The sequence below is a fragment of the Chionomys nivalis genome, chromosome 20 (assembly GCF_950005125.1).
Source record: "Chionomys nivalis chromosome 20, mChiNiv1.1, whole genome shotgun sequence".
Classification (NCBI taxonomy): Eukaryota; Metazoa; Chordata; class Mammalia; order Rodentia; family Cricetidae; genus Chionomys; species Chionomys nivalis.
The window spans coordinates 49,069,615-49,191,510 of record NC_080105.1 but is presented as its reverse complement, the minus strand read 5'-3'; the positions used below and the strand labels follow the sequence as shown (position 1 = coordinate 49,191,510).

The window sequence follows — 121,896 nt, the reverse complement described above, 5'->3', positions numbered from 1 at the left end:
GAGGTCAAGTATTTAAAAAAAAAAAAAGGCCCTTCTGGGTCACTGCCCACTCCCCTCACACCCCAGGAATGCCTGGAGGTGGGAAGGTCAGGGAGAGGCCGAGAGAGGGTGGGTGCTGGGCTGTGTGCATGCCAGTGTGCCCAGGGAAAACCCAACAGGCTGATAGGATCTCTTGTTTCCAGAGCAAAGCACCAATTAAACACAAGGCAGGTGTGAGCAAATAAAGCCGTGGCATCCAGAGAAAAATCAATACTAGATTATACATGCTAACCCAATCATATAACAATTAATACAGAGCAGGTGGGGCTGAGGGCAGCCACCAGGATGCAGAGAACACTGGGCCTGGCCCTCGGGAGCCTCACATCTCCTAAGCACCCTCATGGGCAGGGCTCGTGTATTGGTCCTTCCAGAAACGATCTGCAAAGGCTGCCTGAAGTTTGGTGGAGTCTCCTGTGGCAACGGCAAGGTGTGGGGTGGGGTGAGGGTGGCTCCTGCCCACGTTGGGAATAAGCTGGATGGACCTAGAGGGAGCAAGTGAGCGAAAAGACATTTTGGGGTGAGGGCACCCACCGGAAAGCAACCACAACCCAGGTTATGCAGGCAGGCCTTGCCGTAACAAAGCAATAGGTGATCTGAGCCAAAGGGAGAAATGGGAAGGCAAGTGTGTCTGCTCTCTATGAGCGATGCTGGCTCCTGGAGAGCAGCTGTGGTTTATGTAACTCTGGAAGTACAATGAGGCAATGGCTGCATCGTTTTCTAGTGGGGTGATTACAGGTGAGTCAAGGGTTTGTAGGGCGTGGGGCAGTAGTGAGGGCAGTGTGGCTACCCAGGACACCCCAAAGGTGAAAAGTGCTGGCGTTCCAGGGAAGGAAAACCTGGTTAGAGCTGAGCTAGGGCTGCTCCACAGGCTGAAGTGGAGAGGAGGTGCAAAGAGGCAAGCGAAGGTTACTGCTTCCACTTATCTCTATCGAGAGCCTAGGCCTGGGTTCCTCCTGTACCCCCAATATTCCAACATGAAAATCCTAGAGGAAAGGGTCCTTTCTGAGTGGGAGGTAGGTCCATGGGCCAAGTACTGTTGCATGCCAAGGAAAAACAAAATTTGTTAGCCGAATATTTTTTAGACATTTTGCAAGATGCACGGCCTCCCTGACAATTTTTAATGTACTAACTGCCTGGTCCAGTGAGCTGATTAATTGGTGCTGGAGCGATCAATAAAAAACAGAAAATTAAAACAATTTTAAAGTGATTAAGTAGTTTAACACCTGTCTCCCGTCACGTCAGCGCAGGAAGAAAAATAAAGCAGGTGTCGAAGGGGCCTCCTGAAGCAAGAGAAAACAGCTCCTGTCTCAGAAATGACAAATCACAGCTGGCTGATCAATCTGCTGCAGCAAGGCCTTCTCAGGGCCTGGTACAGAGCATCATGCACAAGGAAAAGGCCAAGCAGGAGGACCCATGCATCCAGAGGCCTCCAGTCGCCACCTGCTGCTTGTCTAGGTCATGGGATGGGATGCAGATCTTGGGCAGTCTGAGGACATCTTCCACCGAAACTCATGGGATCCAGAAACTCAAGGGATCCAGAAGGAACGCCCTAGCTACAGTTCTCTCAGTACTGTGTTGGTGATCCGAGATATGGCTCAAGTGTCTTTCAAATGTGGTTGCAGGCCCACGGAGTCAAGAGAAAGAAAAAAAAAACACATGGTCACAGTTATCCCTAGGATAACCACATCCTTTTTTTCTGGAGATCCCCAATCTCTGCTGTTCCCTTAATCTTACGTTGTCTCCTGGTTTCAACAGGTGGTGAGGTTGCTGGTGGGTGATACCCAAATGTCCTTTGTGATGCCGTCTTTGTCCCAGCTTCACTTCCCTCGCCTCCATTTCAGCTACAACAGGAGCTTCCGAGCAAGACGCTCCTCTCCCAGCGCTTTTGACCTCAGGAAATCATCTTTGAGCAGAGGAAACAGATGATTCTTCACCCCTGTCTCCACCAAAGTCCTCCTAGAATGGAATGAACCTGGGCAGAAGTGAGGTGAAGTGGCAAAGGTTAGGAAGTTGTCTATTCCATCTTGAGAGTGGTCTTGAGCTGGATGTGGTGGCACACATCGGTGATCTACACTCAGGAGGCCTATGGGAGTATAACAGATTCAAGATCAACTTAGGCTACAAAGCAAAAAATGGGCTTAAATTTTGCACATGAAACTCAAGTCACCCATGTTCTAGAAAGCTCTATTCATGCTTCCTTTGACTTCCTGGGTGTGGCACACCACCCAATAACATTGGGATTAGGGCTCAGGCACAGCCCTGAAGTCCTTAGAAGAGGAGCCAGGCTCCCTAACCAACCTCCTGCATCTGGGGACACAAGCCATTGCGTTCAAACAGTAGTGTGCCAATCCTTGCAGTTCACCCTTCAAAGTCCAATGACTCCCTGCCACCTTAGATGGGGACAGAAGAGGAAACTCCAACAGTTAGTTCCCGAGAAAGCCGGAAGCAGGTAGTTGTCAAGAGAGCACCAGTCCATTTTATTTTTCCCTGATACAGGTTCTCACTGTATATTCCGTGCAGGTCTAGAACTCACTATGTAGATCAAGCTAGCCTTGAATTCAGAGATCCACCTCTCCCTTTCTCCAGGGTGCTGGATTAAAGGTGTGCGGACCTGGCTTGTGGACTTCTTCCCACCTCTCGTCATGTCTCTGCCCACCACGCTAGGTACTGACAGATGACCAAGAGTAGGGCCAAGGGCCTCCAGAGTTTTTAAAAATTATTTGTGTGTGCACATTTGTTTGTGTCTTTGGAGGCCAGAAAGACACCAGGTCCCCTAGAAATGGAGTCACAGGCAGCTGTAAGATGTTTTGAGTGCTGGGAACATAAGTGAGACCCTTGAATAGCAGTGCTCTTAACCACTGAGCCACCTCTCCAGGCCCCAGCTGTTCTGACAGTGACCATCCAGCCTGATTGCCCTTTCCCCAATATCCCTCTGGGTAAGGACTCCGGCTGAGCAGCTTCCATAGAGCAACTGATGTACAGCCAGGCTTCAGGTGTCAAACACTTCACACTCTACAGAACAAAAGACAGACTTCCAATCTGTAGCTGTTGGCTCACTTTTATGATCAACATCCATCATCTCTAGGCATTCCCTGACCTGGGTGTGGCTTTGGAAAGATGGCCAGTTAGTTAAAAGGTCCTTTGTCTCCAATAGTATCTGCTCCTACAGGTGTTTGATCCAGGGTCCACTTGACCCTGGAAAAGGTTGCTTAGTATGTGCCCAGGCCCCTCAGTGCCACCCAGAGGCAGTCAAGCAGGGGATGGCACTGCTCGCTCAGAAGCCAACACAAGTTCTTCTTCTGCTGGCCTGCCATTGCTCCCGGCAGAGTAAAGCGCGACACTGACTGAGATAAAGTTTCCCTGGGCCCAAGTTCCAAACTCGGCTGTTTTGTTTCTGTTAAAATGCAATTGTTTTTCTCTGGAGTGTGCAGTGACTGCTCCGCGTCAGGAAGATGTATGAAGATATCCACTTCAATTCAGCATCCCTTTTCTCCCAGACAAACATGGTCGGATTTTAATAAATCAAAGAGCTACAGTGTTTAATAAAAATTTATTGACTTACAAGTGATTATTTATCAAAAGACCATTAATAGCAGGTACTGAAATGATGTGTTACTGGGTGGTGCTGGGAGACTAATAGGAAATCAATGCTGCTGGCCGGTCGGAATGCATATGAGAAGCCCACCCCCCCAAACAGCAAGCAAAATTTCACCAGCAAAATACACCAGACGCTAGCCCTGGTGCAGTGAAAAGTTCCTCCTTTTTATTTATTGTTTACAAATGAAATAATCAATACTTTTAATCTAGAGCAAAATTTATTAACTTTCCCATCGGAGAGAGACATATTGACTGGGGGAGAGGGGAGTGAGTGCGGTGAAAGATGGATGGCCAGATGGTCATCTCTTAGCCTGTCCAAGGGTCTGTGCGCATGAGTTGGGATATTCCGGGCCACCCAGGAGGGTGCACCTGGAGAAACTGAGTCTGGCAGCTAAGATGTACAGCAGGTGGATGGCACCTGCAGTGACATGGTAGTATCTTTCAGACACCAGTGGCCAACAGTAAACACCAACCCAGACAGTGGGCATTTGGTAAATTGTAGAAGGAAGCCACAGGGTTTATAGGCCCAGATTGCCACAAGGCAACTGGTTAGTGTCCACTAGCCAGCCTTTCAATATCTGGAAGCCCCTTGCTACTGCCCTGGCCCACCGTCTCTCACACGCAAAGGTTTCTTTCTTCTCTGAAGGACACCAACAGGGAGTGGTGCTGATGTAAACTGGCTCCCAAGCTTTATTTATAGGGCCTGGCCAGGCTGACGCCCTTCTACTGAGCTTCCGTCCTGTTATCAGAGGATTTTACTGGCCTGATTAGAAAGCTCTTTAACTAGTTGGTAACAAAGTCCTGTTTGAGTGAAAACTGTCTGTGATCCACAACCCCAACTATCCAGCAGGTCTGGGCCCCGAGGTGGTTAGCTTCCAAGCTGGGTTTGCAGGGGGACTCAACAGCTCAAAATGGACCCACACAATTTTAGGGCTCAAAGCTCACGTGTGAGCAATGGGCTTTTAATGGAGCTGGAGCTGGAATAAGAGCTCAGTCAATAAAGCACTTGCATTGCAAGCATGAAGTCCTGAGTGTGAGTTCCTAGAACCAATGTTTAAAAAAAAAAAAAAAGCTAGGAAGGTAGCTTCTACTTTTAATTGCTGTGCTGGAAAAGCAGAGACGACAGACTCACTGGCCAATCATCCTAGGCCAAAGAGACCCCGTCTCAAAAAACAACGTGAGGCCCGACTGGAGAACGAACAGCTGAGGCTGTTCTCCGGCCTCCACACACACTGCTACCCACACATCTGTATGCACATAGGTGCACACGCATACACCTACTGAAACTTCAGAGGTATGTAAGGCCTCAGATTCACCCGGTTTAAGTCAGAAAATAGAGAAATAAAGACAACACAGCAAGGGAGCAGCAGGCTGGCCAGTGGGATCGAGCTCTCATGTATTCAGGCCATCCATGCGGCTTGCAGTGACTGAGAACCTGCAGGACCCAGTTACACACGGCAGACTAGCCTGAGTTCCTGGATCAGTGCCGAGGAAAGATGCAGACTTCTCACTGTTCCCCGCTGTGCCACGGGAGAGCAGGATGTGATACGAGTAAAAACAAGATTAAAAACTCTCTACAGATTGTGAATCAAACCACCCGCGGAAGTTTCAAAGGATGCCTGACCCTAGACGTTTTCAGAGGACAGCACTGAAACACTACATTCTACATAAGCTGAGACCCACTTTTTATTTTTGAACATTTGTAAAACAGTCCCCACGAGGCTGTTCTTATAGTCATTGGTGTTTTTATTTGAAAAGTGTTTTCCACTGGGAATGGAGCAGGCAGGAGGTAATGGGAGGCTATGAGGTGACAGGAAGGTGGGGTGACACCACAGGGTCCTCAAGTGTCAGAGTGGCATCAGTTCATAGCCTTGAGAGCCAGGCTGCACTCCTAGACTTGGAGATCATGTGGGTAGCAGGGAACTCTTCCTCTGGAGGAATTCAAAGTTGGTAGACCTCAGAAGAAACAGAGGCTGACTTTGGTGTTGCTGGGTGGCTTGCAGGCCTGCCATTTCTCCCATGGGTGCATGCAATGTACCCATCCCTCCTGCCTAACTCATCAGTCCTCCCCAGCACTTCTGCTCCCTCCTCATGCCTTAATATCTGCCGTGTCCCACAGTTCTCAAATCCAGAATGCCACCGACAGGGCCTCTCTCCAAACTCATCAACAGTTTGTTTCCATGGCTCTCATCTTGGGAGAAAGCTAGAAACAGAGACATGAAAACATCTAATCTGAAAGGTTACCCTCTCCTGAGCAATACTATCCTCATTCCAGACCCTGCAGGCCAGGGTCATTTTCAAGTACTACCACTGTTAACTGGCAAGAAATACATTTCTCGGGGAGTGAAGGCAAAGTTCCTAAGTTCATTTACCATACAGTTTTATTTACTCACAAAACAAGTTTAAAATCCTGGGCAGCAGCTCTGAGTGCTCACCTTGTCCTGCCACATTCTATGAAGCCGTCCCTGTGAGACCAACATCCATTTCCTTCACATATACTAGCACTAGAATCCCCACAACAACCCTGTGAGGTAGGTTATCACCACCCTTGGCAATTCCATGTAACAGACAGGGAAACTGAGACACAGTAAAAGACAAGTCATGTGGGGGACTCAGGCTCAGCCTGGAGTCTGAATCAAATCTTCCTGGGGCTAGCTAGCTGGCCAGCGGCCCACTGGCTTCTTCCTATCTCCTCTGCTGATCTTCGTAAGCAAGACACAAGAACTTATAACTCCATCTGCTGAGTGGAACTAACACTCCTATAGATAGCTTTCTTCTTGTCCCATCTAAAAGCTTCCAGGCTGGAGGTTGTTTGGGCACCTGCCTCAGCAGTGTCTCTTCTGACTTTCCCCAGCATGTGTATGTCCTTACACAGTAACACCCAACATTCTCTCAGGGCAAGAACAGGGCCTGCCTTCCCACCAGCTAGCATACCACAGAGCTGCTTTAATGGTCTTCCTCTTACAGGCTTATTATAAAGGAACAAGAGGCATTTTGTCCTGGGGAGCCCCGGCTAGCAGCTTTCTGGTTAGAGGACAGCAGGCAGTGCATGGGGCTCTGATGAAGCTCAGGAGTCCTGGAGCCCAGAACAGCCTGAGGGCCAGAGTCTGGAAGATGCAGCAGTGGGTGGCAGGGATGGTGGCAGAGGTTGTGGCAGCAACAACTCCAGCTGGCTCACTTGTCAGAATTTAGAGATGGCAGCTCCAGCCAGGGCCAGGCAAGAGGTTCAGGACCGGCTCCGGTCCTCATGGTTACCAACAATCATCTTGCTATACAGTTTCTGCTGCTCCTCTTTGAATGTGTCCTTCACTTTTTCTCTCTTCAATCCACCATCCCTGGAAAGACAAAGGCTAATATAGCAACAGAGAAGGCCACTGGTCAGCTCTGCAGTATGACAGATGCATTATATGGCCAAAATCTGGCAGGAAATCATGAATCAAGCTCCTCTTTAACTTGAGTTTAACTCCTGCAGACACTAGGTGTTAATTCAGACCCACGGAACAAAGGCTCAGACCCTGTCTTACATCTGTTCCTGTAAGGAAGTTTCAGTGAGACAGTCATGACTACTTGTTCATGTATTCTCTTTGGTTGCTTTCATACTACAAATGGCACAAATAAGTAGTTGCAAGAGACCTATAAACTGTACAGAAAAAGATAGGCAAGAAAATGTAGAAAAGGAAATGCGGACTTTTCAAATACAGTACACAGACAACAGAGGAAATTCTACATTCTTCCCTCTGAAGTTTCCAAACAGAATAGGGTCATCTCTACCTAGAGGCACAAACTGTCTGGAAGTCCCAACAGACCGGGCAAAAGCCCACAACTCTACATTCCCGAGGACAACACAGCACTGGCATTATTGGCTGGAACTAAGGAAAGGAACCTGGAGAGTTCTTCTCTATGGCCAGCAGGTTTCATGCTGTGCCAGGGAGGAGCCCTTTGCCACAGAGGTGCATATTCTCTGGAGTCAGCTCTACTCACCATAGAAGGTCTACCAATCCTCCCTGCCGGGCAATGGCAGACTTCACCCTGTTAGCAAACTGAACAGCATCTTCATCTTTCTGTAACAGAGAATGAATGAAAATACTCTGCCAGACTCTTGAACACACACGAAGACTTGCGCTGGAGGACTGGAGACACCTACCTCTCTGGTCATAGGAGGCAGGTACCAAACGCTGCAGACAATGGCCCAGCTGGTCATCATTCTCAGCAAGTATGTCACCATCCCATACTTGCTGCTGTTCCAGAAGGCGTCACCAAACTGAGGGTCATACTGCAAAAGGAGAGGAGACTGGATGTAAGGACTATACCAGTGCTTGGGGAGGGTCCACAGGGGCAGGGATCCATGGCTCTAAGGTCATGGCCTCCAGGTTCACTCAGGCCATCAGGGAGGTCTTTCCTGACCACCACACCCAAACAGTTCTTGCCTCAGAGAGCCTTCTCCTGCACTCACAAGCAAATATTTCCAGACAATCCAAAAACAGAATGCAGGATAACAAAATACCGGCCACTCATTTCCTAGGTTCAATCATTAGAAATAGTCCACTGTGCTTGTTTCATGCATCCTTTCCTCTCTTATGAGGCCTATCTTACATCAAGGCATCTCCTAATGTACATAAACTATACACAAAGACACCTTCACACATAATCAACTTTTTCACGGGACATTCAAAGGAAAATTTCTGATGCTGCAGACTAAGAAAGAAACACAGCGCACGCCTTTAATCCCAGCACTTGGGAGGCAGAGGCAGGTGGATCTCTGTGAGTTCGAGACCAGCCTGGTCTACAAGAGCTAGTTCCAGGACAGGCTCCAAAACCACAGAGAAACCCTGTCTCGAAAAACTTAAAAAAAAAAAAAGAAACACAAAGCTTGCAATATACTATATTAAAACTTAAGTATTGCAAAAAAACCCTTAAGTATTGCAAATATAATTTACATATTTATAATTCTAACAAAGTGAATTCCTATATGGCCAAAAAACTCTGCTAATTAAATCACCAGTATTCATTAGCAAATGGGTCCACACCCATTAGTCTCATGAGGTCTCAACAAACAGGTGTATTAGGTACTTGCGTTTGTCAATGATTTTAATGGAGAGAAAAGGCTTGTTTCCAAGGGTTTTGTGAGAAATGATTGCAGCTCCTCAACCATTAGCCCACAGTAACCTCAGCAGTAGGAAGTCTGGTGAGGAAGGTACATGAGAAGTAACAGGACAGGAAGAGCTGAGTCCTTGAGAAGGCCGCCTGAGCAGAGCATGGGCGGTTGCTACCAAATGTTAGAGGAAATAGATAAGGCAATGCATTGACCGCAAAAGCACAACCAAGGGTCAGCACGGAGAATGAACAAATGAAAGCATTTCAAGAGGTATGAGGTGCCACCACTGTTGCCTTCCTGAGAGAAGGATGCCTGTAGAGTACTGTCATGCGATTCATGGAGATGACGGTGGATGGAGTTTCAACTGTCTAATTCAGAATACTGAACTACTCTGCTGAGATTAAGTCTTAATTATAAAAATACATATTTAACAACAGAAACTAAGAAACCTAACACATTAATGAATGCACCTTAAATACCACTAAGAGGAACTGGAGAGACGGCTCAGCAGTTAAGAGCACTGGCTGCTCCTCCAGAGGACGTGGCTTCAATTCCCAGCACCTACATGTCAACTTAAAAGTCATCTGTAACTCTGGTTCCAAGGGTTCTAATATTCTTTTGTGGCTTCCTCAGGCACCAGGTACATAAGCTGTGCACAGATGCATGCAGACAAAAATAATCATATACATAAAATTTAAAAAGAGCAACAGTAGGGGCTGGAGAGATGGCTCTCAGTAGTTAAGAGCACTGGCTACTCTTCCAGAGGATCCTGGTTTAATTCCCAGCACCAACATGGCAGCTCACAACTATCTGCAATTTCAATTCCAGGAGAACCTACCCCCTCACACAGACATACTTGCAAGCAAAACACCAATGCACATAAAGTAAAAAAATATTTTTTTTTTAAAAAAAAGCAATAGTGAATTTTTTAATACCAAAGCAAGGGAGAATAAAAATTTAAAACTAATTTACGGTATATGATTACAAAGATAGGGCAGCTAGCCAGTCATACTGGAGTACACCTGCCATCCCAGCTGCCTGGAAAACGTAACAGGGATGGTTGAGCCTGGGAGCTTGAGACCAGGCTGAGTAACACAGGGAGACCTGTTTCAAACATAAAACTGACTCTTGTTACAAGCACATGAGCAGAAGTTGTGTTAGAAGAGACCAAGACCTCTGTTTAGCACTGATTCTCTTCCCATCCAGGCAGACACCACGGCAAAACAAAAGTTCAAAACAACGGTCAACACTCTTCAAACCAGACTGTGACTTGTGACTGCAGAAATGTGACAGAAGCACTGTCACTGCTGAAGCTGCTCAAGTTCAGACACCAACAGAACTTCAAAACAAAACAAAACTAGAAATACCTGTGGAGCGCAAGTCTGCTATATAAACAGGATGGAAATTTACATGTCTTATTCTGCGGAGAGCAGAGAAGTCCTAACTCTTCTCAAGATTTCATGTCTCACAATGGGTGAGAGTCAGGTCATTTCATGTCTCACAATGGGTGAGAGTCAGGTCGCATAGCAGAGGCTCTACCAATGTAATCCCCTGACCAACCCTAAGTATGACCCAGGGCCTAGATAAAATGACATTTAGAATTTGGCATGAGGTCTAAATCTTTTTACTGCTAACCCCCGCCTCCCCCCAAAACCCCGTGATGCTATAGAAGCTAACACAGTGAGGAAAAAAAGGGCAGGTAGCTCACTAAGCAGAGTTGATAGAGTACCTCCCATACAGCATTATGCCAGACTGCAGACTGGTGGTGCGATGGCTATTCTTGGTTGTCAACTTGACTACACCTGAAATGAACTAGGGGCTACATCTGTGAGAGATTTTTTTTTTTTTCCTTAACTGAATCTTTTGAGGTGGGAAGATTTAACCTTTAATCTGGGTCACACTTTCTTCTGGTGTTAGCCAATATAAGGACCTGGAAGAATGAAGCTTGCTCTTTGTCTGCTTGTTATCAATTTCACTGGCAAGTCCATTCCTTCACTCACATTGGAGCCTACAAGATTCTGGCATATACTGAAGACCAACTAAGAAATCAGCCTTGTAGACTGAACAACTACTGCATTTTTGGACTTTTTGTTGGGAAACTGGCATTATTGGATTAGCTGGACCACAGTGTGTAAGCTACTCACACACACACACACACATCCATTTGTTCATTCCTGTTCTGTTCCTCTAGAAAACCCTAATACATGTGGGATATAGACTCCACTCTCTACTTTCACACACAGCAGACTCTGATAAAGACTATTCCTTGGCATGCCATCCCTACTTATGGCTGCCCATCAGTGAGCCTGCAGCCAATATTCAGGTATTAGTGGGCTCGGTGTTCTGCTTAGCTAGTAGAAGGTGTTGTCTACCTACCCAGGAGTTGTGCAGAAAAGCTGAAAACCAAGTGGACATGTTTCTACAACACTGCAAACAGACACCCGAAAGACAGGGGCTAAACAGAGCTGTTCACAACTTCGGATCCTGCTCTAAAATCTCAGCCTAGGTATGTTGACATTACTGAAAACAAACTTTGGGGGGGGTAATACTCTGAGAACTAGACTCTTTTAGAAGGAATACAGATCTGCACTAGGCTAAAGGGGGATAAGGAAACTGAAAACATAGGGAGGCTGACTGGTTGAACCATTCCATGTTTCCAGGGTGTCTAAGGGATTGGTTAGGACAAGTTACTTCCTGAAGGATGGAAACAGGAGTGGAGAAGCTCCAGGATCCAGTCTATCGTTGCTCGAATGAGGACATTGAAACCCACTGCGCCGGAGTGCTTACTGCACACAGTAGAGCAAAGAGCCATCCATTCTCTCCTCTCTACCACTGTACAAGTTCAGCCTACAAGCCCTCCTCTGCTACTGGCACAAGTCACCTGCGCAATCGAGTGTGCTATGCTTCAACAAAGTCTCTAAAGAACAAAGTAATGAGGACACAATTACAGAGCTTAGGAAGTTTCTGTTTGCAGAACCTGGAAGCCCTTTTTCTCCTATATCCCATATCCCTATGAATCCCACCACCAGCACCCTCTTCTTCCACTGCTCTGCCCACAGTCTGGCAGTGCTGGTGAGAGGGGAGCAGCCCCGACTAGTTCACCAATTCCCACTTCCCACTTGTGCATACAAGCTGGCCTCAGAGGTCTTATACCTTGATAGCAACAGGGTAAACAGTGGCTCCAATTTCAAAGCTTCCCTTTTTGAACATCATCACTGATGTGTTATTGATGCAGGTTCCTGAAAAACACAGGCCAGAGAAAACCGTTTCTTTCTGGACTTCCACCCAGTTTCTCTTTTTCCCCTTTCCTCTTTCTTTCCTTCTTTTATTACTTTGTTTTGTTTTTTTCGAGACAGTGTTTCTCTATGCAACTGTCCTGGCTGTGTACACCAGGCTGGCCTCGAACTCAGAGATCCACCTGTCTCTGCCTCCCAAGTGTTGGGATTAAAGGTGTGTACTACCATCGCCCAGCTACCCAGTGTTTCTTCAGCACTAAAAATTATGCTCAAAGAGTGTGAGTCAATCGCCACCCAAATCAAGAATGAACAGTTAGGGAGCTGGACAAATGCAGTCCTTATTCCTTTTCTCCTGTCAGACCACTGTCCCAGCCTTAGGTTTGAGCAGGGATGCCAAGGAGACTGAGGAGTATTCTACAGGAGATTAGAGAGCTACCTGTCAGTAGAGCCACAGAAAGGATCCTGCACTGGCGAGGTAGACACTATGAAACGTAACCAAACTTCTCAACTGACCCAAATTGTTAAGTCTCCCATGCTAAAAGGCCCCAGTGTTACCCAGGACACAGGAACTCATCTCTCTCCCCAGAGTTACCCAGGGCTCAGGGCCTGGTCCCCCTCCCCAGAGTTACCCAGGGCTCAGGGCCTGGTCCCCCTCCCCAGGGTTACTCAGGGCTCAGATTCTGGTCCCCCTCCCCAGCGTTACCCAAGGCTCAGGGCCCGGTCTCCCACTCCTGTCACTTTGTACCTTCTGGGAAGATGAGGATGGGCAGCTTACTTTTATCTTGTACGTGCTCAGTCAGTCTTTAGGAAACAGAAATAAAAAGGAAGAGTCAATAACTTTATAGGCTGCACATAGCAATCAAAGATTTTTGGCTTGCAATATGTAAATCTCAGTAATAAACCACTTGCCCAGCATATACAATACCCTACCAAGCACCACCCAAAACAAACAAGAATCACACTTCTTAACTTGTTTATTGGGAAGGATATAATGAAAACATAAATAACTTAAATAAATAATACTGTGTTTACTTACATCCTTTTTAGATGTCCTAAAACTTTACTACAACAATGGTATAACCTCAGTATAAAGGTTATACCTATATAAAGAAAATGTTTTCTGTTTACGCCCTTGCTAGATCAACTGAATAGCATTTGCCACTTACCTCTTAGCCACCAGGTGGCGATCTTTCACTTCAGAACGCTCAAACCAGATGTGTGGGCAGGCTTTGACCATGGCTCTTTGAATCACACCCATAAGGCCCCCGTGCACTTGCCCCACCTAATCTCAGACAGAGGAATTATTAGTAGTGAAGTCATCCTTACACAGATCTTCCCACTCTGGGGAGGACCACAATCCCACAAAATATACACACCAACCTCTCCCTGTTAATATTTCATAATTTTAAGTTTCTCACTATCAAGAAACCACTACTTGAACTCCTCTGATTTGAATTCCCCTTTAGCCATCAGTGCCAGAGGCTACTCCAGGTAAACACATAAAGCTGAGTAACTTATAAAATGGCTCTCTCAGGTAATCTCAATGCCTCTCACCTGGCTTTCTCAAGACTCCCTTTTCTTGCAACCTCCTCAGTCTAAGACACAAGACACAATCTCCAGCCATACTCTCAATCATTCAACTCAGAACAGCTTCTATCCAGCCCTAGGGTGACCCTCATAAGTTGGGACCTGCACATAAAAATATGTTTACATGTCTGAATCCTTAATCAAGGAAGTTTTCTGTGGAGGGCCTAGAGATCTGATCCTAGAACTGAAAAACCTAGAAAAACCACAAAAAGAGGCTGCATACCATGGCATAGTAGCCATCGCTGGCCAAGATGATCACATCAATGGGAGATGTATGATTAGCCACACAGATGCCACCATTTCTTGGTCTGTTTTTCCTGGGTATAAAATATATACAAGCAATAAAAATGGCAAGAATTGATTCGTTTGGAATGCTCCTCTCACCTCTCAAGCATCACTAGCTGTAGACAATGTTAATGAGCCTCCCTCACCTGTTGTGGTAGGTAATGATGGCTGTCAGGGCTCGCACACAGATCCGGTAGCACATTAAGTGAACATGTTTACTCAAAAACTCCTTAAACCTGCAACAACAGGACAGCTGAGGTGTTTGTGTACTTATAGAAATATTAGCACACATAGTAAAACCCACAAATGTATTATTTAACATCTTTATATCCACATGCAATCAGAGAAAAGCAATCTGACTTGATGACATTCACCTGTTAGTAGTAGAAAATATTTCTAGGCCTAGAATTTCCAGGATAGGCAAGCCAAGGTTTCTTAGATTTCTATTCCCCAACTCACCAACCCATAGTAGGTGTAAGCTCTTTATCAGCCCCAGCAAAACAGATGTCTACGGGGCCTCAGAGCTTCCCTAGGTGAGTAAAGTTTCCTTGAGAAAGAAGAGTAGTGGGGAGAAAGAAAATTACTTCTCAACTTATGGAGCTAGCAGAACCAAGCAATTAAACATCTTAAAAATTGAGGGCACAACAGCAACAGAGAACTCATCCTGCATACAGGGTCCTGGTTTTGATTCCCAGCATAAACAAACATGCTATAAAAATCCGTTAATACCTGAGCCAAGACTCCTTTGTGGTATCTGCCTTTCTGAATCTAAAATGCGAAGATGGTGAAGGCTAGAATGCAAGAAGTGAGCACACACAGCTACTATCTCCGATCAATTACAAAACAAACGCATTCACTACAGACACCACTGCCAGTGCGAGTATCTGAACCACCTAGGACTCAAGGACTGTGTTGCAGCGTGCTCCCAGCCAGTCCTCACGCTCTGAGGCTGTGACGTCAACTCACTCTACTCACCTCCCATTGGGCAGGTATCCAACCATGGTAGTGCCCACCACCAAGAGGCTGATCCCTGTGAATGCCAGTGCAATCCTGTAAGAAGACAAATAGAGTAAACCAGTTATTCAGTGAACGTGTGAAGACAATGGCAGGAGCCATAAAAACCACACGTAAGACCTGACAATAGCTTCCCCTGGAAATGTGGGAAACCATTTGTGTGGAGAGATGACTGCAATTCCAAACAGAGAACTATCTCTTCAGCAGCTGCTATGCCCGACACCTGTCTGATCTTGCTTAGTTTCAACACCCTGGCAGAAGTAAAACCTCTGTCAAAAAGGAGGCAGAGTTGGAAGGTGCCAGTCAAACTGAGAAGAGCACAGAGAAGAGATCAATATAGCTTCTGTACCAGAAAGGCAAGATTCAGGAAAGGCTATGCTTAGGAAAGAGGGGTCAGGAAGTATGTGATGTTCTCTGCCCTTTGTTCAGTCCCCACAAGCAAACGGTCTTTAAGAAATCCAACTAGCCAGGTATGGTGTTTGGAGCACACCTTTAATCCCAGTACTCAAGAAGGAGAGACAGATAAATATCTGTGAGTTCCAGGCCAGCCAGAGCTACCCAGTGAGGCTTTCAAAAAAACAAAAACATTACACACACATATACACAAAAAACAAAGAAATCCAACTCTTTCTGTATGATATGTAAAGAATATAAAGGCTTGAAGGGAGAGCCCCCAGTATGCCCTTCCAAGAGTAAAATGGACTAGCCCTGGGGGAAAAAAACCAAACACACTATCCCCTTTATAAATGGAAAACAAGGCCAAGTGAGATGGGTGAGCCATGCACACAGGCAGAGCAGCTCACACTGGCCTTCAAGGCCCAGCCTCACCTGAGTGGCAGAAGGAAGCAATACCGAATCAGCACTCCTAAACCCCAGAGGATGGTAAGCCGGAGACTTATGTATTGGAAATTGTAATTGGTTCTGCTCAACAAGTTCCAAGACTCCAACTCCTCTGCAGAGAATCTCTTTGTCACTTCGTCATCCATAATAGTTTCCATTCCTTTCCGGCAAAAGTAGAAAATGTCAGAGAGCTCAAACTCCGGTGTCTTATCCAGAGCCTTGCTACTACCACTTCGGCGAATTTCTTTGATTTCTTCTTCCAGAGAAGTGGGATCTTTTGCAATGATTCCTGCAAAAAATAAGTATCCCTAGTCAAGCAGCATGCTTCAAGGATCATGTGTATGAAGACTGAGTTTTAAAGCACAAAGGGTACATGTGCCATGGTCGGATGTGAATATGCTCTCCAGAGTTTCATGAGCAGAAAGAGGGAGCCCTCAATGCTGCAGCTCTGAGAAGGGCTGGGGTTGTTAGTGGTGGGGGTCTACCGTGCTCCAATATATATAGTTTTCCATCTAGGCTCATGCCTACAACACTGTTTAAACTAAGTGAGTCACTTACACAAAAAAGGGATGAAAGTAGGCAGGAAAAAAAAAGGTTTCTGTAGAAGAAAGGAAGATGAGACAGAACTAGGGGGTGGAAAGGACTAAAGTTCATTATATACTTGTATAAAACTATCAAAGAATAAAAATCAACAGATGTGGTAGCAAATGCCTTTAATCCCAACATTCAGGAGGCATAGGCAATGAAATCTCTGTGAGTCTGAGGCCAGCCAGAGCTACACAGATAGACCTTGCTTTAAACAGACAAACCAGGAATGTAGGCGATTAGTTTGTGTGATTAGGTCATGGAACTGCTGTCCCTGAACAGAGCAGCACTGTTCTTCTCTGGGTGGGTGGTTCTGCAGGGGTACATTCACTCCCACAACATCAGGTTGGGGTTTTGGTGGATTTTTGGTTGCTTGTTTGCTTGGTTTTGAGACAAGGTCTTAGGACCAATGGCTGGCTTAGAGCTTAGAGCTCACTACACAGCTAAGGATGCCTTTGAATTCCTGATTCTCCTACTTCCATCTCCTAACTGCTGGGATCACAGGCATGTGCCACTATGCCTAGCTCTTTAGATCAGTTTGTTTTTAAAAAGCTAGACACCAACCTACTCTCTCGGCCCATTCCTTGCAACTGAAACCAACTCTTCCTCCCTTCCTGCCCTCTCACACTCCTGTCATGTGGTACCATCTGCCATACTGCAATGTGGTCAAGGGGCCCTTGACCAGTGGCATTCTACTTCTACCCAGGTTTGCTCTTCTGTCTGAGTGAGAGAGAGAGGGAGGAATTGGGAGATCAACTGTATGAGTGTGTGTGTGCTGCATGAGCACACAGGCCAGAGGTCAATGGGAGCTATCTTTCCCTATCACTCTCTACCACACTTTTACTAGGCTCACACTGAACTTGAAGTTGACTGCTAGACTAGCTTGCCACTGAGCTGCAGAAATCTGCCTGTCTCTAGCCCCAGCACTGGAACTTTACAGGGGTACTGTCATTGAACCTAGGTTTTACACGGTTCTAGAGATCCAACCTGTGTAAATGCACACCAAGCATTCTATTCCCTAAGCCATCTGCCCAGCCCCTGCCTGAGTTTTCTACTAACCAGAAAGTCAACCGTTTTCTTCTACAAAGGACCCTCAGGTATTTTGTTATAGGCAAGAGCAAGTGGACTGAACCTCTACAAGGACTCTGGGTATTATTTCAGAGGCTCTTTTAGACTAAGGTACCCAATCCTACCGTTGGTGTAGGGCTTGTAAAGCTGGTGGTTCTTCTCCTTGGCTCCTCTCTCCATTCTCAAGGTAGCCCACTGAGGAGGAAAATGGCAAAATGACAGCAATGAGTCTTTTCATCAGTAATCACCCTACTTTGTTAGAATGCGAAAGGTTCGACTCTAGGTGTCTGACACGAGGTAGCAGTCAAGCAGCACACCTTCCAGAGAGGACTCACCCTGTCCACAGGGCACACACGCGCGCGCGCGCGCACACACACACACACACACACTAAGTTCCCAGCAGTAAAGCGCTAAAATGTCAAGAATCTATGACAAGATGGTCAGGGTGCTTTCTTCACTGCCTGGATCTGCCTCCAAGCACTTAGGAACTGACTAGTAAACATCTCCTTTAACTACTACCTACCCCTGCAAGGACACTAATCACCACAACATTATCTATTTGTGGGGGTGAGGGGGTGGGAGAATATGTGTAAGTCAAGAGGACAACTTGTGGGGAAATGGTTGGTTCTCTCTTCCACCGTGTGGATTCTGGGGATCAAATGCACAAAAGTATCTCTGCATGCCCTGATGAAACCAGTAAACTCCGAGAACACAGAAACAGATGCGACTGGTGATACGCCAAAGGAACAAAGAGTCTTAGAGATGAAATCTAAAAGGCCCTGACCAGGCTGTTCTTTTACTTCAGCGTTCTTCCTGCTCCTTGGTGACTTTGGTAAACTTCCTCTGAGTCTGCAATCTTTTCCCTGATCCCTTGACCAACCAGAATCCCCCAAATACACCCAAGATAGTCAACCAGGTACATTCCAATTTGATGCTTAATTTATGTGCTGATGGGGCAAACTGACTCCTTCCCATTATATAAAAGAACATCTGACCAAGAGTGCTCCTTGTTAAACTATTTTTGGGACCTTTTCCAGTGGCAGAGACCTGTGACTCTACTTTTCAATAAAAGTCCTACTTGCTTGCTCTCAATTCTGTTGTTCTCACTGACCTTCTTTTCAATAGTGAGACAACAAAACCAACAACTCCACCCCAGGAAACCAGTGACAATGGCTGTAGGTTGCTGCTCTCACTGAAGAGTAACTCTTCACGGAGCTTCTTTTAGCTCTAGAACAGCTCAGTATTTGTTGCCTTTATAGTTATATTTCTTCCTCTTTGGTTTTAATGAAGAGATTCAGGGCTGGCCAATGTGCTCAGAATAAATGTCTGGTGATCAGCCCTAAATGGGACATCTAACCATATCACAAACACACCCCCACAGTCCCAGGGAGCACTGCAGCAGAAGGGACAGAATGCTGTGAACTGCTGTCTTCTGGATGTGGCACTGCTGCTGGTCCTGCACTCACAAACTAACTGCAGCTACAGTCACCTGAACAAACCTGCAGAGGATCAAGCATGGGTAAGGAAAAGGCTCACATGACCCCACTTGTAGCTGAGGAGCTACTAGTAACTGATGTCTTCTGGGACAAAGTAAGCTATTTTTCTTTGGAGGTAGGACTGCTGGTAGGCAGGCCTTGCTCAAAAGGAGGCCCCATATCCATGTGCATCAGACAAAACTAATTAGATTCAGTAGGTTATAAAAAAAAAAAGAAAAAGAAGGTAAGAAGATAGGAGTGCATGTTCTGGGGGACCCGTGGGAATGGGGAATTTGGGGTGGATCAATCAAATCATCAAAGAAGAAACAAAACCTTTTTTAAACAAACCTAAATGTTCTTCCTATCGCCTTCCCTGCCAGAAATCATCCCCATCTTCAAAACACGGCCTTTTCATTACTTTCATGCCTCTCCATAGACAGCAAACAACACTAGAAAGTTTATTGAAAAAAACTCCAAGTGTTCAAAAATGTTGCCCACTCTGTCTCAATCCCACAACTGTTACAACTGCATCTTCAGCTCTGTACCACACCATAGTTTTCTGAAAGTTTCCAACAAATTCGACTGTGCAGCTGGGCACTGACCAGACTGCAAGACCTCATCTTCTCTAACCTGACCTAACTGACTCCTTTTATATGGGTAACAAAATTCAGCTTATTTTCATCTTTTTGCTTATATCCAGGCCTTTTTTCCCCTTTCTCCAAATTGCCTTCAATTCAATTGAAAATTAGTTCCTAGAAATTCCACTCCAAATGCCATCGAACTGTGTTTAGAATGGTTTGGATTTACTTTTTGCTTATTTCACCTTGATTTCAAATTTTTCAAAATCATTTTTAATTATGTGGGTATGTGTGCACAACTGTGTGTGCCTGTACAGTGAATGCAGGTCCCACAGAAGCCAGAGGGATTGGATTGCCCTGGAGCTGGTTCCAGGTGCTTATGAGTCACCGGATGTGGGTGCTGGGACTCACAATTGGGTCCTCTAGAAGAAGCAGAACAAGCTCTTAACCCCCTGCATCATCTCTCCAGTCCCACCTTGTTCTTGTGAGAGCTGCGAATACTACAGAATTGGAAGGGACTAAGAGAAAGTGGGGAAAACATTTTAAAGACTGCAGAGTGCTTGCAAAGCATGTCAAAGACCTTGGTTTGATCCCCAGAACCACCAGACCAAACCAAATAAACCTCTAAAATATTACATGAACAAGTGTATTATAGTACCATGGTACATTACTCAAATTATGCAGCTTCAGCTGTGGAAAAGAATTCCTGAGGATTTGGTGACTACTGAAAACATTCTACAACTAAAGTAGCAAATCTCTGTCTAAATATTAAAGTCCTGTGGCACAGGTCAACTTTTTGGAGCTACTACTTCTCATCTGCTTCCACTTAAAACAATCAGTTGGGCTCAACGGTACATTAACGAAGTTCTGATGTATTCTCGATCTTTCTGAAAAGTTCAAATCCTCTTTTCTGAGCATTCTTTCTGCATGAATGCAAGGACTGACCCGGACTGCTGTGAGAGAGGAAAAAGGAGTCCACTGGCATAAGCCTTATTATGCCCTTCCACCTGTGCTGCACGAGGCAGGTTCTGATGTCTAGGCCCCAAAGTGATGTAGAAGGTAAAAGGACTCCTGATAGGAACCATTCTTTCTGCTAATGCCCTTCTCTCCCCTGGGAGGAAACCTATCACAATAGGACAACTTACCGCAAAGATCTTTAACAATGTTTTCATGTAGAGCTTTCGGATACCAAAGGAGACTCCAAAAATGGCAGGGACTATGATGAACACAAGTAGCAGGGTGAAGAGGACAGTCAGGGAGATGCCCAGAAGGTTGACAATCAAGCTATCAAAAGGCAGCAACAGGAACATGGTGGAGGATGCAGGTTAGGCTGGTGCCCTCCTTTCTACACACAAACGCGTCTTCAGACGGTCCCTTCCAACAGCACAAGCCTTGGAAAGGAAGTCAGTTCCCCATGGGTGACAAACTCCATCTCAAAGTTCATGGCATCCAACTGTCTGAATACAGAGTAGTAGAAAAGAGCCACAGGAGAACCCCAGAATTCCAGGTCTCCCTGGCACAGATAGAGCTGTGGTGAACAAGGCAGGACAAGGCTTCAGGAACGGCATCCGAGTCCTAAGTTTCCGGGCAAGTGAGTGGCAAGGGAGAGCTTTCTGTTCAGCTATGTGGGCTGCTTCCAAGGTTTTACTTTTTTCCTGCCCCAAAGCATTCAGCAGATGAATTTGTCCTAAAGGTCTGTATTGCCAGAAGTACCAAGAAGAGTTCACCTTGATGCCAGAAGAATCCTGATAATTCCAGCAGACAAAAGTAATTGCTGGCACGTCACACCAAAGGCTTCTGAATGTCAGTATGCAGAAAGTAAGTAATTTTTACTTAGAATTCCTTCATAAGCTAAAGCTGAGTTCACTGTAAAGAGTTCATAGCTAGTCCCATGCTCCCTTGTGGGGGGCTCCCAGTGCTGGCTGCTCCAGGACCCTCCTATCTGGAGAGCCCCAGCTTTTGCCAGTAACAAACAGAGGCTGGCACAGAACGTCTCATGCTGCCTGTACCGAGCACTATTCCAGACACGCCTGGCATTGGTGTCCTCTGATATTCTTCTCCCTTAAGGCATCCTTCTCAGCGGTGACCTGGGTTCTTGGCAAAAGGTTGTTTACATGCTGCCAGGGCTGGGGGTGGAAACAGAAACACCAGTCACACAAAGCAAGACGAGAAATGTCAGTAAGTCTACATGTGTGGCAAGGGAGAGCTGTTTTAGGGTGAACCCACAGCCAGCTTCCCTTTCAAAGGGAGCAGGCAAATAAATATACAGGTTTCCATGGTGAGAGGAGCTGTGGCCACACCAACTTTCTGATAGCACGCATTCTGAAAGGTAAGGGTATAGTATGGAATGTAAATCCCATTCTGACTTGTCCTATACTTACCTTAGAGTTCTTCATAACAGATGGGACTAGCTTTGTATTCTTCCCAATATAATTTCTACTTACAAGGGAAAATCATTTGTTCCTGTCTGTCTCAGCACCAAGCAACAAAAATGAGGGCATTACTAACAAGGCAAGCTGTTCTTCACCTTGCTTTTTACTTTGTCTTAATTAACTTGGAAGAGAGTTCTATAAGTAAAAACAGAGCTCTCCCACTCTTTGCAGGTGCACAGTTTGTAACTAAAACAACACAACAGGATTATCCCCAAACTAAACACTACTAATTCCACCCTTTTGTTAAGTATTGCTGTACTAAATAATCCTAGCATACATGATTTAGTACCAGCAAAATTCCTAGAATAATAGAACTGTAGAGGAAAAGGAAATACACATTTAAATTTTTGTAAGATATTTATCACATTTCTTCCATAGAAATTAAGCCCTTCCAGTCCACTTCACTACACTGGCTGCTCATTTTAAAATTCTCCTATTAGCCGGGCGATGGTGGCATACGCCTTTAATCCCAGCACTTGGGAGGCAGAGGCAGGCCGATCTATGTGAGTTCGAGACCAGCCTGGTCTACAGAGCTAGTTCCAGGACAGGCTCCAAAGCCACAGAGAAACCCTGTCTCGAAAAAACCAAAAAAATAAAAAAAATAAAATTCTCCTATTAAAGTATTTCATACAAGTAGTCCAATATACAGCACTCATTCCAAATTACAAGTTACCAATCAGTGCAAGTCCTGAACTCAAGTGCACCCTATCAAATCTTTGTAGCAAAATGTTTACCATGTGGTGTTAGGATAGAACCCAGGACCTTCCCTGACTATGCTGGGCAAATACTCTGTAACAGAGCTACCCCCCAGGAATGACCTATCAGTTTTGTTCAAGAAACTGGACAAATAGGCAATGACTCACCACCAATTTTGACCAACATTTTATGAACTAATATGTGTTATCTCAGGGCTGGCAAAGTAGCTTAGTAGGTTAAGGCCCTTGCCACCAAGCTTAAGGCCCCGAGTCTGGTCCCCAGGAACCATATGTTACGAGGTATAATTAATTTTCACAAGTTGCCCTCTGACTTCCATATATATGTACCACAGAACATGCATAGGTACACATACACACACAAAATAAACAAATGAAATAAAAAATGGTATTCCATCTGGCATTGAGCTAAAAGCATTACCCATACATTGTCCTCATTTATTCTCCCAACAATTCTATGGAGAGTCACCACCACTACCATTTACAAATGAGGATGGTAAAATTAAGGAGATAACTAAACTTCCTAGGGTCATACAATCTGTTAGTACAGCAGATTGTCTTTTATCCCATGTTCTTTAACAACATTTATGGCTTCCTGCATCCCAAACTACTCTGAAATAATCAGTACCTTACTTATGCAAGGTGCTATTGGATTTCCTAGAGAGAAAAACCACAGGATAGATCTGGAATCACATATCAGAATTAGCTGTTCTCAGAACCCAAGTACATGGGTTTTTTTTTTTTTAATCTTATAAACTGGCTAAACTTATTATACATGCCAGATTTCTAACCACATCCCCAAAGTGAATGGGGAATTTGCGTCACTGTGTTCCTTACACCTGTCAGGGCCTAGCCCAAATCAAGAGCCACCCCTCCACTCTCCCCTCTATCCTAGCCCCTGTTCCCCTTGGCCAGCATTCCCATGAGAAGATACAGCAAGAGCCCTCTGTCCCATTGCCCAAGGTTACCTTGTGTTCCACAGGCCAGCATGACTGTCACATACCAAATCTGACCCCACATGCCAAAGTTTTGAACATTCTTCTTTGTATCACAAATCAGTTCAGAATTCCCAAGGTTATTCTGGGTTCATGTCCCCAAAACACTAAAATAAACACATGTAGCAACACACTCATTTCTTCAGTTAGTTCATGAGTTGGCCAAGTACACATATCTGGCTTGTTTTATAAGGCTCTGGAGCTTGGTATGGCTTTTACAGTTTTAAAAAGATATGGAAATAAGGGTGTGCGCCAGAAACCAGGGACTGCAAAAGCCTAAAATACTGATCACAGAAATTGCTTGTACCTATCCTTTTTTCCATGAGAGGTGATGGCCTCTCCCCTCCCCTCAACCCCTCCTAGAGTACTTGCTCAAGAAAGCTGGACTCTAAAGCAGAGAACACTGAACTAGTCTGACAAGTTCTCTGGCCAACACCAGTACTCGCATAAATTCTTAGAAACCAAGGAAACAATAAACAAACTGCAATTATAAAATAATGTCCTTCACACCTTGGAGGTTAGTAGAAATATTAAAGTCAGAAGTAACTGAAAATTCAGAACACTGCTTATTTAGGAGACAATATTACTTTGTTTCAAGTAACACACAGCACTACCTCTTAGGAATGCATGGTAGGGAAGCCACTAATTAGTATTTGCTTATTCTCTTAGCTTCCACAGCCAGGTTCCTGCCAAACACTGAAAATCACATCTACCAGAAGCCCCCTGACTACCAAAAAACCCAAAACTACTCAACTGTTTCAGAGAAAAACACAAAACCCAACTAGTTCTGAGTGTCAGAAAGGAAGATCATTTCACTGTAGTCAGAGACAGCCAATCCTGAGTAGTCTCCAATGTCCTCAATCCTCGGAGTGGCGGATTCAACATACACTCACTGGGCACAGCATGTGCTTGGTACTGTGCTAACAGTCAACAAATAACCTGCAGACAAGAGTCAAAGGAAAAAGCAAACACAAAGTCACTATTTCAGACGTTCATGAAGGCTAAGGAGGAAAAGACAGGACCCCCAGAAAAGGTTAGGAAGTAAATTCATGTAAACCTCTAAGCCAGTTCAAATCTAGTCACAGGCATGTGGCAGGGGCTATCATCATTCCTAAATACAGAAATATTTCAGAAAGTATCCCAAGAAATAACTCACATCTTCATCAGGTGACCCCGACTGTCAGAATATGTAAAGAGAGATGTCATATGATAACTCTAAAGGCATAATAAAAGCATCCTTTTATTAAAAATCAATGGTTAGGGCTGGAGAGATGGCTCAGAGGTTAAGAGCATTGCCTGCTCTTCCAAAGGTCCTGAGTTCAATTCCCAGCAACCACATGGTGGCTCACAACCATCTGTAATGGGGTCTGGTGCCCGCTTCTGACATGTAGGCAGAACACTGCATAAATAATAAAAAAAAACTATTTAAATTAAAAAAAATTAAAAGAGACGGGCTGCAAAGATGGCTCTGTGGTCAAAAGAACTTGCTATAGAAGCATGAGGACCAGAGTTCACATTGTAGCACACACACAGTAAGCCTGGTGTCCAGAACACAACTGTAACCCTAGCTCTGAGGCTGGTGAAAACAGGAGGAGCACTAAGGATTGCTGGCTTCTAGCCAAGCTCAATAAAGAAAAAGAAAAAGAAACATTAAGTCCCAGGTTTAGGAAGAGACTCTACCTTAAAAAGAATAGGAAGACTTCAACCAAAGAATGGATAAGGAAAATGTGGTACATTTACACAATGGAAATTTACACAAAGAAAAAAATAACATCTTAAATTTTGCAGGCAAATGGATGGAGCTAGAAAACATCATTTTGAGTGAGGTAACCCAGACCTAGAAAGACAATTATCACATGTACTCACTCATAAGTGGCTTTTAAACATAAAGCAAAGAAAACCAACCTACAAATCACAATCCCAGAGAAGCTAGACAACAATGAGGACCCTAAGAAAGACGTACATAGATCTAATCTACATGGGAAGTAGAAAAAGACAAGATCTCCTGAGTAAATTGGGAACATGGGGATCTTGAGAGAGGGTTGAAGGGGAGGGGAAAGGCAAGGAGGGGAGCAGAGAAAAATATAGAGCTCAATAAAAATCAATACAATTAAAAATAAAAATAAAAAGAACAGACAGAGAAGGAGGGTGAGAGGACACCTGGGCACCCTTTTCTCTATGGGCCTGCATACACTCAGACAGACACATATGCAGATAAATAAATCTTTGAGAGTGTGGGGGGGGACAGAGGAAGGAGAGGGAGGGAGGCAGGATGGATCACGACAGAACACCTGCTTATTCCCCAACACACATAGAAGGAAGGTGGGGGGGCACATCTACATTTACAATGATTAAAAAAACAATGTTTTAGCAGGATATGACAGTTCATGTTTGTAAACTTAAAAGGAGGATTGCAATTTTGAGGTCAGTGTGAGCTACGTACATAGCCCAACTCTATAACAAATATACAGCCTCCCAGTTAGAAGCAAAATAATATCCACAATACCAATTGTGAAGAAGGCAATGATTAAAAAAAAACAAAAACAAGTTTACAGCTATCTGCATATAGTATCTCTAGGGAAATAATACACAGGCTAGGTTGTAGGTGCCTCTCAGAGTTAATGCCACTGTTCTCCTTTCGGCATCTTTAGAATGTCAGTCAGCATTTTCAATAGATAATAGTTTCAGTTCTCTCACAAGAGACACCCTGTAGTCTAAACCCTGGCTTACTCCCTAATTACTCAATCTCTTTCAGCTCCTGTTCAGCAATACCTACTGACCAAAAGGGCCGCTCAAAGACTGTAAAACCTGGCCATCATTAAAGACTAAAATGCAGGTCAAGGTGAGAAAAGGGGGACATGAACGCACTATTGGTAGGAAGTGTATTAGCTAGCCACTGCGGAAAAACAGCAGAGTCCTGAAAACACTCAAAAAAGAACTTCCAATATGACCCAGCAACTCCACTCCTTATCCAAGAAAGGAAATCATTTACACCCAAAAGATACACATTTTTCACAATAGCTAAAATATGTTCTAGTATGTACCCAAATAATAATCAACTCCGCCCCCTTCAGTAGATAGGCAAACAAAATATCTGTTGTACACACACACAATGGAATTTTATTTAGCAATAAATAAGCATAATTCTCTTTTATAGCAACATGGATAGAACTGGAGGTCAACATATTAAGTGAAATAAGTAAGACACAGAAAGACAAGTATCACATATTCCTTACCTGTGGAAACAGGTTGGTCAACTCTGGAGAAGAATGAACTGGAATAGTGATCACTAGATAGAAGAGTAGGGTGGACTGAGGTGTGAGGGGCACCGGGGCCACGAGATGGCTCAGAAGTAAAGGCACTTGATGCCAAGACTGATAATGTGAGTTTAGTTTCTGAAAGGAGAGAACTGATTCCCACAAAGCTGTTCTGGCCTTCACCCATGTGCTCTGGCACACATGTTCCCACACACATATCCACGAATAAATAAATCTAACTAGAAATCTATAAACAAGGAGCACCAGAGTTCAACTGGAGGTAAGTACTGAGTTTTTAAGCACAATAGGTTAAAATAACCTATAATAGATTCCAAAATAGCTGGAAAAGTAATTTCCAGTATATAAAATGATTGTTTAGAGAAATGTTTATTTACCCTGATGTGATTAAACTGCACACATGTATTGGATCGTGATAATGATATATAAATGCTTTTTTAGTAAAAGAATCCAAAATATGGGCTGGAGAGCTGGCTCAGTGGTTAACAGCACTGGGTGTTTTCCAGAAATCCTGAGTTCAATTCCCAGCAACCATATGGTGGCTCACAACCATCCATAATGAGATCTGATGCCCTATTCTGGCCTGCAGGCAGACATACAGGCAGAACACTATATACATAAAATAAATCTTAAAAAAACAAAACCGAAATAGGAGATTATGAATATATATGCAAGACATATGCCATGGCCTGCACAGCGTACCTGCGTGAAATGCCCTCCACTGAAATGAGAATGAAGAAAATGTTTGGTTCTTAAAAACAGGACCTTGTGTGAATGTCTAAGTTAACAAAGGACCACCACAGTAATTCTGAAGAGGAAAGAAACCAGTGGCATTGATGGTGGGGCTGGAGACACTGCGGGCTAGATGCAGACCCACCACTAGGTCCACTACCGGCTCTATCAGGATGCACATGTGAGTCAGCCAGGCTTCAGCCCAGACAAAATCCAACAGAATCTACGTAGAGGGAGACTACTAATAGTAAATGCACTAGGCTGAGGAGATAAAACTTCCCAGGATCGCAGGGAAGTGGTGGGAGGCAGAGGCAGGCAGATCTCTGAGTTCGAGGCCAGCCTTGCTACAAAGCTAGTTCCAGGACAGGCTCCAAAACTACACAGAGAAACCCTGTCTCAAAAAACCAAAACAAAAACAAAAATAAACTTCCGTTCTTTTCCAGCTCCCTCTCGGAGGAGAGGCAGCTTCGGTCTCTCCTCCCTCCTTTCCTTCCTCCCTCTCTCCTGCCCTCCCCCCCACCTCTCTGTTCTTCTCCCCTTCTCCCTTCCCTTCCATAACCACTAAATAAATATCCAACCTCACTTTGAAAAAAAACCCTAAACTTCCTAGGGTTACACAACCAGTGAGTGATAGGATAAGGATTAGAACAAGCGTCTCTGTCTTCTAGCCCATACTGTTTAAGAATACCACCTTTTAATTTCTCAAACAACCATGAAATAAATTAACACTAGCCTCATGGCAGACCTGTTTACTAGAACTTCTTGGTAATTATAGAAAGAAACAAATTCGTAAGTATTTCTAGGAAACACGAATGACTCTAATGTGGAGCTGGATTTAGGTTCAGGATTATTAACAATGAACTCAGCAAAGAATAAATATAATTTGAGAAAACCATTAACCATCTTTGATGATGTAAAAGGCATCTTATTCTCTGGGTAGAAAAGAGGGAAGGGAATATACACAAAGTTAGGTACACTGATAAGAAGGTTCATGAAAGTATATAAAGTATATAAAGCTGTATCTTAGGCTACAAACTCTGGTAGCAAAAAAAAAATTCTGTTAGAGATTATGCAGATGAGATTAAGGTAGTTGTCAACTAGAAAAAGGAGACTTACTCTGGTCATCCTTAAGGTAGAGAACAGGAATTATTAGCAGTTGTGGGGGTATAAACTTTAGCACAATATTAAAAATCCAACCCAAGTGCTAGTTAGATGGCTCGGTGGTTAAGAGCACTGACTGTTCTGCCTGAGCACCTGGATTCTAAGAACCTGGGTTCCCGGCACCCATATGGAGTCTGGGATCATTTGTAACTTCAGTTCTGGGGATTCAACACCCTCTTTTGTGCATCAGTACAAACTGCATGGTTTCATTAAAATGAAATCAACCAATCTATAAACAAACAGATTGGTGGCTAGGACTGCAGAAAAATATAAAGATTGGGATTAACAGTTAAAAGGTGTGGGCTCTTCCTAAACGGATGAGAACAGCCTCACCTGACTGGAGATTCTTATATCTATCCATATAGTAATTACTGACTAGATGCTTTACGTGTGTAAGTGGTTACTTTGGCTCAGTTTCAAGTTTTACTTTATCATGGAGAGAAGGCACAGTGTAGTTCAGAGACAGGAACATGCAAGAGGGGCTCTATATCTCAGCAGCAGACAGAAGGCAGAGAGACCGGGTGTGCATGTTAAGTGGGTGAACTGTAAAGCTGTATAGTGTGTGAATTTTAAATGACCTTTAAAAGATCAGTTATTGAAAACTGTTAAGTGGGACTATGGAGATTTTTGTCTACTGGTCTCTAAAACTGAGGAACCTAAGCACTTAAAATCCCTCCCAGAGTACCAATCAACCAGATCAAGCTATCAGTTCACTGTTTGAAACAAGAGCTTGATAAATTGAAAGTATAAACATTAATTATCATTTCAAAGCTGGAGGCAACAAGCTGATGACAAACCACAAAGTTAAGACTTCACCACTGAGAATCCAGTCCAACCTCTGCATTTTATATGCTCTAGGGTTAAATATTAACTAAGACAAACCACAGAACAGAAGCAGGACTATACCTTACTTTTGGGTGAGTTAACTTCAGACCTATCAAATGCTCATTTAAATCTGATGTGATGGCAAACATGACTCCCAAACACAGCTGGGCTGATTTCAACTGTTTTTAGTAGTGAAACAGAAGAATGGCCTGCATGGGATGCTACAGCTCAGTAGAAAGTATTTCTCCAGATACGGAGAAGCATTGTGGCTAAGGTCGAGTGAACCTAAAGAATCACCAATATACATACATTTGAAATGTGCTCTGGGTAAAATAATTTAAGGTAGAGTCAGATTACAATAGGCAAAAGTTGACTCAGTTCACTAGGAAGAGTGGGGCTGAGTTTTAAGGTCTTGTTCTTCCCCCAAGTCCCAAAGTCATTCTCAATTCACCAGAGTTAGCACTGGATAAAAAGTAACATGGTACATCAAGTTCAGGGAAAACCAAGTATCTTGATATACAGTACCACCCACTTAAGAAAGGACAGCATGTAGGCTGGAGAGATGGCTCAGCAGTAAAGAGCACTTGTCCTTGCAAGGACCCAGGATTGCTTTTAGGAGTTCAATGTTCACAAACATCTGTTAACCCCCAGTTGCAGGGGATCAGATGCCCTCTTCTAGCCACTGCAGGCACTGCATGCACATGGTGCTCACAATACTGAAGGTAACACACTTACGTTTTTAAAACCAGAAAGAAAAGAAGGGAAGGAGGAAGTGGCTGGAAAGATGGCTCAGTGGTTCAGAGCACCAACGACTCCTGCAGATGACAGATTTGGTTCTCAGCACCCACCTGGTCTATACATGTATACATATGGTTATAACTCTAGTTCTGGGGTGTGTGGAGGTGGGGGGGGGGGATTCCAACACTGTCTTTAGGCTTCAAATGGCATACTCATACACATAAAAATAAGTCTTAAAATTATAAAAAAAAAAGGCAATGTGGGGCTGAGTAAGATAGCTTGGTAAGAGCACCTGCTGTGAAAGCCAAAAGGGCCTAAATTGAAATCAACAACACATGTAAAGAAAAAAAAAGTTCAGTAGTAGTCCTTCCATGTTTCAAGTAAGCGCTGGTGGCTCACACCTTTAATCCCAGCACTCGGGAGGCAGAGACAGGTGAATCTCTGAGTTTGAGGCCAGCCTGGTCTAAAAAGAGTGAGTTCCAGGACAGGCTCCATAGCTACTGAGAAACCCTGTCTCGAAAACCCAAAAAGCAGAACAAAACAATACTAAAAACAAAATCAAGGGCTGGAGAGATGGTTCAGCGGTTAAGAGCATTGCCTGCTCTTCCAAAGGTCCTGAGTTCAATTCCCGGCAACCACATGGTGGCTCACAACCATCTGTAATAAGGTGTGGTGTCCTCTTCTGGCCTGCAGACATACACACAGACAGAATATTGTATACATAATAAATAAATTAAAAAAAATCAAATAAGACTGTTGAATTATTATGCAAAAAGTTTTTTTAAATGCCAATAAGGGCAAGTGAGATAGCTCAGGGTATAAAGGTGCTTGTCACTAAGCCTAATGACCTGAGTTCAATTCCTGGGAAACATATGATGGAAAGAGAATCAGCCGGGAATATTGACGGACACCTTTAATCCCAAACTGGAGGTAGAAGACAGCATTTCTCTTTGACTTTGAGGTCAGTGTTTCAGGCCACAGAGCTACACACAGAAACCCTGTATAAAGAGACTGAACTGACAAGTTGTTCCTCTGACTTCTACCCTCACACCATAGAACACACAGAAGTTCCTATGTACGCACGTACACACACACACACACACACAATAATAAGCATTTTAAGTGTCAGTAAGTTAGTGGTGATATAATTAGTGGTGATACCATTTGGATACTTAGAGAGGACATATATATGAATGGCAATCATGAAAAGGTTCTCCATTTTATGTTAAAGAAATACAAATTAGTAATTATTAGATCCATTTTACATTCATGAGTATGTGTCAAACTAAAAAGCCAGCTTTATCAAGTAGTATGGGATGTACAATTACTGCATCTTCTTGTACTCCTAGTGCAAATATAAAATGAATAGCTAATTTAGAAAAGGGTTTGGTTAAACATGAAAGGATCTTTAAGTCAGCACAAGATACCTCAAGACCAAGTTCAAGCACAAAGGAGATTTATTTGCCCCAGAGGGACAAAGGATTGTCTCTGGATGTAGAAGAGACAGATGTGGACCATAGGCAAATGACAGTTTATAAAGGGAAAGGGGAAACCCAATGTTAGGATCCTTGGTTAATTTTGATTGGGCATGTTAATTAGGGCCTCAAAAAAAAAGGGGCTTTTTGATTGTTGGATTTCAACACTTTCAATAGCTTGGGCCTTGGTAGTCAGCCTCATGAGGAGGAAGTGGCCAAATAAGGGAATAAACCCTGGTGACTAGCTTTAGGAATGTTATCTGTAATCTAACGGTTTAGCAGGTAGAGGGAATGAGGAGAAGGGCAAAGCAAACACTGTTGGCACCATGTTTGGCATTCCTGGGCCTACTAAAGCCCTTCAAAACATTCTGTAATGGTTTATGCTTTGTTCAAGGCCAATTCAAAAAAGAAAAAAGCTGGAAGTGGTGGCTCAGAGCTGAATTCTTAACACTTGAGAGGCTGAGCCAGGAAGGTCATGGGTTTGAAGCCAGCCTGGGCTATAATAGTGAGTTTCAGAACAGCCTGAACTAGAGAAACTTTGTTTCAAAGATTAACACAGCAGTTGGGTCTGGTAGTTTATCTTTAATACCAGAATTCAGAAGGCAGAAGCACATAGATTTCTGAGTTTGAGACTAGCCTGGTCTACAGTGAGGTTCAGGCCAGCCAGAACTACATAGCTAAACTCTGTCTCAATAAATACATAAAGTTAAAGGGTGAGGGACAGAGCTCAGTAATAGAGAGCCTTCCAGAACACACAAGGACTGAGGTTCTACTTCGGCACTCACACACAAACACACATATACTGAGGACAGGTATATGAATCACTGTCCTCTTAGGGGAGACACCACAAGTATTGCAATCCCAGAACTTAGGAGGTAGAAGCAAGACTGAAAGGCCAGCCACAGTTATATGGAGACTTTGAACCAAGCCTGCATTAAACTATCTCAAAGACTCAAGAGGTGGGGAATGTGGTTCAGTGGTGGAGCAGGTATCTAGCAATGTGCAAGGCCCTAGGCGCAATCTCCAACACTGTAAGTAAACAAACATACAAAGTCAATGTTTAAAAACGGTTTTAAAAAATTTAATGCATTTTGCGTTTGCCTACGTGGGGGTCAAAGCATAACTTGCAGGAGTCAGCTCTCTTCCTTCACCATGTGTGTCTAGGGATCAAACTTGGGCTGCCAATCTTAGCTGCAAACACCTTTACCCACTGAGCAATATCACCAGCCCAAGTTTTTAAAAAATTTTTAGTTGGCAACTGTATATAAAGGGCTCAACAGGATCTTTCCTTCCTTCCTTCTTGCTTTGGCTTTTCAAGACAGAGTTTCTCTGTGTAGTTTTGGAGCCTGTCCTGGAACTCACACTGCAGACCAGGCTGACCTTGAATTCATAGAAATCCACCTGCCTCTGCCTCCCAAAGGCTGGGATTAAAGGTGTGCACCACCACTGCCCAGACTCAATAGGATTGTTTAATAGGCTCTGTGTAATCACTAAAGCAAACTAACTAGCATATCACTTTTACATTCTTATAAAAGCAACTACCATAAAAATGAAATTTGTACATATCTTTATATTTTAATAAATAGTTCTGATTTAAAACTTTTAAAGGTAAACTCTGAAAATAATATATTTCCAACTGATAAAAGATAAAAAGATAAAAGTATTTTTCTCTATCATCAGAGATGGAAAAGTGGCACAAGCCCATATGATCAGGAGTGAGTTCCCACTTATGAAACGCCAAGCTATTTACACAGCTGGAAGATGTGCTTTGCTTTGATCTGATTTTAACTGTGCCCTGGATCTTTCCTTTGAAATGAGAACGTACATACGTTTTTCATTCTACAGGACAGTTTAAGAGAGTATGGATTTTTAAAAAACCTTGGACTTTTAAAGTGTTGAAAATTTTTGCCAAGCAAATTTCAGTCAGGAGGCAGAGACAGGTGGATCTCTGAGTTTACGGGCAGCCTGGTCTATATAGCAAGTTTCAGGACAACATGATGATGTTCTCAAGCTGTAGGTTTTGACCCTTTGGAGGAGCTGAAAAACCCTTTCATAGGGGTCGCTTAAGATATTTCACATTACAATTCATAATTAGCAAAATTATAGTTATAAAGTAGCAACAAAAATAATTTTGTTTGGGGGTCACCACAACATGAGGAACTATATTAAAGGGTTGCAGCATTACGAAGGCTGAGAACCACTTCAGACCCTATCTTAAAGTTTTAAAGACTACGGCATGTCTAAAGTTATGCCATTTTATACTGTTACAGTAACATGAGGTCTTGAGGATAAACAAGAAAGGAAAAATTATGGTTTAACAGTGTCAAATTGACAAGGGGTCAATTGTGCTGGTTAGTTTTTGTAGCCTGACACAAATTAAGTTACCTGGAAAGCGGGGAGTGGTGGCACACACACACACACACCTTTAATCCCAGCACTCTAGAGGCAGAGACAGTCAGATCTCCGACTGTGAAGCTAGTCTATAGAGTGAGTTCAAAGACAGTCAGGGCTACACAGAGAAACCCTATTTCAACAACGAATTTACTTTGGGATAACGAACCTCTACAGAGGCGTTTTCTCCATCAGACTGCCCTGTGGGCATGTATGTGGGGCACTTTACTAATGATTGATGTGGCAGAGTCCACTTCACTGAGCAAGCCAATAAGCAGATTTCCTCCACGGTTCCTGTCCTGACCTCCCTCAAGGATCAACAATGATTGGGCTGTGCAGGTCATATAGAACCTTTCCTCTCAGAGTTGCTTTTGGTTACCCTGTCTATTAGTTACTTTTCTATTGCTGTAATAAAACACTATGACCCAGGAACTTATAGAAGGATGTGTTTATTTGGGGCTATGGTTATAGAGGAGCAAAAACTCATGAAGGCAGAGTAGAGAACAGGTATGACAGCTGCTACAGGATACTGAAGGGTCACATCTTAAATCACAAGTGAGCAGCAGGGTAGGAATTTAAGTGGAAATAGTATTTGACTTCTGAAACTTCAAAGCCACACCTTCTAAGCATCCCCACACAATGTCACCAACTGGGGACCAAGCACTCAAATGCTGCTGGATGGATGGCTCATTTAAAGCACATGCTGGAATAGAAAGTAAATCTGGACACCTTGTCAACTAGATGTAGCTGTTTCCCATTAAACTCCGTCTGTACAACAATTACTGTATTGGTTATAATTCACAACTGGCTATCCTGAAAGCAAATTTACAACCATGCACAAAATACACACAGACTACACTCACGTCTAAATCTAAAGTATTCTACAGTCTAGGGTTTGCTTGTTCACAACACTCCTCAGAGAACACCCCCACAGTAAATGTGAAAACTGATACACAAGTAAAATTATAGCCATGCACGTGTGCTACTTTTTGTGACAGAGACCAAAATGATTGAGTAACTCAAGGGGAAATTTTTAAGATTGCTTAGCTCCACAGGCTTGGGCAAAACATGGCAGCAAGATGTGTGATGGACTCAGAGGTTCACTTCATGGCAGACAGGAAGAAGACAAGCTCTGAAGGGCACACATAGTTCCTGTGATTTACTTCCGACAGCCAGACATTCCTCACCTTTCACCACTGTTTAGTAATGCCATCGTAAGAATCTACAAAAGGACTAAAAGATTCACTAACCAGAGTCTTTATAATCTGGAAAGAGGATTACATATCCTATGGTGTGCTTTGCTAATCACCTAAACATTTCTGCATCCAGTGATGAGAACAATTAAGACTAGCCATCACACAAGATGGAAGGGAGGGAAGAGGAGCTATCTAATTTAGTAGAAAGATGGACTATAATCAATACTCAGTTTTGCCATATGCTGTCAGTGGATGGAATGGGATTCAAGTACTTCTCATTTGACTTACCAGTTTAACTTGCATAGGCAATCTCATTAATCAATCCTTAGTCCTCTTGTAAAAAATACGAGCCCTGAACCAACCAACATACAGATTCACTTAATGAGTAGTCCCATTAACAACATCATGTTTAAAGACAGGTATCTTATTCAAGAAGTCATGGTAATGGTTCTTCTGCTTGTATGTGCCTCACCTCCTTTATGAAAAACAAGCAAACCACAACCAAACTAAAAACCCTCAACACATTTGAAGAAAGTCCTTTAACTGAGCCTTGGAACTATGCAGGCTGCCTTGTAACATTCATGTGTTCCCAACTGCAATAATGTTTCGGGGGAAAATTAACTGTTACAGCACTTCATAAGGGCATTTTGGTCAATAACAAACTGTCTAAAAGACAATGGTCGACTAAGATTTCACTACTAATAGATACTTTAGCCATTTTATTTCGTGTAAATGTCCTCTATGTCCTAGTAACAAACTTCCTAGCAATGTACATTTCAGAACAGTATCTCTGTGTATGACTGTATTGAAAATTTACTGATCTTTCTTATAAGGAATTTAATAGTATAAAGTTTGCTAGGAAATGCATACTGTTTTATCAAAACAAAACCTAATCCAACCAGATTTTTGTGTTAATGGCATGAAAGGACTTATGGGAAGATACTATTGTCCTCTCAGCCATCAAGAGTAAAGGAACCCAACACTGGGAGGGAGGGTTAAGGCAAGAGGGTCAGCCAGATCTACAAAGGAAGACCTTCCCATCACATCCACCCCCTCCCAAGAGAAAAAGGAAAACACCAAGAGTGTACCTCCTAACAGTCTAATTTCCATTAATAAGCTTCCCAGCTGCGCTGGGGATCAAACCCAGGGACTCAAGCATACTGAGTGCTCTTCCACTTGAGCTGCATCCCTAAGTGGATTCCCCTTTGTGAATTTATTAAATAGCAATGAATATTATTTAAATTCTTATATCTTATTCTTATTACCAACATTTTAAGTCAGTATTTTCTGAAGTCTTCTAAACTCTATAATCTGAACTTTTGTTTCCCATTTGTTTTTAAAATAATTTAAAGCATATGGTCATTGCATTACTCTGACTTCACTGGGAAAGCTCATGCTAACCCATCTAAACCTTTCAGAATTATGAGTTTTCAAGGCAACCTGAAAGAGGCACCTCGCTGTGGCAAAGAGAGACCTAATGCAGAGTTGGGAAAATGGGATGTTCTTCCTAGCCATAACATGGCCTCTTAGAACTACTGCTCTGGACAAGGCTGCCAACCCCTCTAAACCTGAAGGCTTGCTAAAGAAAAAAGAAAAATGAAGACACTGAACAAGATGATCTACAAGTTCTCATTCATGTATATGCATACTGAAACAGAAATCAGGTCTTTTCTTTAGTCATTCTTCATTTTAAAACTATTTTAAAAATTGCTTCATTATGTTATGTGTATGAGTGTTTTGCCTTCATGTAGGCCTGCACATACCTGGTGCCTGAGGCCAAAGAGGGTGCTAGATTTCCCACAACTGGCATTATGGACAGTTGTGAGCCATCACCTGGATGCTGGGAATCAAATCTAGGTCCTCTGTAAGAGCAGCCTGGGCTCTAGAGCGTTAAGCTATCTTCTCCAGCTGTTTATTTTTAATTGTATAATTTTATGTGTCTGTGTGTGGATCCCCTGGAGTGGGAGCTACAGATAACTGGAAACCACCACACAGTACAGGGAACCAAACCCAGGTCCTCTGCGAGAGTAGCCATCTCTCAAGCCCTTCCACGTTACTGAGTCAGGGTCTATCACTGAACCTGGATCTTACCAAATGGTCTGCAGGGTCTTCTTGTCTCTGCCTCTCAGCAGTGAGATTACAGATGAGCACCACATCTGGCTTTTACATGGATGCTGGGTATCTGAACTCAGATCCTCTTTGTTCGCGTAGCACTTTACCCACTGAGCTATCTCCTCCGCTCAAGGAAGAACTTTTAATAGGTTATCTTCCAATGAAAATATATTATGATTTCATGCAATGCTACACTATTGATTTTGAAACCTACTTTTGCCATGTACGGCTCACCGTCTATCAAAAACTTCTCTGGGACTAGAGATATATAGTTCACTGGTGAGAAAACAAAACAAAACAAAAAAATCCAACCAGCCGGCGGTGGTAGCTCACACCTTTAATCCCAGCACTCGGGAGGCAGAGGCAGGAGGATCTTTGTGAGTTTGAGGCCAGCCTGGTCTACAAGAGCTAGTTCCAGGACAGGCTACAAAGCTACAAAGAAAACCTGTCTCAAAACCAAAAAAAAAAAAAAAAAACCAACCCTACCCTACCCATCCATACACAAGAGCTAAAATTTTTTTTCTGAGACATAGCAGAAGAAAGAAATGGGCCTATGTTAGCTAGAAATACTATTTTTGTACATCTGAAATTCTCCAAAATATAGAACTAAAAAGAAAAGTTACTCTCAGAAAGAGAAAAGAACATTCAGCGGGCAAGAGTACAGGAGTTTTGTTCAGTCTTGGACTTCAGTTTAAGTGATTTCAATGCTCATTCTTACGGGGTTGGAATACAATCTCCCAGAGGTTCCTAAAGTTCTGCTAAAATTAAGGAAAACGAACTCCAACCCAAAGTTCTTCGAATGCTCTCGTGGCTGTCTACTGATAATAAGCACGAAGAGTTGAGTACGGGACGGAACCATTTCACATAGATTTCCTATAACTTCTGGGCCACCATCCAAATGACAAGTGACATCCAAATGAGATGGGAAATGTAAACAGATAAATGTTTCAGGCAGGAGGATGCTGCCACCGGGGGAAGGGAAAGGAAGCAAGGGGGAGGTAGTGGAGTCTGGGGTATGAACGGGGCTGGGAAAGAGGCGGACGCGGAGGCTCAGCAAAGCGAACAGACCAGCGGAGGGCTGCCCCTCGGATGGAGGGAGAGACAGACCTGAAGAAGAAAAATGTGAGCCCAGCGGGGGGAAAGGGTGCATTCCAGGGGGAACCACCGGTGGAGGCGTCTCCACGTGATCTAACCCCCGGTTCTCAGTCACGCTCCTCAGCTGAGGGCCTGGCAAGGCCGAGGCGGCCGGCGGCCTGCGGGAGAAGCGTGGTCAGTGGGAAGAGAAGCCGACTGAGGGGAGGAGAGAGAAGGGCCGGCTGAGGAGGACAGAGGAGCGGGAAGGAGCTCGCACCGCACGGCAGCAGCCGTCCCACCGGCCGGACCCTCAGCGGCCCCCGACCCCGCGTCCCACGCCCGGCCGGGGCCAGGGCCGTCCGTCAGGAACGGGTCCCTCCAACTCACCGGCCGTGAGGCTCGGCTGCAGTCCTCGCCGCCTGCCGCTCCCGCCCTGCCCTGCCCGCCGCCGGCCCAGGCCTACGTAAGAGCGTGCGCACGCCCGCCTTTGTCTACGCCGCTGGACGTGGCCCCCCAGCGCCCCGCCCACTCCGGCGTTAACCTCACTCGCGCTTGCGCCCTTCTCGGGAGGGGCGGGGGCGGGGCGCAGGCTATGCCCGCCTCCCAGGGCTGCCTATTGGCCGGCGAGGAGGCCGTGCCCCGTCCCGCCCCTGGCACGGACCCGCGCTGGGCATCCGAGGTGTGAGCAAAGGTCGCCCTCTGGCCCGCCAGGTTTCCAGTTCGGGCATCGTCCCAGGGGAGAAGGAATGAGACCGGAAGAGCAAGGTTTGTTTACTGAACCGTTGTGGGACTTCATGTCCACTGAGATTCAGATCTGGCTGGTCACGTAAATGTTAACTGCCATCCCAGCGCCGCCTGACCTGCCTGTGCTGCTCTTGAAACACTGAGAAAGAAAGGCCAGGGGTTGGCTGGTTGGCCAGCTGCAGTTTTCCAACTCAGCCACAGTTCTAGCTAATCCCTCGTCAGACTTGAAACTTCCAATTCAGACTTGTTTCCCCGACGTGGGTCTTAGAAGAGGAAGAGAAGAAAGGAGGGCGGAGGTGGAGTTTTTTTCTTTGTTTGGAGACATCGTCCTGTCCTGTAGTACAAGCTTGCCTCAAACGCTGAGGTGGCACATGACGTTGAACTTCTGGACCTGCTGATTTCACCTCCCAAGTGCTGGGAATAAACCATATCCCAAGTTTTATAAGGTGTTGGGAACAGAACTCGGGGCCTCAAGCATGCTAAAACAAGTTCTCGACCAAGTGAGCTACATCCCCAGCCTCCGAGTTTCTTGCTTTTATTTAATTCCTACAGTACAGTCCCTAATTCAAATCTTAAACTTTTCCACTTTTCAGTTTCTTCTTGTCAAAAACATTCTTACACAGCTCCAGGTATGTAAGTATATAACATAGGTATACAAGACATATTTACTGATAATTATAAATTTACTTAAAAATATTTTGCTATGTATGTAGCAAATAATAGTTTTACTATTATTTATGAAAACAAATTTATATATTACAGAGATGGATGTGCTTGCCATTTTTTTATATAAAGAAATCGGCTAAATATTTGATACCAGAGTTTCCGTTTTCGAGACAGGGTTTCTCAGTGTAGATTTTGCAGCCTGTACTAAAAAGCATTTTGAATGTACTCTGGGTAGTGTGACCTAGCAGTAAGATGCAAATGTGAGATTTAAAGTTTAATAGTGAGCAACATCTTTTTAAAAATCCTTTTCAGGGCTGGGAAGGCGGCTAAGTAAAAGAGGCTAAGCACTGGTAAAGTGCTTGCTAAGCGTGAGACCTGAGTTCGGATCCCCAGCATCCGCGGAAAAGCGAGGGTGGACCTGGTGCGCTGAAGGAGCCAAGATAGGCAGATCCTGGGGTGAGGCCCGCTGACTGGCCAGCCTAGCGAAACACTGACCTGTCTCAAAAACACGTGGAAAGTACCAGAAGTTGACCTTTCTGGGCTCCACATGTCCAGTCTACAAACCACTGGTCCAACCTGACAGGCATATAATTGATAATACTCAGGAAGGCAGGATATCTTTGCTACAGGTTTTTCAGGCAATTTCTGGGAACAGAAAAGAGACAACACCTACTCAAAGTAGTATATATCCAGCCTGGCCACTGCTGGATAAACCTAAAACGTCTTATATGAACAGAACATTATGTCAACAGCCTTCAGAGCAAATGGTGTTTATTGTATAGGCGTTCTTTTATGACTCATTATTTGCATGTGTGTGTTTGTGCAAGTGACTGGAGAAGCCCAAGAGGGACAGGCTCCCCTGGCTGGAGTTACAGGCAGCTGGAGCCACCCAGCCCAAGCACTGGGAACTGAGCTCAGGTCCTCTGAAAGAGAAGGAACCACGCTGTGACGAGAGTAACCTCAACCCCCACTCAAATCCTATATAGAACATTGAAAAAACCAGTGGCTGCAGTTCCTCTTTGAGACGCTCACAGCCATGTTTCCCAGGTGTCTTGCTTCCTTCTGAGTGTTTTTTTCTCCTAGTCCTTGAGCTTAAGCCTATATGAAAACATCATTGGTATGGACTGGGGAGATGGCTCAGTGGGTGAGTAAATCGCTTGTCATGCAAGCAGGAAGACCCAAGCCGTGATCCACAGAACTCACATAAAGCCAGGTTCAGTAGTGCATGGCCTGTCTGCAGCCTGAGAATCTATGGAAGCTCATGGGCCAGCTAGCCTGGTACATAAAGTAATGATGAGATCCTCTCTTAAACAGGGTAGACAGTAAGGACTGACATCCAGAGTTGTCTTTTGACCGCTATACACCTGTTGTGGTACACGCACAACCGTTACATGCACATGTAAACACAAACATCGTTAACATACACACAGATATTAAGATATAGCGGTTTGACTGAGAAACGTTCTCCATAAGCTTATGTGTCTTAGTATCTGTTCTTCACTTGGTCACATTTTAAGGAGGTTATAGGACCTTTTGGAGGTGGAGGCTTATTGGAGGAAGTATATCACTGGGGTCAGGCTTTGAGAGTTTAGAGCTCCATTCCACTTCTGGTTCAAAGTTTAGAGTTCATGGTTGAAGGTGTAATCTCTTAGGGGCTGGGAAGATGGCTCACTGGGTAAGAGCACTGGATACTCTTGCAGAGGACCTGAGTTCAATCCCCAGCACCCACATGGTGGCTCACAGCCATCTGTAGTTCCAGTTCTGACTTCCATGGGTACGTGGCACACATGCATACTGCGGGCAGAACAGCTGTACACGGAAAACAAAATAAATCTATCAGAGAAGATGATTTGCCAGATTCTTGCTCCTGTTGCTATTCCTCCCCACATTGCTGACTTACTCCCTCTGGAATCCTAAGACACAACAAACCCTTCTGGAAGTTGCTTTTGACCATCCTGTTCTATCACAGCATCAGAAAGTACTATAGAATCGAATCTTCAACTGTACATCCTAAACTGACTGGTCCTGAAATTCTTCCCCAAATTTAGAGCCTGATTTGGCCTTAGTTGAGGAGGCTATCCCTCAACTGAGGGAAGTTGTGGAGAGCTGAGCCTCTTGTGCCTGTACCCTAAAATACTGACATATCACACTTAAAAAAATGCATCAATAGCCAGGTGGTGGTGATACACGCCTTTAATCCTAGCACTTGAGAAGTGATGCTAGGTGGATCTCAGCCAGTTAGAGGCCAGCCTCATCTACAGAGCGAGTTCCAAGACAGCCAGGAGTGTTACACAGAGAAATCCTGTCTCAAAAAACAACAACAAAGCCGGGCGATGGTGGTGCACGCCTTTAATCCCAGCACTCGGGAGGCAGAGGCAGGCGGATCTCTGTGAGTTTGAGACCAGCCTGGTCTACAGAGCTAGTTCCAGGACAGTCTCCAAAGCCACAGAGAAACCCTGTCTCGAAAAACCAAAAAAACAAAAACAAAACAAAAAACAAACAAACAAACAAACAACAAAAACCATCAAACCACTGAAAATTGTGTATGGGGAAGTGTTTGAAGGACTCCTATATTGAGGCAGGCAGATGCTTTCTCCCAGCCTATAAGGGAGTAAGAGGGAAAAGAATGTTTAAACATGAACATAGGGGCCTACGGACTAGTTAGGGTCTGCACACTCTGGTAGTCTTTTAAATAATGTCTTCTGCCTCCATTTAAAAGCTTCTCTGTAAATGGAAAGGATGGCATTTCTAGAATCTTCCTGAAGTGGAAACTTGCTGTCCCTTTGAGTCAGGAACATGCTTATTTAAAATCTCTCTATAAAAGGAATACTCTCTCTACATAGGCAACCTTCACAATAAATTTTGTTAATTGTCCTGGAATTCTTGACTTTAAGATGGCCAGACTTCAACTAGACTCCCAGGTGAGAAGTTCCTTTCCCTTCCTATATCCTGTCAATTTCCCTTTCTATCATGCTACAGTCTGCAGCAGCCAGGGTCAGGAATTAGTCACTGATGTTGACTACCATTGCATGATTTTTTTTTTTTTTTCTGTTCACCAATACCAAGCCAAGCCTCTGGTTCAGCACACCCTGCCATTATTAACATTGTAGACTGAAGGAATAACTACCAAAATTCATACCAGGATTTGTGTCATTTAAAAAGACTTATTATTTTTAAGTGTGTGAATGGGTGAGTGCATATAAGTGCAGGTGTCCAAGGAGGCCAGAGGTGTCAGTTACCCCTGGAGTTGGAATTATAGGTAGCTGCTGGGATCTAAACCCTGGTTCTCCGAAAGAACAGTAAATGCTTTGAATCACTGAACCATTTCTCCAGCTCCATGGGATTCGGTGTTTTTAGCCTACATACCTAAACTGTTTGTTAAGGCTTGGATTGTAAATATCCCCAAGAACTGCTTATTGAAACATAGTGGCCATGTTCTTTTAGCAGCATAATAGATTTTCATCTAGACCCATGACCTTTCTAGTCTTGACACCTAATGACATAGTGTTATACTCACAGATTAGTGCCTTGCTCAGCCCACATCAGAAAAGCAGCTTGTTGCACTGTGTGGGAATTAACAGAGACCTAGTTAGGCAGTGTTCAGAGAGTGAGAGACTTCAGAGAACTCAGTTCTAAATGGGTCATCTTCATTAAACCTGTTCCCTTAAGGCTCAGGGATCCATGTTGATGAGGAGACAGAAGACTGTAAGAGCTAGAGATGGTGGATGACTCCAAAGAAACAGTGTCTTTCTGTCACGACAGAACTGACACACATGAATTCACAGAGACTGTGACAGCATGCACAGGAGCAGTATTGGTTCAAACCAGGCGAAATCCCAGTATAGAGAAGAACTGGACACAAAACTTCACCCCTAACCGAGAAGCTAACTGATAGCCACGAGTAAGAAGTCAGTTTTCTCTGCTGTAGGACAATCCTGTTGTACACTGTAAAGATCTGTCACTCAAATTGGTTTAATAAAACGTTGATTGGCCAGTAGGTACGCAGGAAGTTTAAGCAGGGTGGCTGAACTAAGGATGATGGGAAGGAGAAGGGCAGAGTGGTACCTCCACATGACAGAACATAAATAAGGAATATGGGTTAACTTAAAGTGTAAGAGCTAGTTAGTAATAAGCCTGAGCTATTGGACAAGCATTTATAATTAATATAAGCCTCTTTGTGGAAATTTGGGAAGTGGCTGCCGGGTTATTGGAAATGGGTGGTCAGGACAAGAAACATCTGCTTACATTTCTCCAGTGGAGTCTCATGGAGTGTATTAACCACACCTTAGGGTGCACCCAGGGCCCAGGAGTAGACGACTAACACAAAATCAACTCCATGTTTTGTTTTGTTTTTTAACTTTTTGTTTGTTTTTTCATTTGAACTTTTTTTTGTATTATTGTTCTTTTGCTTGGTTGATTTTTATTTTTGTGGGTCATTTTAGAGAGAGAAAGAACATATATAGTTGGGTGTGAGGGAGGTGAGGGATCTGGAAGGAGTTGGGGGAGGTAAAGAACAAGATCAAAACAAGGTTGTATGAAAACATTTTTAAAAGTCAGAAAAATGGTTTTCCAGCATGTTCTGCTGTTGAGAAGCGGCAGAACCTTTATGGAGAGGATCTGGATAGAAGTTTATCATTGAGACTCCAGTCCACACCCCTTTCCTGGTAAGCAGGACCTAAGCAGCTTTGTCTTACCATGGTGTTCTGCTTCACTAAGCCACAGCAATGGAACCTGTTAAATAAAGACTAAAAACCCTGGAGCTGTGAGCCCAAGTAAACCTTCCTACTTATACATGGTCCAAAATAAATCTTTTTTATTCATAAGGTTATCACAGATCACAGTAATAGCTTAAAATACCCCACAAAACTGGCTAACCATATAAACACATCTTAAACACAAGTCTGAAAACATGTAAACGTTTCAAAGATTCAACAGCCTTTCACCCACAAAGAGACCTTGAGTTGGAATAACATTTCAACCAGTTAGAAATGGAAAAGATCTACCAAATCAATCATATTACTTAACTCAGTTGGGAACCAGCCAGCTGGACAGGCATAGCCTGTGTGAATGCCATCCGAAGGGCTCAATACCAGGCCTTTTATTTTCCTTCACAAACAGTGGGGTCAGGGAAAGGTAACTTGTTTTCTGAGGTGGAGGTTGCAAGCTTAGCCACACTACTAAATTGGTTGTGGGAAAACTGAAGTGCTTATATTTGCAAATTTGTACCAATTGGGCAAAAAGATAAAATCGTGCCTGTTTGAGCTGCACTGTCACAACCTGTGACTCCAGCACTGTGGGAGGGTGATCAAGAGTTCCTGGCAGCCTGAGCTGCCTACAGACCTTGCCTCTCAGTCGCCAACATGGAAGGAAGGAAAGAAAGCTGGCTGCACTGAACTAACTACTGTGCAACTCAAGAAACAGTGATAAATATATTTATAGTACACATGACTGACAAAGGACTACTAGGTACCATATAGAAGGTACTCATTCCACAGCTACCATTTGTGAGCAACAAGTATACAAGGGCATTCAACGTAGCAAAGGTTATTGTTGCAAAAGTTTAGGAACAATCTCAAGTGATTGGTCAACTAAACTATAGTTATTCAGATAATAAAATTTCATGTGGCTGGAAAAGAAATCCAAGATTCCATCTTTGTTCCCAACCAGTTAGATCTTGAGGAGGGTGTGCTATTAGGAATAAAAATGAGAAAAAAAGAAAAATTAAAAGCTGTTACATTTTGTATGCTTTCCAGTGTAGATGGGACATTGTAATTTTTATAATAAAATTAAGATGAAGTTACATTGTTAGGAGTTACTGATTTTCTGTGCTCCACAGTCAGAGTCACCTAGTGAAGAATATTGAATGATAAGGCCCTGCACTGATGACAAAATGATGTAGAAAGAAGGTAAAGCATTATTTCCCATAAGGCTTCCAAGTTGCTCATGGATAGTAAAACTGCTTGGGAATTACAGTTACCTGGTATCTAAGTTAGGGTTTCTATTGCTGGGAAGAGACACCATGACCACTGCAACACTTATAAAGAAAAAACATTTGCATGGCGGTGCACGCCTTTAATCCCGGCACTCAGAAGGCAGAGGCAGGCAGATCTCTGTGAGTTCAAGGCCAGCCTGGGCTACAAGAGCTAGTTCTAGAACAGGCTCCAAAACTACAGAAAAATCCTGTCTTGTAAAACCAACCAAACAACCAACCAAACAGTGGAAACATCCTAGACTATGCTAATCAGTATTATTTATGTCAACTTGACATAAACTAGAGTCATCTGGGAAGAGGAAACCTCATTTGAGAAGATCCCTCTATCTTGTAGGCAAGACTGTGGGGGCATTTTCTTGACTAATGTGGGAGGGAGGGCTCAGCCCACTCCTGGGCAAGGTGATTCTGGGTTGTATAAGAAAGCAGGCCGAGCAAGCCATGGAAGGTCAGTCAGGAAGCAGCTCCCCTCCATGACCTCTGCCTCCAGGTTCCTGCCTTGCCCTCCCTTAATGGATTAAGCCAAATAATTAAGCCAAGCTGCTTTTGGTCCACGTTTTACTGCGGTAATAAAAAGAAAACTAGGAGAGGACTTGGTACCATGGAGTACCATATCGTGGGGGAGGATTAAGGGAAGTGTGTGGAACTATGGGTTGGAAAAGTGATTGTACACCCAAAGTTTAATGGGCTGTTCCACGGGAACTGGAAGACAAAAAGGCTGAGAGCAGTGCAGATTGTGGAAGCCTGAATTGTGAAGTTACAGAACAAAGTTTGAGAATCTCTCAAAGGATTTGTTAGGACTGTTGATATATTTTGTACTAAACAACTGTGGTTTTTAATCTGCTAGGGCTGAAGAATCAGCTGTGATTAGCAAGGCTGGTGCCACTGAGATAAAATCTTGGAAGTATTTTCTAAGGATCAGCACCCAGTGAAGCTTTATCTCAAGCTGGTAGGCAAACTTGGTACAAGTAAGTCTTCCATATGTACTGGCTTTGGCAACATGGAAGCTTACAGGTCTGAAGAGGTCATGGAGAGCAGCTGAGGCTTGGTGTTATGGGAAGCCAGAAGATGCCATTGGTGAAGATACAGTCTCAGTTGCAGTGAAGACTCGACATATTAGATGCCAGGATTGTGGGAAGGTCATCAAGGACAGCAGCAGGTGTGGATTAGAGCTGGCTTGAGCCAATGAGACAAAGTGCATGTGTTATGGGTGGCAGAGCTGGAGAAGCAGAACTGCCTAAGCTTTAAGATCAGGAGTGAATAAATCGCAGATATTCTACACAGATTTACACTGTTGGTTTTGCTTTGTGCCTGGTTCGTCCCTCCTGAAATAAAAAGCATGCAACTTAGTTTTGACTTAACAGGAACCAGCTTTTCTAATTTTAGAGACTCTGGATATTTTAAGGAGATTGAATTTTAAGACTATAGGATTTTGGAAGTTAGATGTATTTTATATTGTAACATTGATATCTTGGGGATAGACAAGAAAGTAAAGATTAAAATTTAATAGTAATGTTTAGGTGTGCCGAGTAGAAAAGGAGTCAATGGTGGTAGTTACTTTTAATTTTATTTATTTATTTATTTATTTATTTATTTATTTATTTATTTATTTTTGGGTTTTTCGAGACAGGGTTTCTCTGTGGTTTTGGAGCCTGTCCTGGAACTAGCTCTTGTAGACCAGGCTGGTCTCGAACTCACAGAGATCCACCTGCCTCTGCCTCCCGAGTGCTGGGATTAAAGGCGTGCGCCACTTTTAATTTTATTTTTGATCAACTTGACATAAGTTAGAAATCCTCTCAGAAGAGTAAATCTCAGTTGAGAAAATGCCCCATAGGAAAGTTTGTAGGGGCATTTTTTTTTTCTTTCTCCAGACAGGGTTTCTCTGTAGCTTTGAAGCCTGTCTTGGGACTAGCTCTTGTAGACCAGGCTGGCCTCAAATTCAGAGATCCATCTGCCTCTGCCTCCTGAGTGCTGGGATTAAAGGCGTCGTCCACCACTGCCCAGCTAGGAGCATTTTCGTGATTAGTGATTGATGTAGGAGGGCCTAGCTAACTGTAGGCACTGCCAACCTTGAGCAGGTAGTCCCGGGTTGTTTAAGAAGACTAAGCAAGCCATGAAGGGCAAGCCAGCAGTGTTCCCCCATGGCCTCTGCTTCAGTTCCTGCTCTGATTTCCATCAATGATGAACTTGGTTGTGGAAGTAGAGGAGAACCCAAGCTGCTCTTGGTTTTATTGCAGCAATGTAATGCAAACTAGGACAACCACACGTCTGCCCACTCTGGCGAGCATTCTGTGCAAGAGACTTACCACACTTTCTGAGCAGGGACAAAGAATATCTCATTCAGGATCGTAATCCTGGTGTTCCAGCAGCTGTGCCCAGCACGCTGTCTGCTCACTATACATTACTTAGCGCAGAGGACAAAGCTACTCTGAAGAGTGCAGTCAACTAGAAGAACATCAAACACTTTTGTTTACAGAGAACCTTCCTTGTTTTGACCAACTGGGTTCTCTTGGCAGTGATAGAAATTACACTGGTTTATTCTCTGATCATGTTATGTAAGTGAAAATCTGCATTGTCACGAAGAGACTGGCTGGGCATGGTGGTGCATATCTTTAATTCCAGCAGCAGAGAGGCAGAGGCAGACAGGTCTACATAGTGAGTTCCAGGAGAACCAGAACTACCCCATCTCAAAATAAGTAACAATAAATAAAAAGGAAAGACTGCTTTTCATCAGTCTCAAGGTGCTAACTCATGAGCTGTCCGTCTTCCCTTCAGGTGTTAAGCTGTTCAGATTACGCCATTTTACCCATATCTCTGGATACGCTGAGGTCCCAACTTAGGACAGTTCATAATGATGACGTTCCATTCAGAGGCTGGAGCATGATGGCCTGAAGACCTGATAGGCAAAACTGCCTAAGACACAGGGAGAATCTACTTCCATTGACACTAAGCTAAGAACCTTCCAAAGACTCCTTCTACCACAAGTCTGACATTTAACAGTGGCTTATTTAGCTGTGACTTTCATCAGTTATGCATGACAGAAATTTGTGTTAAGTTCAATATTTAAGGTTCTAAAACATTAGGTCACATATGATGTATAAAAGTAGCTGCTTAGAATCTTCTACCAGGAAAGCTAAAGGATTTCTCTTGTTACCATCAAGTTATGCTCAATTCATCTCCGCATCATGGTAGGGCGGAGAAGCCTCTTCGTGACGTTTCCTGAGTTCAGTAAATAGTAGAAAAAAAAGGCACACATCTGACAGTCCATTTATTTGCTGAGAAGCCAGACAGAGCAAGGGCCCCATCTGCTGGTGCTGGCTAGAACAGCAGGGAGTTAGAGAAGGCTGTGGTGATGAAGGGAACCCGCACTGATCTTTTCCATGGCCAAGTAGACCGCATGTTGCTAAGAAAAGTCTACTGTATGGAGCATGGCTTCATTATTCTTAGACACAAAAGGAAACGGGGTTTCTAATATTGTCCATGATTCCACATCCTCAGGCTTGTTAGTTGTTTTATATTAACTGAACGGCTCCAGAAGCAACAAGAGGTGCAATGGTTTTGTACCGGATCAAGTGCTGTGAGCCCTCCTCCAAGTCAATAACATAGTCTCTGAAAAAGAGGAGATGTTTTATGTACAGAGCTTAGCCACTTCTCCATGGGGAAGCCACACATGCCACTCACCTCTGCTCATCTGCTTCTGGTTCTACGAGGATGTTTTCTTGTCGCTGCTTCACTCTCAGAAACACGTATGAGTCTAGGTCTGGTTTGGGAACTGCCAGGAAGAGACAAATGTAACCATAAAACAGGTGACATGTTCAACACGACAAAAGTCACTAAGGTTAATGCTACTGAGACTGGGGATGAGGAGGGAGATGCGAGGGGAGATGGACAATGTGGAGGGGACTCTCCTATGCAGCAGTTTCCTATTTTGAAAGGGGTTCATTCCAAGAACCCCAGTGGATAGTACCAAACCTTATATACCTCTATGTACATACTTATGATAAAGTTTAATAGCACTAATCATATAATAGAGCAATTATACTGTAATAAAGTCAATGTGGCTTCTGTTATTGACCTGTACCCACCTTAAGCTTGTGATGAAAGGACATAATGCCTACATGATAAAGGAGATAAACTATTAGGAGATAGTTTGGGCACCACTTTAACACAAGTACTGAGATACAGTATCAGTGATCTGATAAGTGAGACTTCATAATACTGTTCAGAACAGCACAGGATTAAAAACTATTTTTTAAGTATTTATGAGTGTTTGCCTGCATGCAATGCCACAGAGACCAGAAGAGGGTGTTGGATCCCTTGGAACTAGAGTTATAGACAGTTCTAAGTTGCCACGTGGGTACCAGGAATTGGACCCAGATCTTCTGTAAGGGTAGCAACTGCTTTTAACCACTGAGCCATCTCTCTAGTCCCAACAGCTCAGGACTTAAAACTTACAAGTCATTTCTAGAACTGTCCAGTTTGTATTTTTGTAGCATGGATAACTATAGATAATAAATCTTGAAAAGTGAAGCCAAGATGAGTGGAAACCACTGCAAACTATGGAAGATACAAATAAGTATTAACACGTCTCCCCAGATGATGCAGTAACCAAGCTGTAAGCAAAGGCTCACATACTTTCAATAGTGTGGACAAAGGAGCAGATGTGCTTCTTTTCTTTAAATAAAGCCCAAGGTTTAAAGACGAGAAATGAGACTGACATAAAATATACACGAAGATCTAGGAGCTTATGTGCATGGCAGCTTGGGTTACAGCTGAGTGCTAGCACTAGACAAAGCAGTCTCTCAATGATGAAGGCTAAGGAACTGCTGCTCCCCTCCACCACCACTGCTCCAGTTTGCTCAAGGTCTCACAGGCTCAACTACATCTCTTTGGAATTCATATATGCAAGTTATAATTTCTGGTATTTGGAATGGAACTATGGAAGAAGGCTTTTAAGAAGGTGTTTAAGTTTAAATGACACCATTAGGGATAGGTCCTAAGTCAATCTGACCTGTGTTCTGATAAGAGGAGATTAAAACACAGACGGGTATAGTGACTTTAAAAAGAGGTCCGAATGCTTGCCTCTTCCCTTTGGCTGTGGAGGACACAGAGAAGGAACCATGAAGGGGACAGGTTCTTACTAGACATCAAGCCTGGTGCCTTGATTTTGGATGTCCAGCTGCCAAAACTGGGAGCTGTTCACGTGTACTAGGACTTGACTTTCCTTACCACAGGCCTCCTGGGGCAGCACACATGCCAGGGCAAGAGATGAGGGCACCACTATATGTGTGCCCTGGGGACACTGAGCGCAAGTTTGTCTTATTAGACTGCACTGTAGCAGGCTGTGAAGCCCAGGGACCCACAAAAGCTTAGCTGACCAATCTTTACAACAGAGCTGAAAAGTCCTTTCTAGAGGCAGGAAACTGTTTCTAGCCTCTTTTGTAGCCACCACATTCTAAAACCTATGAAACCTGTGAGGGCTGCTCCCCTAGAACTCAGAAAGGTCCAGGACCCTCCAAGATGCTCAGAAGGTATGCAGCTGAAGAAATGAGGAAGTCTGTATCTGGGGGAGCTGCCACTTGCAGGACAAAGGGTGAGCACTGCTAAAACAGTGGTCTTGACATCTAGTTTTGATTACTTTTTAACCAGACCCTCCCTCTTTCCTCCTATTATCTTAGTTACATATTTTCCTATACTGACTAAAGCGCGCCAACTCTCAACTGTCTGAAGATGTCCGGGATGTATATTATGGTCCTGTTGCTGATCTGGAAAAGGCAGCTTTGCTTACCTGCCCTCAAGAGGTCCACTTTCTGCAGGTTGGGAGGCATGTGCTTTAAGGCAACATTTCTAAGATGGGTCTCTGTGTGATCCATATACCTGGAACAAAGAAATTCAAACTGGGGAAGTAGAAAAAGACAAGATCTCCTGAGTTAATTGGGAACATGGGGACCTTGGGAGAGGGCTGAAGGGGAGGGGAGAGGCAGGGAGGGGAGCAAACAGCTCTGGCGTGCAGCAACAGGACCCACCAGGGCTACCAGGCTGACCACTGTGGACAAAGCCCACACGGGACGCCATGTGCAGCAGTTCCACATCTCGTGTTCACTTACTCTTTGACAAAGACAAACTCCTCTGGAGAAAGGATGGAAGGCTCCCCCATAGAGCGAGTTTTCTCCTTTTCTAGAATGTGTGGGAAAAACTTCTCTATCTGTAAAGATAATAAAAATGAAAACTCATCATTTAGGGTTCATATACTTGCTTCCTTGATCTCAGTGCCTTGCATAAACTAGGCTAGTGCTCTACCACTAAGCTACACCAAGGTCAGTTTTATTTTGTGTGTGCCTGTGCATGTTCATATGTGTGTGTGGTGGGAGTACATGCATGCATGTGCACACATGTACAGGCAAGAAGACAACCTTGGGTTCATTTCTCAGGAGTCAATGACATAGATGTTTGAGACATTGTCTCTCACTGTCCTAGAGCTTGCTGAATGAGGTTGTCGCTAATTTTAAAGTTGACAGGAAAGGGCTACAGAAATTGTTCAGTGGTTGAGAGCATTTATTGCTCTTGCAAAGGACATCATGGCGCCTGGCTGGGAAATTATACTTCAAACACTTCAGGATGGTTCAGTGCAGAAAGACCTTACTGAGATGAATCTAGTTGTCAGCTATGCTAACGTTATCTTAAATGGTGTCCTATCCACCTTCCATCCTCAATAACGGATGTGACTGTCCTATTCCACTGTAGTTTGATCACTTCTATGGAATAGGACAATCAGATAGCCAGCGTTACACACTGAGACCCTGTCTCAAAAACAAACAAACAGTTTCAATTTCATTTTTGTAAGTCAGACTGCCACAGAGCTCTAGTAGAATGGCAATTATCATAGCCCATTTGACAGATGCTAAATAACTGGAAGTGGCTCTCACTAGCCAGGCGGCTCTCTCTCCCGAGGAACTCTGTCTTTAGCTCTGACTCATTCTAGCTCCAGAGGGCACTACTGTCATGAGATAAATCAGATTTAAAATATGTTAAATTTTCTTTTTTCTTTCTTTTTTTTGTCTTTTTTGGAAGGGAAGGGGAGAGGGGTAAGGGAAGAAGGGGAAAGAGCAGAGAGAATCAGAGAGAGAGAAGGGGGGAAGGGGGGAAATGGGGAGATGGCGAGAGGCAGAAACTGTCTCTTCGGGGGAGAGGTGGAAAAGCTAAAATATGTTAAAATTTTCTGGGCTTGTCCAACCTATAGCATCAGCTACACTTCCCAGAATGTAGTCTCCTTATTCTTTGGCTGTAGTGCGGCTGGGCTCTTAGAATCTGGAGGCCCTGAACTTCTCCCCATTCTATTCAATATTCCAAATTTTACTGGATTAACACCCATCAAACCTTCATGAGTCGACACCGCAAGTAGCTGCTAAGGACATAGCGGATCCTCTCCATCTCCATCCGATGAATGCTGACCTTCAGATCCCCCCTTTGGGCTCTTCTGAGATTGTCTTCCTATTATAAGAGAAATTTAAATCACGATGTTCAAACACTAAACAATATAATAAACATTGGCAAAGTCAAGGACCAAAGATTATGCAGTTCTAAGATAACAAAGAACTCTATTAGGTATATAATTCTGAAGTACCCACTTTAAAGATGACTATTTGAATAGAACCTGAAAATGAACAGTCACAGGACTCCATAGAAATGTCTAAGGGCCTATAAACCAGTGTGGAAAACTAGGTTAGGGGCTGGGGAGACAGCTCAGCAGGTAAGGTACTGTTGGCAGAGGCTGTTTGTTTCCCGGCTATCCAGAGTCCCGAAATAAACAAACAGAAACCTGTATTCACTGCAAACTGTTGGGCCAATAGCTTACGTTATTTTCTAGCTAGTCTTATTTACTAAACTAACCTATCTCCATTAATCTGTGCATCAACACAAGGTTGTGGCCTCTGGTAAAGTTTTGGCAGGCTCCAGTGGAGGCGTCTGTCTCCTGTGGTGGCTATATGACTCCTCCTGACTCCACCTATTCTCTCTCTCTATATGCTCTCTCTTTCAGCCTAGCTTTACTCTGTTAAGCCACTGGCCAAAAGCAGCTTCTTTATTAACCAATGGCAATAAAACACATTCACAACATATATCACCTCCCACATCACTTCCCCTTTTCTGTCTAAATAAAAAGGAAGGTTTTAATTTTAACACAGCAGCTAATAACCATTGTAACCTAGTTTCAGGGAATCTGATACCCTCTTCTGGGCTTTGTGGGCCCCAGACATGAATGTACCACACACACATACATGCAGGCAAAACATTCACACATAAAATAAAAATGAACTGAAAAATTTTATGGAAACCTTGTAGTTTATAAATATAGATGTAATGACCAACCTCGGCAGTCACCTTGACCACATCTGGAATCAACTAAAACCCAAGCAGCTGGGTACACCTGTGAGGGATTTCCTTGATTATATCACATGCGATGGGAAGACTGACCATACACTCTGTGGGCAGCCTACATAAAAAGACACGGGAAAAAGAATCTCCTGCTTTTTGCCTGCTTGCCCTCACTGTTGAGGGCAAGTTCATCTGTCCTTCCCTAGTAATAGAACACACTTCTTTGGGATTCCATCTTGTACTGAAGATCAACTGAGACATACACCTTATTGGACTGAATTACTTTCTATCAGATTCTTGGCCTTCCTGTTGAGAGTCAGACCACAGCCTGTAAGCCACTGCACTATGATGTGGGATTCCCCTGTGTATGCAGTGAATACTATTGGCTAATAAAGAAACTGCTTTGAGCAGAGCGGGGATGAAAAGAGTTAGGCAGGGAAAACTAAACTGAATGCTGGAAGGAAGAAGATGGAGTCGGAGAAACCATGGAGCCACTGCCAGAGACAGAAATCCCAAAACTTTGTGAGTAAGCCACAGCCACGGGGCGATACACGGATTAATGGAGATGGGTTAGTTAAGGATATAAGAGTTAGCCAGAAATACCCTTAAGCTATTGGCCAAACAGTATTGTAAATAATATAGCTTCTATATGGTTATTTTGGGAGTCTGGGCAGGTGGGAACACAAAAGTGGATTTCTACTACAGCAATAAATTCCCCATATATATTCATCTTTCAGTTCTCTTCTAGAGAACTTGACTAATACAGTTGGAACGTCTTTTAAAGTACTGGTCTGAATCAAACAAGACTTGCTGTCAGAGTGCTTTCCATTTTCCTGACCAAATGCTTTTAGCTTTCTCCTCTGCAACCGAGACAAGTAACTCTTACCATGTGCTCTAGCTGTTCCATGACACACTCGACAATTTCAGACTTGCTTTCCAGTAGCTCAGGCGCAAACTTCTCATTCATCCACGCCTAAAACCAACACGGGAAAGATGAGTAACATAATGGAACAAAACACACTAGAGACAGCTCACGGGCCCAGGAACGTTACACGCAAGACTAGCAGAGGGGACAGCGCGTGCTTTATGGTGGCCTCTCCATCTCTTCTTTTAGGGGGGAAGCTTTATTCAACTGAAGAAAATGTTTAAAATCACTGTTTACTTCATTCGTCACCATGGTAACTTCTAAGTAATGCCACCTGGTGCTCTAGCCTTACCTGTCACCTGAGAGCATCAACTGGGAACACATTTCTATTTCCTTATTAACACGGAGCATCATTAATTTTCTTCCTTTCTCCTTTGAGGCAGGAGACCAGTTGCAGACCAGACTGGCCTCAATCCCATTGGCCTGCCGCTACGTTCTGAATACCAGCATTAAAGGCACATGCTACCACACTTGGCGTACACTTAATCTTTCTAATAACTGTTTTGTTGTTGCTACTTAATCTATTGTGTATGTGTGTGTGTGTGTGTGTGAGAGAGAGAGACAGACAGACAGAAAGACAGAGTCACAGCACATGTGTGGCGGTCAGACGACATCATGTAAGTCCTGCTGGTCAAACTCAGGTCATCAGGTTTGGAGGTGTCTTTACCCACTGAGCTACCTTGCTTGCCCAGAATACTTACCTTTCAATTACAGGAATTTCAATTAGCTTAGTTCAGATTTCTATGACAATCACACTCAACCTTTCTGATTTGCTTACCCAATTATCATCGTGACACAGTAAATACTGTGTTCTGATATAACTGTAAATTTTATTTCAAACTTTTCTAATAGTGATACATCTATATAAAGGAATTCGTTGCAGTTCTGGGGATGAACCCGGGGCTTAGTGCATGGTAGGGCAACTCTACCACTGAGCTATACATACTCTCAGCCTCCAGTTGGAATATTAAATATACTCATCATTGCTACGAGCTGAATTTTGTTCATTAAAATCTGTGTGCTGGCTGGGTTCTGACTCAACAGCAGAGTAGTTGCCTAGCATGTGTGAGCTCATTGGTTCTGTCTTCAGAACCACAAAAACAAAAATTCCTATGTGATGATCCTAACTCAGTGCCTCCAAGTATGGCTGTTTGGGAACAGCTTTATGGGGGTGAAGGCGCTAATGTGAGCTCATTAGGACGGGACCTAATTCAATGTGACCTGTTTCCATTTATCACTATACAGCCAAGAGGTCAGATTAAGTGAAGACACAGGAGAGAGCCACCTGTAGGCCAAGGAGGGAAGTCCCAGATGAAAGCAACCATGCAACTACAGGGGGACACCAGCCTCTTAAACACAAAAATAAATCTCTTGGGGGCCGGAGAGATGGCTCAGTGGTTAAGAGCATTGCCTGCTCTTCCAAAGGTCCTGAGTTCAATTCCCGGCAACCACATGGGGCTCACAACCATCTGTAATGAGGTCTGGTGCCCTCTTCTGGCCTGCAGACATACACACAGATGGAATATTGTATAAATAATAAATATTTAAAAAAAAAATCTCTTGGGTAAGCCACTCAATCTGAGCATGATTATGCAGTCCCGGCAAACAAACACAATCACGGAAATGAGAAACAATGCACTGCAGGAAATCCTTTTTTTTTTGGTTTTTGGTAGCTTTGGAGCTTTTCCTGGAAACTAGCTCTTTTAGACCAGGCTGGCCTCGGACTTACAGAAATCCATCAGCCTCTGCCTCCCGAGTGCTATGATTAAAGGCGAGTGCCGCCATCACCCGGCTTGCAGGAAATCTTTTAAAATAAACCTTTTATTTAAAATACACCTTCCCCTTTCCTTTTCTCCCTCTCACCCCTCCCATATCCAATCCCCTCGCAAATTCATGGCCTCTTTTTATCATCTTTACACACACATGCAAATAAGCACACAGCTACAGGCTGCTTAGTTCATTTAGTGTTACTTGTATGTATGTTTTTAGGACTGACCGTTTAGTATTGGATAACCATAGGGATTTCATCCCCAAGGAAGACTAATTCTCCCTCTCTGAGCAGTTGGTGACTGCCTGCAGCTAAGTCAGGGGTGGGGCCTTGTAAGATTTCCCCACTCCGCCTGGGATGCCGGCTGGTGCTGTCATGCATTGTTCAGGCCTTTCATTGCTTGCGCTTTCAAGGGTATAGATTCCCTGTCATATTTAGAAGACAATTGCACAGCAGATTTCCTGGTCCTCTGGCTCTTAACAATCTTTCTACTCCCTCTTCTTTGATGTTCCCTGAGCCTTAGGGGTAGGGGCTGGGTTGCAGATACATCCATTGGAGCAGGGCACCCCACGGTCAGCTGTCCTCTAAACACTATTCAAGAGTATATGCAGCTCATGCCCCAGAACTTGTGGGGGATCATAGTGCATGCTTTACAGAGGCAGGCGATCTCTGAGAGTTCAAGGCCAGCCCTATCTCAAAACCAACCAACCAAAAAACAACAAGCATTTTCAAAACTCCTAAACTACCAGTTTCATGAGATTATATATATATATATGTATAGTTATATGTATAATTATATATAAGACTATACATACAATAACATAAAACCTTTCTATAAAGCTAAGTTACCAGAGCACAGAAATAATCATTGCTATTATGGCTGGAAGGAACGTTGGTATTTTTTTTTTGCTAAATCAGACATTCTCCAGTGGAAAAAGAAACAGGCAACAGAGTACTGCAGAGTCCCACCACACTCATCTTTATGTCCTGAGAATACCACTGTGGTGCCCTTGTGAACTGTTCTACTAAGCAGCGTTACAAACGCTGCTCTTTGGAAATAACCCTTGGGCATCCTTATTTTCTGAGCCCTGGTATTGCCCACCTGGAGTGAGTTAAGGCCTAAGAACCGGGCACAGGGGTCCTATTTGGGGTGCTTACCTGTTCCAGCCTTTCAATAAGCTCAGCAGGAGTTAGGACCACCTCCTCACTACCCCCATCAGAGTCCTGTCCATGGAGATCCAGCTCCTCGGTCATGGTTTCTGAACCAAGAACCTGACGAGAATAAACCAACACTCTGTCACGATTTTCCCATTCACTTGCAAATGCCTGTTTAAGGCAATGTTTACTGGGGCTGGAGGACCACTGGCCAGGGATGGAGAACTCACAGTCTAATTTCCAGTGTTGCGCTTAGTCCCTCAAGAATTAGGTCATTTTCTCTAATCTTTTCGCACTAAACAGAAAGTGCTCCTTTTCGTCCCCAGTAGCAGTGGTTTTTTTGTTTGTTTGTTTTGCTTTTTAGTGGCCCAGATGTGAAACTCGCATCGCGCTAGGAGCTTGGCACAGCCAATCCGCGGCTAGAGCTGACCCACGTCACCCGGGCGCCCCTACGCTCACCTCACAGCAGTCACTTAAAGAGGCTACACGGAGCGGGAATTCGTCTTCCCTCCCCTTTCGGCCCACACGCTGGCGGGGAACCGCGGGCGGAGTCACCACCGTCCGGGCTGGAGCTCCCGCGGAAAGGATGCTGCGGACCGCTTCACCCGGACCCGGCCTCCGGAGGTGCAAATCCCGCGCTTCTAGCCCAAACTCAGCGTCCACCGGAATGACGTCAGCGCGCCGGGGAGCACTAACCAATCACGCAACGGAGAGCGTGCACAGGCGCCACCCTTTGCCCCGTCCACCAAAGGGCGGGCATTCGGGGTGCCACGGAGCGTACTTCCGGAAGGCGGTGGCAAAGGCTGGGAGTGCTGGCTCGGGTAACGCCTGCTCGGGCTCGCCACGTGGGGGCGCTCACCACGCAGCGAGGGGAGCGGGCAGTGCCGCCTGGCGGTCGACCCGGGCAGCAGCCTTCTTCCGTCTGTTAAAATCGGTTGCTTCTCCTTTGCGTGGCTCAGCTACACCGTCATCTGGAGGCCCGTGAGAAATGCAGATTATCAGGCCCGGCCTAGGCCAATGCATCAAATTCCCCTGATTGTTATGCGGGCGGTTTGCTTCCATTCAACATAGAGAAGGAAATTAAGAGACTGTGTGTGTACGTACATATATGTATATGTGTACTGTACACACACACATACATATACTGGGTGTATTATTTCCATTGTCTGGTTACCAGTATTTCTTTGAATTGTAGATGCTTTTCTCTCTGACATGTTTTGTTCTGTGCAAAATGTCACTTTTGACAGTTCTAGATTTGTTTGTCTCTAGATCGGAGGACTGGGAAATTTTCTATGCCATGTTGACCAACTGGAAAACAAGGGAAAGCAAGCCGTTAGATTCATATTGCCTGGATTATCATAAAAATCACAGGTCTGGGGATATAGCCTAGTTGGTAAAGCGTTCACTTTGTAAGCGGGAGGGCCTGAGTTCAATACCAGAATTTGCATAAATGAGTCGTGGCTACACACATTTGTATCTCCTGCAGGTGGAGACAGGAAGATTCCAGGGGTTTGCGGGCCAGCCACTAGCCCTACCAGTGAGCCCCAGTACCGTGGAAAACTGTGCCCAATGAACTCATTGGGTCACCAGAGTGATTCAGTAGGACCTTAGGAGGAGGGGGAGATGTGACTTCACTGTCTGGGAAAAAATTTTAGTAACTGTGTGTGTGTGATTGCATGTACATGTTTGTATAGGCATATGCTTCATATGTACATAGATGAGTAGAGGCCAGAGGTCAACAACACCATCCATTGCTCTCCATCATTTTTTTTAAAGATCATTTTCTTATTGAACTTGGGATTCTTTAAATTAACTGCTCTGGATGGCCAGTGTTCTTCAGGCTTCCCTTTTCCTCCCCAGTTCGCGGGTTACAGACACAGCATTATGTGATGTTGGGGATCCAGAATCAGGTCCTCGTGCACAGCCTTCCTCTCCAGCCTGCTGACCTTTCAAAGGTCTTACCTGTCACTGAGAAACATCCCCCTTTTGACATTTAATGTGGATTGGCTTCAATGCCACCCGTCCTCTAGAAGGGCAGCAAGTGCCCTAAACTAGTGAGTTATCTAAACTTTCTCGTTAGAGTTTCGGAGATGGAATCATATTGGAATTTTTAGTTATATACACCTATAAATTATGCATCTTGACATACTAATACTTAAAATAGAAATAACAGCAGTAATAGAAAGTTGCAGAAATTTAAGTTTTTGGTAGCTTACAGACTTTTGGCATTATGCCTGCATTTTTCCATAAAGTAATTGGTATTGACAGGGATGCAGCATGGTGGTGCAGTACACTCTTAGCATGTGCCCTGGGTTTTACCCCCAGCAACAAAATAAAACAAAATCTCTTTCTCCAGTTTATCACTGATGTAAAAAAATTATATTTGATACAGGGTCTCATTATGTAACTCTGACTGACATGGTATGTATATCAGGCTGGGCTCAAGAGACCCACCTAACTGCCTCCTAAGGTGTAAAAATTTAAAATTCATTAAATAATAACATTAAATTATTTAATAACATTTAATAACATTCTAATAACATTAGAAAGGTAAATAACAAAATTATATGTTCAGGGTCATAATTCATTCTGTTGATTTTTTACTGTAAAAAAGCTTGGTAAATTTCATCTGCAGAGTAGCCCAGAGTGACAGACATTACTGTTTTTATCTTTAGTTATGAAAATATCATTTGACTGAAAATGTTTAAGTTGGTTATGAGTTTGTGTTGTTAGACCCTTTGAAACAAGAACCAGCAGCCTGGTATCGAGAACATTACAGTAGATCCTGTAACACAGCTGCCATTCTAGAAACTGCTCAGGCATGAACTTGGGTTGTGACCTAAGGAGCCCTGTGGATGCTGAGATCACCCTGGGCTTTCATCTGCCAGAGGGCTCCATCTTTGACGTTTACATTAAGTGAGGAATCCAGCTTTACCCTGGACACCTCTTGGGGTGGTGCTCATTGTGGACACGGCAATTTACACAGACATACAAAAGACAGTTTGTTGTGCAACTACCCCGTGTAGCCCCGAATCTATGTTGTGCTGGATAGCCTGGAACTCGCTATATAGACCAAGGTGGCCTAGAACTCAGAGACCTGCCTGCTTCTACTGGGATCAGCCACTATACCCAACATACAAATTGTTGATAACAAGTAGTTTTTTGGGAGCATTTTCTAGACATTTTCAAAAGTACTGAAAACATAAAATATTCACATATTACCAACACAGGGGCAAAGATGTAGCCCAGTAGCAGAGAGCTTGTCTGACACATGTGAGGCTTACATGTGATCCCTCCCACTAGTGTTGCTTTTCAAATACAATTCGTCAAACATCCACGAGAGCAGGAACATGGCATGGACGAGCTGCACATGCTAATCCTATACTGGACAGAGGCTGCATCTGTTTATATGTTCTCACATGTCAGAGTATGGGTTCTCCTTTAGCTAAGTTCCTTGACACTTGGTTGATGCCAAGTTTAGTAATTACCAAAACATTTTGAATGTGAATTATGCTCACTTCCTGCCAGTGGATTAGTTTGAAAATACGAGGTGAGAGAACACACACATGATCAAAAACGATAGGATTGGCATCCAATGCACTCATTTTTAGGTCCCTCTTTGCTTTTTCTTCTTAAAAGACAAGACCAACTCTGTGACACCCCACACAACCTGTAAAGTCTCACTCTGGAGCACTCTGCTCCTAAACTCAAGCCCTTCCTCCGAGATCACAGGTGTGCCTAGCCACACCCAAATTCAGAAATTGTTAAACAAGATAATTTCATGAACCAGAAGACTTTATTATTTTGCTGTGCTGGGGATGACGCCCTGGGCTGCATACATGCGAAGAGCTCCACTGTAGAGCCACGCCCCAGCTAAAATGAAGTAAAAAAGCAATAGCAAAAAGCTAAGCGGATTACTAGATCAATACTTGTATTACTTAGAGGCAATAAAACAAACAACTGGGCACAGTGGTTTGTGCCTGTATGCTAGTCCCAGCTGAGGCACAAGAACCCCCTGAGTCCAGTTTAGTCATTAAGTTCCTATGAGTCTTTTTCTTTTTTGCAATGGATTGAACTTAAGATCTCATATGTGCTAGGCAAGTGCTCTACCACTAAGCTATGCTCCCAGCTCCCTTTAGGACTTTTTGGCTGTAGGCAGACTTAACAAAATTGTTCCTCTAAGGTACTTGAGGTAGAATATGTTGACTAGCCATAATCCTTGCTTGGGTAACTGCAACCCCACCCATGTATTGATTTGGCATGGGTGGGGGTGGTCACACCAAAGCAAATACGGCAGTCAGAGGGCTTCTCGTTGGACTTATTTCTTTACCATGTGAGTCCTGGGGATCCAGTTTGGGTTGCCAGGCTTGGTGGCCTCTCTGAGCCATCTTATCTTGAAGCATCCCAGAAGCTTGGCAGTCTAGACACGCTATCTTGCTAGGGCAAACACGGTGTGAATTAGATATTTGCTATCTTTATATTTTCAAATTTTGTGCACTGGAAAGTGTATGGCTACATGTATTGCTGTCTCCTCATTTCAATAGTAAGATGGCAAAATTTTCCTGTAAGAAAATAAGCTCACAGTAAAATGTCAGAATAGACTGTATTTTGTATCCTTTTAAAAACTTGTGTGCCTGTACCTGCCTAGTATGCATGTAGAGGTCAAATTCCAACTTGTGGATTTGGTTCTCTTCTTCCATCGAGTGGGTCGAGGAGACTGAACTGGTCAGGCTTGGGGCGAGTGTGCTTACCCACGCCATCTCACCATTCCTATTCTGTATTCTCTATAAATCTACCATATTTTTTAAAAAGTCATCAGATGATCCAAGATATTTCAGTAATTCTGACAATGCTTTTCTAATGAAAATTATCTATTTACACTAAGTGAGGGTGGGTAAGATGGATCAGCAGAAGTCTCCAGCTACCAACCAACTTGGATGATGTATGTTTGGTACCTGGCGTCCACATGGTGGAAGGAGAAGTGACTCTGGCCTCCACATGCATGCTATGGCACGAGCGTACCCACAGCTTACACACACAAATAAAATATTAACAACACTTAGATATACTCTATCAGTTATTCCAGCACTGTCTTCCAAATACAATGCCACACCCATTTTCCTTTATCAAATCACAACTACAACACAGTTTATTTAAGAAAAGTTTTACTAATGTGTTAATATTTCAGCAAAGTTATTGCAACAAGTTTAAAAGGCAGACAGACTAGTATAGGCTTTAAAGGAACAAATAAGGTTTATACAATTAAATTATTACACAGATCTATTGGGATTACTGAATAACCACAAGGCCCAGAAAACAAATTAAATCTGAAAGATTAAATCCAGTATTAGCACCTACAGTATCTCTAAAAGTTAAACTTTTAACTGCTTCATTCATTCCTTAGCTTTCTTAACTTTCTCCCAAATACAGTGCTCTCAAACTCCTAAAAGAAAGGACATAAATTCCAATACTAAGAGTATAGAGATAAAGAGCTGGAAAAATTGACTTGAACTTGCAAGTTTAATGTGGAAGCCGAAACTTACTCAAGTTAATGAAAAGATTTCTGTGCCCTGAATACTGTATGTGGAGGCTATGAATCAGAGTTTATGAGTAGGTTACAAATTAGCAACATACAGCATAATTCCTACCAACTTTTCTCCTAAGTTATATCTGTAACAAAACTAGAGTTAAATGTCACTTGCTTGTTACACACTTGGGGCAGAGCAGGGACAGGCATATCTGATGGTTGAGCATCTACTTATTGTGCTTACTGATTTGTGTAATGAACAAGCAACACACACAACATCTTCCCGACATTTCGAGGTAACGCACATGAACATGAATGCTTTCAAAGAAATAACCTGAATTGCATTAAATACTGCTTTAATAATAGCTGCAATACTAAAACAAATAACATATATTATTCTCTCAGGGAGCTTCAGTTTCTGAAATTGAACAGCAGAAATCAATCTTAAGATCGGAATCATATCAAGACCGGCAGCTTTTGGAGATTGGGTGGTGCATTGGCTAAAGCACATGTGTGACACACTCTCGAAGCCTATCACTAATGAGGGGGAGTAGCTGTGCTAAGTCATGACTTGTTGAATTATAAAGTCACCTAGGGAACTGGTCCAGGGAATGAACAGAACCAATGATACTGGTATCAGGTAAGAGAAAGACTTTGTCTTGGGCTGGCCAACTGCTTATTATTTAAATGGCTTTGAATTTTAAAAAGTGAAATGCTTCCTTGTATTTTCTTGAAACGAATCAAAAGATTACAGAGTCCTACACAGTTGGGAGACACAAAGTGGATGCTGAGTGACAAGAGGTCACTCCAGGTGTGGCACCGTGGCTCTGGCAGCAGATACAAGAGAATAACGCTCTGGAGAGGAGGTAGGGACACTCTGCCATCGGCCAGTGGATAGACGAACGTCCCAGCTGGAGGCGGGATCTGCAGGAGGTAAAAAGTATTTTAGAAAGGAATGCTAAAAATAGCCTTGGAAACCACCTCTTATAAATGGTATGAGCTATGCTAACACCCAACTGCTTAGCGAGCTGTGGCAATTAATCACTTAGAATGTGCTGTCACGTAAGTGCTAGCAAAGGTCAGCTACTTTATCACTCACTAATTCATTGTGCTGGCAATTATATTTCATCTATTTTTAACCTTTATTTTATGTGTTTTGCCTACATGTGTCTGTGGACCACCTGTGTGCATTGCCGGGGAGGCCAAGTGAGGGTGTCAGGTTCTTTGAACTAGAGTTACAGTTATAGTCAGGGGGGCGCTGGTGATTGGACCCAGGACCTCTGAAAGGGCAGCCAGCTCTCTTAACCACTGAACCATCTCTCTAACTCCTAATTCATCCTTTATATAATATAGACAATCCTCTAGAAAACATATGCATCTAATATAGATAATAAGATATTAGAAAACTGAAGTGCAAAATAATTTTTGCTTAAAGAGCTTTTTAAAAGTAAAGGCATTCCCACGGTTTGCGATTTCATGTTATACTATTAATTTAGACAACACTCTGTAGACTTTAAGAGAAACAGTCAAACTAAGTAAGCCATCCTTACAGTTTAATGTCCTTCTCTAACATCCTATGCCACACTGGATCCTGGAATTAAGAAACACAAAGCTCTGAAAACTACACTGTATTGAACAAAAATATTTGCATCCATGAAACTATCTAGAAATTCCTAATGCAAATCTTTCCCATTTCAAAATGTCACTCGTCTTAATATTGATACATTAGGCTCTGGGGTATAACTGCTCACAACTTTACACCACCTCAGAAAAACATCCTTAAAGCAGTAACAGCTCTAAGAAGAGTTGCCACACATGGGCTGTGCAAAGTCAGTGCAGCTGTGATTGATAAATGTACTCCAACAGCACAGAACAAAACCACGCAGAGAGCCTGGTGGTTCATCTGAGAAACATCAGATTGGAAGCTGTACATGAGAAAATGTATCGGCAAGTAATGCTGTGCTCAAAACAAAGCCTTTAAAAGAAATAAAACATATGGCAGTCATTATTTAGACCTCTGGCTTTCAAAACTTTAGGTGATACATTAACTATAGCAAAAAGACCACAGTTTTGGAATGTTGAGTGATTTATAGGATTTAGTAAATGAACAGGAGAAAAATGGATTTTTAAAAAACAACTGAAAAGAAAAAGGGCATTAAGAACCCATGATCTGTCCTTTCTGTATGTTTCTGTTGCTGTAAACCTTGAGAGGAAGCATGGCCTAGAATGGGCCTTTGTGGTTAATCAGCCTTGAACTCATCCAACACTTGTTAGCTATGTTATCTTGATCGCTAGTCTATTGATCTCAGTTCGCTCCTCTGAAGTGGAGACTTGTGAGATTCAGAAGGGCTGTTAACACAATCCCAGCGGAGGAGGAGCCCACAAATGGCACCTGCCAGTTGTGTTGTGCTGCCTGTTAATCAGGAGTGACACCTGCGGAGCTCAGCAGAGCTGTAACTGAAATGAAGGGACAGTCAAGTAGCATTCTATCCTTTAGAGAGCTGGACAAATACAGGGGCAGGCTCAACATCTAACTACAGGTTTCTATTACTGTAACTAATTTGTTCCTATTTATTAAAGGGTAGCACCTGGATATATGAGAAAATTAGGGAATGAAATTTATGTTGTACCCTCCAGGTAAAGTTTCTTCCAAAAAGCTCTGAAGCCATGATTCCCCCACCCCGAAATGTCCCTGGGCCTCCTTAAAGCTTAGGCATATAGGTAGAAAAATCTCTGAGCTGATTCATATGTATAACACCCAACTTTTATGAGGCCAGGACAGCTCAAGCATTAAACAAGTCAAAGAAAGAAACACCTCTCTCAATGTCACAATAACAACCAGTCTTAAGATAACAGAGGGGGAAAATAAGTAAATTTGGGTTACATACACATTTATAATACAAAGTGAACCTGTGATTAGCTGAAGCTTATACAACGAGTAGAATACCCTACTTGATTTAGTCTGCTATTTACCAAGCAGGGGGAAAAGTCATGCATAATTAAAAATCTTAACACTGTATATAAACCATATGATTTCATAGTCACCTTTAATTCTATGGTTTATCTTCCACTGCTCACACCTCTGTCTTCATAAATGGTGATTTCAATCTGAACAGCATGGCCGTTAAGAAAACACACTAAACTGTAACACATGAACCTGACAGACTACAGCCAGATGGTGTGCAATTTGATTTATGCATTCTGTTTTGCTTATCTTTGAATCATTAAAATGTCTTCCTACTTCATTAAACATGCTTTTTCTGCTTTGCAAAAAGTGTTTATTATCTGCTATGATTTGAGTAGTTACTTCTAAAACTCTAGTTTTAAAAAGAATCTATGAAGGTTTTTTTAACATTTATTTGTATTTATGTTCTGTCTGCATGTATGTACACACAAAGTGTGTGCAGCGCCTATCATGAAGTTCAGAAGGGAGTGTGTGATCCCCTGGATATGGAGCTATGGATGTGAGCCACCACATGGGTGCTGGAAATCAAACTTGAGTCCTCTGCAAGAGCAGCCTGTTGCGGGACATCATAGCTAAGAATTCATAGGAATTTAGGGGCTCAAAAATGCCCTGAAATTATATGAAAGCATTTTCTTGGAAGAGGTTTCATGACCCCTAAAAGAACCATTGCTATAGAGTAAAATAAAATTCTGTATCAGCTGCACAGCCTAGGATAATGTGACTAAGTTAAAAATTATTTAGCCATTAGTTCATCAAGTAAATGAGGTTTTGCAATTTTATTTACCAAATCTACTTAGTGATTTCTCAAGGCCTAGTGCCTCTAGAAATACAGACAGTATGTCAGAGGTGACGGAGTTACACATATGGCAGCTGTAACAGACTTTAACTAGTCAGATGAACCTGTGGACTGCAACTCATTTGGATGACAAATCTCAGCACACATTTCAGAGGGGCTTCAGGCTCACAGTCTCTGTGGCTGAGATACATCGCTCTTACAAGCATACTTTTACCTAAGATGCCCTCAGAACCAAGAGAGATAGTTTTAAGTAAGAAATCATGTTGGCGAAGGGATTTCACATGAAAATTATGAATGTACATATAAGAAGGGGTAGGAGCTAAATTCTCCCTGGCCAAGGACAAACAGTACCATCACAATGTTCTTTTTACAGATATTTAGACCTTCTGATCTGGACTAAAAAGATACAACTCGGAGTCCTCTCTCAATGGGGTCTGTTAGGAGGAGGCCTTGGGGAGCATATATCTTCTCATTCTGTTCCTGAATGTATTTGGAGACTTTCTTCAGGACCTGCCAAAAGGAAACACCACAGCTTTTTTATAGATTTCTTTTGAAGTGTTGGCTAGATATCAGAATATTCAGACAGTGAGCTGGTTTTCAATGCAAGTCATATGATTTACAAGGCAGAGCTCTTGTCGGCTGCACACAAGTCACAGTGTGTGCAGAGTGCTGGACTCCAGTGCAAGGCAAATGTACAGACATACAGTGAGAATCAAGCCCTAGCCCGCTCACCTCCGTCCTGGGCACACAGAAGTCGTTTATACACACACAAAGTGTCACACCGTTACTATGACCTCTTCTAATATGAAGGATCGCTCTGCTCTTGCTGCTTAAGAACTTCCTGCTTAAGAACTACTTTTCTCCCTCTTGTGTGTTTTCAGCCATTTAAAGCAATGATTGGCCAATAACAAAGGGAGCTCTGTCACGCTCCTGGGAGGTTTATTTCCTTTGTAAAGCACACAGATGTGAATGCTTGCAGGGCTTCTGATCACAGGTGTCTTGAATCATTCCTATGTTTGCATACATTGATACTCTGTAGCTTGCTCGTTTCCTAGACAGGAACTTCAAATTATAAATTTAGTATTAAGCTTGTAAAAGTCAAAACAAATGTAGACAAAACCCAGATGGGACACAAAGTAACTTTGAGAAACAGCAATTCAAAGAGAGTGAGAAAATATGGCTTTACCTAAAGTGAAGGAGCTACAGGCTTTACTTCAGGCTCACAGTCATCAGATCCCCTTTCTGGCTTCAGCATTCTAAGGAACTGTGATTTAGTCTTTAAGTTACCCTGCCCTTCCTTAGATTTATACTATGAGCAAATGATGAGGTTACAAACTTGATCACAATATAAAGAGGAAAAGCAATGCATGAAACAAAACAGCACTAGATGTCAAGCATTGACTAAGTGCACAGATGTACCAGGAAAAGGAACAAAGGAGGTAGATGTTACAATTGAGATATTTTATTTAGTACAAACTAACTTAAACTATGAAGCCCTATTGTGGTTTGAACGGTCTTCTTATTGAAGGCAAATATAAATACTAATATATGTATTACATATAACATTACATATATATACACACATATACATACACATACTATTTAGATTCTATCTTTGGGGGTAATATAATCTCAGGTTTATTCCCTTTTTAAAAACGGTATGGATAGATACTGAAAGAGCAATCTACATGGTTCTTTATTTAGTAAATTTAAAATATTATTTCTAAAAATAACAACTTTTTAAATCTAACTAGCTGCAGCAACATGCGTATCTGAAGAATGTGAGTTCTGCTTGGTCATGATGAACAAACCCTACAGGCACTATCTTCACAGTCTGTCAATCACTCTAAATTACTGAGTGGAAGGAAGCAGTCCATAAATGAGGCCAACTCAGGACTTCCAATCGCTTTTCCAACTCTCCCTTTGCCCCAGTCCATTAATTAATATGAGAGGGAACACAACTGTGTGCACGGAGGGCTCCTAAGAATGGATTCCTTAGAACTGCTTTCCTCCTTGGCACAGATTACTAGCAAGGAAATAGCATTTCTTTATTTGATTCAAGCATAATTTGTTGGACAAAGTTTCTGTTTAATCTTTAGTACCATTTCTGTGATCTCTCGCTCTCTAAAATAAACTCCAAATCTCCTTGCACTGTTTGGAGAAGGCAATACAAGCTGCTCTGAACTCTTTATTCCTAGCATCAGTAAGCTGTTAATATGGGGAGCCATTCAGAACTGTATCTGATAGTTCTGTCCCAAGAGACCTTAACTAATATGGCATCTTATTCAAACTCAATTTAACTTGTTATGTGTATAAATGTGTCTGACCAGGGCACATGTGAAGGCCAAGAGCACAACTGTCAGGATTCATTTCTCTGCTGTTACCCTGTAGAGTCCAAGGCTCAAATTCAGGTCATCGGGCCTACATACAAGCTCCTCTATCCCCTGAGCCATCTCACTGGTTCTTATACTTTAAATCAATGTCAAAACAAACCAAGATAACTAAAAAATTACTTTATTCCCAAACACTCAATTCAACCTCAACTCGTATAACATTACAAAGTTAAACGTGAACATGATCAAACGTCCAGGAACAGACCACCTTAGTTAATGTGACTCAGCACATAGGTTGCTAGAGAGGCAGCATGAACCAGGCTGAGTTGAGATCAGAATCTTGGTTTTTTTTTTTCCCAGAAAATATTCAAGTGTCCTTCTAATTACAGCCCACAGGCAAAAGGGATGCTTTCTAGCTAGTAAACAAAGCAGACAGTGAGGAGAACCTTCTATAAGCTCAATTGTTCTCTAATTCTAATAGATAGTAACAGTGGAGAAATAACACTAATGTCTTTATCTTCACTGAAAAATCAATAAATAGCATATTACAAGCAACAAAGTGCATAATTGTTTAAGCAAGTTTGAAGGATTATTGACAATTTCAAAAAATTCAACTCACACAGTAAAGTGTAAGCATTATATTTGGTTTACCGTTCACTGACAAAGAAACTTTCGTGTTTAAAACCCTGGAGTCTAAATGATTCAATCCACCTTTGCATGGAGAACTAAGGACATGGTTTGCTGTCTAAGTCTCATGACCCGAGTTTAGGTCCCAGAACTCAGGCAGAAGCCAGAAACAGAAGCACCAGCATCTAAAACCCAAGCATACCTTAGCAGGACAGCTAGGAAGGCAACCTGACATCAGCTTCAGGAGGAGCTTGCCTGATCCAGCCGTAATCAGGCAAAGAAGGAAGGCTACTGACTTAGGAGTGGCAGGGGAGGCAAGGCTGTGTTTTATAAAGACTGGAAGGTCAGGTTGGAAGAGCAAAGAACATGGAGAAATGAGTTAGGAGAACACCAGTCTCCTAACTAAGAGTGAGATGGAGGGACATCAACAGAGAAGACAGCAGAGAATGTCATGAGGCTTTAACAAATGGAGAAACAGAAAACACTGCAGTTCTTTACAACTGAGTACTTTCCCTCTTCAATTCTCACACCTAAAGACAGGCTAAAAAAAACAGGGTACGCCTGAAAGAATGGGGAGATGGGAAACTTGCATTCTGAGCATCTTAAGTTGGCACCAGAAACTCTAGTTCTGGTAGGCAGCTGAAAGAGAAGGGAAAAACTCAAGTTGGAGGATAAGATTGAATATGAAATTTTGGAAAACAAAGTAAAAATATCCTCAAAAAACTGAAATAATGAAGACAGAGATTTTCTACAGCCACTTTACACGTGGAATCTGAACACTGACCTGCTACTCCAAGCAGACATACACATTTTGACCTGTTCTTAAGCACTTAGGGCTCACTCCTGTGTACTAGGAACAACAACAAAATCTGAATTATTTTTAACATGCTTCTAAAATTTAAAGCAACTTTACTATATAAAAACTTATCTTCTTTCATGATTTTTAGAGAGCTTCTAAACACAAATGTACAGTACCTTCTCATAATGAGTTTCCATGCATAAGAAGATGGTATATGCTGTTAAACAAGCCAAACAGCCTTCAAGATATGACTGCCCCCCAAGCTTCTCTGCTTCTGCGTAAAGGTTATTTAGAGTTCGAACTGTTTCTTCAAACTGCTGTCTATCAATCTGTAGGGAGGAAAGAATTTAAAGTTTTAGAAACAAAGATGGTAAAGTCATTGCTTGCTACCACAAATTCACCTTATTGTTTTGACAATATTCTTAAAGACAAGAACTAGATCAGGCATGGTAGCATACACTGTGCCAGCACATGGGATGCCAAGGCAGGAGGATCAGTCTTGGCTGGGGTTTGAATGAGAATGGGCCCCAAAAGTTCATATTGTAATACTTGGTCCCCAGTTTGGAACTGTTTGCTAAGGATTAGAAGGTGTGGCTTTGCTGTGTCACTGGGGGTGGGCTTTGAGGTTTCAAAAGACTCTTGCCACTCTAGTTAGCTCTTTTTCTGTCTCCAACTTGTGAATCAGATGTAAGCTCTCAGCTTTTGCTCCTGTGCCATGTCTACCTGCCTACTGATGTGCCCGAAACCATGATAGTTATGGAGTCTACTCACCCTCTGAAACTGTAAGCAAGCCCCCAATTCAATACTTTCTTTTATAAGTTGTATATAACTTCGTCATGATGTCTCTTCACAGCAGAGAACAGTAACTAAGACATTAGCGATATAATGAATGCTGAGATCAGCCTGGGCTCATAAGAACATATCTAAAAACGAAATCTCTTTATGTGGTTAAATCTGGATCCATGTTATTAATATAACTGCTTGGGGTTTACTATCCATCCTATGGGATACTAGAAATCTTGACGGTTCAAAATGCTACTTCCCTATACTGAAATTCTAATGATACTATCTCTAGTCATATATATTTGTATTTTGAGCACCTATAGTGCTATGACCAGTCTTTATGTACACACACTCTTAATTGTAGGGGCACATAAGAGACTCCTTTTATCTTGGAAGAGTATTTATTTTTGTTTTTTCAAAACAGAGTCTTACTCTGTAGCCCAGGATGGCCTCTTACTTGTGATTTTCCTGCCTTGCCCTTCCAAATGCTGGGGTTTAAGGTGTGCACCACCATTATCAATCGAGAGTATGCAATCTTAAAACAAGCATCTGAATACTGAATTTACTAGAAAAACGACAAGAGTATTTTAAGTAGAGTGAGCAAATGGTAATTTTTATGTTGTTTTCTCAGGCTCTCCTTTTGAAGCAATTATTTTGTTACTAGATTTCCATGCTACGAGAAGGGCAAAATTCTCAAACTTACGCAATGCTTCACAACAAAGCCATTTCTAACCTGGCTTTATTGACATAAAATGCCATTTTATTTAGTGACATTATTACCCCATGTTCACACTAATACATTTGTCATTTGTCTCCCAGTGACATTTTAGTTAAGGACAGGCTGTATATATCCCAGAAGATTGTATCACTAGTTCCATGGCATATATGCAACTTATGATGCTCAGAGAACCCATTTCTCAGATCATGTTTGGGTCAGTAAGTGGCAGAGCAGATACAGTACTGCTACTGCCATCCTGTTTTTCACTCTGGTTGAGATAGGGTCTCAAGTATTCCAGACTTCAAACTCATTATGTAGCTAAAGACAAGATGACTTTCATGTCCTGATCCTTGTATCTTCTCCATCTTGCTAGGATTAAGGCACAAACTATCGCACCTAATTTTATTTGGAACAGGGACAGAACCCAGGGCTTCCTGCACGTGAGGCAACTACTCTAAAAACTGAGTTGACTCTCCAGCCCTAGTAATTTGTTTTTACTTTCTTCTAACACTGTTTCGTACACTTCAACTTTCTATAGTTTCTCCTAGAAATGTTGACGCCCATTCGTATGTGGAGTATTTCACTGGTGACTATCATTCTGACCCAGGGCCTCAAATACTCTGGGCAAGCACTCTACTACCAAGCCACATATTTAGTCCAGAAAAACAATTGTGAAAGTAGATAATATTTTATGATCTAGTCTTCGAGCTCTTAAAGTTTCTTAGATCAGAGACAGTTGTCCTTAGTTTTTATGACAAGGGCTAGGTGGACAAAGATTTTGAGAGAGAGGCAGCTAGGCATAGTGGCACACGCATTTAATCCCAGCCTTTGTGAGGCAGAGGCAGGCAGATCTCTCTGAGTTTAAGGCCAGCTTGGTCTCCATAGTGGACTCTAGTCCAGTACAGCCAGAGCTACACAGTAAGAAATACACTGTCTTGAAACACACCCACCACCAAAAAAATAAAAGTCTGGTCACTGAAGACCTAAGCCATGGCGCTCCTGCACTGGAGTCACATCAGGACAGTTCAGGGATTAGCCTAAATGTGACCACTTAACAGTCTCCGTTTTGTTGTTACTTTATTTATCTAAGTCTTATGATCTGATCAATTCATTTAAATTGTTTGCATTTCTTTATATACAGTGATCCAAAACAATGAAATCCAACCAGGATTACCTTATTCCTTCCATAGTACAACTGCCTCTTGGACTAGGAATACTAATTATTATTCTGAGAGTACCATGGTTTGCAAAATGGAGGCGAACCATTGGCCAGTTTAATAAACAAAATCTGAAGTCAGGGATTCATTTTAAAGCTAAGAAAACCAAAAGGAATAAAGTTGTTTTAAAAGCATATGAAAAGAAAATTTTGAGTTTTCAGTGGTCGAGCATTTACTTAACACATACGAAGTCCTGGGCTCCAACCTTAATTCCTGTACGTACACAGCACACACAATTTTAAAAAGTTAATATGAAAGAGTGTGATGGATGGGGGCATAGACGGGAGCAGTTCGGGTAAACAACATTAACCATTATGGGCTTCATAATGTTCTGGGCTCATGGAGCACATAAAAATAGTGGCCTCAAAAGATTATAATGAAGCTGAAAATTCCTACTGTCTAGTAGCATGGTAAACAGCAGCTCAATGCATCCCTCACCACTTGTGGTAATATCGGTACAAATAAACCTAAGCTTCTAGCCTAGAAAAGCACATGCAACCAATACTTAGCAATGGCAGCAAGTGATTATAGTACTGATCTACCACATATAATCTATGCTATCGCTTTCAGAGTTCTGGATTGCACTCCTACTTATAAATATGGCAGCAGCAACAACAGATTAAAGTGCTTATGCCATGATCTACACCTAGGCTGTGCTACCATTTTCAGCATTCTTTTGCACTGCATTCCTCCTTTCTTATACTTAATGTTGGTGTAAGTATATGGTTAGCGTAACAAACCTGCCTTAGTGATGTATTCAATGTTGTGAAGTGGCACACAACTGCACTTATGATGTATTCAGTGTTGTGAAGTGACACACAACTGCACTTATGATGTATTCAATGTTGTGAAGTGACACACAAGTCAAGGCTAATTCTGCTGACTAGATCAAGGACAGTTTGTCTTTACTACAGTTCATTTGGATTGTTTTCTATCCCGAAGACCAAGGGTGACTAAAACATTTGCATTTTGGCTAGAATGACAACAAATCTTCCTTTGAAGAACTACCGAGGCATCTAAGGACATCGGTGTCAAGGCACCACATTCTCCTAGGCAGGACCTAAGGATGAAAGTGTCAAACATCCCATTCTCCCAGGCAGGGGACTCTTGTTAACTGATGCAATGCATCCGCACACTCAAACAGCTTGCATGCAGTTTCATTTTTGTTTTGTTTTAACTAATGTAATGTAAGGCACTTATGTGTTAGTTTCTTTCTCTACTAAGCTGTCAAGTGAGATTCTCCCACAGAATGAAACCGGGCCTACTGGCAGAGCAATCAGCAGTATTTCTAAGTTAGTAAAGAAATAAACCTTTCCCATTACACAAAGCAAGGAAAACTTAAACTTCTAATTAACAGATACACATAAAGCTTTTCCAAATAGTTTAAGATATAAACTGAGGTTTAACTCACACACTAAAAAAGTCAAAAGCACATTCCATATAGTGCTCAGTACCACAAGCAATTCTCAGGTTTATCAAGTCAAAGAAGTACCATTTTTGGGTGCCAGAATTTAGCAACATCAATTTCCTGTAATAATGTGGGGTAATGTGACTACAGCTTATTATTTAAATTTAAGATGATCAAAGAACGGTTCTATCATACCCAAAGGCTAATGCCTGATTTTGCATATATGTGTCTGGCTCAATAAAGAGGAAAGTTTGACCATTAAACCAGCAAAAAAAAAAAAAAAAAAAAAAAAAAAAAAAAAGGCATTTAAATGGCATTTCACAAACAAATAAATCAAAATCACACTACCCTCACTCTCTCTGAGATTCAGAGAGCATACTGGTCTATAACTCAGAATCCTGCCTCTGACACCCAGGTGTTTGTGGCCATACTCTGTTTATACAGTATCTTTTCAAACCTTGTTTGATCTTTAGTTTGAAGATATTAAAAAAAGAAAAGGCAACTGGGCCACTAACTTGCCTATGGCCATAAATTAAATTTAAGGAGAAGATAACTAATCAACTATTTTCCAACACTAGGACTCAGTCAGTGCTGGGGACTGAAAGCGGAGTCTCACACATGCCAGATGAGTGTTCTACCACTGAATGATGCCGTCAGGATTCCCCTCTTTTCAAGCTATTTTGGAGTAGGGTACCTTCAAGCTGCCCAGGCTGGTTTAGAACTTGACACCTTCCTGCCTTAACTTCCCTAGTGGCTGGGATTACAGGCCTAACTATTTAGTGTTGGGGACAGAACCCTGGGCCCTCAACCTGCTAAGGACAGGCTCTAGCACTGAGCTACACACCCTGCCTACAACCCGACAAACTGATTTTAAATGGCTGGGGCACATTTCTGTAGTACACACTCCTCTCCGCCCACCTAGTCCACAACTGGCATTTCTTAGCCCCACACCCACACCACGCTTAATCATCTCTAAGTTCCTCACCCTTCTAGCTCAGTTTTCAGAAACTGACTTCTGAACGGGAACAGAAGGTGAGTAACATGGCTGACGAACAAAAGAATCACACTGGATAGGCACAGGCACACACATGCCCACAGCACTAACTTTTGAAGCAGGATAGATTTTGGGGGGCGCTAAATCTGAAGGAATGGTAAACAAATCCATCTTTGTTTATAAGGTTACCCAAAGGCCCTATACCTGATGACAGTTTTGATATGCCCGGCGAACAGGAAGCTCCCAGGGATTGCTTCTGGGAGTGAAGAGTTCACTACAAGTTCCTCAGTCATTCCTGCCCAGGCCCAGGGACGTTTTTCAGGTTCCAAGAGGGCCTGTCCGGCCTACCAGGCACATCGCTAATGAACACTTTCTGTCGAACAGGATGATCATCAGCACAGTGACCACAAGCATCAATCATGAGAATGATGATGTTTCCTTTTGCGTGGAAAGGCGGTAGGGTATAGGTCACCACGGGCTGTATGAGGCAGCCTGGAGTTCCAGGAATTAGTGCCTCATCAAGGTGTCAATAACCGTGTGTGTGTGTGTGTTCTGTTAAGGACACCCCTGGGTAGAATGAAGGCAGTGTGCGTCTTAAAGTTCTATAAGATCCCTGTACTCTGAGCATTGGCCTTAAAAGTCCCTGTCCAGATACTAGACCTTGCCTTCTACATCTTTTGCCATGAACCTGGAGGTCTGCCGCTCTCCAGAACCAGGAGACAGCGGGTGGGATGGTGAACCCACACTCCCTCCCGCTCCAGGGACTCTCCCTCCCCAGGGCAGGTGCAGGGAGCCAGGCTGCGTGCGTACCCTGTTCTCCAGCTCCGCGGGGAACTTGGTCTGGAACTGGCAGCGTGTGCCGCTGCTGTAGTCTCGTTGAATGAACACCTTCCCGGACACCGGCGCTTGCTGCGGCCTCATGGCGAGGACAGGACCCGCCGCTCTGCGAGTTCGGGGAAGACACGGGTCAGATCGCCGGCCTGGAGCCGGCTCTCCCGCCTGCCAGCCCTTCGGAGCCACCCACCGCCCCAGGATGCCCAAGGCCTCCCCCTCGCCGTTCCCCTTCGCTCATGGCTGTTGCTGAGGGCCTCCAGCTACCCTAGCCCAGGACCCGCGCCCCCCCTCATCCTGGTTCGGCCCTGGAAACACAAACCCGCCTCCTCGGCCCTCCGGCAGCTGTCGCACTGCCTTCGCCGTCACTTACGTCCTGTCGCAAAAAGTCTAGCCTCCCCCTAAGCTTATTCTAAGCCACACGTTTACGCCCCGCCCCTCCGGCCGTAAAGCGACCCGCCCGCGGCTGCGCAGTGCAGCGAGGTGCGCCGTGGCTGGCAAAGGGTTCTCATGCTGTAGGCGGTGAAATCCCTTCCGGGCGGAAGACAGTAGAGCTGCTGGTCATAGTATCCCGGAATTCGGGGGAAAGATGCCGGGGTTTGAAACGCAGGATTCCCTGTTAGTTATGGTGAGGTAGTTTCTGGTCACGGGAGTGTTTTCCTTCTTGACTATTTGTGCCAGCTTTCATTTGTGCTGCATCACCGCCTGCAAACCGAAACCACAATAAGAACGGCCATGACTCCAAACCCCTTAGACACAAACTGTTCACCTATGTTTACAACTACGAAACAGACGAGTGGGGATGCATTTGGCCCTCGGTACACTCCTCAGCGCAAGGGAGAAGGACAATCCTTCCGGACTGCATTGTCCCTCATCCCTCCAGCTTTTACTTGAGGTGTTGGCTCTTCATCCCAGAGACCTGCTTACACAGCTACGCCCGCTTAGGCGACCAGACCGGACCTTACTGGTGTTTTCCTTCCTTCCTTCCTTCCTTCCTTCCTTCCTTCCTTCCTTCCTTCCTTCCTTCCTTCCTTCCTTCCTTCCTTCCTCCCTCCCTCCCTCCCTCCCTCCCTCCCTCCCTCCCTCCCTCCCTCCCTCCCTCCCTCCTTCCTTCCTTCCTTCCCTTTTCTCTCTCTTTCTCTTCCTCCTCCACTTCTTTTTTTCTAAAGCAACTTTGCCTGGTAGTTGTTGTCTCTTACTGTGCACGGTGGCACACGCCTTTAATCCCAGCACCAAGCGGGAGGCAGCAGAGGTTCGTTGGGTCTCTAAATTCAAGGCCTCCCTAGTTTACGGAGATAGTTCCTGGCCAACCGGAGAGACTTAGTGAGACCTTGTCTCAAAAATGACTAACGTTGTCCCTAGAAAGGGTGTAAGTAATCTAGTCATTTAAAATGGACACAATTTGCTAAGTTCTATCGAGTTGGCACCCTTAAACAATCAGTACAATCAAAATGTAAACACCACCTCTAAGAAGTTACTTATTTATAATCCTCCCTTTCTGCCACTCACCAGACCCCTCTGCCCAGACCCTTGACCTTTCTGTTACTAGAAATCAGTCTGTGTTTCTTTAATGGTTACTTCAATTGAATCATAGTTTTGGTCTGGCTCTTACTGTAGAGATTATGTTGAGATGCCTCTGTTGTGTGCACGATTCCCAGTTTGTTCATTCACTTACTGATAGACGTTTGGAAATTCTCAGTTTTGGAGTAATGCAAATAAAGCTGCAATAGACATTAACCTACATGTCTTTGTATGGTGTATTTTTTTTAGTTTTTATTTCTATCAGTGAGTACAGTAAAGTCATTTCTTTTTTAAATTTATAAACGTTATTTTTTAAAAGCTTGCAAATAAATAAAAAAGATCACACAGCAAAATTAACCAATGCATTTTCTGTACAACTCAATGCACTTTATACAGGGAAAACAGAACAGAAACTGTGGAGCTTCACAATTAATCTTACACTTGCAGTGTCTAATGTATTTTCTGCACTTAACAACCACCCAAAATAACAACAAAAAGTCCTTGGCAAGATTAAAATACTTCCTCCCCCCATTGTTCCTTGATTTGGTTTGCCAAACACTTCAGTTAAATCAATTGATTTAACTGGAAAACTATCAGATTTATTTGAGAGGGCATTAGTCAGTTTTTCTGCTGTCTTTATTACCCTGGCTTCTGCACTCGCCCGCAAGCTTCGTGTCAAGAAAACATGAATACACCTCCCTTAAGATCTCTTCCTCCCCTTTAAAGCTCTCCCTTCTAGTCTCATGACCTACAAACACACATATTTCTCTTCAGTTCATGAGTAGGTGGCTAGGTTGTGGTGAGTATAGGGTTAACTTTTCGTGAAACTACTCAACCGTGTTCCAGTTTTACCAGTCGTGTCTGAGGTTTCCCGTTGCTCCACGTCTTGTCAGAGTTGTGCTTTTGATTTTCATTTTTCCGTACAAAATGATTTTGAGTGTCTTGACATGTATTTACTTAGCTGTCATAGTCCCTCGGTGGCGATATGACTGTTCCATTGTCTGGCGCATGTTTGTATAGTAGGCAGTAGTCCATCAGTGTACTGAAGTATGTGGCACAGGCTTATGCAGTAAAGAGATACTTATTTTAGTCCTGAATCTGGAAGCTCAACTCCAAGATGGGGTGGCTTCTTTGGCTTAGCCCTTTGACATAGCTGGCACATTCTAAGGGTATATATATATCCCTGGAAAGCAAATGAAAATGGGTGAGGTCCTACAATCCACTTTGAGGGTACATCTCCAGTCACCCAAGAACCTCCCACAGGGGCCTATAGCACTTATCAATACCTTGAGTACAAAATCTTTACATATAGATTTCTCAGGGAATCAACTCATACTAAAACTATAGCAGTTTGTTTTTGTTTTTGAATTTTGAGATTTGTGTTTGAATCAGACACATGATTTGTAAACATTTTTCCCGTAGATTGTAGACTGTGTTTTTCCTTTCTTAGAATGTTTATAGACTTGAGAAAATAGCATGCAAATGTTTTGAGGAGGAAATTATTCTGCCTGCCATAAGCAAGGATTGAAGCTCGCTAGTCTGGTATGATTGCAGCTTCATTTGGTTATTTGGTTTCTGTTGGAGAGGGGTTGCAGCTGGGCTCCAATGCTTAGCTCTCCCATCTCCTTTGTCTCTGCAGGATAAGAACTTATTGTGTATTATCTTGCCTATAATTTTTCTCTGTCACTGAGTGTCTGTGTGTAGCCTCTCATCTGCCATCTTACCCAGAAGTGTTGAGTAAGCTCTGTTTTTTGTGAGACAGGGTCCACTGTTTCCTAGAGGCTGGTCTCAACTCATTATGTAGCTAAGGATGACCCTGGACTTTCGATCTTCTGCCTTTACTACCAAATGCTGAGATTGCCGTGTAGGCTACTTACTGTGCCAGGTTTATGTGGTGCTGGGGATCAAACCTGGGGTTTTATGTTTGCTAAACAAGCATTCAAATAATTGAGCTACATCCTCGGCCCTAAAAATGTAGATAATAAACGCAGAGATGGATATCGTTATAGAAGCAATAGGTTTCTAGGGAATAAAGACTGAAGTTGTTACCTTCTTCCCATTCTGCACAGAAATTCCTTCCACAGCCCTTTCCTTAAGCATCTGGATTCAATTTTCCGTTGTTTTGCCAGCTTCCCTTCAAACTGCCTTCTAGATGTTTGTTTATACCTACATACCTACAGACTCTCAGTCTTGATCAGAGAGTTTTCTCTTTGCAGTGAGTGGCAATAAATTCAGAAACTCATGCTGTTCAAGATGCTGAGAATAAGTGACATTTGAGCTCTCAGCCCTAAACAGAACATTTACACCACTCCTGTAAGGCTCTGGAACACTGGAAGAGGGAGAAGAAAGAATGTAAGAGCTGGGTGATGAGGAGCAGGGTTGCACAACACTATCTTCTGGGTATGACAAGGCCCTTGAAATAATGGGCTCACAGCAGCTGTCATTGTATGCACTGGGTTTGCCTAAGACTAGACCTGCCAGCAGTCAGGCTCATGGGCCCTACCCTTCCCTGGGGAGCTATTAGTTATTGATGGATGCTCGGGATGGGGAGTCATTGTCTTCAATTGGGTATTCACTGATGAGCCTATTAGGCTCCAATGGATAGTTCTATATCTGTGGTGTATGTGTGTGTATGTATATGTGTATATATATATGTATTATACATAGAATATATATATTCTATCCTATGGTGTGTGTGTGTATTCATTCTATCAGCTCTAATGACTATCTGTATCTCTGTATCTATATCTATACCTATATCTTATGGACTGAACTGGATTCTTGGACTTTCCATTGGTAGGCAACAATTGTTGGACTAGCTGGACCACAGCCTGTAAACCACTCTAATAATCCTAGATAGAAAAATAGATAGATAGATAGATAGATAGATAGATAGATAGATGATAGATAGATGATAGATATTTAAGGTGAATCTTCCTGCCATAAAAGATCTGGATTAAAAGTGATTCTTCCACTTCAAATGATTTTATTAAGAAAAATCCTTCATGTGTATCCAGCTGTTTGGTTTTAGCTAGTTCTACATGAAGTCAGGAGTTTACAACCAAGAATAGTCATTTCCTTACTCTATATTGTGTAAAAATGTTATTTTTTCAGGCTGTGCCTTCCCCTGAGAGACTTATTTTCCATTTTTATCACCGTGCTTCTAAAACCTCGTAAACTGTGCTGCAGTTTCATCAACTTGTGTTCATTCTATGACCACATACATAGTAATAGTTACTGTGTGCCATGTGAGGAGAGAGTTAATGTTAGTAATTAAGATTAAAATGAAAAGACTTACATTTGTCTTGGTCAATTACCAAGGTAGGCAGGATGGTCTGACAGATTGTTGCCAATCGAAGCCCTGCAGGTTGTGAATCTATCGTTTCAAGCGCTGACATTGTGAAAAGACGAGTCCATCTGTGTTTACGGCATAGGGCTTTATCCATGGTTCTTACGTGCCGTGATAACTGACTGACACAAAGACAAATTTTATACCACCATTTTCATAAATTTTGTGTTTTGGTCACACTCACTCCCATGCCCACATTCCCTCTCCCACTCTGCTGACCTTCTTCCTAACTCATCTCCCCTCTGCTTCCATGTTTATGTGAATGTGCCTGGTTAAGAGGCCAGAAGTCAGCATTGGGTGTCTTACCCTGTTACCTCGTTTATTTTCTTTTTTTTCCCCAGGGTCTTGGATTAGAGCTCAGTGATTGGCTAGACTGCCAGGTCAGTTTGCTCCAGGATTCTGTGGGTCTCTGCCCCGCCTCCTACCAGTGTTGGGTTACAGAAGTGTGCCACCACATCCAGCTTTTACATGGGTGCTAGGGCTTCAAAATCAGGTCCTCTTCTTGTGCAGCAGGGCTTTATCTCCCTTGTGCCCCTTGTTTGATCCAATGAGTTTCATTAGGGTTGCTTACAAGAACAAGGGTAGAGGTTATTCACAGGACCATGGGTACCTATCAGTGGCTGTACCACTGAAGAAAGTCTGTCTTCCTCCTCTAGCAACTATCAACTGTCTGTAACTTCTTGGGAGATATGTGTAGTGTATGTCTGTTCTGGCTAGTTTTATGTCAACTTAATATAAGCTAGAGTTATCTAAAAGGATGGAATCTCAGTTGGCAAAATGCCTCCATAAGATCCAGATAGGTAGTTTCTTAGTGATTGATGGGAGAGGGCCCAGCCCATTGTGGGTGGTAATATTCCTGGCCTGGTGATCCTGTGTTCTATAAGAAAGCAGGGTGAGCAAGTCATATTGAGCATGCCATAAGCAGCACCTTCCCTGGCCACTGTATCAGTTCCTGCTTCCAGTTTCCTTTCCCATTTTGGTTCCTGCCCTGATTTTTCTCAGTGATGGACAACCTGAAAAGTGTAAGCTGAAATAACCGTTTCCTCTGCAAGTTGCTTTGGTCATGGTGTTCATCATAGCAATAGTAACCGTAACAAGAATAATGTCTGTGATTCATGAATCCCACTCCCCAGTTACTGTCAACTGCCTGCAAATCCTCAGAAACAGGTAATTTTATTCTAATCTTAACTACTAATACTAACTCTCAAATCACATGATACATATCACACAGTAAATATATCTTTTCATGTGTGTGTGTGTGTGTGTGTGTGTGTGTGTGTGTATATATATATATATATATATATATATATATATCTTGCACTTAAAATGAAATGAAAAGCTCCTTATAAAATGGAGTCTCTTAGGGCAAGGTACAGCCTGGAAAACAGATGATAGCATCGTTTTATTCAATGTGGAGTAAAGTTTAGAGCAGGGGCAGTCTGTCTTGATGCAGCCACCCTTGGGGTTTCTTATTTTTGCCTGTCTTCACATTTCTTTCCTGTGTCTCATTGTGCCTTTGGCTTTCTCTCTTCCTGGATAAGAACAGTAAACATTTGATTTAGGACCCACAGAAATCCTGACTTAACTCGATTATATCTTCAAAGACCCTGTCTCCAAATGAAGGCCTGACATTCTTGACTTATGTGGAGTTTGGAACACCATCCAGTCTGCTAAATCTGTGCTGCTGGGTGAGGGATTTGGCTCATAATAAATATTTGAAACATTCACTTAGGGAGCTGGAGAGATGGCTCAGTGGTAAAAGCACTTTCCAACAACCTAAGTTCAGATTTTCAGGACCCTTGGGAAAAGCCAGATGTGTGGTAAATACCTGTAATCCCAGCACTCCCAAATAGAGGTGGAAGACCGAGACAGGAGAATCGCCGGGAAGCTCATGGGCCAGCTGGTGTGACATATGTGGTGCAGTGGCCACAAGCAAATTGAGACCCTGTCTCAAAGACAGAGTGGAAGGTGAGAATCAACTCCCAAGTTATCTTCTGCCCTTGCAGTTACGCCATGACCCACATGCACCTGCATTTCCATACCCACATATGACATATGTACACACATACCATATACAAACACATAGACACACACGAAAGAAAAAGCAGAAAGGGATTAGTTTCGTTTATGGTTTAGAGATTATAGTCCATGACGTCATTGCTTTTCGACCTCCAGTGTGGTCCTGAATGATAATGTGGAAAGTACTTGCAGGGCCAGATTGTTCACTTCCTGGGCAAGAAGTCACTGGGAAGGGGATGAGTACAGTGCCCTCCCCACCTTGTTTGAGCCCACAACCCCAGGACCGAAAGACCTCTCACTAGGCTTCACCTTAAAGCTTCCGCTACATCTCAATAAGGTGATGCTGAATATGAGGCCCTTAACAAATGGGTCTTCACACAAAGTGGAGCAGTGCTCATCGTTCTGATTACTATTAGAGATATGCTAAATCAGCAGTGCCCACTCTTCAGTTGACTGTTAACGTTAGGAACGAGGCTAAAGAAATCGTATACGCACTCTCCTGCAGTACCTGCTTCTTGACCTCTTGGTCTAGTAATTCCAGCCAAGCAAAGATAATAACGTGACTCCGATATGATCTCAAACTCATCTACCAATGCAAGGTTCAAAGTTGCGTCTCATTCTCTAATAGTTAAAAAAAAAAACTCCGTCAATAGTTTAAGGGGCAAAGCTATTAATCTATTGTTGAAAATACATCCTTTCATTTCTCTTGAAGTCTGACAGTTTGCATGTGTTTAGTTTCTTTGAGCTCTACATATTTATATTGTTTTGTCTCTAATATTCCCAAGAAACACTTTGAAGATGAAGAATGATTTCCTTTTTTTAAGTAATCCTGAAAGCCTGTGCTGAAGGGATAGGCAAACCACGAGCATCACGATATGTGATGGACAAGCTCATGTGACCAGGAGGGTAGTCGAGACCTTGTGACAGGTTCATCAGCACAGGGAATGATGATTGGTCCTGAAGTGGGTTGAGTCTTGGATGAGGGAGATGACAGGATGAAGGCTCTTTAGCAGAGGAGGGGAATGGGGATAAATAGTCTCTCTTTCAAGGTGAATGGATGAGTCTTCATAATCCCAAAGCCTCAATCTTTTCCTATGACTTTCAGGATAGTTTAGTGTTTAGAACTAGTTACCCCGATGAGAGCATCACCTGCACAGATTATTACCCTAGAACTCTTCCAGCCCCTTCACTTGAAACGAAATGTTTCCATATCAGAACAAAGCTAGATTTTCTACACCACAGCCTTAAGTCCCACTGTCCTGCGAGTATTTTCAGCCTTCCTTTCAACTTCCCTCTCTGCAGTTTTGGCCTTCTCTCCAGCTACCCTCTCCCCCACGTTTTGTTTTATTAATGTCCAGTCCTTCCCTCCCATCTTTTCCATGACAGTTTTAGTCAAACTGAAAGACATCCTTCTACTAAGGCTGCTTTAACCTGCCATCCCTGCCCAGGCTTGTGCTGCTATCTAAAGCTACCTTCTGCTTCATCTAGCATCGCTTCTGTTTGTTTCCTTCTAAAGAAGCATAACAGAAGCACGTGGGCTGAGCAGATCCATTTAAGAGTTTTTATTTGTGGTATTTTTAGGGTGCACAGTGGGCAGGACTCCCAAGAATCACTGCCTTTTTGTTTCTATGCATTCGTTGGTATTTTCTTTTTCTTTTTTTTTTTTAAAATATTTATTTATTTATTATTTATACAATATTCTGTCTGTGCATATGTCTGCAGGCCAGAAGAGGGTACCAAACCTCATTACAGATGGTTGTGAGCCACCATGTGGTTGCCAGGAATTGAACTCAGGACGCTTGGAAGAGCAGGCAATGTTCTTAACCACTGAGCCATCTCTCTGGCCCCCTCGTTGGTATTTTCAAGTCAGCATTTAGTTTAGCAGCCGGCCTGCTTCCTGCATTTTCAGATGGCATTATTAGCATATGTTGAGTATGTTCCTTCCAGCTCTGTTCTCTCTAAGACTTTGATAATGAAGGCATGTTGGATTGTGTCAAAGGCCTTTTCTGCATCTATTGAGATGATCACGTGGTTTCTGTCTTTAGGTTCACTTAAACAATTTATTATGCTTATTGATATATGTGTATTAGACCATTGAGTCTTCAGGATAAAGCCAGATTTATTATGATGGATGACCTTTTTGATACATACCTGTATTCAGTCTTCAAGTATTTCATTGAGACTTCTTTGCATCTATGTTCCTGATGATTTGTCGATTTTGTTTCTGATATATTGTTATCTAGTTTGGATATTAGAACTTTTTGCACAAAGAGTTTGGGAGTTCTCCTTCTGTTTCTATGTTTTTGAATAATTGAAGGAGTATTGGTTGTAGTTCTTGAACATCTAGTGGGAATTTGCTATGAATACCTCTGGATCTGGGCTTTTTTTTTTTTTTTTTTGTCAGAAGGCATTTTATTGCTGTTTCAATTTCCTTATTTGTTGTGGGCCTGTTTAATTGTCTCTTCTTGGTTTAACGTTGTGGTTCAAATGAATCTAAAGTTCATGCATTTCTTTTAGGTCCTCCAACTTAATAGAATATTGTGGGTTTTTATTCAAATTGTTTATACACGGTATATTTTGATATAAGTACATATTCTTTCTCTTAGAGTATAGGTTTTTTAAGTGATCCCTTATAATGTCGTGGATATTTTTATTCTATGTTGTAATGTTTCCCTGTCTATCTTTGATCCTGTTAATTTGGATTTTCTCTTTCTTTTGGTGAATTTGACTAAGGTTCTGCCAATCTTGCTTGTCTTTTCAAAGAACTAGCTCTTAGGTCTGTTGGTTCTTCTTGTGTATGGTAATTTGAATGGAAAATGAACAGCATAGGCTCAGAGGGAGAGGCACTAGCAGGAGGCTTGGCATTGTTGGGTTAGGTGTGGCTTTGTTGGAAGAAGTGAGTCGCTGGGTATGAGCTTTGAGGTTTCAGGTGCTCAAGCCAAGCCTCTTGTCTTATTGTCTTCCTGATGCCTGCCAATCCAGATGTAGAACTCTCAGCTTCCTCTCCAGTAGCAAGTCTGCCTGCCTGCTGCCATGTTTCCTGCTATGATGACAATAGGCTAAATCTCTGAACTGTAAGCCACCCCAATTAAATGCTTTCCTTTATAAGAGCTGCTGTGGTCATAGTGCCTCTTCATGGCAACAGAAATGCTAAGACCTATTGTTTCGTTGGCTTCTGTTTCATCCGTGTATGTTCTGATCTTCATTATTTCTTCTCAACTACTGGATTTGGGTTGGCTTTGTCCTTGTTTTTCTTGAGTTTCATCATAAGTCGTTTTTTGTGTGCTCTTTCTGATTTTAATGTAGGCACTTAGAGCTTCAATTCCCCTCAGGGCTACTTTCAATATGTGTGTGTGTGTGTGCGTGTTGTGTTTTTATTTTCATTTAATTCTGAGATTAAATTTAATTCTTGATTTTCTTTTCCTTGGCCCACCCACCATCATGAGTTTGTGTAATTACTAGAGATTCTTTTGCTTTTAAACTTTATTCCATTGTTACCAGATAGGATACATGAAGTTATTTCAGTTTTTCTAAATTTGTTAAGGTTTGTTCTGAATGCTAGTATGTAGTCTATTTTAGAGAAACGTCTCTGGGTTTCTGAGTGAAATGCTTATGCTTTCTGTTTGGATGGAATATTCTATAGATATTTGTAGTGATATTTTATTGTATTTTAATAAATAAAGCTTGCCTGAAGATCAGAGAGTAAAACAGCCACAGTGATCAGCTTTAGAGACCAGGTAGTGGTCCCACACACCTTTGATCCCAGTAGTCACCCTAGTTTGCCATAGAAACCAGGCGGTAGTGATGCATGCCTTTAATCTCAGCACTAGAGAGGAATATAAGATGGGAGGAGAAAGGTTTCAGTCTCAGTCTCATTCTGAGATTCCTGGAGGCAGGGTCACCATTTTCAGACTGAGGTATAGATAAGAGCCAGTGCCTGGCTGCTTTTCTTTTCTGGTCTTCAGGTTGAACCCTAATTTCTGTCTCTGGGTTTTTATTAATCATGCTACATTTGGCATCCAACATGGGCTATGAATTCATGAAAAAGCTGTTTGTCTGAGGCTTTTTAGGCACTCCCACAGGTCAGAACTAGAACCAAATCTAGCCACCTGAGTTCAGGAGAAAAACTAGTGTTCCCAGCTCCCATCTACCCCAGCTTAGCTTCCTCTCCTGCCTTGCTCCTGTGCTCACGGCTTCCATTGGCACCTGCAGCTTGCTGCCACCCTGTGCTGTACCCACACCGCTTCCCGTGGGCCCTCACAGCTTTCTGTGGTTCCCGCTGTCCTGGTGGCTTGCTGCTAACCCCAGGTGTAGTTCCCACATGCAGCTACTGCAGCTCCCCATCGGGGAATCGAACCCTGGTCTCCCGCATGACAGGCTGGGATACTCACCACTATTTATAGCTACAGGTATTTTAGGTCCTTTTGGTGATTGTCATTTAATTATGATGTTTCTCTATTAATCAAGCTGGAACTGACCTGGAAGTATCTTGCCTGGGGACAAGCTCTCATGGTATTGGAAGGTGTTAAATGAAAAGGCAATCAGTGATCCTAACCATTGGTAAAGCCTATGAACCACAACAATGATTGGCCTGGTAGGATGTCCCCAAACGATGCAACCGTGGCACTTTTATCTTGTACTGTAACCAACAGCTAACTAATCGGACTTAAGACCCATTTGGTTTGAAGGAGTCCATGCCTGGTACTGTAAACCTTTCCAGTTACCTGTGGCTGCAGAGGTAACAGACTCTAGAGGAGAATCTCCTGCTGTCATTTCAAAAGGAAGGTCATTTCTAACTGTACTCTAAATACTTATCTAAGCGTAGCTCTCACCTCTCATCAAAGAAGCTGTCTTTGTGCATCAAACAGAGGGCTTCACAAGGAGCCACACTGGCAAGATACAGAGAATAAACAGTTGTGGCTTGTCTTGCCCCAGTTGATATGTACAAACTCTACAGCTAATGCTCAGGGAACACCCTAGAAAAGAGGTAGGACGACTATAAGATCAGGACATCTGCTGCTAGATAGTGTCTTCTAGACATGACAGAGAAGCTGCACCCATGAAATATTAAAAATAAGGTGGCCTAAATGTGACCCACACAACAACTTCAGCAGTTGACATGACGGCATGGACTGGGAAAGTGTCATAAGGCCCCGATGCCTACATCAAGAGCTACTGGCAGTTACTGAAGAGGGGCAATCTCCGTGATAGGTTATGCAGTCTCAAGTGGCCAGTCCTAAATGCATACACAGGCTAACAACACTAAATAAACTCAGTAAGAGGTAAATCCAGTACTCATCTATGAGATTGTCAGAAAACTTAAATAAAAAAATAAATTCTAGGAAATTAAAGAAGGGAAAAATATCTAAACAAACATCTTGCCAAGGAATGAATATCCATATGTATGTTATATAATATATATATATATATGACAGATAAACATATAAAAGTGTCCAACATCATATTTTATTAGCAGGCTGAAAATTAAAACCACTGCACATCTATTAGTATGACCCAAACTCCAAACACTGTCAACAGCAAGCACGAACAAGGTCATAGGGCAACAGAGCTCTCTTATTCACTGACGGTAGAATGGTCAATGGTAAAGGTACCTGTTTACATTACAAAACTAAATATAACCTTTATCATTTGACCTCGGAATCATACTCCTTGGTATTTAATCAAATTAATTAAAATTTTATGTTCTCATACAACCATGCACATAAATTCTTATTTAAAATTGCTAAAGCTGAGAAGAAAGTAAGATGTCTTTCAGTAGGTGACTGGATAAATCAGCTGAAATAAATAGGCAATAGAGGATATATCATCACAAAAGGAGATGAGCTATCAAGTCATGGGAAGACATAGAAGGACCTCAAATACATACAAGTAGGTGAATGAAGCTGATCTAAAGGTGCCATACATGGAATGGTCCCAGCTCTATGACACTCAGGCCAAGGCAAATATAAAAACAGCAACAGGATAAGGGGGAGGGAGGACAATGATGCAAAAGACTTTTATTTTTATTTATTTATTTTTTTTTGGTTTTTTTCGAGACAGGGTTTCTCTGTGGTTTTGGAGCCTGTCCTGGAACTAGCTCTTGTAGACCAGGCTGGTCTCGAACTCACAGAGATCCGCCTGCCTTTGCCTCCCGAGTGCTGGGATTAAAGGCGTGCACCACCACCACCCTGCTGCAAAGGACTTTTAGTTTGTGGAGTTGTTCTGTAGGATGTGGAAAAGGATGGTTCATGCCGTTAGACATTATGGAAACCAGAGGATGTACAAAAGCCACGGTGAGCCTAAGTGTGGAGTATGTACTTTGGGTGATATTGGGTCGCACAGGTTCATCAAAAGTCCACCACTAATATACGAGGAACCCGTACTTTCTGCTCCATTTTGATCTGGACAGAAAAATAAGGACCTAAGCATGGGCGAGACTTGTCACGTGCTCTGGGTTCTATACTCTTCTTTGTTCTCTATACCCCAGGACTGAGTTCTGAGCATTTCCTTTATTTCAGTCTTGGTGTCTCTTTCCGTATTTCCCTGTCTTATTCTGGCCACATGTATGGAATGTCTGTTTCCTATACTGATGTTTCCTCTAACAACTAATTTCCAGTGCAAATACTCTTCCTTTTCTGGTTCCCACTAACCTTTAACTTGTTGTTCAGTATTTCAAACTTTGAGTGTCTACCAGGCATTGGCTCAAGTCTATTTAAGTGGATCTGTCCTTTGCATGTTACCATATGGCTTCAATATGCGTGTTTTCGGTATCTCCTAGTGAGTATCATTGGAGCTTTTGTAAAGATGTCCAAAATGGAATCTAATTAAAAACAGATGGGACTTCTTTGAAACACTTGCTTATCAATTAACAATACAGCTGCTTGACAGAAACAATCCCATACAAGACAGACGCTATCTCTCCAGACTTCTCTTTGCAGATAAAAGCCCTGAGGGTCAGAGATGTTACTGTGATGTTAATTATGAAGGTCATAATGCAAGAAGGAGCTGAGTCTGTTGCTGTATACCCCCACGGCCCTCAGGGTATACAGAAATCTGTGTTTACCCTGAGGAGACCTGTGTGAGGACCCCACCTTTGTGTGTCCCCTGTGGGTTACCTAGCACCCTCTGTAGTAGCAATGCCTACATAAGGCAAAACTGATTTATTTCCTAATGGTTTCCCCATCTTCCTCCCTTTCTTGTTAGCCAATTAAAGTTTAAATATGCTTTCTTGAAGGTCACATATGTTATCCCTTAAAAATTAGGGGTACAGTGATCATTGCATGGCAGCTTTAGGGTCTCACCGGGTATCTGACACTTATGAAAATGAAGGCCCCTGGCTGAGTGGATATTGCTTGGTTGGCCGAGTTTATTTGCAAGAATGAGGCTTGGGTTTGATCCCACCATGGCATAAACCTGGTGTGCTGTGAAGCAGGTCTATAATCCCAGTTCTCAGGAGGATCAAGGTCATCGTTGACTATATAGTAAGGAGTTCAAGGTCAGTCTGGGATACTTGAGGCTTGGTCTTTTTGTTGTTATTTTTCATGTTTTAAAGAGACCCAGTTTCCGGGACAGGCACCAAAGCTACAGAGAAACCCTGCCTCGAAAAAAACCAAAAAAAAAAAAAAAAAAAAAAAAAACCCAAAAAATAGAGACCCAGTGAGTCAGATAGATTTCCCTGGCTACATACAGAGCATGGTAACCTCTGTGTGTACCAAGGGCCGGGTAGAAGTGGATTGAGAGTGACAAGAAAGGACTTAGGATTTGAAAACCTCCTATTAATTGTATGTAAAGAGAATCCAGTACTTTTAAAGACTTGTTCCTGAGTCAGAGGTAACAGTGATGTTCTAAGCTATCCAGAGGTTGAAAAGCAGAAGTTTGTGCTGGCAGTCACCTTTAGAGCTCCTGCCCGCCCCCATACAAGAAAATGTTCTTTGCTTGGTACAAAGACTGCTTGGCTTGTCAATTTCATTGTTTTTCTAGGAATCTGAGACAATGAAAACACACTGGCCTTCGCTCACATTATTAGTTTATTTTGCTAATAAACTTACTATGATTTCCAGACCATTTAACCTTTGACATCTAGCATTCTGTCTTCACAAAACCCTAGTAAGGCAGAAGGATGTTCTGTCCTGTGAAACATCAGAGAATTATTTGAACTCTACCAAACCAAAAGGTAGTGTTTTATCCTGTTTTTCTACACACCACCCTGTAGATTGTTTTAGCTTCCTTTTAAAAACCAAAGCCCAGAGTTTGTGAATTATGACTTACTGCAACAATAAATTTGAAAACAATATTTTAAGTACTTAGCCTTAAAAATACCCTTGAAGTCATTTTTATTTCGTTTCTCCCTCTTTTTTCCCCTTTCTCCCACCCTCTCTTCATCCATCCATCCATCCATCCATCCATCCATCCATCCATCCATCCATCTCCCATCCAGGCTGAGTGTTGGGATTACAGGTTGTGTGTCCAGGACCAGACTGGATCTTCCGCCTTCCTTCTCCTTCTCTTCTTCCTCCTCCCCCTTCTCCTCTTTCTTGGTTTTTTGAGACAGCATTTCTTTGTGTAACAGCCCTGGCTATCCTGGAACTCACTCTTGTAGACCAGGCTAGCCTCGAACTCACAGAGATCCTCCTGACTCTTACCTCCTGAGTGCTGGGATTAAAGGCGTGCACCACCACCACCCAACCTGGTTGCATCTTCTAATGCCTGACAAATGTTAAAGTTGACAGCTCAGTTTCTGTTTCCTGAACATCTTGATTTCACTTTAGATGGGGCATTGATTACTTCGCTTAACACTCTCCCTTCTCCAGGCAATGATTACCATATCAGAATCTGGTTTAAGGTTTCCAGGCCAATATTAATGGCAGGATCCACATCCAGGTTCTGACCCCAAATTTGGTGCTCACTTTCCACATGACACTTCCCTTCAGACTGCAAATGTCAAGCCTCCAGTTGCATTTTGCTTCTCAGTTTTCCCCAGGAAGTTAGTTCCAAAGGAAAACTCAGATGATGGTTCTGAGATGGATGAAAGGTATCTGCCACCCCTCTTTCTTGGGGGTCCTAAGCAGGTATCAAATATTACTAAAAAACAGTTAAAATTGCTGTGCCCTTCATAATTCCAGGAACTGACCTGATTGGCCCTGCAGGGGAATGAAAAGACAGACACATTAACACACAGAAAAGGTGGTCTGAACCATTTGATGGAGAAGCCACAGGACCATGGAAGCTCAGTGTTTTTATTCCCTACAGCTGAACAGAGACGTGTGTTATTGCACACAGCTAAATCTATGATGGACAGTTGGATCAAGGCGGCAGGTTTCTCTAATCTTAGTAGGGCCGTCTCTGTTGGGGAGCAGTCTCCAGACATAACTATCTCAGGGTAAAAAGCTGCTGTGGATATATTGTGCAAACACTGTCAACATTCATACTTGGACCGCTGAGTAAGGCTTTACTAGAGTTACAGTAAGGCTGAGGTACTAGAGTTCTTGACATATCCACACCATGTCAACAGGCCACGTCTCATCAGTACAGCCATAGTCCCCTGGGGCAGACAATAGGCATTTTCACCTTTTGGTCTTCAGTGCTGGGATGAAACCTAGAACCTTGGGGATGCTGTGCAAAGAGCTCTGCCGCTGAATGGCACATGACTCCATCACTATTAGTTCTTAGAAAAGAAGAACTCTTTAGGAGATTTGAGTGCACCCTGAGTTTAAAGCCAGAGGGCTGTTTTTGTTTGCTTTGTTTTGTTTAAATGCTCACACGGATATGTGTGGGAAAATGCAGAGCGGAGTCTACTCCAGCAGGTGTGTGATGTGCATTTCCGCTCTGTATGCTGTAAATATGTTTTATTACCATTGATTAATAAAGAACCTGCTTTGGCCTATAGCAATGCAGAATATAGCCAGGCTAGAAGATATATATATATATATATATATATATATATATATATATAGAGAGAGAGAGAGAGAGAGAGAGAGAGAGAGTAGGTGGAGTCAGAGAGACACCACATAGCTGCCGAAGGAGACAGACGCCCCAATTTTACCTGGTAAGCCACAGCCTTGTGGCAATACACAGAATAATAGAAATATGTTAATTCAAGATATAAGAGCTAGATAGAAAGACATCTAAGCTGCTGGCCAAACAGTGTTGTAATTAATATAGTTTCTGTGTGATTATTCAGTTCTGAGTAGCTGGGAGACAAATGAACAATCTCCACCTACAGGTGTGGAGCAGGCTCGAGAAGCCACACATCTAACAATCCTCATCCGAGGCCAATGTAGGTCCTAGATCACATGAGTGCTAAGGCCCAGATGGCATGCCCCAGCCTCCCAGACACTCACATGACCCTATTTGCTGTGGTCCTGTGGCAAGTTTCAAGTCTGTGATGGAGTGTGGCAGAGGCAACATCTGTAACAGGAAATAGCTTTTGCTGAAAGACAGTTCAGTTTGGAGATGGTTTATATATTAGGGAAGTGTACATGCTCCAGATAAATGGGACTCTGGACCTAATGACATTATTTAGAAACAGTTTAAATGAAAATGAGCAGTTGGTCCTGCATGCGCCTCTCCCTGGGCCCTGGAATGCCTCTGTTTAGTGTAACAAGTGCTAATGTGGCCTCCTCGTGGCCTCTGAAAACGGGCAGTGCTCTCTCAGCAAATGCGAACTCCCGGCAAACAGCAGGGAGGCTGTAAACAGTTTCCAGCTTCAGATTTTAGGCTGTCAAGTGTGGATCCTATAAAAACAAACCACTCCCCAGATTGGCCTCAGAGCCTGGGCTATGCCACATTCTTCACGGAGCACTTTCCCATGTCATGAAGGGCGAGTGGGAAGGGGGAAGGGGGGAAACCAGGGTCCGAGTCAGCTATTATCTGAGTCTCCGCAGACCGGCATGCTTCCTGGCTTTGAGACTTTTGAGACTTCTTTATAAAGATTTATTTTTAAGCTCTCTGATTCTCAGATAGGCAGAGGATACTTATTTGCTCTGAGACTTCTTTTTATAAAGATTTATTTGTGTGAGTGTGTGTGTGTGTGTGTGTCCACAGACACTAAAGGAACTGGAGCATTGGATCCCCTGGAACTGGAGTTGTAGGTGGTTGTGAGCTGCCCAGTGTTGGTACTAGCAACCATACTCAGGTTCTCTGAAAAAGCAGTATTTGTTTTTAAACATTGAACCATTTCTTCAGCTCCTGAGGTTTCTGTTAGGAATTTTTCCTAATGCGAGCTCTCTGCTGACGCAAAAATCCCAATCAAGCCAAATTAAAAATATCCAGGTTTAATGGGATTCCTGTGCTGGTGAGTGGCCCTGAGGGGGAACGGGGAGGCCGCAAACACGTCAGGACCTGGAAGGTCAGCATTGGAGGGTCAGGACCTGGCATGCTGGGATTTGGAGTCCAGACCAATACAACTCTCAGGCCTGGGGGCTGGGGGCTATGCTCCCAACTTAAGTTTCTTGTTACTAGAGTCTCAGCAGGAGTGTCCCACACGGCCACATATTTTAGAGCCACCGAGGGAAATTCAGGTAGGATGGCCGTTTTTAAGATGTCGCTAGATTAACAGTTCCCATTCTGGGGATGGGCTTAGAACAAGGTGTGTTTTAGTTTCTCCAGGTGATCCTAATGGGTACCCAGGTTGTAAAGACCATGGCGTATTTTCCCCTCCTCGTGTTTATGTAGATATTACAAGTGTGCGTGTTGTAGTGTTTTTGAGCTGCCATAAGAGTTGCTGTGGTCATGGTGTCTCTTCACAGAAATAAAAACCTTAATTAAGACAAAAGTTGGTACCAGGTACTGGGGTATTGTGATAGCCCTGACCATGATATTGTTTGGAGCAGTATGGATTTGGTACCTTGGGTTAGGGAATCAGCAGAATGCTTTAAGCTTAACAGGTCATACTTGTAGGAGCATGGAAGACAGTAGTGCTGAGTGTGATTTGATGAACTGTCTGGGGCTGGATCAAAATATTTCAGAGGAGAAGAATTTTAGTATGTTGCCTAGAAATTGTTCATGTGCTATTTTGGTGAAGGAAGTGGCTGCCTTTTGCCCTTGTCTGGAGTCTGCCTGAGGCTAAAGTGAAGAGTTTTAGATTAATTCCATTGGCAGAAGGAATCTCAAAATGGCTTACTATATGTTGTAATTTTTTTTTTTTAAAGTAGCCCATGAGAGAACGATACCATGTAACAGAACTCAGGTGGAGATATTTTTTTAATGGGGAAAGTGAATGGAAAAAGGCGGGAGGGGAGACTGGCCTCTGGGACAGGAACAGCAGAAGGGAAGAGAGAGGGGAGAGAGAGAGACAGACAGAGAGAGAGGCCCACCTTATAAAAGGGAACATGAACAGAAAGAAAGTGCTCTTAATGGATACAGTTGATATGTGTCCTGTCAGGACCTCAAGGGCAGGCCAGTACACATGCCTGAATACTAACAGTATAGACTCTGTCATGTGGGTATGAGTGGTAACTCTGATGAAGATCTGTAATTAAAAGGAGCAAACAAACTGAGCAATGAAAAATATTTGAAGAGGAAAAGGGCAACAGGAAGTAGAACGGAGCTAAATCTTCTGTTCAAGGAGATGAGTGAATTAAGAACCGGAATAAAGGGAGTGGTGACCTTAGGACAAGATCCCACCCAGCTAAGTTTCCAACTTGTGAAAAGGAACTGAAGAAAAGCTTAGAGCCTTTAGACCTTTAATCCCAGCACTGGGAAGGCTGAGGCCGGCAGATCTCTGAGTTTGAGGCCAGCCTGGTCTACAGAGCTAGTTTCAGGACAGCCAAGCTTAGGAAGTGGAAGACAGGAAACTGATGAAGATGTAATTGAATGAAGGGGTCATATCCAGCCCCAGCGAACAACAGAACTTGGCAGCTTTGACCAGTGGTTCTGGCTTTAGAGTTGAGGATAGAAGAAAGGAGTCATGGAATAAAGCTACTGAGGCCAGGCATGTGTCAGAGATGTTCCTGAATGGAGACCTAGCAGAGAGGCCATTGTGTGAAGTCTGGATTGCCTTGGAGAACCCAAGATGTTAGGGATGCCAGAGTCATGGGATACCTGCCAAGGGGAGCTTCTAATAGGGAGTGAATCCAGCCCAGAAAGAAGTGTGTTGCAGTCAACAAAGCTGAAAGGAGTTGGAGATCTGAAGAGTGTTTTGATATTAGACATGGAACTGTAGTTTGGAGTTTACCCAGCTGGCTTTCAGGCTTGTTTTGGTCTAGGATTTCTTCACTATGCTCCCTTCCCTGCATTTTGAAATGGCAATATATATCCTGTGCCATTTTATGACGGAAGTATGTGATCTGCTTTTTGATTTTGATTGTTACAGAGGGATTACAATTAAGCAGTTGCCATGTGTCTCAGACAAGATTTTAGAATTGGACATGGAAACACGTTTGAGACTGTTATAGACAATGGGGGCTTTTGAAGTTGGACTAAATGCATTTTTTTCTTTTGCATTACGATATGGTTATAAGTCTTTGGGGGGCCAGGGAGTGGAATGTGGTGATTTGAAAGAAAATGGCCCCCAAAGGGATTGACACTATTAAGAGGTGTGACCTTATTGGAGGAAGTGTGTCATTTTGGGAGGCAGGCTTTAAGGTCTTTTTTGCTCAAACTTCTGTCAGTGTGACTGTCAGTTGACTTCCTGTTGCCTGCAAGTTATATCACTCTCAGCTCCAGCACCACATTTGCCTGCATGCCACCCTACTCCCTGTCATGATGATAATGGACTGGACCTCTGAAACTGTAAATGAGCCACCCCAACTAAATGTTTTCTTTATGAGAGTTGCTGTGGTCATGGTGTCTCTTCACGGTAATAAACACTTTAACTAAGACACCTCTGAAGTGTTTTATCTTAGGTAATTTGTGATAAAGAGCAGAAAGCTGACTGAAACAATACCAATATCACTACCATTTATATTTGCTAAATGTTAATATTCTTCTATATTTAGCATGACTTTAAGGAAAGAAGAGTTGAAAATATATGTTATACAGCTTCTCTTTTTTTAAGGCTGTTTATTAATCAGGGTTCTCTAAAATAAAAGAAATGATAGCAAGTGTATATATATATATATATATGTATGTATGAATGTGAATAAATAGATATATGGGATTAACTGGAGTAGGTTATAGGCCGCAATCTGGGTAGTTATCATTGGAATCCCAAAGAAGTAGGTTCTCATACCAGGAAAGGACTGCCTCAGCAACAGAGCATGTGAACTTGCCAGCAAGAGTGAGGGCAGGCAGTCAAAATGCAAAAGCTAACCACTTCCGTGTTCTTTTGTGTAGGCTGTCACCAGAAGGTTTGGCCCAGATTTAGGGTGGGTCTTCCCAATTCAAATGATCAGATCAAGAACATCCCTTACAAGTATGTCCAGCTGTTTGGCTTTAATTGATTCCAGTTATAGTCAAGTTGACAAAAGATTAACCGTCAGAAGTCTCCTTGACACACAGTCACACCTCCTTCTGTCATGCTTAATTGCCAAATGAAAGCAATAACATAATTCTGTCTAACATGATAAAACTGTCTCATGTACAAGTACAAATGGGTTATATAAATTAGAAGAGATGGCAATGTCCCTTGAGAAATGCTTCGTCTCAGTGTCTCAAAATTTAAATGTGATAATAATCACTGATATTTATTTCAATTTATGTTACATGACAAGATAGGGAAATATAAGAAAGAAAACATTGCTTTACACACACACACACACAACCTTAAAATAAGACAAAAACACTCAAGTAAGTTATTGTCCTTGTTTCTGCAATTGGTCATGTGACCTTAACTGGTATTTATAAGTACCTCCCACTACCTGTCTGCTAGTATTTTCTCCACTCTCAGCAAGTACTCTCAGATCTCAAAAGATCTCAGCTCTTTCTCTGGAGGAGTGACCCGTACCTTTAACCCCAAAGAAGCTGAGCTCTTTGTCCCCCTGCCTGGAGTGGGCTGTTGTAGTTTCCCACTGACCTTTATCTCAGGACATGGTAACGTGATCAGATAGCCTAAAGGATCTTCTATACTCTAGATATAATCTTCCTTACCCCCATTGTGGAGAAGTGATCCAGGTTCCCCCTGGTCACTGGATCCATCAACTCCTCCTAAAACTCTTATCCTTTTGGCTTTATGGCATCAGAAGCCCAAAGTGGTTGGGGGAAGTCTCAGTCTCCAGTTCAATGGAATGCTTGCTTTATCTCCTGGCAGGAATGCTTCCTGTCTGAACCCAAAACTTCTAGGCTAGTAGAATTTGAGGTCTCAAGTACAGGAACCAAAACTTTTCCTAGTGGGTCACTAGGGGTTACAGTGAGTGGAAATGCTCCCACTTTTACTTTGTGTTTCCTGGAGCCCTGATTCTGGATATGGGAAAAACTGCCACAGGGTCCCAGACCTTAGTAGTCCCCAGACATCGGCACAACTGACCCCATGATGGAAGCACCATTCAGGCCATAAAACTCAGCATGTAGACAGTATTATCTGCCAAAATGAAAACAAAGACCTGATCCATCAAAGTCCATAGTTCTTGGACAGCTTCTAAATGCACTATGCTTGCTTTTTGGCTTCTGTAGTTCTGTTCTGGCTAACTGTCCTTGTTGACTGAAGTATGTCAACTCAGAATATGGGTTTTGTGTTTTAAAGCTCACCCTGAGAAAGGCTCAGGGCTATAGTGGGATCCTGGACACCCAATGTAGTCGCTGGCCAGCTAATGAAGACTTTCTATTGACTTAAGTCCATGTCTGAGCAGCCTTCTCTGGTATATCCTCCACAACAAACAATACCACATATCGAGCACTGATTCAAAGCACATACTGCCTTCTGGAGAGCCCTGTCCCAGCCCTCCAGGCTGCTGCCACTGAATTGGCATTGTAACTGTGTCTTCAAAAAGCAATTCCACCATTGGGCTAGCTGCTTCAAGACAGTGGGGAATATTGTAAGACCTGTGGATTCCAAAAGAGTGACCCAACTATTGCTCTTCTCTGGCTATGGAGTGAGGACCTTGGTCAGAAGCAGCATACCCTTGATCTGGGCCACACATTCTGGTGGCAGCACACATAAAAAGCCATCTGAGCAGGAAACTTTCCCTTTTTGCTTTCATTATAGCTTCAAGAATCCAGTCTGTGTAAAGTGGGTTTGCGAGTTTGCCATGGTTGATAAACGGCTTCTTCAACTCAGAATTACTCATAGTGGTTCTCCTTGTATTTAACACAACGTGCACATTTGCAAATCATTTGCACTTCAACAAACAGGCAGAACATTCCAGAACACACCATGCTTAGGAGACTCAAAATAAAACAGCTAGGGGAAAGTTGATAGTTGTCTTAGTGATGAGAAAGACTGTACTCTTCAAATGAAAGACATCTTCAGGAAATCTAGACCGTAATTGGAACTCCAAATGTTTTAACAGTCCATGATAAGAAATGAAGACTTTAGGCAAACCTGGCCGCATGACATCACCATGGTACCTGCCAAGGGCACTGCTGCTGCCTGATAAAGAAGCCATGGCTCTCACCATTTTGTGTCTTAAAGTGCGAGTAAACGATATGTCTTCTGGGCCGTTCCGTTGTGGAGGATTAGGCTTTATTACAGTTGCATTGTAATTTCTCTAAACCTTAAAATCGATTCATCAATACAAAACCAAGAGATATCGGGCATTTCCAGCCCCTTTTCAGATTGATGGGGGAGGGTCCAACCCGTTATGGGTGCTGCCATCCCTGGACTGGTGGTCATGGGTTCTATAAGAAAGCAGGTTGAGCCAGCCTTGAGGAGCAAGCCAGTAAGCAGCACCCCTCTGTGGCTTCTGCATCAGTTCCTGCTTTCAGGATCCTGTTTGAGTTCCTGTCCTGTCTTCCTCCAGTGATAGACAGCAATGTAGAAATGTAAGCCAAATAAACTCTTTCCTCACTAAGTTGCCTTTGGTCATGGTGTTTATCATAGGAATAAAAATCTAACTCATGCATGTGGGTCCTTGATTGGGTTGTCAGGCTTGGGGGTAAAGGGCCTCCATATGCTGAGCCTCCTAGAAGGCCCTCATTGTACCTTTTATAACTCACGATATGATATTGTTTTAATTTTATGAACTGTTATCGATTATATATTGTAAGTAGTTCTTATTCTAAAAAGCACTCCATAAATATTTCATAGTGAAAAAGTAAAAAAACAATGCATGTTTATGGTTAACAGCTGGAACAGTTAAGACGAGTATCAAATAAAAAGTGAAGTTACTGTGGCAACATGTGCCCTGGTGGCTATTTCTGGAGACTGGGGTGAGATGATGTGAGCCCAGGGATTCAGGATTAGCCTGCAACACAGCAAGGTCCACCTAGAAAATTGTCCCCTTTCTCAGCTGTTTGGGAACTCTGTTAACATCAGTCAGTACAGTGAGATTTAGAAAGCATGTATTCAATTACGTGTGTATACACGTGTTTACCTAAGTGTGATCATGTGACATAGACTTCTTTATAGCTGCCTTTCATTCAAATATATTTGAACATCTTTCTTATGAGTACACAGAGTCATAACTCATTATTATAGGTACTTCATAATTATCCATTGGGCGAAGGGCATAACCCAACAGGCTCCACTCTCTCTGACTGATGGCTATTTAAATTGCTTTTAGTTTTTTGTTGGCACAAATAATGGTCTGTTTTCTCATGATTAGTCTTAGAACATTGTTTTCTGTTTTAAATATAGGAACTGCAGCCTATTTGTGGAATAATTGAGAGGATGCTTGTCATCTTTGCTAATATTGAGCCTCTGCCTCTAAACCAACTGTATCCTTCCGTCTAATCTACTCTGGAAATCTTAGCAATTCTTTTTGCACTTAAAAATGTTCTCTTTGCAATTTGACTTCATTTTTATTAGAGTTTAGAATGGCATTATTTTTTTTTAAATATTTATTTATTTATTATGTATACAATATTCTGTCTGTGTGTATGCCTGCAGGCCAGAAGAGGGCACCAGACCCCATTACAGATGGTTGTGAGCCACCATGTGGTTGCTGGGAATTGAACTCAGGACCTTTGGAAGAGCAGGCAATGCTCTTAACCTCTGAGCCATCTCTCCAGCCCCTAGAATGGCATTATTTTTATTACAGTTTTCTCACTGAGTCTTTCTAGTAAGTGGATAACCCATTAGTTTTGTGTATTAATTCTTTTCTTGTTCTTGTTGGTTTTTCGAGACGGGATTTTTCTGTAGCTTTGGAGCCTGTCCTGGAACTAGCTCTTGTAAACCTGGTTGGCCTCAAACTCACAGCGATCTGCCTGCCTCAGCCTCCCAAGTGCTGGGATTAAAGGTGTGTGCCACCACTGTCATTTTTACTTTATGAGTTAATCATTATAAGAAATTTAGCTATTTCTACTGTGTTTTATAAAGTAATAGCACCTACATAAATTGTTTCCCTGTTTTCTGACAGCTGTATTTGCTTTTATATACAAGTCATCACACAATGGCTAGTGTATCATCTGTGCGGAAGTACAGTTATACTCTGTTGTAGATCATTTTAAGGTGTGCTACATTTGTTTATGCTGCATTTTATACACATGCTACATATTCCATATTTTGAAGATGTGTTGTTTTGTTTAACTGTATTTGTTTAACTCTGTGAAGCTGTGATTCCTCGCCTGTCTAAAACACCCGATGGTCTAATAAAGAGCTGAACCGCCAATAGCAAGGATGGGTGGGGCTGACAGGCAGAGAGAATAAATAGGAGGGGAAATCTGAAGAAGAAGGGGCAAGATAGAACGAGGAGAGAGCATGCTAGGTGCCAGCCACCCAGCCAGCCACGGAGTAAGAGTAAAAGTAAGACATACAGAAGAAAGAAAAGGATATGGATGTTTTAAAGCCGTGATAGAGAAGTACCTAACGAAATGTGTTTTGTGTGGATCTGGGGGGTAAAGCTTTCTTTGGACAAATATATGTTGAGATAGTTTGAGTCTTGTTTACTTCTCAGAGAAGATGTAGAAGGAGCAGGAAATGTCCGGTTTAAATACATTTAAGTGGCATGGCAATGGAGAGGTTTGAACAGAGATGAACGATAAGCTCACTTGCTTATGCAATCCCGTTCTACAAACCTTTGCTGGTGATGGAGAGTCCTTCTCAGAGAAGGTGCACAGACGGTCGGTTAGCACACACAGATGCTCAGCATGAGCAACTGGTGGGAAAAACAAACAAAGCCACAGTGGAGCACTGCTTCTTCAAGACAGAGAATCTAACAGAAAGTTAAACCTTAGACAGCTTGAGTCATTGAGGGCATGGGTTGGTGAGGATGTGGAGAAAATTGCAACCTTCAACCTCTTTGTGGGGATGTAAGATGGTGCATTATAAGGAAATGTCTGGGGGTTCTTCGGAAAGTTAAGCAGAGAATTATCACACACCTCAGCACTTCTCCTGAGAGGCTATGAAAACACACATGCACATAAGTTGTACAAGCATGCTCATTGTGGCACTATTCAGAGTCATCCAAAAGTGGTTACCTGTCAGAAGTCCATCTACGATGAAGGGGTCGTTTCAGTGTGGGATATCAACGAATTGATATTGGACAACAAAACAAAGTACTGATAAATGCCACCACAGGGAGGAGTCCTGAAAATATACTAAATGAAAGAAAACTGCCACAAAGGACCACATGTTGGGTGGTTTCATTACATAAAAATGTCCAGAACAAGCGATATGATAAATGTCCATCTATATGGAGGACCTAGATTGGTGGCTACAAGGGCTGGGGAGATGATTAGCCTTCCAGGGTTCCTGCTGCTCTTGCAGAGGACCCGGACTCAGTTCCCTTTGAGTCCGAAGTCTTGTGTAGTTCCATTTCCAGGGAATCTGATGCCCTCTCCTGGCCTTCACACCAGGCACTCATGCAGTAGACATACATACATGCAGGCAAACACTCAGACACGTAAAATTTAAAAATCTTCAAAGAATATCCATTGCATGATGCTGAACTGCCATAGGGGAACAAGAAGTCTTGGATGTGTGACTTGCCTGCTGTTTCCAGAGTCTTGGGTTGCTCACTGAGATCAGTTTCCTCTTCTGTGGGATGGGAGAAAGTGTTGCTTCAGCTTCCATTCTGACTTTTATCTGATCAGCTATTGATGGTCTGACCCTCAGTCTTGAAAATGGTGCACAGTTCTCTGTCTCTTGCCAGGGAAGAGCCTCAGGCCACCTTGATGGGCTTCAATGTGGCACGCTCCATCAGCCAATCTCTGTTACTGTAACAAACACCTGTGCTCTATCAGCCAATATCTGTTACTGTAACAAATACCTGTGACACGCAATTTGCAAAGAAGAAAGGTTCATTTTGACTGAGACTTTCAGAAGCTTCAGCCCTCCTTGTTTCAAGGCCTGATCTGAGGTAGTAGCACCTGATGATGTCATGGAGAACAGTTTATCTCACATCTGGGAGAAAAAGACAGAAGATGAAGGGGCTAGGGCCCCACTGTGCCTTTCAAGGTCACGCCTCCTGTGACCAGAATAATTACTACTAGGCCTCACGTCTTACAGCTTCCGCCACCTCCCTAACAGTGCCAAGCTGGGGTCCAAGCTTTTGATTGGGCCGTTGGGGGCCACTTGAGACTTAAACTAAAGCAGATAGGCTCAACCCGAGGAGCGAGCTGTCTGCCGACCCCTAACAATCAGCATTTTCTTTGGTGTCTCAGGCTTGGTGAGCCTTGTCTTTTCAGGAGAGGAGGTGAAGTCTTGCTGAAACCTCTGCTGTGCTCAGTCCCCTGGGATCCAGGCTGAGACTCCCTCTGGGGTATAGGAAGCCTTGGGGTGGAGAAGACCATTTTCTCCAGCTTCCAGAAGGAAGGGCCCATCCCGTCTTCTCAGACCTCTGTGTGCCCTGCTGCCGAGCCAGGGAAGGCTGAAAATGGGACTCTAGCGTTAGCTCCAGGGTCTGCAGTTTCAGGGATGTTTCTGCACAAACATGACAGGCACGTCAGTTTAAACAACTCAGACTGAAGAGAGGTGGCGAGAGCAACATGAGTCAGCTCTTCTGATGGCAGAGAGTCACAGTGTGGACTCATAATAACCCCCCAATACTCCTTCTATTGTTTGTTCGCTTCTTTGCTCTTCAGTCACCACATAACCATTTATGCATTTCTCTGAGATGTTCTGTGTTAGAAATGTACTTCCTACTAAGGATGGCTTGAGAAGGCTTGAGGCCATTGGCAGGGGTCCTGAGATTCAGTGATGTATTAATTTCCTTTTCTTTTGGGGGGAGGTGATAAAAATCCCATGATCAAGGGAACTTCGAAAAGAAAGGAAGTGTTTTGGGTTTAAAGTTCCAGAGGGTGGAACAGAGGTAGCAGGGTCGGGCATAGTGGCTGGAAGAGCAAGCTTCGAGCTCACGTCTTTAACTGCAACCACAAAGCAGACAGAGCAAACCCCAAACGGCACAGTCTAAGTTTTTAAAGCTCACCTCCAGTGCCCTGCTTCTTCCATCAAGGTCGCTCCTCCTAAACCTCCCCAAAAGTGGCGTCAGCTGGGGACCAGTAGTTCAAGTTCTTGAGTCTATGAGGGACAGTATCGTTCAAACCACCACGTGGATTAGAATGGCAAGTCTTTGCGGTCCGCACCAGAAGCGGGACTGCCATAGCCACCCCAGACCACGGTGGATGTGGGAAAGTGGAGAGCGGATTCGAGGAGAAGCAGCAAAGAGAGGCTGTGTGTATTTCAAAGTCGGGCACACTAAAGACTGTGTTACAGCTGGAAAGGAAGGCGTGTCAGCCTTTCCGGCGGGCATCTTCTCTACTTTCTCATAAAGTGCCTTGAATTAATTCTGAATAAAATTTGGGAAGGAAAGGTTTTCTTTTTGTCATGTCTCCAGGAACTCTGGGATGAGTAAAATGCACGCCAGTGCTTGGATCATATTCTCAGGTTTCTTAGCAGGGTTTTCTGAGAACTTTCCGGGGCGGGGGGGGGAGAAATGTGTGTGAGAAGTTGTACATCCTCTTATCTCAGGGAGGACCATGTATTTCTCTTCACTGGTTCTGAGGGTTGTTATCTGAAAGCTGTCTAGACTTCAGATTCCAGCCAGGCCATGGAGAATGTGAATAAAATATGTTTCGTGTGGGGGTAGGGGTGGGTGGACGCGATGAAATATTCCTTTTGTTGACCTCTGGGTCAGACTCCCTGCATAGTCACCTCGAGGCCCCACAACTCGGGGAATGGGATTTGTCCTTGTCTAAGCGACATCCCATCACGAGGAGCCTGGATATTGCTTGGCTCGCACAAAGTGCTTTTGCAATCAACTTTTCCATTTGGGTGGAAAGAGAGCGGGGAACGGCCTTTAATCTTGCCTTGTGTATCTGTGGTGGGCTGGGGTGATTGCCCCCGACTACTTCGAGATCATCTTGGTGGGATGGTGGGAAGTGGAGCCCAGTCTTTACTTTCTTTTAAAGAAAAAAAAAGTCTTTTTTCCCAAATGCATCATTCTAGCATCCAGCCAAAGCCACATTTTATTCCAGTTTATTAAACACGGTGCCTCTTAGATCTCACAGTAAAATCAATTTCCTTTCTGTAGGGGACGAGCATATTGTCTTGTGATTTTTCCATGTTGATTCTGCTGTCTTCAAAGAGCACCTCCAGGTCTCCAGCTGCAGTACACAGCTGCTAATGAAGGAGAAGGGAGTTAACCCTTCTAGTTGCTGCCCTCCCGGGATGGGGGAGCACAACGGGTCTCTTCCATCACCGAGCAGTAGTGTTCCACCTCACCAGCTTTGTCTTGGGGAGCACAGTGCTCAATGGGATGATCCTCAGCGAGGCCCCAGGGCATCTCTCTCCAGCAAGGAACATCGCTGCAACCTCAGTGTCCTGTAATTGTGTTGGAATTTGATGAGGATTGCATTGAATTTGTAGATTGTTTTGGTAAGACACCTATTTTGTCAATATTAATCCTGCTGATCCACAAACATGGGTGATATTTTCATCTTTTTTGATTTTTTTCTTCAATGTCTTAATTTTTTTTTTTACTATATAAGTCTTTCATTTGCTTGGTTAGAATACTCTAACATATTATTTTTGAGGCTACAATTATAAAATGGTACCATTTCCTTCATTTTAAAAAATATTCATTTTCTCTTTGCATTGGTATTTTGCCTGCATGTATGTCTGTGTGAGGGTGCCAGATCTTGGAGTTATAGGCAGTTGTTAGATGTCATGTGGATGCTGGGAGTTGAACCTGGGTCCTCTGGAAGAGCAGTCAACACTCTTACCCACTGAGCCATCTCTCTAGCCCCTATTTCCTTCATTTCTTTCTCAGTATGTTTGTAATTTGTATGTGGGAAGGCTACTGATTTTGTATGTTTGTTTTATAGCATGCCACTTTGCTGAAAGTGTTTTTAATCAACTGAAGATGTTTCCTGGTGGAATCTTTAAGTCTCTTATGTATAAAATCATATCGTCAACAAATAAGTATCCTTTGACCTCTTCCATCCTTATTTGTATCCCTTCAGTTGTCTTGCTGCTCTAGCTATGACTTCAAGTACTATATTGAATTGGTATGGAGTGGATATCCTTGTCTTATTTTTTTCCCCGGCATCCTTAGTTTGGCTGTCCTGCCTATACTTCCTGAATGGCTACTGACCAAGAATCACCTTTTTATTAAACCTATCTGAGTGACAAATCTTCACAGTGTACAAAAGCATTTAGGATTTGCCCTGCTAGATTCTGTTCTTGATTTTGTTCAGTATTTCCTCACTGTGCCACTCTCTCTCCTTCTTGGGATGGTAATAAATATTTTGTGGCATTATACGTTGAAACTATGCAATTTGATTTTTACAGGGGGTTGCAATTAAGAGGTTGTCTTGAATCTTAGAAGAGACTTTGGACTTTTAAACAGTGTTGATATTGTGGAAGACTATGGGAAACTTCGGACTTGTTCCAAACACATTTTGCATTATGATGTCACCATGAGGCTATGAGGGCCAGAGGCTGGAATGTGGTGGTTTGAATGAGAAATGTCACGGATAGGCTCAGGCATTTGAACATTTTGTTCCTAGTTGGCAACCCTGTTTGGGGAGATTTATGAGGTTTGGCCTTCCTGGAGGAAGTTATGTCTTATGGGGCACTTTTAGAGGCTTTGAGAATATGTACCCTCACTCGACTTTCAGTTTGCTCCAGCTCCCCATGTGCAGAATGAAGATGTGACCTCCCAGTTTCCTACTGAAGCCTCCAGCTTGCTTACAGCTATGCTTTCCCTGCATGCTGGAGTTGTATCCCTTTGGAACTCAATTTGTAGACCAGGCTGGCCTCAATTTGGAACTCAATTTGGAACTCAATTTGTAGACCAGGCTGGCCTCAGATTCAGAGATCCAGTTGCTTATCCCTGCCTTCTGAGTGCTGGGATTAAAGGTATGTGCCACCACTCCTGCCTCTGCTTATGCTGCCTTCTTGCAGCAGCAGAAAGGTAATTAACAGAATAATAAAGCTCTGTTTCTGAAGGCAAGACATACTGCGGTTGTAAGACAGAGAGATCAAGTTGGAACCGACCGGGAAACTTCTTTGCTCCTGGCCAGCATTCGTAGTACTAGGAAGTTCCTTACAGGCTTCCGGGGAATGGAAGTCATCAATGGTGTTGCCCAGAAGTGAACCCTGAATGCGCCAGAATTGATTTTCCAGAGAAGATTGTTCCTTGGTGCAATTGTGGCATATCGATTATGGTGCTAACCAGTTGTTTTCTGGTTGGATGTGAGGTCTGTGCCACAGGAGGGAATTCATATCTGATGCCGTAAATGTAGTTAATTGCTTGGGAGATCATAGGCCCTATGGGGCAATCAAGCACTGGGGTCAATTTTTAGCACTTATGTGGTAGATCACAACCATCTATCACTCTGGTTCCAGGATCCAGCACCCTCTTCAAGATTTCAAGATTCCATGGGTACCAGACATGCATGTGATATATATATATATATATATATTATACAAAAGTTTTAAAAATGTTCCTGTAGGATCTTTGGGAGGAGAAATGGTAAGATTTCCATGACAATTCCTTAGTGTTGTCTAACCTTCCCACCTGAGAGCACATTCCTCGAGGGAATATCAGCATCTGGCCTAGGCCTGCTGACTGAGACCTTTCATATCCCATGGAAAGGTCTTTGTTTCTGTGCTTTAGAGGAGTCCAGCCTTTCTCTAGTATCCCTTCATAGATTTTCCGTCCTTGGGTGTACTAGCTACTCTGCAAATGTGATAATTTAAGGCCAACACACTGCTAACCAATGAAACACGAGCTGAACAGTCTAGTCAGTCCCAACAGAAAGCCAATGCCACCCTTTGCCCTTTTCTTCTGTCACTACATTCAACTCAATTTGAGCTAATTAGGCCCTGGCCCACCACAATTAAAGCTAAAAAGTACCTACTGCAAAGCCCCAAACAAACTTGCTTGAAGGGCTATAGAAAACTCTAGATTTCCCGTCTCCTGCTGGCTGTTGCGATGAGGCCTGATGGGATCTAAAAGGATCCTCACATCTCCTCAGGCACCTGAAACCAGAGTCTGATCCTTGAGACCACATGCCCACCCCTGGTTTTGCCCAGCCTGTGCAGGAGTTGGCATTCCAGCTAAGGTTCCTGGGTTATCCACACCATAATTTGGAGAAGGTTTAAAAGGAGCAACCCTACCCTTCCCACCTCCCCACCCCCATGAGACCATTTTCCCCTACGCACAACCCCACCTCCTGTCACCTGATAACAGGAGCTGAAGAGGGCAGTGTCAAACTTCCCCGAGGCATCTGCTGTGCTTTCAAAATAATTTAGTTTCAAAGAGAACAGATGGATTGCATTTCCCTGACTTTCAGCCGCTTCCAGTGCAGACAGTTAAGATCACAATGCTAACATTTTCTCTGCTTTATGTGCGTATAAAATATTCCTGAAGAATGTGCTTTTGAATGCAAAGTTTGATCCAATTACAATTTCATAGTTTATAAAAACATAAAAAGTCTGTTTTCTGGGTGTTTGGGACCCCGAGGCTTTTACAGTAAGCTTGGAAGCTCGCAGGGAGACACAGTTGCCACCATGTCAAAGAGGACCCTGTGGATCCTCAAATGATGAGCCCATGAGGGAAGTATGGAAACATCCCACAGTCCCAGGGGAGTGAATGAGATACCGAAGGAGAGAATTAAACACAATCCTGTGGCCTTGGATCAGATTGGAAACGAGTGGTGCCCTGTGCTTTGAAAGGGGGAGGGAAATAAACTAGAGAGAGGAATCTTGTAAACTTAATTTCTGTGGTTTAGAAGACACAAGGTAGCTCATGCAGCTTCCCTCTTAGTGAGGCAGAGGAATGGGTCTTGGGGCAGCATGTCCAGAGGATAGGGCAGAGAGAGAGTTCTGAGAATAAAGGTGGATCTCTTTACAGGCCCTTCCACTCTCTCTGTGCGAATAACTTCAGCAAACTGGGCATTGGCCCTTTCGGCTCACAAAACAAACACACAAACAAGGTTAAGGTCTGGGAACTTGTCGGTCTAGGATGCTAGTGCCGAGCACTAAGTTCAGGCTGCAGGCTGTTGGGCTGCAGCAGACAGCTATCCGCAGCTTGTCTGGTGTGAGATGCTTACAAAGTGAGAAGAGGCATAGGACAGAATCTGGATGGGAGGCCTTGCCTCTGCAAAAGCAAGGGGGCACAACCAGCCTGTCTCTGAGTGGATTGCATCCATGCTCTCTGATACCCTGTAAAAGAGCGGTCCATGGAACTAACATCCTGCTCCCATGTAGAGGTATTGATGAGGGACCCTCTTGTTGACTGGAAACAGTGAGCATGCTTACAGGGTAGTTTCGTAAAGGAAATGAGGAATGGGGTTCTTTCCAGGGGTTGTCCACCTCCAGTAGCTTCCCTGTGACATTCGTGTGCCCAAAGAGTACAGCATTGTTCCATTGCACACTGGGCAGATCTCCTAGCTCTGGAAACCTGAGATTATCTGGCGGTAATTGCTTTCATGGTACTGATTTTAGGCTACATGATTAATTAGGAGAATTCTGGTTCTCAGAACTGCAGGGAAAGTATAGTTTGCCTTGTTACTACAGGAAAGATGAGAGGCTGAGATAGGGCAAGGGTTTTGGAGACAACCATGCTGGTTCTTGGGTCAGGCCTCTTGATACTGTAATATAATCCTATGATCTATTCCATACTTCGTTTAAGGAGGCGCAAGAGCCTGAAGTCAAATGAAGAGGGTGTCTGTGTCCATGTGAGTTTCTTTGGGCTGCCGTGACAAATGGTCTTGAACCTGGTGACTTGAGAGGACTGACAGGTGTTCTAGCACAGTTGTGGCAGTGAGATGTCTGGAACCCAGGTGTCACAGGTCCTACCTGCCCTCTTAAGGCTCTGGGGAAGAACCTTCCCCTTACCTCTCCAGCAAGTAGGGCCTTCAGTGTTTCACAAGGAGGTCTCTGCCTACTTCTGCGTTCTCTCTCTCTCTCTCTCTCTCTCTCTCTCTCTCTCTCTCTCTCTCTCTCTCTCTCTTTCCTCTCTCTCTCTCTCGGGCCTTGTTCGTGTTTTTGAGGGACTCATTAGATCCGCAAGGCACGTTGGTTCAGCATGGTCTTGTTACCATCTTTGATTCATTATATATGCCCATTTTAAAAGTCAGGGCATTCTTTGAGGCTCTGGGTGGATATGAATTTGGGGGATACTATTTGCCACACTCTTTAGGTGAGTCAGAAGCAGAGGACCTTGGACCCACCCTTTGCTCGTGGCCTAAGCACCGGCTATTTTTACACTCACAGTCTGGTCCTCACATCCCTTCACTCACTCCTAGGCCATCTGCAGCCGTTTTGGCTCTTATTTCTGTAATAAGCAGTCTTCAGTGTTACATAATTGGATTTGTTTTAAGAGGTTTTTCTCTGAATGCTTTGTAGAAAATTAGGTGTAGGAAGTAAGACTTAACCAGGGATCGTGTTGTGGCTTTTGGGGTTCTTCAAGAGGAAAACACTTGGAAGTAGAATCAGTGGAAAAGCAGAATGCAATTACATATATGTATGTGTGTGTATACACACACACACACACACATAATATAATATATCATGGGAAAGTAGGTAGTTTGGTCACTGGGGGCTGAGTGTATATTAGATGTTTAAGCAGAGTCACCAGTCACCAGTCTGTAACTGAAAACACAGGTCCTCTTTGGAGATAGGCGGGGAATCACAGTGACAGTGGTATTTAAAGCCATATCACCAGCTGAGGTCACCTGCGGAATGCAATTGACAACCCAGGATCATGCTGTGGCCCCTGTCTTACTCCGAATCTAGAATGATCAGGAAGATCTAGGCACAGGCTACTAAGATGTAGGAGCCCATGAGACAGGAAACACTCAGGAGAGTCAGTGTCCTAAGAAGAGGCCAGTCAGTTGTGTCAGAATTGCATGCCAGGTAGGAGAAATACTTGATGTCTTTAGGATTATTTGCAGAGTGATAAATCTAGCTAATAACCAGGTACTATACATTTCAGGATCACTGAGCAAATTTCACATGTTCTTATCACAAAGAGGGTTAAACATGTGAAGCAATACATAGGTTGATTAACTTGGCTTAACCATTCTACATTGGGTTGGAAATCATGGCATTAGACTGTAGTCTGAAAGTACAGAAAATATAGTTTGCTAACATATGACTAAAATATTGGCTGAAGGATCAAAATGATGGGGCCTTGGGACTTTGGAGGATCCTTCCGTCCACGACAAGAGGTGTAGAGACTAGTGAGGAGAGAGTCCTAGAACTCTAAATGAGAGGAGCGGAGCGGAGCCCACTGTCTACTGCCTGTCGCTTCATGGATGGTCTAGCCCATTTGTCAGTGCAGCTCTGGTACAAACCCCACCCAAACACCTGTATTCACAGAGAGATCTTTTATTAAGCAGGGGAGAAAAGTCCAAGCGGCTGCTTTCTGACACAGGCAGGCGACCTTGCAGGTGTGATTTTGAAGAGAAGAGGAGGTCTGTGTTAGAATGGGCTAGAATGCCTTGGTAAAGGAGAAGATAAGGGAGAAGGGAATAAGGAAAGGGGAATGGGGTATTTGTTCCAGAGGGACGAAGGGCTACCTTGGTATAAAGTGGAGACAGACACGGCACATAGGCAAATGGTGGTTTATAAAGGCAAAGTGTGTGTGTGGGAAGTCCTATGTTAGAATGAGGTGTTTAATTTTAATTGGGCATGACTATTAGGTGAGCCAAAGGGGTCTTGCTGGACTTTGGTAGTTGGCCTCAGGAGGAGGAAGTGGCCAAATAAGAGAATAGATCTTGGTGGCCAGCTTTAGGAATGGAATCTGATTTTCTTTTTATGCAAGGCAGAGGGAATGGGGGAGAAGGGCCAGGCCTGCCAGGGCCCCACGCTCGAGCTGTCTAGTGTCCCTTCAGGAAGAGGCGTTGACAGGCAGTTTCAAAGTTGCCAGTGTTGCTTTAACTTCATAATCCATTGCTTCTGTTTGCACAAGACACAGCTCTTCCTTCGCTCCGCCCACTAAATTCACTGTTCTTAGTGACCACTGACACTCACTTTCCTAATTGCCTACTGTAAACGGATGGTTCCTGTTGGCTCCTAGTTTACAGCTGTAAAGGAAGTTCCAGGCCCTCAGCAGGCTCATGCCCATCTATCTACTTAACTGGGTGAGAAGGCAGACAAAGATGATAGAGGACCGCTCCAGAACTAGACGGTACAGAGTCACACAGGGCTAGTCTTGATTGTTTTCGGAAAGGTTTTCCCATCCCATAGGAAGACTCCCTAGGAACTCATTAGACCAAAGTGCTTCCCAAGCTAGAAAAGCAGCTCTTGGAACAGAGAGTAGTGTGGATGAGCAAGAGGCAGCATTCTTCTTGCAAAGGGAGGAAGTGTAGAAGGGGATGCTCTCCTTTAGTCTGTGATGACAAGATAAGGAGTTAATAGATTTAAGCTGCACTGAGGAACACGGAGATACTGCAGGTGATAAACCTCCAATCAGATGGAGCTCTAGACACAGCAAGAGGGTCTTTGGGCTCCATCCAGCCTCCTCCGGAGTTACAGAGTTGAGGGCCATAATAAATAAGGCCAGACTATGGCACTGGGAACAGGTAGGAAGAGGGTGAGAAATACATGCAGGTCTCTTCTAGCCTATTTCTGTGGCAGTTCAGGAAACAACAGGTATGGTCTTTTGTGGGGAGTGGGGACATTTGTTTTGTTTGTTGGTTTGTTTCATTTTGTTTGAAACAGGTTTTACCTATGTAACCCTTGCTGACATGGAACTCGATATGTAGACTAGACTGGCTTTGAACTTGCCTTGAGGGTGCTATGACCAACAGATATGAACTGTCAGAACTGGTGGGACATATCTTCCTTCCCTTCGGGACACTGACACAGCCCCAGGTTCCATGTCAGGAACCACATTGACGTGGTACAGCTTCCTGAAAGTCAGTAGGATTACCCCAGTCAGCCTTGGGCTGGAGGGAGGGAGAGAAATGAGACAGGTTGAAACTGAACAAATGCAGCCTCCGGTTCCGCCATCTTCTGAGCAGAACTTAGGAGAAATGTGGATCTGCTCTCTGGCAGAAGTGGCATGGGTCATATTTTCTGGCTCAGGCCCTACAAAACAAATCCTGGGTACTGTGGCACCTGCTGTTCTGATTCTGTGTGTATGTGTATGCATGTGTGCATGGTGTGTGCATGTGTGTGAGTGTGTATATGTGGTATGTGCATGTGTGGTATATGTGTGTACATGTGTGTATGGATATGTGAGTGTGATGTACACATGTGTGAGTGTGTGCACATGTATGTATATGCACATGTGTGTATTTGTGAGTATATGTGTGGTGTGTGTGTGTATGTGTGTACATGTGTGTGGTGTGTGAAGGCTGTATTTGGAAGCACATATTCCCACACCTGGCTTTTTAAAAAATTTTTTTAAATTATTTTTTTAAAGATTTATTTATTAATTATGTACACAGCATTCTGCTTGCACGTGTCCCTGTAGGCCAGAAGAGGGCACCAGATCTCATTACAGATGACTGAACCACCATGTGGTTGCTGGGAATTGAACTCAGGACCTCTGAAAGAACAGTCAGTGCTCTTAACCTCTGAGCCATCTCTCCAGCCCCCCCACACCTGGCTTTTTATGTGGGCTCTGGAGAATCAAAAATTAGGTTCTCGTGTTTGTGCAGCAGGTACTCTACTGACCAAGTGACCTGCCTGGCTTTTTCTGATTCCTTCCTCCTATGTGGAGTGGGTCGTTTTGGCCCTGGAGGAGGAGAGGAAAGACAGGAGAGAGAAAGGAAAAAAGTCAGAGAAAAGCAAACACACGCAGTGATCGGATTTATAGGGTGTGTTGGCAATGGCCTGCCTTGAGAAGCTTCCAGAACAAGCTTCCTTATGGAGCAGTCACACAGTAACTTATCAGAAAGGCTACCCAGAATGTTCCAGCAAAGGAAGCTCTTTCTCTTCACTCCTCAGTCAGATTTAGTCCCCCATCGCCTTCACCATCATGCTGCCTGGGTCTTTCTCAGCCCTGCTGCATCCTCCCTGCCCTGTGCAAGAAGCTGGGCCTAGAAGGGCAGAGCAGTCTGCCCCGCTCTTTTCAACTCTACCCAGTAACCTTTCCAAAGCCGGCCTCCAAGCCCCTGTGCACATCTCTAGAGCGCTCGGTAATCTGAACCCCCAGCTGCGGCTGTGTTTACAGATAGAAGACAAGCTGCAAGAAACAGAATTGGGGTTGTTTTTGCTAAGTCAAACCAGCTGTGCTCTCCTGCCTGTGGCTGCTTCCTTGCAAATGCCAAATGTCACTTGCGGTAGGTGTCTCTTTTCTTCCCATAGAACTGTTTTCCTCTCATGAAACCAGCTCTCCTCCTGTGCTCCCCCCACCCCCATCTGCTCCTCTGCAAGGTGTCAGCTTGCTGGGTCAGCCTCTGCCTTGCCCCTGCAAGGCTCCTGAAGACAGTGTTCCCTCCCAGGGGTCCAATGCCTCTTGCCATGCAGCTTTGGTGATTGTGCCTGAGGCTGGAGTAAAGCAGTTTTTCCAGAGTCTTCCTTTTCCCTCCTTTTAGAAATCAACTAGAAACTTATCTCCATACAATTCAAAGATCACTTTGGAAAGAAAATAAAGTGTGGTCTTTTTCACCACTCAGTGGAGGCAGCACTCTGTATGTACTGAGACAACTATGTTTCAGATTGGTAACATTTAAATAGGCATATAAAATAAACTCTCCCGTGTTTAAGCTATCCATTTTTTCTTTTTTTTTTTTATTAAAAATTTCCACCTCCTCCCTTCCTCCCATTTCCCTCCCACTCCCCCCACTCCCCCTCCCTCTCCAGTCCCTTGGAACATGAGGCAGGCTCATCTTACTGATAAAGTTTCAATTCATCATTTGTTGAATTCTACTGTGCATTTAGTGTCTTCCTTCAAAGAGCACACAACCTACTTGGAAGAAAGTAGAGCACAAGTATATAATTATGTAAAGGATTTGTTAGACTACCTTAGGCCATTGGCCAAAAACAAATTGAGGCTTAAGAGAGTGGCCACAAAGGGAATCAGGGACACAGAGCCATAGTGGACTGGAGGTGATTAGTGAAGATTCCTGCTAGAAGCATGGCAGGTTGAAGAAGTCCTGGGTTGGTAGCTGTCTAGTTAGGTTTTTATTGCTGTGAAGAGACACCATGACTTTGGCAACTCTTCTAAAGAAAACATTGAATTGAGGTGCTCACTTACAGTCTTAGAGGTTCAGTCCATTGTCATCAGGGTGTGGAGCATGGCGGTATGTAGGCAGATTTCATTTAGCAAAGAAATGCAGGGACTGGAGAGATGCTTCAGTAGTTAAAAGCACTGACTGCTCTTGCAGAGGACCTGAGTTCAGTTCCCAGCACCCTCATGGCAGCTCATGACTATCTGTGACTCTAGTTCCGGGGGATCTGATACCCTTTTGTAACATTTTTGGGCACAGACATGCATGTTGTGCACAAACATGCATGCAGGCAAAACACTCATATGCACAAAACAAATAAAATTAAAGAAATAAATAAAAAATAAAATTAAGTACAGAGAGATGCAAAATCCAGGTTATTAGTTAAAGTTCAACAACGAACTCTTCCCTACTCTGCAAAACCAAACCAAACCAAAACATCTAACCGGCAACCTTTGTGTTTTTCATGTATATTTATAATACTGTTGACCAATTTCCATGGTGTACATAGTGTGAACACACTCAATGTGGCTAATTTTACGTCAATTTTAAGGTGTGAAGTTACTGACCAACCAGGAGTTGGAAAGAGCTGTTGATCTAAAGTTGCCATTACCAAAAAAGGTTTCTAGTAAGAAAAACGGACTCAAGGAGGCCATTAAAGAGGGACCCTCATGCATAGAGGCCTATGAGTTATTATTGGGGCTCTAAGAAAAGAACACATATTCAAAAATATCTGGGTTAGCTCTCCTTTATATAGACATCTCTCCAGCAATAGCAAGCATTATCAATGAGTATTCACCAACTCTTACTATTATAGTGGAGAAGACTTATTTTAAAATGATTTTTGTGGACATACTTATCTTGAAAAGGCTCCTCTCTAACTCCCTTAGATAAGCGTAAGGGCCACAATAGTACCCATACCCTACTTTACAGTTCTTTTCTATTTCCTCTTGAGCTCTTTGTTCTGTACTCAATCTCTGTTGCTCACTTTGGTTTGACATTGCTCTGGTTTATGTGTATTAGAGATTTCATTCCAATGCTGTAGTGTTGGGAGTGGGTCTGCTGCAGTGGTTCTCAACCTGTGGGTCATGACCCTTCTGGCAAGCCTCCATCCCCCAAATATTTACATTATGATTCATAACAGTAGCAAAGTTACAGTCATGAAGTAGCAACAAAAATGATTTTATGTTGGGGGGCTCACTACAACACGAGGAAGTGTGTCAAAGGGTCACGGCGTTAGGAGGGTTGAGGACTACTATCCTACTGGAAGGTATGTGGGTCATGGATAGACTAATAGCATTATTACAGGGAAGAGTTTGTTACTAAAAGTCCAAGTTCCTCACTAAAGGATGAATTTAGCTCTCCCTTGTCCCTCTCTTGTTCCCCCCTTTGTCCTTTAGCCATGGTATGTGGAAGAAAAATAGTCTTCTCAAGATGCCTGACCATTATTACACTTGGATTCTTTTTATTGTAAGTCACCCAGCCAGTGTAAATCATTATAAGTTACACAGTCAATCGAATTCCTTTGTAGAATCACAAAACAGAGACGGAAAGTGAATACCAAGAAGAAGGGCTGCTGCTGTAAGAAATGCCTAAGACTGCGGAAGCCACTTTGGAGCTGGGTAGAGGTCAGATATAGTGGTTCTCAACTCGTGGGTCATGACCCCTTTGGGGGTTGCATATCAGATATCCTGCATATCAGATATTTATATTACTATTCATAACAGTAGCAAAATCACAGTTATGACATAGCAAAAAATAACTTTGTAATTGGGGATCACCAAAACTGAGGAACTATATAAAATAGGGTTGCACACAGTAGTAGGAAGGTTGAGAACCACTGGACTAGAAGAATTGGAGACAGAGGAAAGGAAAAGCCTAGATAGCCATAACTGGAGAATTTTCGGCAATTTTGAAGAGAGCAAGGGGAAAAACTGCAGAGAAAGTCTGAAACATAGATTACTTAGGTGGTTATGATTGCGAAGTTGGTGGGAATATGACAATAAAAGCCATTGTGATGAGGCGACAAGGAACATAGTATTGGAAACAGAGAAACGCCACTATTACAGTTTGACTACAAACTGACCCTCCTTAGGCTCCCGTGTCAAATGCTTGGTCCTCCACTGGAGGTGTTATTTTGGCAGATGGTGGGAAACTTAAGAGATAAGGCATAAATGGAGAAAATAATTCCCAGTTGGGCAACGTATCTTAAGGGTTCTACTTGGCACCCAGTTTCTTCATTGCTGGTCTGGCTCTGATGTGCCCTGAGATGGGCGGCCTCTGTCACATGAGCCTACATCCATGAAGTTCTGCACAAGTGTAAGTAAGGCCAAATGACAATCAACTGAGCCATCTGAAATCGTGAGCCCAAACAGGTCCATCGTTTTTCAGTTATCTATCCTCCAGTATTTGGTCACAGCTATTGAAATCTGACCAATACAGTCATGCTTGTTAGACCTAAGAGTGATGAACTAGGTTATCTGACTGCAGAAATTTGTAAGAAAAATATCAAAGGAGATAAATAGTGTTTTTTTAACTGGACTTAGTAAAATAAGAGAGGAAAAACTCTCTTAAAATGGGTTTATGGTTATAAGGAAGGCAGAAAGCAAAACTTGGAAACATCTCAGAGCTGCGGTTGTTGCAGGGGCAGAAGCTCTACGAGGGCAATGCATAGTGGAGATGTGCGCGTGGGCCCACTCCTTAGACCCCAGATCTTAGTGCCTCCAGAACGGGAGGATGGAAGCCTAAGGCCTCGGTCATTACAGTTTCCTCCTGGCTTGAATCCAGCAGAGCTGACGGTACAGACTGGAAGTGGCACAGAGTCAAAGAGCATTCTGGAGTCCTAAGACTTTCATGTGGTTTGTCCTGCAAGTTCCTAGGCTATCTTTTTTCTTGATGCTCCCCTTTGGCATTGGAATATCTACTTTATGCCTTTTTTTTTTTTTTTTTTTTGGTTTGGTTTTTCGAGACAGGTTTTCTCTGTGGTTTTGGAGCCTGTCCTGGAACTAGCTCTTGTAGACCAGGCTGGTCTCAAACTCACAGAGATCTGCCTGCCTCTGCCTCCCAAGTGCTGGGATTAAAGGCATGCGCCACCACCGCCCGGCTATTTATGCCTGTTTTACCATTGTCTTTTGGAAGCCTGTAACAGTTTGATTTCTCAGGCTCACAGTGAGAGAAGATAACCTTGGAATTGTAATCTTCTAATGACTTCTGCCTACACGCTGCTACCCAGCTAAGCTTTTGGACTTTGAACTTTTTGAGTCAGTGCTGAGCTGACTTAAGTTTTGGGTATTCTTAAGGTTGAAAGAGTGTATTTTTCATGGGAGAAGAACATAAATTTGGGGAACCAGGACAAATTGCTAGTTTAAATTTGTTTGCTAAGGTTCATAATGTGGGAACTTGGTCCCTGATGCAGAAGCATTGGAAGTTGGGTCCTGGTGACAGGTGATGAACGCTGCTATTTCAGGAATGGGCTAATTATCATGTGAGGATTCAGTGTTTTCTGCAAGGATGAATTTGGCTCTCTCTTCTCTCTCAGCTGCTATCCATTTACATTGCTGAAGGCTGTTAGTTCATTCCCGGCTGTCCAGACCTTAAATAATCACTCAGAAACTATATTATTTACAACACTGCTTGGCCAACGACTCTAGTGTATTCCTATCAAGCTCTTACATCTTAAATTAACCTGTTTCTTTTATTTTATATTTTACCATGAGACACGTGGCCTACCAGCAAGGTTCCAGCTGGCAGCTCACACCTTTCTTGTCTGGCGGCTATGTGACTTTTCTCTGACTCCACCTACTCTCTCTATCTCTTTCATCCTGGCTTTACTCTGTTAAGCCATTGACTGAAAGCAGCTTCTTTATTAATCAATGGCAATAAAACATATTCACAGCATACATTGGCTCCCACATGACATCTGCTATGCTATGGTATAGCAAGAAGACCCTTGCCAGGTGCAACCTCTTGACCTGGATTTCTCAGTCTCCAGATCCATGAGCCAATACATTTCTGTTCACTGTGAAATATACAGTCTGAGGCGTTCTGCAGCAATACAAAAGGGGCTAAAATGGAAGTGTAGCAGTATACTATCAGGTGCCATTGTCCAATCAAAAAGGGCAGAACTTTGTCCTCATGGATTGGTGCATTCGTGCATTGGTGACTAAGCATGCAAATCTATGAGGACCGATCTCGTTCAAACCACCACATCAATACATGATGAAATGATAACAGGTTTGTTCAGTCTTTTGCATGTCCTGTGCAGTGAGCTCATGAGTGCGATGGCCAAGCCATGTCCTGAAGGCACTTTTTTACACTGGCTTTTACAGTCCTATTCCCTCTCTTCAGCTATGCCCTCTGAGCCTTGGGGGAGGTGGCATAAATGTACCCTTAGGGACCAACACTCCATAGTCATTTATTCTCCACACTTTGACAAATTGTGAATCTGAATTAATTGCCATCCATTTTGAAAAGGTGAGAGAGCTTCTCTGATGAAAATTGAGAGCAACACAATCTATAGGTCTAACTATACATGATTAGCGGATAATTTGATACTCTGTTCATTTAGCAAGGCCATACTATCAGCTTCTCCTCTAGGGCCTATAATCATACCAGTCATGAGTTGACCAAGTTTTAGGAGGCATGAATTTCCTACTGCGGAGAAGGCTTCAAATCCAAGGAGAAAGCAGTTGCTTGACCCCATATAATAACCATGCCACTATTGTACCCAATGGGTATATCTTGCCAGGCAGATCTAACTGAACCTTTTGTTTGATGACTTGCTGGGTCTCTCTATAAAGCATTTTCTCTAGGATAAGAAGAGTCTTATCTTGGTCAACAGAATCGTGGGATGGAGGTTTACACAGGCTATTTAGTAGATGTTTCACTTAATGAAAAGGCTTTGAAAGTAGTAATGATGGTTAGTGTAGCCTTGATGGTCTTGCTCACATTCCATTTTCTTCTCAACCATATATGGTCCTAGTTACCCAAACTGCCAGAAATCTCAGCTTCCTGACTTCAAAGCAACATAAAAATAATTGTAAAGAATTGAACTGGAGAGATGGCTCAGTTAAGATCACTTGCTGCTCTTCCAGAGGATGTGAGGTGGGTTCCTGGTTATAGGCTGCTCACAACTACCTTTAACTCTAGCTCCAGGGAACCCAATGGCCTCTTCCAGTATCTGTGGACACTAGGGGGCACTCCCACATGTGTGTGCGTGTGCATACATACATGTAATACATGTATACACACACACACACACTTGCTGG

The 121,896-nt window shown here is 43.2% G+C and overlaps 3 protein-coding genes across 5 annotated transcripts; all 3 read right to left on the bottom strand.

The window, feature by feature from the left end:
* Positions 1–6,003: 6,003 nt before the first annotated feature.
* Positions 6,004–38,975, bottom strand: Gpat4 (glycerol-3-phosphate acyltransferase 4). Its single transcript, XM_057752474.1, has 13 exons — positions 38,906–38,975; positions 20,545–21,525; positions 17,472–17,541; positions 15,682–15,982; positions 14,815–14,889; positions 13,986–14,075; positions 13,778–13,871; positions 13,134–13,249; positions 12,713–12,768; positions 11,885–11,970; positions 7,781–7,909; positions 7,618–7,697; positions 6,004–6,971 (listed from the first exon to the last, which is right to left on the bottom strand). The coding sequence occupies exons 2-13, from the start codon at positions 20,707–20,709 to the stop codon at positions 6,863–6,865; spliced, it is 1,371 nt and encodes a 456-aa protein (XP_057608457.1). The 5' UTR covers positions 20,710–21,525; positions 38,906–38,975; the 3' UTR covers positions 6,004–6,862.
* Positions 38,976–49,036: 10,061 nt separating this feature from the next.
* Positions 49,037–58,790, bottom strand: Gins4 (GINS complex subunit 4). 2 transcript variants are annotated; one of them, XM_057752770.1, is made up of 8 exons: positions 58,598–58,790; positions 58,142–58,255; positions 55,177–55,263; positions 53,295–53,408; positions 52,025–52,122; positions 51,706–51,794; positions 49,599–49,689; positions 49,037–49,526 (listed from the first exon to the last, which is right to left on the bottom strand). In XM_057752770.1, the coding sequence occupies exons 2-8, from the start codon at positions 58,235–58,237 to the stop codon at positions 49,430–49,432; spliced, it is 672 nt and encodes a 223-aa protein (XP_057608753.1). In that variant the 5' UTR covers positions 58,238–58,255; positions 58,598–58,790; the 3' UTR covers positions 49,037–49,429. The 2 variants fall into 2 exon arrangements, with proteins under 2 accessions (XP_057608753.1, XP_057608754.1); XM_057752771.1 differs by lacking the exon at positions 58,598–58,790 and adding an exon at positions 58,369–58,444.
* A 4,501-nt stretch (positions 58,791–63,291) lies between these two features.
* Golga7 (golgin A7) lies at positions 63,292–77,513 on the bottom strand. Of its 2 annotated transcripts, XM_057752743.1 has the most exons (6): positions 77,459–77,513; positions 77,116–77,248; positions 71,362–71,514; positions 67,835–67,936; positions 66,711–66,773; positions 63,293–64,589 (listed from the first exon to the last, which is right to left on the bottom strand). In XM_057752743.1, the coding sequence occupies exons 2-5, from the start codon at positions 77,224–77,226 to the stop codon at positions 66,726–66,728; spliced, it is 414 nt and encodes a 137-aa protein (XP_057608726.1). In that variant the 5' UTR covers positions 77,227–77,248; positions 77,459–77,513; the 3' UTR covers positions 63,293–64,589; positions 66,711–66,725. The 2 variants fall into 2 exon arrangements, with proteins under 2 accessions (XP_057608727.1, XP_057608726.1); XM_057752744.1 differs by lacking the exon at positions 77,459–77,513 and having other exon boundaries at positions 63,292–64,589; positions 66,711–66,778; positions 77,116–77,447.
* Between the last annotated feature and the right edge of the window lie 44,383 nt (positions 77,514–121,896).

Bases quoted from the DNA above. Each gene is read 5' to 3' on its own strand.
- Gins4 (XM_057752770.1), bottom strand. From the start codon at position 58,237: ATGACCGAGGAGCTGGATCTCCATGGACAGGACTCTGATGGGGGTAGT. The intron at 51,795-52,024 runs GTAAGTGAACAC...TCTTTGTTCCAG, and splicing joins GAGTTTGTCTTTGTCAAAGA to GTATATGGATCACACAGAGA. The intron at 49,690-51,705 runs GTAAGCAAAGCT...TCTTCCTGGCAG, and splicing joins AGTGGACCTCTTGAGGGCAG to TTCCCAAACCAGACCTAGAC.
- Golga7 (XM_057752743.1), bottom strand. From the start codon at position 77,226: ATGAGGCCGCAGCAAGCGCCGGTGTCCGGGAAGGTGTTCATTCAACGA. The intron at 67,937-71,361 runs GTACTGTACATT...TCCTTTTGGCAG, and splicing joins TGGAAACTCATTATGAGAAG to GTCCTGAAGAAAGTCTCCAA. The intron at 66,774-67,834 runs GTATCTTTTTAG...CATGCTGTTCAG, and splicing joins TTGAGAGAGGACTCCGAGTT to ATTGAAATCACCATTTATGA.
- Gpat4 (XM_057752474.1), bottom strand. From the start codon at position 20,709: ATGTTCCTGTTGCTGCCTTTTGATAGCTTGATTGTCAACCTTCTGGGC. The intron at 7,698-7,780 runs GTAGGTGTCTCC...TCTCTGTTACAG, and splicing joins TGCCTCCTATGACCAGAGAG to AAAGATGAAGATGCTGTTCA. The intron at 6,972-7,617 runs GTGAGTAGAGCT...TTGTCTTTCCAG, and splicing joins GGATTGGTAGACCTTCTATG to GGATGGTGGATTGAAGAGAG.